The sequence below is a fragment of the Sander vitreus genome, chromosome 9 (assembly GCF_031162955.1).
Source record: "Sander vitreus isolate 19-12246 chromosome 9, sanVit1, whole genome shotgun sequence".
In the NCBI taxonomy this organism is placed as follows: domain Eukaryota; kingdom Metazoa; phylum Chordata; class Actinopteri; order Perciformes; family Percidae; genus Sander; species Sander vitreus.
In genome coordinates this window covers 16,477,551-16,621,729 of record NC_135863.1, presented here as the reverse complement: position 1 = coordinate 16,621,729, position 144,179 = coordinate 16,477,551, and the positions used below count along the sequence as shown (strand labels likewise).

Genomic DNA, 144,179 nt, shown 5'->3' with positions numbered 1-144,179 from the left:
TCATGGCAGGGCTGGTTTATCAGGACTGAGTGATCTAATGAGCTTAATAATGAAGCCCAGACCCAACAAGCTCTGGTAATGACTTTTTAATGCTCATGGGGTCTTTAGTTACCTACAGAGGTGTGATTGGTTGAGAAAGGGGCCTCATGTTTTATCTCTCTGATCAATTCTAACACTGTCCGATGTGGCAACTCAGTGTCTGACTGAACTCACCAGAAACTCCAGTTCACTGTTATTTCCCTCCGGTCTCTCACATTTTCCCTTAGCAGATTCATTAAGCCCTGGGATTAAATTTTTCGCTCAAGTTGAAACATTTTCAACCCTCCCCATTGCGCCCACTCGTCTTTTCATCAACTTTATATGCAATCGCGCCACCTCTAAAATTCACTTTGGTTCAGTCTAAACACATATAACAAAGAAGTTCAAATTCTCCTTGCTTTTTTTTCACCTCCACACCTAAACAATTAACCTACTGTATGAAATGGTATTGTTTGTTGGATTATCACTTTCAGAAAGTTACCTGGGAGTGTTCAGACAAGTACTTTGTTTAAGCAATACCAAGCCGTTTAAGGCGGGGGTATAGTTGAAAAGAACTACCGCGGAAAACATGTTTATAGCTGTTCTGAGCGGTCACATTCGAAGGCAGGGTGAAAACTGTCGTACGTGTGCGAAACCTTAAATATGGGGATAAGGGTGAACACTTTTTGTCATTTTTTGGAAGACAATTATAGTCTGCACTCATTTGTACACACAAAAGTGAAAATAGTTGTTTAACAATAACACACCTGCGTGAATGTTGGATTGTCCGTTTTGAAAAGTTACAGAAATGTTATGGGGTTTCAGGTGCTGTTCGATGATCCTACAAGCACTCTGTTTGAGGCATACTGACCCCTTTATGGTCAGCTTTGAATGGTTCAATGTATGAACCGGTCTCTCTCTGTCTCTCTTACAGCTTCACATTTCAGAAGAGCTTTGCACACTTTACGGTCAAGAACATCATGACAGAATGGCATCCATAAACCAAGGCTTTTCTAATGCAATTCGACTTGTACTTGTTGCGCACATTCTCACATACTTATATTTCTCTCTGTCTCTCGTTTCTCCTTCTCCCTCTCAACACTTTGCCTGTTGTTTTGTGAGAGCATGGCAACAAATCACAGTGGCACCGACGTGCGAGATGCAGGGTGACGTCAGCACTGAACGGCTGGGTTCAGATGTGAGTCTCACGCCTGCGGTCACCAGCACATTTATCACAACATCTCCTGTGTAAACACTGCCAACTGTCAAGTTCTAGAATACATGAGAAACAGCTTTTCAGCTAATGGTGTGGCTTTGTCACCTTTGAAAGAAAATATAGAGGCAACATAAAAGAAGTTTGATATTTGTGGATGCTTATGTGTACATAAATGTTCCGTGTTTTTAGGTTGTGAATGCCACTTGAGCTCAGCATTATTTCCTCTCTACTTCGGCCCTTAGCCCAATGAACAGCTTCTCCGGGCTGTGTGAATGAGGTCATTTTGTTCGGCTGAGTGTGCAAACATTGCACTTTCTAAATGTGGTGACTTGTTCACACTTTCAGCCTTGTGTAAAATAATAACTTCCATCAGGCTATAAATTATGTTCATTGGGACTCACATAAACTGGAGACATGACATAACAAAGTACTGCGTACTGCACAAACAAATGGCAACGATAGTCATGTTTAGGTGCTATGGACATATGGAAATCATGTCAAACTGAAAACTTACAGAGAATATTGTCTTGTCCTGATAGAATTGTTTTTACAATATTCTTCATTCTGCAGTGGCTTATTTATCTACCGTTGAGCTCAGACAATTAGTCGATTGACAAATTATGGTTCCAGATTCTCAAATGTGAGCATTTGCTGCTTTTATTTGTCATATTTGAGAATTAAATAAAAAATCTTTAGGTTTTGGACTGTCAGTAAAAATTACCCAATGATTAAAATCATTATTAGTTGCAGTTCTAAGATAATGTAATCATTACTACATTCAACCTCTGTATGCCACCCTGTAATTCACCCAGCTTGCCAAAAATATGTCACATCATCACACCATTCATTTAAACCTTGTCTCTCTCCCATATTAAACTTTCACACTCAGCAAACAAAAACTGACTCACTGACATGTTGGAGGGAATGACCTCTCCCTTTGATTCACTCACCATGTTCTTCTTTCTTTTCACACTCAACACACATCAACTCATGCATGCAAATAACCAACACATACACCAACATTGGCACACACACACACACACACACACACACACACACACACACACACACACACACACACACACACACACACACACACACACACACACAGGCAATCCCTCATTCCACTTTCATACAACTGTTCAGTGAAGCACAACTTAGACAACCTAGACAAACATATTTATTCATGATTCCTGTGCAGGGCGGGGTGCACTGTTAACGCTTGTTGACAGGGCAGACATATTTCTCTGTCTGGAAGGATTTTGCGTGCCTTTGTTAGGTTGTACAACATGTACTGTGGCTCTGCACATAAACACCAGGCTGTGGAGGACAGCCAGTTCCTGTATAAAATGATGTACACATGCCATTGAGATCTTGTCAGCAGACATCGTAATGTTTATTATGTACCTGCAAGTGTAGACAAGAGCAGAGCTTAGACTTCTAAAGAAGTCTCGTGAAATTTCTTTGTAATTATCAAGATTTCAAAATGCACTGATGATAGTGCTTTCAGGTGCGATGTGTTCTCGTGAAGTGTTGATTGTAGATGGAAGTCCTTCAGTCTCATTCATTAAATCCTCACAAGTTGTTACTGTTATCTGTAAGTTATTCATTGGCATGTACGCTACAATAAACACGGACAAAAAAAGAACAATTAAAGCACATCATTAACATATGTAATTGATAACTAAAGGAATGATTCATATTTTCAGGAAATACACTTATTCGTTTTGTGACAGAGAGAGGAGACGATCGATATCACTCTCATGTTGGTCTGTTAAATAAGGCTACATGTTACATGCTACAGGTTAGCTTACACAGGGAAAAAGCTAGCCTGGCTGTACAAAGAAAACAAATTCCGCCCACTAGCTATTTCTCGTTTTTTTTAAATGTATACAAAACCTAAAGCGTAAAAACAACACCACTTTAGGAAGTGTTACATGCCACACTATTTATTGGCTCTGAGCAGCTCCTAAGGAATGAAAAAATTTAAGAAAACAGTTACAGTACAAGTAGCATGAGAACAACTGATTGTAGTGTTTAAAAAATCTTCAAATGGAATGACAGATTTTAATATTTCCTAAGTTAAAAAAAACCCTGATCTGATATCCCTCTTGGGATAGAAGAAACTCCAGATGTGGTTCTCCAAAGTTTTCACTCTGAAATCAAGTGTGAGGAGACGTGGACAGTGTATGAAAAGCAATGAAGGAAAGACTGTAGAGACTCAGCCCTAACCTCCTCCTCCTCACTGCTCAACAATCCTGTCATTATTCCTTCCCCAGCAGGGTGGGCCTGGAATTTTCCCTGCAAAAACAACAACAACAAAAGATAATAATACACAGTGATGTTCCAGTTTTTAAAGAAGAAAGTAAAAAGTTTTCTCTAAGTCTCCCCTTGTGGACCCACCCAGCTACGTCAATCTACAAAACAGTAGAAGTGACGCACAAAACAAATCAAACAAACCTCTCTGACCTGAAACCCCCTTGTTTAATGGGAAACAGAGACAAAACAGAACCATGTCTATTTGTCATAGTTTGCTTATTATTTGCAAAAACAAGACATACTGTAGATCTCCTTGCGGTGTACGTTGTGATTGGCTGGCATTTTATAGTGAGAGTCTTGATATCCAGGAGCCTCACCAGACAGTTTGCATTGTCCTCAACATTTCAAACAAGCAATGTTTTAATTTTGTCCCTGAGTTGCTTTAAACAAACCAGGTACCTGGCTTTGCATGTTCCAACCAGCCTCAACATCTGCTGCATCCTGCTGATCTGTGCAGCAGAGAAGTCTGCAGAGTCATTCTTCACATCCCACAAATTTAATTTTTTTTAGATTGGTTGTATAATATTTCATCCCAGGGTTACACAAGTGGTGCAACAAGTGCATCATAGAATATCTTAGGATCAGTTCAATTTAAATTGAAAAGGTTTTGTTCAGACGAGTAATGTTCCCCACATTTCTCTTCTCCTCTTTCTTCCTGGTCACAGGTACTCCACAGCTGCTGTGGACGAAGGCATCTGGAGCCCAGGTGGAGGGTAGAGAAGATACAGAGGGCGGAGAGGTTCAGGGTGGATCCATTCCAGCCTCTGCCACGGCTGTGGTGGGGAGGGTTCCTGGCACCGTGATTTGATGCACAAAGAGAAACAAAAATCACATTGCCAGGGATTTCCACTCCTTCACAGCTCAGCAGGTGACCCGCCCGTGTTATATTTCCACAGTGGGATGCTTTTGTGTGGTCTTCTTGGTTCTGTAATTATCTGCACTGTTGCTATGGAGTCAAAGGAATAAATACTGGAGAGGTTAAGACAGATATTGTGATCAACTCTCTCAGTGCACCTCAAGAGAATTTCTTGTGGAATTAGTTTCTCACATGGAAAACTGCAAAATGCATTTAAAAGGCTGCAGTTAAATGTGCAGCTGTCTGAAATTGAAACTATTCTCCCCTTTCAAATCTGCCAACAAGTCGATGCATATGAGAGCCATACAGATTTACACGACAGAACACGTTTGAAGGCAGATCACATAACTTAAGATTTATAAACAAGGAGAAGATTTGGGATGTTTCAAATAAATGATAGGATCCTCCGTTGGCAGCGCACTCTGAAACACAATATGAATGAGCCCTGTCGAAGGCGAAGCAAACCCCAACATCTTGAACATTGCAGGTTTTGAAACCCACCAAACTTTACCACTGAGCAGTCACGTAAAGGTCTGCGTGAGTCTCTGTTCCCTCAAAGGCCAGCCACCCACTTGCTAAAGGCACAGAGCTTAGCTAATTGGTGAGCATTGATCCCTGCTATGTGTTGTTCACAGTGGCTAAGTTCAGTGCCTGAGGTGAAATAGTTGATTCGATGGAGGGGATTTGTTCCGCTGAATGGAAAGAACTTGATGATCTCGGATATGAAGAAAGGCGGAGGGAGGAGGAGAGGAGTGACGAGAGATTAGGTGAAGAGGGAGGGAGGGAGGGAGGTGAGAAGACAGAAAGACCAAAGATTGTATCCCCATGTAGGAGTTATGTAGGGTTAAATATGTTGCTGTGGTCCAAATGCAGGTCTTGATTGTGCAGTATGTGCAACAAGCTGTACAGTTTTTTTTATTGTGTTTGCCTGAGCAACAAATGTCTTATCTTACCTTATGCATTTGGCAAGAATCATCATGCATACCAAATATAGACAGTTTGACCTGGGTTTAATGTGAACTTAATGCCACAGGTTGTATTGTGATTTTAGGAATGTGGTGGTAAATGTCAAACCCGTCGGGGCAGGCCCAGTTCATGTACAACTGAGTTTGCTCACTGGTGCGCCAGTATTTTGGTGCCACACCTGGATGTGTGTGAAACCTACATGCACCTAGTTTGCCGGTTGATAACCCCCTCCCCAAGCAGCGATTGTCTAAGCTTAGCAACTGTAACTAGGCACGGCAGGCCTTTCAAGCTGTGTCTGGTGGGGTGTGCATGACACTGTAATAAGTTTAATAATAAGTTTATTTGATATAACACCTTTTACAAGTCACAAAGTGCTTCACATGATAAACATTTGTAAAAAAAACAGTAGGATCCAACAGAAAATAAGCAAGCAAAAACAATTGAAAGACCAATGAAAATCATTTAAAAGATTAAAACCTAAAACCCAAAGTTACAAACATGAGTCAAAAGCGAATTCAAACAAGTGCGTCTTTAGCTGCTTTTTAAAAGCATCAACAGACTGCAGAACGAATGCGTGGGACCACCAGTAATCCCTGGTTAGAAGGCCTGAGGAACCTGTTAGTAGTGTACGGATGGAGCAGGTCCAGTAAGAGAGATACTCACAGTTTAAAGAGTGTGATTTGTGTCTTTTTATAGCTTTTTCAAAACCAAAAACAAAGGAGCAGAAGTGCACAGAATGGATTAAACAGTGTGTTGGTCTGATCTAACGCAAGCTACAGTTGTTGATGTCTGGCTAACAATTAATAGTATGACTTCCAAGGCCAAGGATTACATCATTAACTAACATCATACATCAGTGGAGTTACAGGTTACGTTTAGGCTATACAAAAAAAGCCCTGCACAACTAGCTGTGTATTATTTCTCCATTGTGTGGATGCTATCAGAGTGTAGGCTAATGCTAGCAGCTCTCCTGCTCTAGATTTTGGTTTACACTCCAGCAACCCCAGTCAACTTTACTCAAAATAGCGAGTACACATTTGTTTCTCTTGGGAAGAAATGTGTAGAAATGTGTAAAAGTTACGCACTAAAGCTTTAAAAGTGAAAACATTATGGTTGAAACAACAAGTATGTAAGCCAAGCAGATTTACGTTAGAGCTGTCTGATTTGACATTTTTCCCTATCATAATACTAGGACTAACAAAGCTAGCTCCATGCAATACAAGGACCAATGCTGCTTCTTTAGGATGCTGACTTTCTGCCATGTTAGCCTCAGTGTTTTGACAATATACTGTATGTAAGATGGAAAAAGACTTTTGTTCATTTTTTTTTAGAAGCTAAATCGAGGACACATAAAACATTCCTAAACCTTTAAACTGATGTTAGCTTAATAAGCTAGGTAGATATAGCTGATGTTATTTCAGCCAGCAAAACCGACAGTCCTGGCTAGAAATGAGAAGCAGCATTTGTCTAGTATAATTAATAAAAAAATAATGTTTGAGTTGTAATGTTAACGTTGTACTGTAAGTGCCATGCGACAACGGAAAGCTTGACAGACGTAGAAGCTGCTGGGCTTAGTAAACGGTAAATTCACATTTAAGAAAAAAACGCCTTGCATGCAAACCACATGGGGCCAGCCCTATGTTCCCACAGCCCTATGTTCCCACATGTCTAAGATGTTTCTTAAAATTAGGCCCTATGTTAGGGTTAGGGTTAGGGTTACATTCCATCTGTAGTCCATTGTTACTGGATAATAGATTGGGTGTAATTGGCTACCAAATTGGGAGAAAGGGGGATAAAATCTGATACAATTTAATGAAAAAGAAAATGTGGGAACACAGTGCCTAATTTTGGAAAAACAATCTTAGAAATGTGGGAACTGTGGAAACATAGGGCCTAATTTTGAAAAACAATCTTAGAAATGTGGGAACTGTGGAAACATAGGGCCTAATTTTGAAAAACAATCTTATAAATGTGGGAACATAGGGCTGTGGGAACATAGGCACGCTCCCAACCGCACACTGCATTTTCAAATGGAGCGATGTTCGGGCTGTGCCCTCCCGTGCCTACTGAACTGGTATCAGTGTTTTACCTAAAAACTGGCTCAGTTCAGCAGGAACAGGAGTGAAGTCCACTGTCAGCGGGATCTCTGTCCTGTGTTACCTTACCATCTTCCACTGAACATGCAGCAAGACAGCCCAACCCAGATTCAACACTTCTTTTGCAATGCTCTCATGTTAAGTTGACCACACTCAGCACAGAGCGGTGTGGGGAATATGCCTCGCGTTATTGGCCCTGATGAAAATCAACCTCCAACCTGTCAGACGACGGCACTGAACCCTGAAGTGTATGCAAGGCGGTGCAGCTCAAGTTTTAGATGACTGTCCCCTTTCTTTGCTTAAACATGAATGTTTCATGAGCAGATTTACCATTTATGCTTGACAGGTAGGCCCTGGCGTCCAGAGCCGTTGCGTTAATACTGTTACATACTGATGCCGTTGATCTTGTTGTTTTGCTCAGCCTTCATGTTTATTTCCGCATTCTTCCCTTGAAAAAGCTGCAAACACGGCTCACTCTTTGCCAATGCCGCTCTCTTTTTTCTGTTCCTCTGTGCTGTCAAAGGCCACATTGACACTGGAGTTCATTGTCAGGTAATCCCAGTGAAATGTCTGCTATGTCTGTCTAATTAATGTCACCCAGCTGTCCCCATTATCAGTGACTATCAGGGAATGTGTGCAATGCTGCTTTCTCCCCACACTCCAGATAACTCGCAGCCACCAAAGGAAAAGTGCTTCATCTTGAAGATTTCATATCCACAGGAAAATGAATGTTCATTAGCAACCATGATGAATCTGCTCTTATCCAGCAACTCCATTGATCGTGGTTTTGGCACCATAAAATTTGAGAGATTACCCAAAGAAATGTTAGCAAGTTGTTTTTTCATTGTGTCAGTGGTGTGATATTGTCTTCAGGGCATTGTTCCAGCCAAGTCGTACCACTGAAAATTTTGCTATGATTTGTGTTTAATCATTTAATCTACCTAAATGTGGACGACAACGGTGCATGAAGTGCATTATTCTAAATGTCAGTAAGTTTCTAACTACTTTCATTGTGGAGCCTTATTTATTGTAATGTTACACGTGCAACCAAATGTTTAATTTCATTACTAATCCAGCCACAATGTTAATGTAATAAAGTTTAAATGAGCTGAAAAGGATTCTAGCATTTTTATTTTTTCAATATCACAAGATATCATTTATCCCCGGGAGTAAAACATGTTGCAGCAGGAAACAACAAAAGTTGAAGACAAAGAATAAAAAGGTCATCAAAAAGGCATGGTGTAATAAAACATTGCTGTGAAGATAAAAGTGAGATTATATCTGTGGTGCTGAGAAATGATGACAAAATGGGTTTAATTGCAGATGATTACCAAATTGTTACGTTTTTGGGGGTAGCCATGTTTTTACCAGTCAGGTTCAAAGCTACCACTTACGTCATGAGGTCAATTTGAAGGTTTTTAGGAACCTGTTTATATTTTTGGGGGGATATTTTTCAGGTACATTTTGACTCCTACTATAATATTTTCAGACAATCCTCTTTTTTATTCCACACATTCTTCTTCAATGCAACTTGACCGCTGATAGTTCGGTCAGAGATTGGGTGTGTTGTGCTAGTAGCGGCTAATGTAGCTTCAAGTCGCTAGCTTCAAGCAGAGATGAGAAGAGCATATTATTTTCCTTTATAAACTTGTAGTCTTCAGCTCCAACAGATGCTGAGTGCCATCACTTGAGGCATTTTATCAAATGTTTTTTCACATATGCAGAAGTACTCCCCCAGACATGTAAACAGACTTTGATGTGTACAATTGATGCAGTTCCAACTGAATGATGAATTTGTTTATGGGGTGAAAAAATTATTCCACTTCTTAGGCTAAATAAATCATTTAAAATTGTATTGTTTGAAAAATGCATCGTCAAAAAAGCTGAAGACAAGACTTTTTAGCTTTTAGCTTATGAAATGTTTAATTAGTGTTTCCCCCAGAAACGTTGTCAGACCCGGTGGCAAGTGTCTTCATTAATGTACAGCCAAATAGTTTCTGTGATAACAGAATCATGGATGGAATCGTGAAATGGAGAATTTAAAAAAGCTTTAAGAAAGATTTCATAGGGCTCTACATTAATTAAGTCAATGCTAAAAGCTAACTGGAGATTTGAAAATATGACTACGTCTAAGTTTCCAACCAAGCCGGCCCACTGTAACTAGTTTAAAAAACATCTTAAAAATACATTAAACATTTTTTTCCCCAGTGGTTTAGGCCGCGGTGGGGGGCAATTTAGGCCCAGTGGGCCACCAGGCTTGCAATACACTGGGGGAAACCCTAATATTAATTATAGCTTATATTATTTTATTTTTGGCGATTCATGGTTTCACAAGACAGAGACCTAGAAATAGTGTACAGACGATGCTTCTGAACAGTTAACAGTTAACTTGAAAAAAATATTTACAGACTATTTACAGTATGCTGTCTGGTCAAAATATTCTGGGACTTGGACTCATGATCTCAGTGTGACAAATCCTCACCAATGTTGATAGTGTGATTGCTTATTGTCAGTGCTGTTGCAAACGATTTCCAGCAAACAAAAGGTCAAAGGTTCAACTTTATGTTTGAGTAACGCTTATACACCCATTTGCAGGCTGCCTGTTTCATACATCGAAATCATAAACACAAAAATACACAATCTTGAGTTCTCATGAAAACACACGCATCCATACGGCTGTCTGGTGACGGGTACCCAGACCAAAGCCTCCAGCTCTCCTTTTAGTCTCCATAGTGATGTCAATATCGTTTTTATGTTACGGTCTCAAAGGCTGACCAGATTTGAGCCTGATCTACTTTTGTTGCACCCTTTGCCATTCAATCAGCATCTGTGCGGTTCTGGCCCATGGCTGTAAGCTTTACTGCGTAATTTGGTTTAGAGCTGAGCGGGAACATCTGTTCTACAAAGCTTCAGCTCCTTCCAATCCTCAGGCCTCATGGAAAAAAAACAAGGCTAGCGGCGGGACCGCTGCTGCAGCACAGGACCCCCAAATGTCACAACCTCAAGTCCAAACCCTAGAACAAGAATAATCTTAGCATTGAGAGAATAAGAGTGAAGGGGCTTTGAAATGCAAGGTTCAAATGTGTCAAGTTGTGTAGGATTTATAGTTGGACTGACAGTGATTAAGAGTATGCTTTATTGATTTCATATGTACAGTAGGAGGTTTTAAACTTTGAGACAAAGTGTTTCATTCAGTTGGATGACTCACATGGAATAGATTTATTATGTGATTACAGAGTATGTAGAGTTGTGACAATATTTTCAGTGTTATTAGTATTATTTAGTCAGACATCTGTGGCCACACTCAAGAAATGTGCACACATTTTGTCCCTGTGCCCAAACCCACATCAAGCTGGGATTTATGAAATACTGAAGCTGGTTTCCAGAAACAATGCATTGTATTTATTTTCGACAAATGGTGATATACTATATATGCACACCTTCAAACCCTGTCATTATTTAAAGGAATAGTTCAAGAGTTTGAGACACGTGCTAATTTGCGTTCTTGCCAAAGAAGGATGAGAAGAATTATACCACTCTCATATCTTTTCAGTCAAAACCAAGCTAGAGCTAGGAGACGGTTAGCTTAGCTTGGCACAAAGACTGCAAACCAAGGGAAACAGCTAGCCTGACTTTGTCCAATTATAAATAAATGTAAATCTGCTTTCCACCGAAACCGAAATGCCCAAAGAATAATTAGAAGAAAAATGAAACTACTAGATGTATTGCCATTTTGTACAGACATTCATGAGCTCCAGAGGATGAAGCCCACTGACTTTTTTTTGCAGAATTGTTCTCTATTGCACAATTTTTGTGGCTTTGAAATATCTTAGCAACCACTGGATGGATTGCCATTGCACTAATCGCACTTAGATGGTAAACAACTTTAGGGGTGGCAGTAGCTCAGTCCATAGGGAGCTGGGTTGGGAACCGGAGGGTCACTGGTCCAGCACTAGCCCACTCACTTGGACATTTCTCCATTTGTGCATATATAGGACCAGAGCATGTGTGTGTGTATTTCAGGCCTGTGTGTAGTGATTTCTAACAAACACAGTGTCATTGTGTGTATGTTAGCATTTAGCCCAGAACACTGCTGTGCCTAAGTACAATCTCACAGAGCACGACTGTAGAGTCTTAGTCTTGTTTCTAAACGAGTCCCCTGCAGTTTTCTAAGAAAACCTAGTGGAAACTGAAGCCGAATCATCACCCTTGGAACATCTTTCATAACACAATTAGTTAAGTGGTCACGGTGCTCAGCCAAAGCACAGCAAGAATGAGAGAGAGGATTAAGAAAAAGAGAAAAAAACTTGCTCACATACATTTCCATGGTTAAGAGCAAAGTCACTGCATATGGCTGACATCCAGCCCTTGTTGTCTATGGTAATTGTCTCCTACACTCACAATGAAAGAGGAATGGAAACACACTTTTGTGTGCATTTTTGCATTTTTCATCATGTTGGAACATGTTTTTTTTTTGGTTTTTTTAAACATGCTTAATAACAGAATTTGTGTTTACAGTTTGTTTGCCTCCATCATTTTAAAGCTCATAAAGTCTGGCCTTTGTTTCTGCTGTCCCACTATCTAGGATCTGATAAAGAGGAAACAGCTGGGTCCAAAGATGGTGAAGATTCCTCCTCCACATGCACATCTCTCCAGAACAGGCTCTTCTGTGTACTTCTGAGCTATTCTTCTGTTAGAATAGATACAAAAAAGATGACATGGCGGTGCATTCCCTTTTAACTAAGAAACAACTGAACAGAATTTGTGTGTGTATGGAAAAACAGAGATGTTTGGTATGTGTTTATGCTCAACTATAGAGACATGTATAACTGGACTGACTATGAACAAAAACTACATAAATCCTAAAGTAGATCCACTGGCACCAGAGAAGAAGAAAACGTTGTCGTTCCTCGGACCAGATTTCCCAGCCAGGTGCAGTCAACAGAAACAGACACAGAAGAAAAGGGTCTTGTATTCAAATGTTTGATTTGTTCGTTTTGACATGCAGCGAGTTAATGCCCTTCCTGGTCTTTTGTTCTCTTTGATGGCAGCTCACAAGAAAATGCATTGATTGATTGATTGGGTATAATTAACCACAACACTGGATATTTGCACAGCCATTATTGATGTCTGAAAGTGGAAAGGGACGCTGTAAGTTAGCCAAATAAACTGGATATTTTCTTGGGGAGTGTTTCACCGGGACCAAGTCCGCTGGGTTAAATAAAGAAAGAGTTTTCTGACGCTGCCAGTTTATGAAATCATCCTGTGTGTGTGTGTGTGTGTGTGTGTGTGTGTGTGTGTGTGTGTGTGTGTGTGTGTGTGTGTGTGTGTGTGTGTGTGTGTGTGTGTGTGTGTGTGTGTGAATGAGAAAGACCAGATAACGACTGCTGACCCAGCGGACACCTGGCTGTTAGTGTCTGCTTCATATCACTGTGGGAACACGTTTACAAGATGAGTACACAGGTGCACGAGCACATGCACACATGCATACATACGCTGACATATGGTTAGGTATACACATATTCACGTGAACATACTCAAACAAATCTCCATTGAGTTTTCTCTAAAATTATGACAAATGAATGACCATGACAAAGATAACATTTTCATTACAATAAATCCATTGCTGTGTAGTCATATAGTCTCTTTGGCTACTGTCTGCAGTGAGGAGTCAAAAAGTGTCATTACATTTCTGGCCTGTGGACACTTAAGTCACATTTTTGGAGCTGAAGGATAAATTTCTGCAGCTTCGCCTGTGCTGTTGCCATAAGCACAATGTTGGAAACTTTTGTGTCCAAAACAAAATACCTTACAGGTTTTTTTTCTGTAATCTGAGTATAGCTGATTTCACATTGAGTGACCTATACTTTGCCAATAGACTTGTCTTTAAGTAAAACTGTGCCTCATCCATATTTTAATGCATCCTTAGAACAGAGCTAGAGTGAGGTTAAAGACTGGGCCTGGTTGTCATGTGATCAGTTCTATCATTCTCTCTCAATGAATCATCATATTGTAAATCCAAAACAAACTCTTTCTAGAGCTGATGCAATGGCCTTTTATTACGAGAGTGTGGGAGATTTTTTTTGTCAAATGCCATGTTTAATTCAACCTCACCTTTGCCTTTGGGTGGTTTAATGTCCTGTGTTGGGATCCATCCTACTCAACCATGAACAGAGACAAAGTAGCTCACCTTTGTTGCAGCCTACAGTATGTTGCTTTTTCCAGGTTTAGACAAAACTAGTAGGACCACAGTTTAGGTGAAGGTGGCTTAAATTATTTTTTTGTGGCCCAGAGATGGACATTATAATATAATAATATAATGTAATATTCCACAAATGCACAATGTCAAAGCATATTGTACATTGTGTCACATTTTGCATCCACTCGAATGTGTGCAAACCAACCCACACGCTTGATTAAGAGGGTTGTGTATGAGTATTAAAACCAGAAGCTGTGCATTTAGCCATATTTGGGCATGTGATTGGATCACATAGAAGTAGATTATGCTGCAGGACAAGGTTTAAGAGATGTTTCTATAGACATCTTTATCTGTGTTTTTTCTACAAGTAACCGGGTCACTTTATACTGTAAATGCCGTAAAGACGTGTTGAACTCCGCTCTGAAAGAGCTACAAACCACCTCTTCAAGTCTACATGGGTTGTGTTTGATACTCATGAGAGGTTTTGGGTGGATTATCCCTTTAAATGGATTGCTGTGTCTTTCAGAGATGCCACGTGGAGTCTACTGTAAAGCTGTTAGTCCCATATCTCAGCAATTAAGCTAGTAAAATATTATTATAACTTATGAGAATGATGGCCAACATTACAAAAATTAGAATCAGGATATAAAAAGGTGGAATTTCCTTTTAACAATTGGATAATTACAGTTTTTAACAAACAGAGAACAAACACATTTCTTATCCATGATGGTGGACAAGAGATTTTAATATTTTTGAGTTTTTCTTTTGTCCAGGCTGTTACATTCATTTTGTGCCACTGAGTTGTCGCAGTGCTGATGGCAGCTTAGCACACTCTCTCCCCTCAGGTAGCTTCTCTGTGCCTCACCCGCTGCCTTCCCCTCTCCTCAGACAGTACATCATTAGCTGTCTGCTGAACACCTGGAGGCAGAGTCAGCGAGGTAATTGTTGAGGGCATAGCCACGTCTGCACGCAACCATCATTAACCCATCGTACCTCATTTAGAGCAGAGAGAAGGCCTTGTTGTTGTAGAGGGGAGGAGGAGGAGAGAGAGAGAGAGAGAGGGAGCAGCGTGGATTGCTGATCAGCCCCTGACATGTCAAATATGATACAACGAATGACTCTGAGGCTGAAGCTAATAAAGCCTGGAATTTGCTGTTGCTTTTTCATCAGGCACGGGACCTGGAGCTGTGCCAGGACCAAGGATGAGAGAGGCTTATTCCCTACTCTTACTGTAACCGTAAAGATGCAGGAATTCACGCACACACACACACACACACACACACACACACACACACACACACACACACACACACACACACACAACCAGCAATGACTTGTTTGCACCCACAGCCACTAAAAAAACAGGAAAGGTTTTTGAGGAGGATTTAGAGTGTGTGTGTGTGTGTGTGTGTGTGTGTGTGTGTGTGTGTGTGTGTGTGTGTGTGTGTGTGTGTGTGTGCGCGTGTGTGTGATTATGGGCATGAGTATTAGTGTGTGCACTTGCATCTACAGAATGTGTAATCCAGTTTGAATAACATGTGTATGTGTGTGTGTGTGTGTGTGTGTGTGTGTGTGTGTGTGTGTGTGTGTGTGTGTGTGTGCGTGTGCGTGTGCCTGTGCGTGTTTCTTTTTTAAACTGATAAACGGAGCCAGCCGTGTTGGCTTTTACTGTAGTGGCTCCAAACAATGCCCAATCCCCTCAGCCGCTTTGTGGGCGGGCGTTTCAGATAAAAAAATTCTTCCTTTCTCACCTCAACGCCTCATTTCCTTCCTCCAGTCATTGCTGACGAGTCCGTGCAGCTCACGTCACAAACAGGAATGCCTGCGTGACAGGCTGCCAGGATTGTGGAACATCGCAAACAATAACCTAGAGAATTGTTTTTTAGGGTTAGGATGACTTGCAGTTTTTTTGTTTATTATCTTAGTTTTTGATATGTTTGCATCAACAGGATCATGTTCCATATTTTTGTGACTGCTGAACAAATTGATTTTTATTGTTCTTGCTTGCATGAACATATAGTAGTATGTTATAGCTGAAGTCCCATTTATTTTCCAGATAAGTTTCTGTTCTGTTCTGTTCTGCACTTTTATTGCTCCAGTGTAATTTCTGGAAACGATATACCTGTAAAAACATATACCTGTAAAAACATAAACCCAGCGCGCTACAGCTTTAATGTTAGTACAGCCATGGAAGCAGAAAACAAATGGGATCAACGGAGATAGATTCTACGACCTAAAAAAAATAAAACGGCATGTTTCTAACAGTTGCGTGACCAGAGACGTTACAAACCCTGGGTAAATATTGGAGATGCATTGAAAAGATGGAGACAGCTTAGAGCCCAAAAGGACGCAGAGTTGGCTAATTTCCTCCTGAATAGGTAAGCATTAGCTTCAGGCTAATTTATCAGGGCTACAAGGGACGGGCATTTTATGTCATTTCAACATTTGTGTAAGTGCAAGTGTTACAAAAACAATTGAGACACAGCCAGTAAAGGGATCCCGACTGGTCCTGGCTAACACCGCCATGCTAACCCTGCTAACTGCTAACGTTACCGGAGGACCAGGCAAGCTGGCCATGGCTGTTTACAACGTGTAGCCTGTTCAGCGGCCATAGCCGACAACGGTGAGTTATTTTAAGCCAAGAGAGGGAGGCTGTAAACCTGAAGCGATTGTTGCCGTAATTCTAAGCCAATAATGTGTGTTCAGTCGGATGGAGAGGATGGCAAGGTAATGTTATTTTTAGCGGTTCCTACCGTAATTCTAAGCCAAAAAAGTGTGTCTGTCAGTTGGGTACAGAGCTCCGCATGAGCACGGGCTTTTATGACTGTCAATATAGCCAGTATCTAACGTTAGCTACTCCGCTGTGCTGTGAAGGTATGTCTGGCTATACAAGCATCTAGCAACATTGTTGTGGATGCTGCGGCCTCAGCCTGGCAACCTCCGTGAAATTCAAGTCTGGGAAGGAGGGGGCGGGGGAGACAACTCTCTCCAGTATTTTGAATTTGTACTGCAGTAACTATTTTAAACACTAGCTGTCAGTATTACATATTGCACCTTTAAGGTTGTTTTCACCATCTTGCCCTCTCTTTTATTGTCATCATGTCTTTGTGAACATGACTCACTCATACACACTGGCGACCTGTCTGCATGCTTCTCTCACCAAGTGCGTTCTGGGATCGCTTTCAGAACCCTGCAACTCTGAAATGGATAAAAAAGAAAATATAAAAGATAGTGATGGGAGTAGTTTGGTGTATACCATTTGACAAACAATAAAATTCCTGGACTGACTTGAGGGCACAAGCACAATATTGTTTGGAGCAACTACAGTAAAAGTCAACACGGCTGGCTCCGTTTATCAGTTTAAAAAAGAAACACGCACACGCACACGCACACACACACAGTGGTTAGACAAAGTTGATGTCACGTACTCCTGAGTCCCAATCAGAATTCAGCAACATATGAAACTGATGACAGTTGGTGGGTTGTTTGCAGATGTTAATCAAATCTGATCAAACAACACCACCCTGCAACAAATTAAGTGAGATTTTGAGTAAAAGCTTAATAAATAATAACTTGTTGCTTACTGTAATTAGTCATGGGTATTTACAGTAATGTTAGAGTAGAGAAATAGGGCTATAGGATGTAAATGGTCATTCCTTTACAGTAAGATATGATGTGAGAACTGGGCTCAAGTGTAAAAATAGATACTTTAGAAAAAGTACTGAAAATGGGAACAATACAGTATTGACTTCTTACAGACTGCACCTTGTGGCTATGATCTATTGTAGTTTCATGAAATGAAATAGTGGAACTGCCAGAGAGCACACTTTGCATATTCTGCCTTTGCAGACCGTTGGTTTTGTTTTGTGAAATACTTTTACATACAAAACCAGTTGTTCCAGTATATAGTACAGAACAGGACAGTGCAGTACAGTAGCCTGTAAAATATACGGGTGAATACTATCTGCTAAACCTTATCTATCTACCCAGCCAGGCAGTCATAATGCATTTATCAATTAGCCCTGGCCGTGTGTGCCCATGGTGCTGCATTCACAGCCCTCACCTTCTCTGCACTGAACTTCAATCAGTCATCCTGTCAGAAAAGCAGGGAGGGGAAAGTAGCCTGCAAAAAGGCCTTTTAAAGAGTTTGTCAGGTCTAACAAAGAAGAGGAACCTTAAAGCGGAATTACAAAATATTTTCTCTCATGTACAGTCACGTGAGAGTTTTGCAAAGCATGCCAAAACTGATGTGTGAACAAAGATTTTCTTTTTGGCAGAGATAAAATTATGCCATTTTAATGTGGTGGGATGTACAAAATGTAGATGTGGTGAATTTAGAAAACCATAAAGAATTTGTGTTGAGGTTACTATAATGAAATGAAAATAGGAAGCATTTTGTATCATCTGATCCATCTGCAGGAGCCAGTAAATGCTTCGATGATGTGTCTCCCTCCAGAGGAAAGCAGAGAGAGTATACTGAAAACAGCATGCACTCATGTATAATGCAAAATAAACTTTATTTATATTTTTATCATACAGTAAAACATCCGGCTTACACAAAATGTTACAAAACAATGCAATACACGTATATACACATTTTTCTATTCTGCACATTATATCTATTCATGTTAACTTTTATGTAGATAATATTTGTGGTACATAATCTGACTTCATATCTATAAAAAATATACTTTTTTTTCCTGGCAACAGGTACAGTGCAACAACATATCAATAAAGTGTGTCAAATGCATTGCAAAAAGGAATGTCTGGTAATGTAAAAAACTTTATTATTATTATTTAACAGGTTTTCTGACAGTGTGTAATCATCAGTGCAAGTACCTGGGGGCAAAGCACATTCAAACCAAAACTCAGAGGAAACGGTTAGATGTGTATCAGTGCACACAGGTCTTGTTTGTTTGGGAGGGGACCACGTTGTGGTTTAACCACTTGAAACTGACAGGCAGCTGGTGGTGGAGCTCAGCCTATATTTTCGGGGTGCCCTGCGAGGCTTGTTAGGAGTTGATGGTGGGGAGGCCACGCTCAGGTTCCTGACCTTGTTAAAACTGTTCCTCAGACTGTCCCTCCTGCTCTCTGAGGTGCTGCTGGTCTCCTTGGATGTGAATTTGTCTGGGTGACAGAGGCCGGCCTTCAGGCAACAGCAGCACAGCAGCTCAGCAATAGCCTTTCTCAATTCACTGCTGCCCAGGGCGTAGATGATGGGGTTCAGGCCGGAGTTGAGGACAGCCAGGGAGATGCAAAAGTCAGCGCTGAACAGCAGTGCACACTGACGGGAGGCACAGAAGAAATCCACTAGTAACAGCAGGAACAGTGGTCCCCAGCAGAGCAAAAAGACCCCAACAATGGTGATCACAGTTTTAAGCAGATCCAAAGAGCGTTTGCGACTGCGCTTTGGGCCCAGCTGTGCACTCTTGTGCACGTGACAGTAGATGGCACCATAGAGCACGCCAATAGCCAGGAGGATGAGAAAGAAGATGACGAGAGAGAAAAAGATGTAGGTCTTGGAGTAGAGAGGAAGGAGGGTGGAACATCCGTCCAGGCTGCACACACAGTTCCAGCCCAGCAAGGGGAGAAAGCCAATCACCAGCGCCAAAACCCAGCAGAGTGCTACCAAGCCGTAGATCCTATAGTAGGTCTTCCTGGCTGACTTCTGGGGCAGTGGCTTCATCATGGTGGTGTAACGCTCCACAGCAATCAGCAACAAACTGAATATGGATGCTGCCAGGGCCACAAACAGCATCCCTTCCCTGAAGAGCCACAGAGCAGGGGTGAGGCGAAACGTCTGGCTGCCAGACATACAGATGTTTACCAGGTAGGCAGTGCCGGTGAGGAGGTCACTGAGTGTGATGTTGGCAATGCAGACGTAAACCCAGCGCTGACTGTGGCGGATGCGGGAGATGACAGCCACCAGCACCAGGAGATTCTCCAGAATGATGAAAATACTGAAGAAGAGGAAGACGGCCATGGGGGCACTGATGTGGTTCTGGGTGTTTGAGATGGTCCTGTTCTGGAGGCGGCCGGTGTGGTTGTAATGCCGCAGGATCACATGGTTGATCTCGTTGGCTCCAGTGGTACCGTTTGATATGGTGATGTTGCTGGGGTAACTGGGTATGTGGTATAAGTGTGGGCAGGATGAGGAGGAGGTGAGGGATGAAAAGACATTCATAGCAACAGCTGGGCTGGTCAAGATCAAGGCTGTGGGTGGGAACAGGCGGAACCGAGCTGGTACGAGCTGCACGGGAATTAGTGTGGAACTCCTGTGATCAAACAGGCTATCATCACACTCTAACCACTGGAGCTCTGCTTCTACCCAACACACAACTGAGAAGACATAAGAAGAAGAAATTTCAATACGGCATCTGTGTGAAAATAAAATACAATTCCCCTCGCTCTAATGACTGTATCCTCATTGTGTGTTTCCTCATTAAAGTGCTTCAATCAATTTAAAAGGCATCATCTAAATGCCTCTCTCATGTGCCATGACACTCCACCTAGCTGTGGTTAACACAGGATGAGTGAGCAGCTGCAGAGGGCATTTAAATCTCCACATGAAGGAAATACACACATTATTTTCATATAAGAATGCTGGAAAATGCTTACTTAACATTTCCATGCAACAATGCTGACTGAATTACTGCACTACTAACTAATAATGAATTAATAATTGCAAAATAGCAAAAACATCAGTTTTTCTTTTTCTTTTTTCTCCTAAAACTCTCTTCAGTGACATCAATCAAAATAAATGAATCAAAAACGACTAAAGAAACATGAAGCTTTATTTCAAGGTTTATATTGTTTTATCTAAAATAAAATAAAAACATTTTTTTTTAAACATTCGACAACTTCATGCTGTTTCCCAATAGTTAGGTAGGAATTATGAAATCTGTTCGAAAACTTACTCATTTGAAATTGCATTTCAATTGTATTCTATTATATGTGGATAAAATCCATCACATGTAATTATTATAGCTGTAGAGTGATGTGAATGCTGTGCAGTGGAGAATACTTACTCTGGCTGCTGGTGGTGATGCTGAGTGAGTGAGAAGGTGTCACTGACTACAGAATCTTTAAGGGGAAGTATGCCAAAGTCACCCACCACACCCAAAACACCACACACACACACACACACACACACACACACACACACACACACACACACACACACACACACACACACACAGAAATATGCAACAGAGAGATTGTCGTCATTTCTGTTCCATCACCTTGAAAAGAGACAAACAGTGAGAATTGCACACTCACCTACAATTATACAATTTCACAGTCTCAGAAGAAGTCATAATTGCTCTACAAATATCTTCTATCTATTTGACAAAATCTAATTGACTCTGATATTTAACAATTCTCCACCACTTTTCTGGTGCATCAAGATCATCATGTTTTCCCAGGACATCACACAGATTTTACAACATCACACTGAATCATATTTCTCAAGTTTCCCTACGAAAACTTATACGGGAAAGGCTCTTTCAACACTCGTGCCACAATGAGAAAGTTGTAAATATTTTGCAATATGATATGTGGCAAGAATTTCACTTGCACTTACAAGAGCAAAACTCGAGACTACATTTTTACAAAAGCCTCCAATTAGATTTTTTCTTCTCAATATTTCAAGAAAACAAGAGAAAAACAGGAAACCCTCCCTGCAGTGCCCCTCCCTGCAGATAGAAGGTTTCATACGTATCACACAGCTGTGGTTGTTGGTTTGGATTGACAGACTACAGTCACTCCATGTATTTATTATCACCATGCATGGCACACTAGACTTTAGCAAACCTCCAACCATGCACCATCAGACCATAACCACATGCAATAAGACAGGCAGTGGCACTGAGACCATGACCACCCACTTTCAAGCCAACCATTAACACATAATATACTGAGAACTAACATTTGAGGCATCTTGCAAGCACTAAAGTGATGCCAGACACTAAAATCAAGAAACCACTTTTCAAATATCAGCAAAACCAAAACTCGTGGCTGAACCCATTTGTCCTTCAGAGTGGAGTTTTCAAAGACTTATAATTATATATTTCAATCTTTCAGCAAAGTAGGCTCTAATTGTATTGCTGCACTATAATTTTCATTAATCAAATGCTTCAAAAGCATGCTAGTGGGGTCTGAAAAAAGGACAAAATAATCCTTTGAGAAAATAGAACTATAACCATGCCAATCCCCCCAAATGTTTTTCTAAGAAAAAAATATAGTTTTTTTCATGCCCATACAAAAAATTGCAAGTGGGTTCTACCTGTCATCTTCCATTTACAGTATATCCATCACAAACAGTTCTCCAGTTTGCATGGTTTCTCTGTTCAAGAGCAAGAAAGGAGCCCACACATAAATACAGAAACAATACAGAGGTAATATAACTGACCTACATTGTGTAACAGTAAGAAACACTCATGGGCCTTCCCCTTAAAACCAAAGTATCTAATTTCTAACACAACTTCTCCTTTTTAGTCCTGAGATGTGAAAAACATGCATCAATAAACAAAGTTGTACGATTTTTTGATATAGGATAGATGTTCCTTTATCCAAATTAAATGATACTGTGGCGAGCCTGTTATTGTAAATAAATGACGAAAAGAAAAAACTATTCAATTCACAACAGGCTACTGCAACCTGAGGTGTTAACAACACCCATGACTGTTGAAAACGCCTTTACTCTGAAAATACGACTTCAAACTGCACTGTATACACAAGGTGTGTATTCCCAACCACAAGTTTGTGTGTATGTATGTGTGTGTGTGTGTGTGTGTGTGTGTGTGTGTGTGTGTGTGTGTGTGTGTGTGTGTGCATGTGTGCGTGTGTGTTTGTGTGTTTCTTTTTTAAACTGATAAGCGGAGCCAGCCCTGTTGGCTTTTACTTATTTTTTTTAAACTTTTAAATACTATGAAGTGTGGGTATAGTAATAACTCAAAGTCTATAGCGTTCTAAAACCTGTGGAAAAATGTGCATAAAGCAATCAAAAAAATGTGTGAGAAAAGCCCTCAAGGCCTTGCTAATTTCACAGTGAGCCCTCATGTACCAGTCATGAACACATTTAGAAATCTTAGTCTGTAAGAGTGGACAGTGAGGATTACAGAGACTTCATCTTTAGACACTTCTATATTTGCCTTTGTGCTCATGAATATACTGCTGTACTGCCGTTCGTGGGTTTAAACTTTGAATTATTTTGTGCTTTTTGCCACACCTCCAACCAATAATATCACATTAGCTCAGCCTTTGATGAGAAACACCTGCTCTTACGTCACTGATTATGGTGTGATCAGACTTCAACTCCACTGACTTAGGTATGCACTTCTTTAAAGGTGCAATTCTTTGGCTAAGTCCTGGCTCTTCGCAGTCCTACCTACAGCACCTTTAAATCATGTGGCAATGTTGTCTATAGTGCTCCTCAGGAGATGATAAGTCTTTAAAGCTTTTTTGTTTTTTAATACTTTACATACAGAGTCAAAGAATGTCTGAAGTTCACCATAAAACAAGTATGTGCTGGGAAGCCTAATCGAATAACGTTACACAATCATTGGCACCACATGATGTCAGAATTCAACACTTCTGCTTTACTCTTCACAATAAAAAATATTTCACTGAGAGGTTACACAATAAAATACATTACAAACACACGTGGCATATCAATACATTACTGTCATTTAAAAAACTAACCAAGTCTTGCCTTAATGTAGCAATATGCGCAGCTTCTTTTTGACATCGTAAGCATCAATTATTTCTTCTGCTTTGACTTTTTCTGAGGTCACTCTCCACGTGTAGCAGGCTCAGTGTTGACAAATATAATTTACGACATTGTCATCAATATATTTTATGTAGCCTGATTAGTTTTTTAGTCCACTCCCAAAGCACCTATTCCCCTTTCCCGATACTGCCTTTGATTACCATGACAACCAAACCAAACAGAAGAACACAGAGAGCGGCCACAGAAGGTGGTCATAGCTACAAAAGCAGTAGGGTAATACAGAGAATACACGTGGGTTTGTATGCTTTAACTTTAGCGTAGTTGTGTGTACAATACTGTAACGACCGTTGTGCTGTGCGCTGAAGCACTGCAAAGGCACATGGGACTTTGTTTTGAACGGTTCCTGTCTTGGTCGAAGTATGTTTTAATGATGTTCTGTTATTGTTTTGGGTGTGCATTTATGTTACCTGGGTTTTAGTGTTGTGGGTTTGATTTAGTGTTCAGATTTATCTACATGTATTTGTGTAACCATGACCTAGACTTGGGTGGGGATTGCTTCTGGGCAGTGAGGGTACATTCAATCTCTCTAGGTAATATGGGAATTAACCTGCAAATTGACACGATACAGTGCCGAGGATAACTGCCGGTACATATTTGCAGGATGGAGTAGGCTATTTGGGAGCCTAAATTACCCGCTGCCCCTGTCTGGTAACCTGATTTCTGTCTAATGCCACACCTCCAGATTGTTTACATTTTTTTCTAGTCTTCAGCTCCAAATGATGCTGACTCAGGTGACATCACTAACGGTACTTTATTAGATTTTGTGCAGCTCCCTCTGGAGCCACAAAAGGCTTTTGCAACTTTTTTCACATGAAGTAATACTCCCCAAGACCTGTAAACAGACTTTGATGTGTAAAATGGCTTACATACAAGGAAACAATTGCCTACTTACACATCATCTGCATCACCAGCCCTTTTACATTACACAGAGCCACTTTATTCATTGAAGAAAATAATGATTAGTGAAGCTTTAAACATTTAGGGAAACCACTTCCCTTCCTGTCATGGGTCTTTGATGTCAACCTTCATTGTGTGTTATGGTCAAACAACAACAAATACTGGTCTGGACCCATCTTTAAGATCTAGATACTGACTTGCATGGTGTTGAGCAGTCAACATCTGGTGGCCACAAAGCAATATTACAGTTGTTTTTTTGTCAAGAGTAAATGCAGCATCACTGTTAGGCCACAGGAAGATGCTAAAAAGCTCACTGAAATCATGAAATGTCACAAAATCATTTTCACCTTTTGAAAATTGTAATTACAATACATGTGAATGGCAGACACAATTTAATTTAACATATATTGGAATACATTTAATTTAATTCACTGTAAACTGAATTGTAAATCCCAATTTCACCTCTATAGTTTGAACTGTTGGTTTTGCATTCAACATACCAGGCTTGAGAAATCTTAATTTCATAATATAAAATACATTCATTCCATTACAAAAATTCACTCCTTGTTTGAATATTGAGGAAGACCTGAAAGGTCTGCTACACTTTAAAAAAAAACACACATTAATGCAATGAGCTAAACATTTCCAGTGAAGGTTGAAGACTAGGCGTAAAAACTTCAAAGATCATCATGTGTGTTTTGAAGAAAAATTAGTACAGTAAATTAGTTGCATTGAGCCATATGCTAGGAAAAAACTAAATACCACTGGTGAAAAGTCAACATTAAAGCTGTAATCTCGAAGATATTATTTAAATAAATGTCTGTTATCACCAAAAGGAGGAAACACAATGGTAATTGAGCCTATGGTCTATATGTAGGCCTATATGTTTGCAGTATTACGAACTGGGTGCCCGATGTGACATCTCTCTGAAAAAAATACTGTATTACAGTTTTTCCCCATTGTATACACACACAAAATTAAACTATGCACACTCCACGAATATAGATCAATAAGATTGATGGTCTTTACCGAAACTTGGCTCAACAGAAATCACACTGATGAACTAGTAGCGGTGGATGGATTTAAAACTTTTTGAGGGGATAGAACAGCGGATTCGGGGAAGAAAGGAGGCGGCTGACTTATGGTGTATGTGAATGAGGAATAGGCTATTGTCACCCAAATAATATGTCCATTAAGATATGGGGTGCCGAATGTAAAAGTTCGGTTACAATTTTTTTAGCTGATACATTTTCAACATTTAGCTCACTTTCCTCACATTTAGCGCATTATCCTCACATTTGAGACAGAAATTATATATATATATATATATATATATATATATATATATATATATATATATATAAATCTAAATGTTAAATGTTAAATCTAAATGTTATATCTAAATCTAAATGTTAAGTTTATATCTAAATGTTAAATGTTAAATCTAAATGTTATATCTAAATCTAAATCTTAAATATATATCTAAATATTATATCTAAATCTAAATCTTAAATATATATCTAAATGTTAAATGTTAAATGTAAATGTTATATCTAAATCTAAATGTATAATGTATATCTAAATGTTATATCTAAATCTAAATGTTAAGTTTATATCTAAATGTTAAATGTTAAATCTAAATCTAAATGTTAAGTTTATATCTAAATGTTAAATGTTAAATCTAAATGTTATATCTAAATCTAAATCTTAAATATATATCTAAATATTATATCTAAATCTAAATCTTAAATATATATCTAAATGTTAAATGTTAAATCTAAATGTTATATCTAAATTTGTCGCCAAGTGTAAAGCTAAATATTTAGAAAATATTCAAATCCCCAGGGAAACCACGCCCACTGCAGTGGCTTCAAATCGCGCTGCACCGCAATTTTCAGTCAACACCTGTTGGTACAGTAAATACTGACTACAGTGGAGCTGTTCGACTGTTACTGGATTAAAACACATTTCGGTCAGTATTTTGTATTATTGACTTATATCACAGAAATGTCTTAATATTTGTGTGTACTATAATGCCGTTGTTTTGTTTGACTCATATCTCCTTGTGTGTTTAACGTTAGTTTGACTCATCCTTCACAAGCAATCTAGCTCACACACTGCAGCCGACATGTCATCTGAACAGGCCTCGCAGCACTGTAACTAGCTAAGTTAGCTAGGTCTCGCAGTGCGAGACTGAACAGCAGTAGGCCTGTCACACTATAGCCACATGTAAGTAGTTTTCAATACGTCGGTTACATTACCGTATTTTATTAACCTAGTTATGTTGCTATATTAGCTTGCGAAGGAGCTATCCGTTGCTAACGCTAATTTATCTCAAAAAGCAGAAACGTTAGCTAACTACTGCCAAGATATGATTTCACTAGAGACCAGAGAGGTGTTGTAAGACTCGTCAAGTGTTGTCATGTGTTTACACTGTCTTACAATGAAACCATATCTTGGCAGTAACATTAGTTAGCTACTGCTTTTTGACATAAATTAGCTAGCTAACGTTAGCGTTAGCAACGGATAGCTACTTTGCAAGCCAATAAAATATAGCCTTGGCAAACAGAATTAAGGTTAATAAAACACGATAACTAGCTATGTAACCAGTATTACAAACTTCTTACAAGTGGCTGGATTGTGACATTTTAGTTGTGTTCGGATGAATATGTTGGATGCATAGCTGGACTTTATCCATGCTGGGCTAATGTTAGATTGCTTGGGAAGGATGACGTTAGTCACACACGGAGATATGTAATTCAAACAACGGTATTGTGATTAACACAACTATTAAGGCATGTCAATAATATAAAATACTGTAGATCAGTGCTTTCCAACCCTTCTAGTCTGAGGTTCCCGCACAGCCCTGTCATATAAACTCACATACCCCGCCCTATCAATTCCCAATGTGTTCACACTATTTATATCATATTAAAGTGAATATTCTGACATTTTCATGCAATTGAACTGTTAACATTTAGGTTGGTTTGGTCAGAAATTCTACTAACTAGACCTTTTACTTGAAGTGTGGTTAATGTTTCAAAAGTCATCCATTACTTTTAGCTAATCATTTCAACTGTTAGCTAAGTCAGTAGGCCACTTTCAGCTATTTTTTTCTACCATTGATTACTTCGCTATATGTTTTAACATATGTGTTGAGCTGTTTTAGCTGATAAATTGTTTTAAATCAATCATAATTCAATTATTATTTTGATTAGTTAAGCTGCTCCACAATCTTTCCAAGGACCCACTGGCTACAGCAGAGATACCCCTTGCTGGGGCATCACTGGGTGCAGCGCGATTTGAAGCCACCGCAGTGGGCGTGGTTTCCTTGGGGATTTGAATATTTTCTAAATATTTAGCTTTACACTTGGCGACACATTTAGATATAAGATTTAGATTTAAGATTTAGATATATATTTAAGATTTAGATATATATTTAAGATTTAGATATAACATTTAGATATATATATCATTTCTGTCTCAAATGTGAGGAAAGTGAGCTAAATGTTGAAAATGTATCAGCTAAAACATTGTAACCGAACTTTTACATTCAGCACCCCATATTAAGACGCATAGGCTACTTGTACCCCAAGCTCTGAGATAGCCTACTGACTGTCAGTGTTCGCCCATATCATATCCCTCGTGAATTTTCACATGTAGTTGTGATGGCAGTTTGTGCCACATAAAAATGTGTCTAAGGAGGCGGCCGAGGAGATACAAGCGACCGTGCACAGGATTGAGTCTGCGTCGCCTGACGCGTTTGTTGTGATATCTGGGGATTTTAACCGTTGCATCGTAAAGTCAAGTGGGTCATACTACTACCAACATGTCAAGTGCAACACAAGGGGGGAAACGGTCCTCGACCACTGTTACACTAAGGTCAAGGATGCGTATATGTCCAGAAGTCTACCAAGTTTGGGCAAGGCGGACCATAATCTGATCCTGCTCTGTTCCAAATATATCCCACTTGTAAAGAGGCACGAAAAGGAAACGATAACGGTGAAAAATATGACAAAAGACGCGACTGAAAGACTCGTTCGAAAATACGGACTGGGCGGTTTTTGAAAATAGTGCCAAGGACATAAATGAACTTACGCAACATTGACCTTGCTGTCGCCAGAGCAAGGGCGTAAATCCCAGGGGGAGGCCTACTTAAAATATCTGTGTAAGTAGTAAAACAATACAAACCCCAAAAAATGCTTTTTAAGTTTAGAAACATTTTGAGTCCCCCCTCCCTTGCTTCACAGTGGTTTGGTCCACTGCCTGCTGTACGTCAGGAGCCGCACTAGACTCACAGTCACATCGGGTAGTGATAGGAATGTAGTAAGTAGGCGGTTCAAGGCAGTTTTATTCACATTAAACATCGGATGAAGTTGTTTTTTTCTCAAATAGAAATAATGCTGAGTAATTAATGAATTAGTCATGACAAAAAAGTTCGCTATGTTAGTGTAATATAATGTAGCGTTACCTAGCTTATTAATAGCTTGTTGGATAGAAATGCACCCACTACAACTAACGTTACCACGGCGATAAGCCTAACGTTATGTGTGTGAACTGATATTAGGGTTAATATTGAAGATTGTGTTTTGCTGAATATGAAGTTAAGTGGCTGATCAGTTAAATATATATCCTCTGTCCCAGACGAAACCTAATATTTATGTGGAGGACGCAAGATAATTTTATAATTATAATATGACCGTGTGGTGAACCTATGAACCTAACTCATATTTAGACATCTGACGTTAAAGATTTGTGTTGATGTTGCCCAGATAAAATGATAGAGAAAAGAAAAACAGATATAAGAGCCTTTTTCAGTACACCAAAATGCCAAGTAAGTACAATAAGTCCTCATATCAGGACAATTTGGTAACATCTTTATAAGAATGGGTGCTTATGGAAACACTAAGGTCACTATGTCACAGGCAAAGGAGAAAGAAAGAACTGAGGAACAGGGAGACCAGGGACAGTCAGCTGGAGAGTCTCAGGGAGACCAGGGACAGCCAGATGTAGAGTCTCAGGGAGACCAGGGACAGCCAGCTGGAGAGTCTCAGGGAGACCAGGGACAGCCAGATGTAGAGTCTCAGGGAGACCAGGGACAGCCAGGTGTAGAGTCTCAGGTAAGGAACAGGGACAGTCAGGTGGAGAGTCTCAGGGAGACCAGGGACAGTCAGGTGGAGAGTCTCAGGGAGACCAGGGACAGTCAAGTGTAGAGTCTCAGGGAGACCAGGGACAGTCAGCTGGAGAGTCTCAGGGAGACCAGGGACAGCCAGGTGGAGAGTCTCAGGGAGACCAGGGACAGTCAATTGTAGAGTCTCAGGGAGACCAGGGCCAGTCAGGTGTAGAGTCTCAGGTAAGGAACAGGGACAGTCAATTGTAGAGTCTCAGGGAGACCAGGGCCAGTCAGGTGTAGAGTCTCAGGTGAGTGGGTTGAGCTCAGTTCATATTTTTGGAGGTGTGTGGCTGTCAGGGTTAGCAGATGAGTTTTACTAGTGGCTCACTAATTTACATTATGATCAGCTAATTTAACAAGTGTACAAAAGCATTGTATTTCTTTTATATGGGGACATTTTTTCAAAATAAGTCATTACGTTTTAAGGTATTTTTGTGGCTTGATTGTAAACAACTTAAAAATAAATACATGGTTTTAAAGAAGAATATTTTGGTCAATTTAGTCACTTTTTCATTGAATTGAGAGAAACACTGAAAAGAAGGATAATGGTACAGTCTCCATGCTACACTAATGATAGTATTAAGGCTTTCATCTGTGTACACATGTCCTCTACGAGTATAATTGTGGCTGTATTATTTGTGTCCCCTTTTTTTATTGTCCCCCTACTGTTAGATCAGATTTACGCCCATGCGCCAGAGCATAATCTACGTTAGACATACCAGAAGTTTGACTTGGCAGACATGATTCCCCATGTTACTGTAATTAAATATTCAGAACTGCCATGTTTCTCTTATTATTATTTGGTATTAAAAAATACTTGTTTAAGAGTATGCCAATGTATTTCAGAGGCTGTGTAGAACATCATTACACATTTTTTTCAACAACTTATATTCTTGGTGCTGCATCTTTATGGTTACACCATTTACACAATTTTGCCCTTATTCTCTCAATATTATCTCAAAACTTAATAAAATCAGGCATTTCAAGACAGGGGCCCAAATAAAAAGATATTTTAAAGTAAACTATAACTTTATTATGACATTTTCACATTTTTAAAGTTATTCAAACCTCAGGGACAGAAAAAAATGAGCGGCACGTCTTTCACCCCTGTATATTAATATACCATATTGAGCCTGTGCGCCACCATGTAGCTAGTACCACCGCCGTAATCCTGCAGAGGGCGATGTTCTTTAGTAAATGTCCCGGAGCAACAGGATGCCTTCATTGTATAGAATCTGGCTGGTGCCTTTTTCCTCAACTTTTTTTTCCACCGCCCATACTGCTTCTGTTATTTAGCTAGGCAGAGAGAAAGGAAGTACTAGCGACAGGCTAGCTAGTTAGCCGGTCTGAAACCACAGTCTGTCAGGTCTTCTGAGTCTATTTTACCTCAGACACTGCTTTTCTTTGTGTAATATAGCTAAGCGTATAAGACGTTTTTTGTCGGTTCATGTTGTTTCCACCCCTGTTTCAAAACTGCAAGCTCAACTCTCAACCGTAGTCTGTCGGGGACTCCACCGTTGTTAGCCTGGTTTATACAAGTCAGTATTGGTTTATTCAAAGGAGAAAGAAAACCACAAACTGAAAAGCAGAGACTTGGTTATCAATATTTTTTCACCAGTTGGTTGAATCGCGGGGAATGCAATCAAGGATTACACCAAGACAATGAGAAATACAATCGCTAAAGGTAACGTTACGTTAAACACTGTTTGCCCGTGCACTTGGCTTTGTACGTGCTTGTTCTGTAAAGCAAGCGTTTAGCTAGCTATATGGCAAAAAAGTATGCACTTGTCGAAATATTTTGGGTTTATTGTTGTCGAAGGTGTTACGTTTTTATGGCTTACGTTGTCAGGCACTGCATTGACAGATCGGTAAGTTATTGTGAAGCAGCTCAGTTAACATCTGCGACTCGTAAAGTTAACCCTTCTCTATTGAATGTAGCTAGCTAGCTAGCTAGCTAATTTTTAACGTCCCATTTTAAGACAAAATGGAGGTTACCAGCTAACTTTCACAGCCGTCCTGGCTGACTGTAATGATAATTGTTGGTAACAACATGCCGCCTGTCTGGTCAGTGCTCCAGAAGCATAGCTGCATCTAGTTTTGTGTGAATGAGCTGAGAATGTAGGCTGACTTGTTACAGTGCAATGTGCCCAGGCCTGGTTGATATGTGACTAACCTACTTGTCAGTTGCTTGTTGCTTTGCTGGGATCAACAAGGCTCACTTGGATTTCAGAAAAAAGCTCCACATTGTTGAGTTTTTTTTTTTGCAGACTCTTGAGTCCTTGACATAAATCCAAACCGGAATTGTCTAGAAGGGGGCAACAACTACAGTTTATCCAAATTACCAGTGTATCATAACTGTTATTATGTGCCCTCCATGGTAGTGCACAATTTATACCCAGTACAGTACAGCCACGGTTGCCAGTTATAGATGAAGTAGTATAATAACAGCAACAGATGTATTTTGAGAGATGGATATTGATACAGTATTGTTATTGAGATATGGGATAGGTATTGTCAGGGCATTTAAAAAAAAAAAAAACTAATATAAAGGTCAAATTCTGTTAAATGTATTTTTTTCCCCAGACTTAACAACTGCATTGCAACTAACCAACAACCTTTTGAACTTTATTTGACTGTCTAGCTGAGTAATATCAGCAGTGACTGCCTCTACTTACTTTTCCCGTCATTGCACACTAATATTAATACTGCTCACCCTTGGTTTATGTCTATAATCATGTGTAACTACTGTCACCATATCAATTTAGAGTCCAACAATTAGGACTGGGAGATGTGTGTATTTTCCAAAGTTGGTTAATCTAGCTGTTATATTATTTGCCTGTACCCATTTAGTTATTATATCCACATTACTGGTAATTATTTATCAAAAATCTAATTGTGTAAATATTTTGTGAAAGCCCCTATAGTCAACCCTACAATATCGCTGCAATATTGATTTTGATGTATCTGGTCAAACATATTGTGATATTTGATTTTCGCCCAGATGAAGTGACAATTTTGGAGCCGTTATAACATACAGTACAGTAGCACATTGGCCAAACCTTAACAGAATCTTCCACACAAAGCTACAGGACCAAGCTCTTGCTACATGACAAACGTCTAGCTAGGTGGTGGAAAAAAGTCATCATACATAGGCACTTTACTTGGAAGTTCCTCTCCCTCCTGTTTCCCTTTTTCCATTTATCTGATTTACTTTGTGAACAAACACTGTTGTGCTCTTCCAATGGCCTAACTAGCAAGTAATTTCCACATTGTAAAATAATGTATATATGCATCCTTCTGTGCTTAATAAGCCACATGTGACCCAGGCCTTCAGGAATGGCTTGAAATAATCTATCAGACTAGAGTGTAAAGTTACAAATATTCCCCTGCCGGAAGGTAATGGGATGTACAGCAAATGTACTCTGTGACCCTGCAAAACAAGTAGGTGGGGCATCAACCTAAAGTGGATGGAATGAACCTTTCCTATTTCATTTTTTAATTTAGTTTAAGTAGTTTGAGAGCAAGTGACTGTTGTAAAGTCTATTTTATTTATAATTTAAGTTTAATTTCTCTGCTGATGACACTCAATAAGAACATTGAAACTAAGTCATTTCTATACCACAAATGGATAAATAATTATAGAAATCACCATAACAAAACAGTTTGGGACCAGTTTTCTTCCGATTTTTTTTTTTTGCAAACCACAGTTCATCATTGAACTACAAACTGCGTGGAATATAAATGAAAGTGACATCTCATTAAGAAGATGAGCTAAACCAGCCAGCCTGTTAAATTAGGTCTTCAAGACCAAACTCTGGAAGTGACGTTAAACAAAATGTAGAACATGTGTACAAAATATTTGACCTTGCATGTTTATTACTCATTTTTTAAATGTCATAGTCCAGAATGGAGCTATTAAATATTACCGTTACGAGCATAATAGAATAATTCCGTATGTAACAATATCAGCTGTAATGGGTAGAGTGACACAGGAGGCATGTGGAGGTGTGGTGGGTGTGTGTGGACTGTGCAGCATTTGTAAGCCCACTGGTGGTGTAGGATCTGCCAACTACTATGCTGTGGATCAAGCATCAGCATATTCAATACAGTCACACACGATCCCCATCTGTCATATTCAAAATCTAATTAACATCCCAATCCCTCAGAGAAAGCTTAAGAGTCAATTCTCCATTTATTAAAAATGCTTCATGTCTCACAATTTAAATAATAGTAACTATTTAGAAATGTAAAAGGGAAGAGATGTAACTGAATATCGATATTAGTCAGATATGAACACACAGTACTGTCTAAACATGTATGAATGACATCTGAACTGAAAGCTGTAATATTAATTTTCACTTAATTATTCACTCAAAAGACCTGTCCCAATATCTTCGAATGATTGTAAACAGAAACGCCCACAAATGATGTTGCAATACAGCCAATTTTATCCCATACCTCCTTAAAGTGCTTCTAAGCACTGAGGCAGTCCACAGAACGTCTCTCTGCCATCTTTGAAAGAAAAGGGCCATATGGCCCCCTGCTAATGGTTGGTACTCTGCAAGCACCACTGCAGAGCTGACAGTGGAAGCAAGTGGGGGAAGGAAGACCAATTACATCTCCAGCTCAGCCTTGAGTTGTAATTGGTCTACACATCCTGGCGGATGCAATTGTGTAAAACAGCAGATGAAAAGATAATTGCCTCAATCATAGCTGTGCCAAAATATTTCTCAGAGGAGACTCGAGAAGAGATTCAAGGGTTTTCTCAGACTCGGCTTTCATATTCATCTTTATTACATTTATTTTCAACTGCTAAATCTTACCTTGTGATAATAAATAATCATTTCCTCACAGATAACACTATAAATCGGTTCTATCTCAGCTAAGCGTTGTGTGTTTTAACAGTCCACATGGTGCTCTGCTTGTTATAGGCTAGGTCCATTAGAGGTGTGAATCTTCAATGATCTTTCGATTACGATTATCATGTCTTCGATTCGCTATCACGATGCGTTAAATACATTTTTCTGTTAAAGCCATATAGGATATTTAATTCATAGCTTTTCAAGCTTCAAAAACAAAACATTCTGCAGTGCTGATACTAAATAAATTGGATACATAAAACTACAGCACTGAGCACATGGCACTTCCTGAATGTGCAAAACATAACAGAATATGTAAACAGAAAGGTTGTTAAGCCTACATTAAATTGTAAACCGAAATAATCGATTATGGCCTGGCCAATTATCGATGCAGCTTCGTCCATGTCCACGATTCGATGCATCAATTATTTGATTCATTTCAACACCTCTAATGTCCATGTCTTTAGAAGTTTAGGTGTGTAGCTGTTTTCAACCTAAGCCACATTAGAGGAACTGTTGTTGTTGTTTCCTAATACGCTTATCAAGCTGCTCTGCTCTGCTCTGCTGTGACACCACAACCTCAGCCAGCAAGATAAGTTTATAAAAATGTTTTTTAAAGGCAACAATAATCAAGTGTTGGGCGAAGGATAGTAATGAAATTGCAATGGCTTAATTTTGACATTGATGTCTTAGATGCCTTATGGTTAGCTACACATGAGCATTTTGTTTTTTGCTGATGACTTCAGAGGGTGTGTGGGCTGTTTGTGCATTGTAGACACTAAAAGCAACTTTGGGGAGGTTGCAATTGATCTGTCTAGTGTCTATCTTGTGGGTTTTCAGGGTGAAATGTGTTTCATGAATTACTTGGAAAGTGTGTTTTGTTTCTCACAACTGTTTGATGAATCATGATTAGTGTGGGAAATTAGACCCACATTGGGTGCTGTAGAATATGCTACATGTCATCAATACCAACCACTCGGGCATTTTATTCTGGTTTTAGCCTACTGTTTGATGTTTTGAATTCATTTATAAATTACATTTAAATACAAGAACAGTTGGCCGAAGTGCTGTAAAATCAGAAAAAAACATAGAACACAATGAACACAAAAACAACAAAAGATAACCGTTTAACAGCAAAATGACAATGATATATCCTGTGTTAAAAGCCTGGGCATAAAAATATGTTTTAAGATGGGATTTGAAAACCGGCAGTGTAGGGGCCAGCCTAATATGTAGAGGCAACTTATTCCAAAGTTTGGGGGCTACTACTGCAAAGGCGTAGACTAGGTAAACCCAGCCAAATCTGCCGGTGATTTGCCCTGCAGCTCAGGCTGGAAACCTGTACATTTATCTATCCTGCTTCCATTACAATTTTGTGGGGACCAATCACAAACTGGCTTATCCACCTGGCGTGCTATTGGCGGGTTTAACACGTTGACGATAGAGAAGCGACCAAGCAGCTTTTTGTTTACATTCAACATAGTGGCCACCGAAGCGCAGCATCCCGTTGATGCCTCTGTCGCTGCTACGTCACCCGGATCGTTGGTCTGATTGGTTGAAGGACTATCCAGTTGCGTACAGCCCCGAGCCCGGGTAGTCCAGTAACCCAGAAACGGTGACTTTGCCCTAGGTATGGAGCGCAGCAGGCTGCTGCTTTCTCGTCAGACTGTGTGGAGCTCCTGAAGTCTGACATGTCTTACCATATTTGCAATTAGCCATCAATTTTCGTAAAACGACCCCATATTTAAGCTTTATATAGTTGATTTCTCGCATAAAATGTCTCAGAAGTGAATTTAATAACGAAATAGCAGACAAACAATGTATAACATTGCAGTGTCTGAAATATGAGCCCTGCTGTCTCGTCTCCAATGTATGTGTATGTGGTTCGCTCAACCAATCAGCGCGCAGCTCATCCAAATATTCATGAGCATACCATATTTGGAAGAAAAGCTCTTGTTCCAAATAGGGCCATATTCACAGGGTGTTTAAGGGCCCATAGAATAGCACTCGGGCCATTTTCAGCCCAACCAATGTTACATACCCTATTAGGACTTGGATATATATGTATATACAATTTGATTATTTTCGAATTCATCTATCGTTATTCGTTGTCACGCAGTGAGACCCTTTTTTCTCCACACAGAAACAGCAGCGGGGGCAGCATGAAATCACTTTGTTGCAGAGACGCTATTAGTCAAATGTGGGCACACTAGAAAACGGAAGCAAGATAAACAACGACATGGCCACAGCACACGGTGAGATAAGTAACAGAAGTCCTCTGTTTGTTAACCGTTGTTGAATGTTACAATATGGTGAATCATTTAATGAATAAGGTTCGTTGTGTGTCTGTGTTTTCGCTCTTGTGTGTTCTTTTTTTATATATTATACAAGTATCGGCTCGGGATTCGGTATCGGCCGAGCAGCCAATTCATCTGACTCTGACTTGAAAACGAGGGAAAAATAACCTGAGAGGCACATCCTTCATTTTACATCTCATTGACAGTCCGGTTAGCCATTTCCCGGTGTCCGCTGTCTTCCTGGCGGGGACCGGACACTCAGTTCTTGCCTGGATTTTTTGTTCTGTAATATTAGCTCCTGAAGTCTGACATGTCTTACCATATTTGCAATTAGCCATCAATTTTCGTAAAACGACCCCATATTTAAGCTTTATATAGTTGATTTCTCGCATAAAATGTCTCAGAAGTGAATTTAATAACGAAATAGCAGACAAACAATGTATAACATTGCAGTGTCTGAAATATGAGCCCTGCTGTCTCGTCTCCAATGTATGTGTATGTGGTTCGCTCAACCAATCAGCGCGCAGCTCATCCAAATATTCATGAGCATACCATATTTGGAAGAAAAGCTCTTGTTCCAAATAGGGCCATATTCACAGGGTGTTTAAGGGCCCATAGAATAGCACTCGGGCCATTTTCAGCCCAACCAATGTTACATACCCTATTAGGAGACCTTAAGGAACAGTGTGAAATATAGGGCTGCAACAACGAATCGATAAAATCGATACAATTTGATTATTAAAAAAGTTGGCAACGAATTTCATTATCGATTCGTTGTCACGCAGTCGCGGAGATAAAAGCAATTGAGTTGAGTGCCGTGCCGAGCGGCGCGGAGTGAAAGAAAAGAAAAAAGAGCAGAGCGGGGGTAGAGGAAATACGGAGAGAGACCGGAGAGACCCGTAACTTTTTTCTGAAACACATGGCGGGGGCAGAGAAATCAGTTCGACCTAAGTCATCCAAGGTGTGGGAGCATTTCACACTACATAAATCGAAAACGTGTTAATTGCAAGATAAACAAAAGCGACATGGCATGGCACGGCACAGGCGCACCACGGTGATGATTCAGCAACTCCTAAAAGGTAAACATGTTGGAGTCCTTGATGCGGAGGAAGGGAGTTCAACAGCAGGGTAAAGTCACTACAGAATCCTACTTTTGTTCCGTTTTGAAGTGAGGAACCTAACGTCCCTCTTCTGGTGCTGGTGTGGTATTTACTCGTTATCCAGCTTGACAAGCATGACAAGCTAGCGTTAGCTCGTTAATAACAGTAGTAAAGCAGGGGTGTTTTAATTTAATTAAAGACACGTTTTTATTCACTCGCTTTTTTTTGGCCCATTCATTTTTCAATCTATTGTCATGCATATATTCTGTGCTTTGTCCCATATCAGTTATTGTTGACAAATATATTTGTGTGTGTTGTACTTTTTAATTTCATTTTAAAGTTCTTTTATAGCACTTGGTCATCTTAAGCTGTGTTTAAATGTGGTGTACAAATGAACTTAACTTGCACTTACTACAATGATGGTAATCATTTAATGAATAAGGTTCGTGTGTGTGTGTCTGTGTTTTGTCTGTGTGTGTTCTTTGGGTTACTTACCTTTACACAACTATTAACTAAAACAAGTATGTATGTAATTATGTATTGAGTTGATGTAAATTAATTCTTTTTTGTTTTTTTTATCCAATTCATCGATTAATCGAAAAAATAATCAACAGATTGATCGATTATTAAAATAATCGTTAGTTGCAGCCCTAGTGAAATACCCTATATAATCATTCTATCACCCCTTTTAAGGCCCTGACACTTCAAGCCGTTGGCCTAGTTTGTTCGCCAAGCGTTGGTCTTCGTCTGCCTTTTTTCGGCTGATTCGGTCATCGGCCGAGCAGCCAATTCATCTGATCTGATTGGCTGTTCAGCTTGAAAACGAGAGTGAGGAAAACATAACGACTGTAAGAGGCACACACAAGGCTCCTTTCATTTTACATCTCATCTGTCCAATCCAATACATATAAGAGCTGTCAAAACTGGTCAAAAATGACATTTGAATGTTTCTTCTAAAAAAACACAGGTTTGAACGATTGGAATAACTATTTTTGCACATTATGTCCATAAGATGGCAAATGTACAACGTGATATACATAACTAACGTTACTTGGGTAGGCATATTTATTCTAACAACATGTCTTTTAAAAGATCTCTACATACCTACACATTACAAAATAAACCTATACTGTGATATTTAATATAGAGACCGTTATAGACTTCTCTCTCTCTCTCTCTCTCTGCACCCTCTGCACCGCTAAACAATTAGCCCCCTAGCAAGCAAGCTAGCTTACCAGCCAGCCGGCCAGCCTTTAAATTAGTACAATGTAAGAATGTCATTTTTAGTTCACACGCTCTTGTCAAATCGAAGGAAAGCACATTGCTATCGCCAGATGAGGAATGTTAGGTGGGTGAAATTAGCAAGCTAACGTTAGCTAACGAGCCAGCAGCCGGCTGTTCGGTCGCTCCCCTCCCACCGTTGTGAGACTTCTTTGCAGAGAGAACGGATGACACACCGGGAGAGCCACAGTCCGGTTAGCCATTTCCCGGTGTCCGCTGTCTTCCTGGCGGGGAGTGAAGTAGAGGGACCGTAGGCTCTGTTTTCGGTTCTGCCGCTGATCGAGCAAACACTGTTTGTTGTGGTATCGTAGCAACGTTATCCGGTTTCCCTTTTGAATGACGAATAGATTACCGTCGCCTGCTGGTATGGTGAGTTATTTCCTCTTACGCAGGCGCTGAATGTATGTGGTACTTGGCCGTCGGCTTTAGTCTCTGCGGTGTGTTCCACTGCTAATTTTTGGCCAAGACAAAAGGCGACGAGGGCCGACGCCACACACACTAGTCCCCCGGCCGTCGGCTTGATGTGTCAGGGCCTTTAGTGTGAGTGCAGTATTAGGTTACTGTGTTCCTCTTTTATTTTTTGCTTCAGAATCGGACTAATTTAGGTCACTGATAGAACAAGGACGGAGGAACAGGTCGAGCTATAGTGTGCTGTGGCAGCAGAGTGATTTCTAATGAGTCCCTTAGCAGTATGCGCTGCCTCTATGTGCAGCTGGTTGTGCTGGGGCAACATGATGTAGGCTACCTGTGGAATGACGCAGACACCTGCAGTCCCATGGTCCTGTAAAACAGCCTCGGGCTACATTCACACTACTACGTTTCTGTTTAAAAAACGAATGTCTTTTGCTACGTTTGTCTCGCGTCCACACTACCCGCTTCCTGTTTACACCGGCAAGAACCGTGTGTGAATGGTCATGTGTTAATATGGATGGAGATTAGTTGTGCTACTGAGCTAAAATGCTTGTGTGGACATTATTATTATTATTATTTTTTAAAACGCCGTTAAAAAATGAAAGCGTAGTATTGTGGATGTCGCCTCAGTAAGTAGAATATGAATGTTGACATTGACAAGTGTCATTCTGATTGCTATTATATGAGGTATAGTGAAGGGCTCATTGCCAATGGCTTGGCAGGAAAGTCAAGACATGTAGAGACAGTATTACATGAAGAACACTAAGAAGGGTTAGGTGTCATTCTGCCCTTTTTGTAAACCTGAGGGCTCGTTCAGGAGAGCACAATCTAAAACCCTTTTATCACTAAGCCGTTGAAAGAGCTCTATACCTTACCTTCTCATCGCAGATGTTGACAGCTGATTTGAATAGGCTGCAATGTGTAAACATTGAATGATTCCCATCAGTGTATACCTACTAAAGCAAGCTGGGTAGGTGTATGAAAAAAAAAAAAAAGGAAGAGAGGAATGGAAAGGAGGTCAGAAAAGAGCTATGGGACACTGGCATTTGTGAATATGTGTGTACAGTATGTCAGCGCTTAGTCCAATAATGTGACAGCAATGCTCCAGGGTCCGCCTTTCTGTGGCAAAAGATGGGGAGAAAAAATAGCCTTGCGTTCTTTAGAAAGCTGCTAACCGAGCTTTGCAGCGTGGATTTGCAGTGACCTGTATTTTGTAGAGACTGGACCAGATGGAGAGTGCAAGCAAAAGAAAGTTAGTGAGTGAGCAAGGCAGTCTGTGTGAGTAGACAAGGAGAGGTAAAGAGAGGGAGAGTGGTGAGGTTTTAAAGTCATCAATTCCACAAACTCCTTGGTAACTTGGCTCTTTCAATGTGGCAAGCTGAATTAATGGGCTTTATAAATAGACCCAGCTGTAATGATAGGGTATAAGTGAGGAAAAGGCCGACCAACTGTTTAGGAATGGCCTTCTTTTACAATGCATTTGTTTGTTATGATTTAGTCTTCGCTCAGCCATCATTGCGAGGCCCAAACACATCAATCCAAGATGATTGGAATCAAAGCTTGATTGTGATGTGATTTTGATTATACCAAATATGCCTGTTTAGATTCTGATTAAAGGCACAGTTATAAGCCAAGCAAAAGTTTTAACCAAAATATACAACTCAAAAATGTTCCACAGTGAACTGAAAAGTCGTCTGTCAATGTCATGGAAGACATATTTTAACCAATTTCAGGCAGCTTGAGCACAATGACTTCATATTGCATTTAGGTTAAAAGCTACATGTGACATCTTTTTTGTTACTCTCTTTTGGGAAGCGACCCTCCAGTGTTTACATTACCTGCTTTCATCACATTCAAATGTATGGATATTAAAGAGAGAATTAACCAACATTAACCCAGTTTTACCAGCTGTACTACATGCAGCTCAACAGCCCTGATTTTTAAGATTTCAGCATTTTCCCTGTTGAAGGGATAGTTAAACTTTTTTGACATGAGTTACTACTCTCTGTTAGTGATTTTGATACTTGGGCTTTAGCTCCGGCAGAGACTCCTGTGGTTGGAGATCTCCCAGTGAGAGCTTTTAACTTGTCAGCCAAAAATGAGCAGCAGCCACACAGGGTCACTAAACAAAAACATTTCCACTACAAAAACATACAAAAAATAATTGTCCACAATAGATTATGATATTTTGCATGATTCTACTGTTTTATTCTCTTCTTAGACCCATGGATCCCATGCATCACTATCATTACTGGTAACAGCACATGCAACCTCTTGCATAGAAAAATAAAATTGAATCTGTGCTTATATCTCACAAGTCTCTCATAATGAGAAGCCTTCTGTCATTTGCTCCCTTCCCCCTCAGCTGCAGGGGTCACCCTCAGGAAGGTGTGTGTGTGTGTGTGTGTGTGTGTCTTGACTGACTAGTTGATGGCTGTGGTGAGTGCTATAACCTCCCCCTCCATCCTCTCTGCGGTCACTGATCCTGTCCCTTGGCTCTGGATTATGGGCAGAGAGAAGGCACACCCTGAGGCTCTATTTCTTACTCTGCACCATGGTCTAGCTCTGAGGGTGACTGTCAAAATTGGATCATTAGGCATAGCTAACAAGGGCCAGGCAGATACAGCCTTGAGTGCATCTATCATTATAATTTACCTAAATGTATATCAAAAAGACACCTCTCAGTTATTCCTACAGTTAGAAGAAACAAACAGAAACTAGCTGTAAGAGCATTTAGCAGACCATTGTTTAGGCTAAATTGGACTTAATTGTAATATTTTGTTGTCTAAAACACTGCCTCCAACAAGCATATTCGCCATGTGTAACTAGTAGTTTGGGTTGTTTTAGTGCACATAAAGCATAATAGTAGTTATGTACATTCTAAAAAAACATGAACTCCTGCCTGTATGATGGCGATAAATATGCACATTGCATGATAACTATGTAATGACCAGGGTATTTGAAGTTCAAGCTGTGGTCTCTTTTTGTGTTGTGGAGATGCAAATACAGAGGAGGAAAGAGATTTAAGAATGAACCTGAAGTCCTAAGTCTTTATAAAGGGAATAATACAGCCCCTAATCTAATACTTAGTTCACCGAAATCCTCTTTTTAAAGGTGGAAGTATATTGGCACAAATTGGGTTGGATTTGTTTACATCTTGGTTTAAGAGTTATGGGCAAGTCTAATGAAGTAGACTTCCAATGTCAATCCTTTTGAAATGATGTGAGGAAAAAAATTAATAATCTCAGCCAGGCAAGGTGGTAGAGTTGACGGAACATTCCTATTCTATGTGCCAGGGCACAAGCAAAGAGGACAATGGTGAAGGCGGCACAGTGTTGGATTAGTGCATACAAGCTCCACAAAGCGCTACTTAGAAGCGCATGACGTTTGTTGTTGTAATTAGTTCTAAGTGTGTATTTCAGTTTATGGTGTTTATTGGCTAAAATGCCCTTTAAACTAGAGAGGCAATTTGGAGTGCATTGCATAATGTTCCTGTGATAGTGAGTAAAGTTGCATTCACAAAACCGAGCATGGTGATTACTCCACTTTACTCGCATATTGCATTGATTACAGTTTGATCAGATTATTTGTGTTCATGTAAACAAACATGGCCATTACATTACCTGGAAATGATTAGTTTTGGATCACTATGTAACAAGGCTTGATCTTTTGAAAAAAAAATTAAACTTTTTTTAGGTACGCAATAATTGCGATGTACCGTATGTTAGCCTTTGACTTACATTTCCTGTGCAAATATATTAATACAACGCACGTATTTTGGTCATTATTAGCACTTTGTGTTCAGCAGTAGGATTGGACTCTGTGCCACAGCCTGCTGACTGCAGCCCAGTCTTACCACTAGATGCCTGGAGGGCTGCAGAGAGTGACAAGGGAAGTAAAAGAGAAAAAGCCAAGCACCGAAGAGTACGGACAAGGGAGGCACAGATGGGGGGGACGAGATGGAAAGAAAGAAGACAAGCTGAGGATAGAAAGAGAGGGAGATGGAGCGGGAACAGTAGACCATGGCTATGGTCTCTATATTGGCTGGGCTGTGCTCTGTTCTGTTTGTTTTTGCTCTATTTTTACTGTGCAGTCTGACTGTGGTCACTGATGAATGCCTCCATATGTAAGTTACATTTAATCTGACAGAATCGTTCAGGAAGTCTGGCCCCGGCGAGAGTGTTAAAAGACATGATGGGATCTGTACAGAAGAAAAGAAAGGGACAGTAAGAGAATGTTTTAGAAAATGGCTTTATATGGTATGACGTTGAACAGCATCCGTTTTGCTCTTTCCTACCGTTACTGTCCAGTTCACTACTCTAAAAACAATATAGATGGGTAGATTAAGAAAAAGGCCGCCCTAGGCCTAGATGTTAGAACGACATTATCCTTTTTAAGATGCTTATCATCCACACATTGGTGTGTGAATCTGCCAGGCCACCCAAACATCAACAGGACAAACCACAGGGAAGATTGTTTCAGTAGATTATACTAGCTGCACCACATAATCTATTGTATGTCATAATGTCTAAGTTTCTTTTTCTCCCTTTTGTTACTCCTCTTTATTACACATCCTTCATTACACGCTCTTTTTGCTAGCCCCCCTACTGCTTTTTGTACCAATTCAAGTTCAAACTGAGGTTAAGGCATGTATATAATGTGGGATGAGTAATATTGTTGAGGTGTTTCTCAGTTGGTAGAGCGGGATTTCGACACTGCTTTTAGTAACCCCCACTAAAACATGGTGCCATAGCAGAGAGAGCAGAGGCTTTAGTTTGTGTTAGGTTAAATCTCAGTTTCTGCCTGCTACCTGAGATGTATGCTTACAGGCAGAAGCAGTTTGGCATTGTACCCTGTTGTCTGAACTTTTTTTTTCTGAGAAATAAAGAAAAGTGTGTGTGGCATACCAGTGGCATGGCTAAGGGATTTTAAATAAGTATTAACTTGGTGCAGTGACTATGCTGGTGCTACAATGGAGTCATGTGTTTGGGAAATGTTTTTTAGAGCTGGGTAGCCCACATGAGTGACTGTGTACAATAATCCCCTCTGTCTGTCTGCCTCCTTTCCTTTGCTTCCTTTTCTCCTCTTCCTGATTTCTGCCTGCAGCTGCCCCCATCTCCAGACGACATACTGTATGCTGGTGTGTTTGTGCATGTGGTTTGTCGCACTGAACGGGAAGGAAGTGTTTCCGTAACTGGAGACCATCCTGAGCAGCCTCAGATCAAATGCACCTGAATCCAGTAAACACATTATGCAAATATTAGCATTTATTTAACAGGCTTATTTATTTAGGCAGGGCTGCAAATAATCATTTTTATTAACAATCTGTTGATTAAAGATATTTAGTTTACTATCACAGAACACTAAGGATACCAGCAAATATTCCCATTTCAGAACGTTGAACCAATAAAATTTGAGCTTTAACATTTTTTTTATTTAAGGATTAATAGATTATCAAAATTGCGGAGGGTTAATTGATGATTAACTAATCTATTAATTGACTAATCGTTTTAGCTCTTCAGGAAGGAAATAATTTAGCTTCCTGACTTGCTATCTGCATACTGCACAGACTACTTTTTGCTGGCTATTACAGAAATACCACCAATATTAAGATTTTTTTAAACCAACAGCTCTACAAACCTTGACGAGTTTTTTCTTTTCTTTGAAGTATAGAATTTATTGGCCGAATACATTATATCGTACTTGGCTGTTGTTTATGTTGTCCACCCCCTGAATGCCTGTAATAAGAACATACTAGTGTCCTACATGTCATCATTTAGCTGTATTTGTCCACCGCTGGTCTAAAGTAGTCCATTATTAGTCCAACATGGCTGAGATGACTGCTCCGGAAAACTCTGGAATCCCCTGACACCACCAACCAGCGTGGAATCCCAAAACAGCCAATCAGACTCAGCAGAGACCTTCTGGGTTGCATTAAGTCAGACATGCTATGCCCTCACTGGCCTGGTGTATTTCATGTGGATGCTGCTGCTTTGAATCTAGAGTTTCAGCTCATCACACTGATTGAAAATGTATATTTCTCTGCACCATCTCATCCCAATTGACCTCTGGATGAAAGAACCTGGACGCTTATGTCAGTGCAAGGCATACGTTCAAGGCTGGGATATTATTTGGGGAGTGTTTGAATGTGTATATTTGCATGTGAGCTTCACTGTGCTCTGTTGCAGCCCTCTGCCTCATGTTTTGAGTGGTTTGATTCAAATCCATTTTGTTGGCCTTTTTACTTTGCCCACTGGGGCTTGCCCTCGGGTCTGATTGAGTGGATGATAAAGGGGAATTAATTGTAAACCAAAAACACCAGGGCATGGGTTTTTATAGGAGGCAGAGTTCTCTCAACACTGAGCTTCTCCTGTACTCAGTGTAGTTTGGCATCTGGACTGAGTTAAAGCAGCAGTGCTAAATGTTAGGCAGTGGGGAGCAGAGGGGGGTGATCAGTGGGGGGCCGAAGGGGAGGCATTGGGAGAGATTTTGTTAAAGACAGCGGTATGACAGGAGAGATGTAGGGAAGGGGGCAGAGTTAAAGAGGCAGTTGAAAACACAGCAGTCCAGATGGGTGGCGAGACACGGGGGAGTAGTGTAAGGCTGTACCCTGGCCTCTTGGATTACTGACCTGCTGTGAAATGTACATAAAGTAGGAGTTCATAAAGCTGTGGCTAAAACTAATGTTGGGTTGCCTCAAGCAACAGCAGAACGGGCTGATAAGCCTTGGATGAGTAACACAGCCATTATTACAAGTTGTCTTGAAGTAGGTTGTCCAGTGTGTTCACAGCCAGCCTCAGCTGAATGACCTGTGTGTGATATGGGGTTATACCTACCTCCGAGCGATGTCAAATGAACAGCAGCCTGCTTCAGTTTGTCAATACGTGGCTCAGACACATGATATTGGGATTGGCAGATCAATGGAGTGCACTCAGATCACCATGTTATAATTGATTAGTGTAGTCCATGGCAGTTATGGTGATTTATTATGATAGACAGCTGGCTAACTTGAGTTTAGTTATGGCTTGGAAAACCAAGCTGTCGAATGGTGTGTTGTTTATCTCTCTCAAAGACTGCCACTGTGCAATTTGGCTGTAAGACCAAACGGCATCTGTGATTTCTTTCTCTGCACTTTATACTCCTTTTCTAGCAGCTTACTTGTGGCAGAGAAGAGGATTTTGACCATGAGCTTGGGCTCCTTATTGAATGAATAGGTTAATATCAAAGACTGGATCCCTGCGGCTCCTCTCTCCTTTATCCTCTTCTTTAGACGGCAGCAGATGCTCCTCAGCTCTGGTTTTATTGTTCATGGCTGGCCAGCCTGGGAGCTGACTTAAAAACAAGGGGGAGGAGATGAGGTTTTAGTGCCCTTTTTCTTCCTTCTCCTTCACTCTCTCCTCATAGTTCCCTCTCTATCTGTGTTAGTCTTATTGAGCCCAGTTGGTGTCTGCTGGATGATTTAATTCCTTGATTGAGGTTTTGGTCCCTTTTAAACAAAAGGCTCCATCTTTGAATAGGCTACATGGCTCCAGAGGGAGGGCTCTCAGCCATTCATAGCCATTTTGGGTGCATCTGCACTTCCTATAGAGCCTCAACTGTGAGGCTGATTTAACACCAGTCAGCAGCAACAGGAGCGATCTTTCTCTCTCTATCACACAAGTCCCGAGTGCATTTATGAATCCCTAAGACAACACACACACACACACACACACACACACACACACACACACACACACACACACACAGAGGCTGAAACCTGTAGGAAGCACACACAAATACAGGCACACACACTGAATCTGTACTTCCCTTGCTTCTGCTTCTCATTATGCCCGGAGGACAATACAGCCTGCGTTGGCAAAGAGCCAGCCCCTCTCATCCCCATTAGGTCATGCAGAGAGAGTTGTAGTGGTGATGGATACCTCAGTGACCCTCAGCGGCACTGTCCCTTGGGAGAGGAAAGGAGCTTATGTCTACAGCATTGCAGCCAGGCACACAGATATACCCTGGAAAGGGTGTAGGTGGACCTGGGGATTTTGATAGGTTTGAAATTATGTGTAAAACAAAATGATTACATTTAACTTGAGCACAGATGTTCAAATGGTTAACCTCCTAAACCCCAAAAAGCCTTCGGCGGGTCCATCATTACAAGCACATGTTGTCAGAAAAAGCACAGTTTAAACCCACAGATCTTAATTTAAATTCTAGTCAAGCTCTCAAGATTTCCAAAGATATCAGAATTATAAAAGCGTTGGTGGATGGATATGAACAATTCATTCAAGAAATAGTTTCAACAAAGCCTTGGAACAAGCTATATAGGACCTTTACTGCCAGTCCAACATCTTCATGCTTCACGAAGCAGTCAGACATGTATTTTTTTTGTGTGATTTACCTGACGCATTCCTTACTACATAGTCACAACCAATCGTCTCTACAATTACGCCTAACTTGCTTATTGTTTCTGAGTCAGATCCAGAAAAGTGTGCTTTACAACACTCATGTTGGGAAATGTAGCCTTGCATTTACTCATTAGGGCTGGGACCTCCAAAACTGAAGGGATTCCTGTTGCTTTTTTTTCTTCTTTTGGGAATGGTACCTCTGATAGGAGCTGCTTGTAGCCCTAACTCGTGAGATTTATCTGGCGTCCTGAAATGGAATTCTGGGAGTCACCATATCTTTAGTCCACACTCACTGCTGACATAGCTTGCTTACTTTTGGATCACCTCTTTGTGTTCATGTGCTCATTAGAGTGTGAGGCATACAGTGACGGAAAGAGACTGGAGGAGTGAGAAAAAGAGTTAACATGGAGAAATGCATATTATTCCAGCTGAAGCTCATTGACCCTCGATGTGTCACTGGGTCATTAACTTCCTGCCAGATTAGAGAGTCAGCTGGTGGTGTCTCAGCACTGACTGGCTTCTCTGTTTATACAGTCAGTGTATGTATATATATGAGTGTGATTGTCTTGGGAGGTCCATTTGGAAGAAAATGTTGCACAGACTAAGAGCATGACACTTAAGGGCGTTTTCACACTTGCCTCATTTGGTCCGGACTTTCGGAAACCTCCCCCGGACCACGGTTCAGATCAAAAGGCCAAATTTTGGTCCGATAAAAAGAGGTGGTCTCGGTCCGGACCAAACTGAACTATGGTCCGGTTCGTTTATACTGTGAAAGCATTTTTGGGATGGTTCGGACTTTCGGACCAAATACAAGAAGTTCCTTTTAAGGAATAGCTCGGTGCTTAGTGTGTAGGCTACATGAGAAAGTGACGGTGAATGTGCTCAGAGCAGACAGCTGTCGGCTATCAGAACAGAGAATACATCAGCCGTTTATTTGTTAAGTGGTAGTAAATGTACAGTGTAGGTTTCCATTTGTCTCTGAATAAATTCTCCAGAAAGAAAGTTCCCATGTCTTGCTCCTCATCACAACAAAACAGAAAGTTGTAGGCAGTAGGGGAGAGCAGCAGTCAGCTGAGGATACGAGAGGACGAGGAAGCCCGTCTACAAACCAATCAATTATAAGTATCTGGAGACGCAGCTCACATATGTGATGACGGCAGGACGTAGTTTTGTCACGTATAGATCTTTAGTGCGCTTGCATAACTGCAGTGTGAAACCAAAACTTACCGGATCAAATGTATACAATGTAACAAAAACATGAACCTTGGTTCGGACTTTCATGTGTGAAAACGCCCTAAGGCTTCTAAGAGAGATCATAGACACTAAAACAACTGGCCTTATAAAGGCAAAATATTTCTTTTCTCTCTGCACTAATTGGCACTCTAGACTTACTATCGCTCCTCCTCTTCTCTGGGTGGAGCTTTTTCTTCTTTTTTTTTTTTTTTTTTAAAGTTGGGTAAGGAAGACAGAGGAGGAGTTGGGAGAAAGTGAGTAAGACCTGCTTGGCTTATTTCACTCCTGCCAGTGTCTGTCAAAACCTCTTCCTGCCAACTCCACCTTCAGTTATGGCATTAAATTAGTGCTTGTTTTATGCTATATATATTTTTTCTCTTTCCAGTTTGGCAGAGGGGTATTTACTGTTCTTAATTGTTCCTGTGCGCATGCATGCAACACACTTTTATTCACTGATTGTGTACACTAGTGCTGGTCAGAATAATAGCACATAAAATGCGCCCTAACTTTGAGTACAGCTCAGTGACATATTGACCCACACAGTTCCCCTGGGACTGAGGATGCAGTAGTCCAGACATGAAAGAAAATTAAATCTAAAAGAAAAATGTAACTATAATCCCTCAGTTAGTAGTTTTATTAGCTGTTGAATTTGTTTTTTTTCCTGATTGATTGTTGATTTTCTGTTGTTTTAATTAATCAACTGAGTAACATTTCTGTGTGTAGGCCAGTCTTTATTTATCTTGATTATTTATCCAATTGAATGCACAGTGGAAGTAATTTACTCCAAGCCTATTCTCCTTGACTGGATAATAAGGGGTTAGGTGGGCTGAGGTTGGTGAGTTCAGTGGGGATGAGTAGTACTGCCTTTTATAAAAATGTCTGGTTTAAGAAGCTTGTTAGTTGTTAATGCCCCCTCATGCCCACAGTAAGCAGCTGAAGAGCCTCTGTCTCCCCTCAGTTGTAGCCCTGTGCTCTAGTGTCTTCCCATCAGCCCTCAGTAAGCAGCTAAAGTGCCAGGCTAAGCCTACGCAAAGCAGACAACCCAGAGTCTTATCTGAGGAATGCTGGGCATCCTTGCAGAGGATCTCCTCCGCAGGGAGGAAGCTGCATTATCACAAAGCCTTTTTTCTCCTTTGATTGTCCCCTGGGACTTCTCTATTTTCTATCTAATTTTAGGTGTTTACTTTTCTCTCTGTCTGTCCTTCTGCCCTTCCCCTCTTTTTCTTTGTTCAGTTTTCTCTCTGTCACTTCCCTTCTTTTTTTTTCTCCACACGAACTGAGATGAAATGCTTTTCGTCCTACACACATATACTGTACTATATATTTGCTCTTTGGAAACTAGCAGCTCAGGAGTTAAAGTAACAGATTTAAACCAGACAGGGCCCATGATCGAGGATAATAATGATGCTGTCTTTTGTGGTTTCTGCAGTTTTGCATGCCTTGGCATTTTACAGGCTTGCAAGTTTTTGGGACTGTGGTCAGCTATTTTGGCAAAGGCACAAGCTCATGACTCTCAAGCTGCTTTATTTTTCCTCTAATTCTCTACTGTGACCTAAATGATACCAGAGTTGGCTCTGTTAAGATATATTTGTTGTTGCAGTTTTGTATTTGGTCCATTATGGTATGTACAGTGGTGTGAAAAAGTGTTTGCCCCCTTCCTCATTTCCTGTTCCTTTGCATGTTTGTCACACTTAAGTGTTTCGGAACATCAAACCAATTTAAACAATAGTCAAGGACAACACAAGTAAACACAAAATGCAATTTGTAAATGAAGGTGTTAATTATTAAAGGTGAAAAAAAATCCAAACCATCATGGCCCTGTGTGAAAAAGTGATTGCCCCCTAAACCTAATAACTGGTTGGGCCACCCTTAGCAGCAACAACTGCAACCAAGCGTTTGCGATAACGTGCAATGAGGCTTTTACAGCGTCCTGGAGGAATTTTGGCCCACTCATCTTTGCAGAATTGTCCTAATTCAGTTACATTAGAGGGTTTTCGAGCATGAACAGCCTTTTTAAGGTCATACCACAACATCTCAATAGGATTCAGGTCAGGACTTTGGCTAGGCCACTCCAAAGTCTTCATTTAGTTTTTTCTTCAGCCATTCGGTGGTGGACTTGCTGGTGTGTTTAGGATCATTGTCCTGCTGCAGAACCCAAGTTCGTTTCAGCTTGAGTACACGAACAGATGGTCGGACATTCTCCTTCAGGATCTCTTGGTAGACAGCAGAATTCATAGTTCCTTTTATCACGGCAAGTCTTCCAGGTCCTGAAGCAGCAAAATAGCCCCAGACCATCACACTACCACCACCATATTTTACAGTTGGTATAATGTTCTTTTTATGAAATGCAGTGTTCCTTCTACGCCAGATATACTTGGACACACACCTTCCAAAGAGTTCCACTTTTTGTCTCATCGGTCCACAGAATGTTGTCCCAAAAGTCTTGGGGATCATCAAGATGTGTTCTGGAGAAATTGAGACAAGCTTTGATGTTCTTTTTTGCTCAGCAGTGGTTTTCTCCTTGGAACTCTGCCATGCAGGCCATTTTTTGCCCAGTCTTTTCCTGATGGTGGAGGCATGAACGCTGACCTTAACTGAGGCAAGTGAGGCCTGCAGTTCTTGGACGTTGTTGTGGGGTCTTTTGTGACCTCTTGGATGAGTCGTCGCTGCGCTCTTGGGGTAATTTTTGGGCGGCCGGCCACTCCTGGGAAGGTTCACCACTGTTCCATGTCTTCGCCATTTGTGGATAATGGCTCTCACTGTGGTTCGCTGGATTCCCAAAGCTTTGGAAATGGCTTTATAACCCTTTCCAGACTGATAGATCTCAATTACTTTCTTTCTCAATTGTTCCTGAATTTCTTTGGGTCTCGGCATGATGTGTAGCTTTTAAGGATCTTCTGGTGGACCTTACTGTGTCAAGCAGCTCCTATTTAAGTGATGCCTTGATTGTGAACAGGTGTGGCAATAATCAGGCCTGGGTGTGGCTAGAGAAATTGAACTCAGGTGTGGACAACCACAGTTATAGTATGTTTTAATAAGGGGGGCAATCACTTTTTCACACAGGGCCATGATGGTTTGGATTTTTTTTCTCCTTTAATAATAAACACCTTCATTTACAAATTGCATTTTGTGTTTACTTGTGTTGTCCTTGACTTTTGTTTAAATTGGTTTGATGTTCCGAAACACTTAAGTGTGACAAACATGCAAAGGAACAGGAAATGAGGAAGGGGGCAAACACTTTTTCACACCACTGTAGTGATCTTTGTCCTTTAGTATGTCTTAACCAACAAATTCGGCAAAAAGAAAACAGTACCTGAAAACAGGCTTGAACAATGCAAAATGATCAATTAAGGCAACCCCAGAAACATTGGGTGCATACACCCAACCAGTTACTAGCAGCACCATGTGGTTTGGTAGCTTCCTATCTTGTTTTTAGTTTGAGATGTTAATTCTTCTAAAGATAGCACTGTTGTGTTTTCTGATTATTCCTTTGGTTAAACAGTACAGGAAGAGACAAAACATTATCTTGATATTTTTGCAGATGATTGAAATGAGCTATCCTGTTATTTGAGCTAATTCACATGTGTGTATCATTTATGATAACTCCACAGAACACATTGGTTATGTCAGTTATTGTAAAGTTTCAGTGAAAACAAACCTCATGAAGGAATGGATTTGTGAGAGTGGCCTCTTTTCCCTCAGCATGCTTTTTTGGGCATATCTCAGACAATAACATTTCTTATTTTTCAGGTTGATAAAATAAACTGTCTTTGCTCAAATGATGAAAATGATAAACTGTAGGCCTTGGTACTTTCAGGACTGGACCCGGGGATCAGGTTACTAAGGCAGGCCAGTCTGCATGCCATATAGTGATTTAAACCAGGTTCCTTTCTCCCAAAGGGGGACTTATAGTGTACGCAGAATACATTACTGATGCAAAGCCACACTACATGATCCATCATTAGACCAAACCTTACCTAGCTGCTGTCTCTGTGATTCACACTCAACTATAATTGACTATTCTGCATTCATTTTTGTTACAGACGGCCTTAACCTGGATCATATTCCTTTGGCTGTGGACCAGCTAGATGTTACAGTGACTGAGAGTGTGTCCTTAAATAGTATGACTCAGTATGACTTTAAAGAGTTTCCTTTTAAATGAATCAGTAATGTCAGCCAAGCTTTCTGTTTATCAACTACAATGTAAAGCTGTCATGTCAGTCCACTAAAGTAACCACAGCAACACACTGTCAGTAATTTTGGTGTGGAGTGAAGTTAACTCGCAGTTGTACTAAGAAGTATGATTGTATAAGGATTTGAGTGCTAATTACAGAGTAGTGTTAGCCCTACGCGGTTTTGTACTGACGCTAACTACTGTAAACTAAGATTGTGGTGCGAAAAGCTGCTACTAGTTGTACATGGATGAACCCAACTGTTCTCTTTTCTCTATGTGCAGGTTGCAGATAGCCATGTGTTCATTGAAGAGTTAAAGATTGTTATTTAAAGTTTAGTTTTCTTTGAAACAAGAACATGAGGCCATTTAGGACAAATGTGTGACGTCAGTAGAAGTTCAGCATGCTGTGAACTCTTGCTCAACTTTTACAGAACAGCACGTAAACGCTGTGGTTACATTTATTATTTAGCATTAATGCTTGTGTAATAAAACCTTGTAATGCCTGCTCATACCTGACAGTAGAACTAGTCGCATGTTGAGGAGGACTGAAAGTATGCATGTTTTCATTACAACTATAAACCACATCATCTAATTTTACTTGATTACTTATTGATTAGTACGCCGTCAACCAGAAGTCTATTATGGCCCTCTGTTGCCAAACTCTTATTTAAAACAGTGCTGCAGTTACACGAAAGGGTTTTCAAAGAATTGGTGTCCGACCTCGTTGACTCCAGAGTCTAATGGCATGGGACCCGGTCATGTGATTCATCAGTAATACGTTTGTCCTGCCCCCTTAGCTTTTTTTTGTGGTTTAGTTCATAAAAGAGCCTGGTAAATCTTCAAGGCAGGAAATCAGTGATAACAGTAGAAAGGTCTAAACAAACCTCTACTTTGTTCTCAGTTAATGGTCTGCCCAGCGCTCTGTGATGTTGGAAGTGCTTTAGTGTTGGAACCTTGCCAGGCAGAGTTGAGTTATCCATGGATTGAGAGAAGTTATTGTGGTGAAAAGTTACAACACTATCATGTCGGTTCTTCATCATACATCACTGTAGGTGTCTTGTCTGTGAGAACGAATAACTATAATAACAACTAGTTATTACATCATTTGTGGTTTCGGTGTTCTCTGTTTTTGTGTCTTGGTTGCTGTCGTCAAGCGGAAGGGTTCACTTTCTGTGCAGCATCTGTAGCTGCAACTTACAGTAAAGTTTCAGTGGCAAAGCTATTTACATTTGATGTGACAACAATGCACGGCAGTGTTTTTAAATTCGAGTCACCACTGATGCACTTGTCTGAACCCTGTGCCTATGCTTATGTGCTTTCTAGAGCAATATTCTTCTCTTTATTTTGTTGAAATGGAAATACAGTTTAATCTTTGTTTAACCTACTCTGAAGACTGTTTTTAGATGTGAGGACAACCACACACTGGAAACTATCTACATTTACTCAATTTAACCATTAGCTTTCTCTGTCAGATATCGTACAATCAAAATGTTTTGAAGTTTGCCTTAAAGTTTGTTTTGTTGTTTCAAGTTAACATTTTAAGTGTAGCAGTTATCACTTCACACTTATGTTAGCTTTTTCACAACATGAGGATAGGATCAGCAATTTACATTTTGTGTTTTCCCACTTAATTTCTCTTCTAATATTTCTGAAACATTTCAGTGGATTGGTAAACATTTGGTAAGTGGGATTACTATTTAGCCTCTGCTCACTGTAGTGTAAAGGGTTTTAATATGTTTATGATAAACCACTGATTACAGAAAAAAAGGTTTAGGAAAGTAAATAACTTTATGGGACACAGGCCTCACGAATTATCTTTTGCTAATTTATAAAGCCTGTATCCTATCAAACTGTTATATTTCTTCTATGGGCCTCTCATCTAGGCTAATCTAAGACACATCTCTGTAGCGGAGTTACGTTATGTTCAGAACATAAAATTCAGAGAGTAAAATATCAAGGATTAGCTTCCCATGTTGTTTAAGACTATTTGTAAATGAACTATTTTGTTTGCATTTTAAAATGCTTGCTCAGAGCTGCAATGACGCACTGTTTAGGCTTTTAGAAAGCTGCAATGGTTTATATTGAAAACCATTCACTGTCTTGCAGTGTTTCTACAGGCATTACACAAGTGCTAAATGTTTATTGGAATAGAATAGCTAATTGTTGGAAAAAAAAAAGTCTGTCCTCCCTAATGTAACTGCAGAGGTTTCTGCTGTGGCCTCAAAGCCTCATTTTATCATGGTCCATTGTCAGTATGTGAAATTATCAGGCACCATTGTCATTGTGGATGTATACAAGTGACACCAATTGTCACTGATCATTTACAGGTGCTGCGTGGTGAGAGGGAAGCAGTGGGTGCGGCATGCTGAGGCCACTCCCCCTGGCCCAGGATGAGTGTCAGAGATGGCGCTGCCACCATGGCAACGAACGCTGGTGGAGGAGGGGGGGGAGGCGGGCCAGCTTGCCCCAACGATCATGATGGCCGCTCATACCTGCTCCAGATCTACCCACGGTTGGCTGCCCAGTCCACCACCTGCTGCAACCTTAGGTGAGCGTGCCACAGCATTACAGTTAGAAAATGTAGCAATAACAATAAATGTTTAGCTATGATGTTGTTAAAGTAGAGGAACTACTGTAACGCAGCATTGATCAAGCTTAGCAATTACTTTTTTTCTACTCTTCAGAGTGCAGAAAGATGCGACAGCAGCCTCCGTGATCTCGGATGCTGCCACGGCACTCGGGCTGGACCCTGGTCGAATGTATGTGCTGGCAGAGGTGAAGGAATGTGGCGGAGAGGAGTGGGTGCTTGAGGCTGGAGACCTGCCAGCACAGAGGTTTCTGCTGTGGCCTCGGAAAGCCCAAGAGAAACACCCTCAGAGCCTTGGCTTTTACTTCTTACTGCAGGTAGAGTTGACGGCACACAGTTCACTTTGCAGTCAGACTCGGTGTATTTAGACCGCTGAGAAGTGTCCTTCCACTGTCTGACTATTACATTCTGCTTCGTTCTGCTCTCACTTCCTCTTCGTTGCCATTTTCAGTGAAAAACAAAACAAGTAGTCAACCTAAATAACAAATTACACTCTAATGATGGAAAATATAACAAAAAAGGCAGTTGATAAGCTACATGCAAAATGTTTCCCAATATAATTTCATCCCTGTGAGTTCTATACCATTTGGGACTGCCCTTTACCATTTACCACTTGTTTTAAGAAATTCAAACAACCCAGAATAATTTTAACAGCATCGGACAGATGCAAGTGCATCAGTTTCATCAGTATATGGTTAAGCTACGTTTTTTTCTTTTCCTTCCCCTGATCCAGGAGAGGAACCATGATGGCACTATCCATTATGTCCACCTTCCACCTGTGACTAAGGAGCAGGAAGCACAGCTAGCCGCCAGGGGCTTCCTTCCTCCTCCACAGGACGACTTTGCAGACCTCTGCAACCTCCCCGTCCTCAATGAGGACAGCATATTAAACAACCTGCGCAAGCGCTTTTACAAGAAAAAAATCTACACCTATGCAGGCAGCATCCTCATCGCCATCAACCCTTTCAAGTTCCTGCCCATCTACAACCCTAAGTATGTCAAGATGTACGAGAACCACCAGCTGGGCAAACTGGAGCCTCATATTTTTGCTATCGCAGATGTGGCCTACTACGCTATGCTCAGGAAGAGGGTCAACCAGTGCATCGTCATCTCTGGGGAAAGTGGCTCAGGCAAGACCCAGAGTACCAACTTCTTGATCCACTGTCTGACTGCGCTCAGCCAGAAGGGCTATGCCAGTGGGGTGGAGAGGACCATACTGGGAGCTGGACCGGTCCTGGAGGTGAGATGTTACCATGTGTGACAAAAGCATTTGCATACATAGACTAAGGATGCAAAATACATTGAGTTATATTTGGACATTATTATTTGGGACAATAATTATCTCCAGTGGTTATGAATAATAAAACATCCCATGAAAGTATCAGATCCTATGCAGTGCAGAGCAAATGGGTTTTCAGGCTGTGACTCCATTGCACTTCTGTGCGTGGGCTGAGCTAATGGGGCAGTGTAAAAGACTTTAACATAAAGACTATGGTCTACCCAGAAAGAAGAAATGAAAAAGAGGATGGGAAGTTGCTTTATCAACCCGTCACGTGGCCCCTTGCCTTTAAAAATACTGTGGGAATTTATACAAGACAGGCTGTTTGTTCGTTTCCTATCTCTACCTACTTTTGATTTGGTATTTCTTTGGGTAACATTATGGGTTCTGTTTTCGATCATTAGAATATGAACAACATGAATTTCGTTAAGAGCTGTTGCTGACCAGACGCTGGTCTTTCTTTGTTGCTGTTTCAGTCAGGTGACTGCTCCTCTTCCTGCTTTCTTAAAAGATGAAATGCTTGTAGTGACTTGCTCTCTGCAATAGCTGACAGGACAGAATGAACCAAAACTATAGCCAAACTGATACAGAAAGCTATATGTAAGTTACTGATTTGATAGTTGGTAGGAGAATATCTATCAATAAATCATGCAAACTCAATAAATGAGTTTTTCTTGCTACTATGTAAAACTGCCGTGTTGAATATTTGTGTAAGGCCAACTGGTTGATAATAATGGTGCCCCGCGTTTAAGCCTGACTCTAGACAGACACAGACTGACCAACCGTCTCTTTAACAGTCATATGGACTCTGAACAAACAAGAGTGTCCCATGGTTAGTTGTCTGATTAACTCAAGTAAGCAACTGCCTCACTGATACACAGGAAAAGGCGGTGCTAATCAGATGAAACACACCATCAGAATACACATATCTTATACATTTGCATTCAGAATGCATATTTTAATATTCATTTGTTAGTGAACCAAATCAAAACCATTTTTATTTGCACTGTCCTGTCAGCAGTTTAGACTTGAGTGTGTGTGTGTGTGTGTGTGTTTTTTCAGGCAACTTTTGAAGTGAATAATTTGAATAACTACGCATTTAGAACAGATACTGTATGGGGAGCTACCAGTGACTGAAGGCTTCTGTCTTTAACGCTGAGGGTATCTTTATGCTGCAGACAGCTGAATATCCAGAGCTCATTGCAAACTACAGCTCTCTGTGTGTGGTGACAAAAGAGGCACAAACAAATACATGCAGACAAGTAGACATCTGTTAGCTTTTTTATTGTTTAACAAAAAAATGGTTGCATCATGAAAGGTAAGTTATTATTTTAATCTCTGAGCTACGTTGCAAAGAACAGAGTTGACTTGATTTTGTTTATTTTTCATCCCTGTAATGAGAAACGGGGTCTCCTCCACTTATGGAAAAATTTACCCCTGGGCAGACCTCAAGCAGGGTTATTATTGTGAAGTCATTTTCAGCATCCACATCATGGACGTGGAGGCATACAGTCAAGGGAGAAGCCCATAGTGAGTCCATGAAAGCATCGGAACAAAATATTTCAGCAACGTTTTGCTCCTGTTCCTACGCTCATGGACAGCTCCTACTCACGCTCTCCGTCTCTGCAAGATTTGGAATGATTCAGATTTCTCTTGGCACAGCTACCAGAAGACTTACAACTTTCAGACAGGTTGCTCACGTCACATCTACGTTGTCAAGCTCAGTTTGAGGCTGCGTAGCAGCTGCGCAGTATGCTCAGCCATCACCGGAAAAGTGCTTCTAATTGACTTCACCGGTCTCCGTCGAAGTCTATGGTGTCGCTGTGTCCATTTATTTCACTGTCTATGGAATTGCTGCCTATCGCTGTGTTAAAGCTCATATTATTTCAACTCTGACCCAGTCATAGCCGCTGATTTTTCAAGCTGCAACTAAAACCTAGCCTAGAAGTCTAGACGCACCCTAGCGGCAGCAAATGTAATTTGCAGCCACGGTCAGTCTAGCAACTCTTCGTTGGCTTGTGAGCTGGAAAAAACTAATTCTCGTCAGGCCAATCACGTCGTGTATAGAGTCGGTTGGCGGGCTTAACATAAGGACGGCAGAGTTGCGATGGTTCCGCGTGAATTCCCTGCTACTTGAAAACAAAGAAGATGGCTGCTGCTGCTGACGAACAGCGGTCTTTCGAATCGCACTGACATCATTCTTAAAAAAGGAAGATGTGTTCGGAGTTTTGCCAACCGGATACGGCCAAAGTTTAATCTATGAGCTAGCGTTGCTCTGGTTGGCTATGAGTGCAGAGGGAATTTGAAAGACAACCGTTTATCCCGGCCCTCGGATTGAGCCCTGCCAATGGTGAGTTCCCAGACCCAACATCTTGATGTGGGTCTGGCTTGTCAGGCTAACTAAAATCAGAAGCAACGACGATTACCTGCGCCACAGTTTGTCTCTGTGCTCTGCGTCCTACTTCGCAGTTTTTACTCTGATCATCACAGCGACAGTAAAACTGTATTTGTATGTATTTTACATTTCACATGCATGCCGAACCGTGGGAGTGGTCTGTTACACCACTACTGTATATTTAGTGTACTGATCAGTAGAAAATGTATTTTAAAATAGAAAACATCACTTAATAACGTTTTGTATTTATAACCCGTGTTGTAAAAATGTATCAACGGTAATAGCAGTTACCTTGTGTAAGTCACTCTATTAGCTGACTGGAGTGAATTCTCCAAAGGTCTGTCTGGATTTAGTGGGACATTTGTTGTACAATGACAATAAATGAACCTTGAACCATGTGCAGTTGAAAGTATAAATTATTACATAAATATTAAATAAATACAGTTTGAAGCAGAAATAATCAAAAACCTAGTTTAGGCTACTTGTTCTATTCAAATAAATGAAATCCCTTTGCTTGTAAATGTCTCTTCGTATTCCTTTTTATGAAAGAAAAACAATTTTTGATACATTTTCATTGCGCCCCTAAAATTCTTTATGCGCTCCTAAATTTGTCTACATAGGAGCATATGTGCCCCTTGGGGGAAAAACTTTTTGAGCCCTGACCCTAGGTCATATTATGTTTGAGTGCTTCCTGTCAGTGATGTAATCTGGATGTATGTTTAGTGATTTGAGATATATGACAGGACTAGAGATCAAATGAAGTTCTGCCTGAGGCTGCAGAGTAAATATCAGCTGCACATGTCTGCACAATCACCTGACAACCATGTAGTAAGGTAGAAATCCCAGCACTAAGTATCACTTTAATAGTCCTCCTTGGTGTGGGGAACTAATTACTTGCAGTCCTGAGCTGCAAGTAAATCTCCTACAGATTTTTTTTTTTTTTCAAAGTAATGTGGAATGTGGTTTATTCACAGTACAAAACTGGGAAAAGTGAAAACCCCTAATCTCTGAAAGTAAGTTTATTGGATACACAATACTATGGAGCAGAACAAAATTAAACAGAACTGGCCACAAACTATTATCTATGATATTAAACTACTGCCATCCATCATCTGTCACTGTCGTCTCCAGACCCTCTGACTCAGTACTGGAGCCTTCACTCATAGAACTGCTGCTGCTGCTGTCAGACGCATTTGAATAAGCAGCGTTGGTCCCTTGATGTGTGTCAGTCTGTCAGAGTCTTTGGTTCCGGCCGGCTGATTGAGAAAGGGGGAGGGGTTGGAGAGATTTTCCCCTCCATCAGCAGAGTTCTGGTCCCTTTGGCAAACACACTTCCATTTTGCAGTTTACTCCCAGAATGCAGTGCGTGTGAGCCTGGTCCAGAGCTGTGGTTCCAGGGGCAGACAGGGAGACGGGTTCGGTCCTTGCTGGCCTGGTCTGTGGAGTAAGTGGAGGTTGGATTCCATCTGCGAGCAGTCAATCATTTTGGCTGTTGAACAGCTGTACATTGCCCCTGGCAGTGTTTTTGCATTGAAATTTGTATTTCGCACAAAATAGTTAAGCTTAAGTGGAGGCAGTTGCAATAAACGCCTTTGCCACACTATTATGTGCTAAGGTACCCTTAGTTTATGTGAAAAGATACTGTTTTGACAACACCTGTCAGCTTTAGCAACATGCTCATAAGATGGCTGACATGAAACAAAAGTCACTTTACAGAGGAAGCGCCTCTAAAATGATGTTCCCTGCAGTTTCTCTCCACACAAATAGTATACCTCTTGAGGTTCCTTCCTAACAAGTTCCAGCCAAGGCCTTATATTTGGAGTGTAGAATGCTATTTATAGATACGTATACCAAAATGGAGGCATTTTACTTGGGTTTTATTTGTTTAGTTTTCTTTGTCCTGGGCGCTGATCAGGTTACAGTGGTGGAAAGTGTGTGTGTGGGTGCGTGTGCGCTATAGGGGTGGTCTTATGGCCTGGTTCACAACATTTTGAGGAGATGAGATCATCATTTATCGTGCTGGACTGGCTGTGTGCTGTGTTGCTGGCAAATTAAATGGCCGCAACCTGAAACCATGTAGGAAAGCTGCTGTCCTACTTTTGTTCACTGTGCCATTTCTTTCTATTCTATAAATGCCCCTTCTTTCGCTTGAAAATAATGCAGGTAAAGGAGAGATTGTCCTTAATACTTTCTGCAGTTTGAACAAATAAGGGTTCTGCCTGTAGAACAGCTCGCCAGCTCTGAATAAGTATGTTACTTGTGAACTGGTCCAACTGGTTTGTCTTCTGTTACGTGGTTCTTTTCGTGTCCCTTTTTTTCTTTTACCAGGCTTTGAAGACTATTTACTCTAAATGTCAACAGGGCCTTCCTTTGTTGCAGAGAGTTGGCTGACACATTTCAGGCAATATATTGAAGTTACAGTATGTGTTAATTATAAGGAAGTATAAATTTTTTTTCTTGTCCCAGTGTATTTATCAGGACACTGTTAACAGAGACAAATATTTTCATGATATGTAGGTAAAAAATATTTTTGAAAAATAATAAAACACGTGGCTCAATCCATATTCTTAAAAATAAACTCAGCAATTGCCTAAGTTATGAGGCACTTAATGGGGTTACAGGCCTGAAAAGGTTGAGCAATGCAACTAAGTACTGCAGCATTTTGAATAAAATGATTTCATCATTAGAAAGCAGCATATTACCAGTCAAATAGTAAAAGCTTGACTCAAACTTTCAAGGTTCTCCAAAGATAGAAAATGGACAAAAAAGCTGTTGATCAGAAGTCTTTTGACAACACCTGGGTTTCTTGCTCATACGTTAACATTTGTCTTTTAACATCAACTCTTTTGATGTAATGTATGATGAAGATCAGCCCTTTTTAGTTAGTGAGGAGAAAATCATCTCCACATCAGCTATATAACCTTGAACTGAAGTCTAACCTCCTAGTTGTTAGAGATTCCTCTAAGTCCCCAGCCTCCTCCATGCCACTCCTTGTCTCACAACTTTAGACAGGAAGTTCCTATCATCCAGAACCCTTTTTAACAGGAAGCAGCTACGACACGGGAAGTAACGGCAGTAGTTGCTGTTAGCTTAGGGCCTTGAGGGGTGTGGCTATACCAAAGTATTGTATTGTTGTTCAGGAAGTACAGAGGAGTAGCTGGCCATTCTGTCTGCTGAGCCATTGTTTATCTCTTAGTTATGGGTTGCACCCCTTTATTCCTCAGCTATATTTGGTCAGGCTGGGTGGCATTGTGTATGAGTCTGGGAAAAGCTGGCATTACAGAGTTTAAGTCACTGCGTCATGCACACGTGTCATTCATTTCACATACACACATATAGTACACATAGTGTACACACACACACACACACACACAGAGTATACAAAGGCATTACTGTAATCATACCATTCAGAATCATATTGAAGAGTAGAATATGCTGTTCCTAAAAGGCAAATACAGCTTACATGTAGCAGCATGCTGCAGGCCACTTCAAGCTCTATTCATGGTACTCTGACCACACCACAAGCTAAGGTTTGATGTGGTACCCATCTAGACATGGGTGGAGCTGCTTGAAATGGCTCCAATTTGGTAAAACACCAGACCACAATAGGAGCAAAACTTGTGTTCGAAAACTTGTTCTTTCTATTCCAACCTCTTACCTCTTGACATCTTCATTACTTGACCCTGTGTTATGTATGCATACAGGGGGTTGACCAAATCATTTAGACTGATGAAACTGGATTTAAATATTGGTTTTGTCTGAGGAAAAATGCTCTCATCCCAGACTGACTTGAATGAACAATGTTGAGATCACGAGAATACCTTTAAAGAGGCAAACTGCTACCTAACATAACGAAATAGCGAAATAATTCTGTTTGTCATTTGGTTTGCCCTTAGATTTCTATGTGACCGAGTCGCAGAGTAACATAAAGAGTACCAAGATCCTAAATGGGGCTTAATGTACTGTAACAATGCAATACAAATATGGGCCAACAAGTAAGAGAATTGGGTAAATAGTATGGGATACAGAAAACGAGAGGTTAAGTTTCTCATTTGGTTGAAAAGGCTTAACAGAGATATGGGTAAAAGTTTAATGCTGCAGTGAAGTTATAATTTGACTGACTAGTTTACAGTTGCATAAGTCATGATGTTGAAATGACTTTGTGGTCTGTGATCAAACTAAATATGCCTTAAATATGAGGATTGCTGAAATTCTTGCACTAGGTTAATACATAAAGTATGCTGTATTCTCCAGCTGCTCCATGTGGTTTGTTAAATGTATTGTGCAGAATGACTCCCTCATAACTATCTGCGTTTGTTCTGTTTGCGTCAACTGGATTGTTTGTTAGACTTAAAATCCCCCTTTAGTCCCTAAAATATAAACATTTACGGTTAAAATAAAACAGAAATTTAGGCACATGATTTTTCTCTTTGGAGATTTGTTATTTGTCTCATGTTGCTTGCTTAATATACTTCAGAGTTAGTCTTTCTCCATCAGGCATTTATATTATTCTACTGATCCCAGTTATGCGAAGCATAGCTTTTATCTTAAAGCTATCGCATGAAAGTGCCTGATCTGTTTTCCAACCTCTGCTAATATTAACAATCATCTATTGCTGTACAATCAACCAACCACTGAAGCTATTAGTTTTTTTTTCTTCTCCCAAACACCACTACCACCACTTTATTTCCACTATGCTGGCAACAACACAAGTTATTTTCTTTTCCACTATAGTTGATTTACTGCTGTGTAGCTATCATGTGATAACTTGTCATCTGATATTTTTTATACAAGCTTTATGGTGTCTGAATTCTTGTCTTTGTCATCGTTTAGTGTCTTCTATATCTAAATCTGTAATTCATTTAGGACTGCAGCTAAACATAGTCCAAGTACTGTTCCATAACACAAAAATGTTCAATACTAATTAGCCTATATATATATATATAACAGAGAGAAGCAGCATAGCCCACATGTGATGCTAGGTGAAGCAAATTTGGCATTTTGCTTGATATATTGCTTTGGTTTTATTTTGATCAACTTATTGATTATTTTCTGAATCCTTTTAAGCGCTAAAATCCTTATATGTAAATCCTTTGCAGTGGGAAAGTGTCATCCAGCACATCTACACAATTGTAGTGTACTGCAAGTCATTTTTCCTAAAACAGAGTACTGCCATGTCATTCTGTTCAAGACAAGAAACAATATCACCATTAGCCATTAGTAAACAGTCACCATTAGTAAATCTAAGCACCAGCCCCTCTTAAGGGCTATTGACGCCATTATTGTACGTCAAAGTACACATTCTTTGTTAACAATTCAGTTGAGTTAAGCTTGAGGGCATTTAAGTGTAGTTAGTTGGTGGGATATACTGTAGTGGTGGCTTCAAGCATAGAGGAGGAACTGTGTAGAGACATTGTTGCATTCAATCACTGCCAACATCATGTGATTTTTACCAAAACATTTTTCACATTCAGGACAACAACAAACTATTATTTTGTCACAAAGTACCATTGGTGTTTTATCTCAATATTCCGGGTACCAGTAACTACATAGTTCATTACCTTGCTGCTTGCTTCTCTGGCTTAACCTGTAATTGAAGAATATATAAACTTGAGTTGGGCTTAAAGAACGTGATTGATATAGCTGTGGGTCTAAAGTGTCTGAGGCTAAATGAGTGAGTGAGGGAGCATGTCCACCTAGGGGCATGATGAATGTTTGCATGAGGGCCTGCCGTTGCCCTCTGTGAATGTGGGAACTCTCTTTGTGACGGTTGGACTATTTAGACTCCCTTTTGTGAGTGTATCCATGCTGTAGTGAGGTGTCAGTGTCAGGGCCTTGGCAGCGCCCGTGGAAACGTTAAACTGAAGCTCTTTCGAGCAGCTAAACTTTAAAGGATGCAGCAGTGCCTCAGTGTCATAGCAATAATGTCTAGTACCCAAGTGCCAGCTGTAGGTTTTTACTGATTACAAAAACATTTTGTAGGCATATTAAAATGATGTAAAAAATGCTCAAACCTTTAATGCTCTAAGATCAACATAGAAAAGACTCATAGGAGTGACTACAAACAGCTTGGGTGGGGGGAGTACGGCAACTTTGAGCATAGAAAGTTGTTTCAGAGGAGTCAACAGCAGATCTAATTTGTTGTTTCCGTGAACATCCAATCTTATACACAACATCAGATTGTTTTCTTACAGTTTTCTTTATTTGCAAGTTTATAAGTATAATTTGCCTTACTCGCTTGTTGAGACAAACAACTCATAAACTGCACAGTTTTAGAGACACTACCCTAGTTTGGTTTGTGTGTCTGTCTGTTGAATCAGGATGTGAGACTTCATTTGGATAGGTCTGGCTCTGTTAAAGTGGAAATGTACAAGGGAACAGGCTGCCATTGAAGCCAACTCACCACAGAGAAGAATCAGTAAAGCCAGCATTGTACGAAACTATCACTGGATATGCATACCCAAAATATGTACGCACTGCAGATTGCTGAGCTCTTCTGCTTTCTGTCTCTCTCTCTCTTTCTATACTTCTCACTCTCCCTTTCCTCTTTTTTTTTTCTTCCATTAGCTCCTTGAGAGCAACTCCTATTTCGTAAGAATACAGATTAGACCTTTTCATGGACACGTTTTGGAAAGCCGTCAGTCCGCTTTCCCATACCTGCAAGCCTTCCAGCCAATCACATCAGCTGCTCACGGGCAGGTTCAAATACGAATGATGCTGTAACATGTTTTGCATTCCCTCCGTGGTGCAGCAGCCTGGGCTTTGCAGAGATTTCCCAGGGATTTGTGCTCTTGGCTGCAAGGTTTGTGGAGTGGGGGTGATCAGAACAGTACTGTGGACAGTGGGCAGCATTGAGCAGTGAGACACTCTGGAGTATCAGTGCCAAAACACACTTACTGACCCTCAACCCTGGAACAGAAGTGATGGCATTGTACTTTGTAAAAACAGGCAACACCAAAATAAATAATTATACACACTTTTTTTGGCATCAGAACACAACCACAAACGCATAAAGACAAAAAGAAAGGGAGAGTGTGGGTGGGTGAGCCCAGTGAGTGGGTGGATAGGAGTCTTGTCTGAGCAAGTCCATGTTAAACTGAAGGTTAATAATTCTGGTCACGGACAAGAGACAACGGAGTATCTCTTTCAACATCCATGAACAAGCAACAACTCTTGCCTCATACTTCCCTCAGGTTTTAAAACTAATTCAAATTCACGTTTTAGTGCACTGAAAAAATGAAAGTTGGTGCAAAATTATACTGCTGTAAAAGGGTAGGAAAAGTTTTAGTAAAGAGCTAATGCAAAACTTGCAGGTCTACTTAAGCAGCAGAAATGAAATAGGTCATCCTAAGGGGTGTGTGTGTGTGTGTGTGTGTGTGTGTGTGTGTGTGTGTGTGTGTGTGTGTGTCCAATCAGCTTCAACACCACTGTATCAAATTCACCCTGCAACTGCTTTGGAAGAAACAATGTGGCTCCTATTTAACATGCAATGAGTTAACTTCCCCTGCGGTGGCCTTTTGGTGTGTGTGTGTTCGTGTGTGAGCATGTGTATCATGAAGAGAAAAGAGTACTTTTACCTTTACCGTATCAATGCAGTTAACAGGGCCCCTCAGTGAGGCCTGGTAGCTGGGCTCTGTGTACCCCCGGCTGGCTTAGCATTAGTTTGAAGCCTTGAGAGAAACCTTGGTCCTCTCTGTTTCTGTCACTGACACTGCTACTAACGGCTGTCCCAACCTCATTTATCATCACTGACCCATGCTCTCTCTCTTTTACACTTACACACACACACACACACACACACACACACACAGTTCCACCCCCTTCTGCCATCTCAGCTGCTGTTTAAAAACAAGAATAAACCCCTTGACTCTTATCTAGTTTCTTTGTTGTCATAGTGATTTGTTATAATTGTTGTTGGTGACAGAGTGCTGATACATGTGCTAGATTGTGTTGCACCCAATAGCACCTCCATATAAGGTTCGAAACTCAACAGAGGTCACAGTTGAGTTTCAAAACATCAACATCAATGTGCAGGAAGATATTGTAAAATTTTGGCGGGGAAACTAGTGGGTGCTACTACAAAAAATCTTAAAATCAAGCTTAACATGGTCTCCAGGACACAACTATCTGGTCCAAAATTACATGCTGCCATCCTGTCTCCGTCTGTGTTGAAATGTTGTCGCCTTTCAGATAATAAACCAGTTATGTCTTCGGCTCATTTGATGAAAAGGCAAATATAGAAGAAACACAATCACATGGATGTTGCATTAATCTTCAGAAGTTGTTGGGCGATTTGGTAATGCACTGCATGTTTTTGACTTCATACCCTGAAATTTACCCTGCATTTTTGTCTCCTCCTGTTGTCTCTGCCAGGCCTTTGGAAATGCCAAAACCGCCCACAACAACAACTCCAGCCGCTTTGGTAAATTCATTCAGGTGAATTACCTGGAGAGTGGAGTCGTCAGAGGGTGAGTAATTAACTGTGTGTGTGTGTGTGTGTGTGTGTGTGTGTGTGCGCACACGTGCTGTGACCAACCACTCTCAAAAAGGCCACACACAAAGCCACGCTGCCTTAATCTGCAGTGCAACACCATACAGGGACATGTAAAGGATTGTTTCTGTGTTCTGTATCCTCTTCCTGTAGCTCATCTGGGGTCTTCCACCTCTCCTTAGCCTTATATCTTCCCCTTTGCTCTTTTTATGACTGGTCATGTGAATCCCCCTCTGTGCAATGTGTGTGTAGACTGAAACTTTTAACCACCAGCATGTTCTTCCTTTTTCTCAGCAGTCAGTCTCTGGTTAGGAGATTTATCAAAGTCTGGTCAACTGTCACTCACTTCCTCATTTCCTCATCAGGAGAGGGGAACAGCTGCTCAATACAGTGTCTTAAAAAAGACAACATGTTATGCTATAGTTGTGGAAGAGTCAAAAGCTGAAAGGCTGCAGAGAATATTTGGTATACCACTCAGACTAAGGGCTGACATGATGAGATTTCTAACAGTGGTGTGTATGCAAATGTTTCGTACTAGAAATAGAATTTTATTTGAACTGTGTAAATGCCTGTGGTGACAGCTGCTCAGCTCCATAGTAAGTGGGTATCCCCAACCTGATAATCCCCTTATGGCACCAGGTCTCATAATGCTTTATTGAATTGCTCACCCTGAGAAGGGTCTGTAATCCAATCAGTAGAGTTGATTTTAGCTGGCTGGTGCTTTTCTGTGCTACAAAGTGAACCCACTTAGACACGGACATGCTGAAAACTATGAATATAGTCAACCTAAAACACCTTCCAGAGTTTACCATCACTGTACATGCTGGTGTAGCCTTCTGCTTCACATCAGTAAAGTATTGGACTCAGAGGACCATCACAGCTCTGCAGTCCTAACAAAGGCTGCCTGTCTATCTCTCCATCTCCAGTGGCAGCCATTCAGACAGTCAATAGAGGAGATTAACAAAGGGAAGGCTGCTGTTCTGTTCTGCTTTCTGAGCAGACTGACTAACTGACAGACGGGATGGTTTTGCTCTCTCTCTCTCTCTCTGGGTTTCTGTCCAGCTAATCCTTCCTCACTGGGATCTGACAGAGAGCATAACAATGAAAATAAACACACTTTAGCAGAGGTGTAAAATAGGGGTGGTGTGTCAGTGAAATATGTCAGAGCATGAACATGTACTGTATGTATGTTTTTGTATGTATGTGTGAAACTTCTCTTACTCTTCGGTATATGCTGACTGTATGTTCTACTGTATAGCCATTATGTCTGTCGGTTCCGTTGTACTTTGCTGCAAAGAGGCTTCTGTCAACATTCCTGCACACACAGTGTTCTCCATTAGATCAGCTCATATGAACAGACAGGAGCTGATTCTAACTTTAAGGAAGCTATCACATTCACATATCGTCTTCTGTGGTGGCCCTTAATGCTCAGGACCCCCTGAGAAATACTTTTACAAATGTACTGTAACATGTATATGGCATTAAGTGCAAATATGAGAGCCACTGAGACGCATTACCTCATTTACTGGAACGTAACCTAGAATGGGTTCAGGTGTGAAACGGGTTCACTGAAACAAATTATCTCCACTTGTACAAAAACATTTGAAATACTGGACACATTTACCACAAGTTCAGATGCCTAGTTTGGGGGACTTCTGCTTAGGTTTTTCAAGAAGCAGCATCAAACAGTAAAATCTTACATGGCCTGAATTTCTGTATGTGTTCATGTTTCAAAAGCCTTTGTCACTGTTGATGCCTGTACGTGACACCTACAACTAGTTCAAGGGGTATTTATCAGACTGGCATCAGTGTGTCAGGGTAGGGACAGCCTAATGTGAATTCCTGTCAGTTACTCGGTGTGCGCCACAAGGCTCTGTGTTGTCAGAAACATCTGATACATCTTTATACATATACATCTTGAACTTGCGTGGTAAAAATGTACCCGTTGTAAATTAGTTAGATAGTATTTGTGACCATGATACCTATAACAAATCACACCCTAACATTTGTTATAAATATAAAAGTACATTGCAGTACTGCAGTGCACACTATTCTGAGAAATATACAACGCAAACTAGTGGATCTATGTAGTAGATGTATGTACTTGTCTGGTCTAAGTTAATGAGTCTATAGTTGTGGCTGCAGTTTTAGCAGATTGACACAACTATGTTTCTCACAGAACAGCTCTATTCTTAGTGAGCATTAGGAATGGCAGTATTGTTTTTGCCTGGCTATAGAAAAAACAACCCTTACTTATAAAACTTGATTTAGACAACTTTATGGCCTTGGCCTGGTGGAGTGGGTAAATACCACTGCTTTTAGTGCATATTTCATGACTGGAGTGGTCTGAAAGCATACCTCTACCCCCGCAGTAGCCTTCCAGTCTCCTCTTTCAATCTATGGTATACAAAATTAAATTAAAATAGAATGAATTAATGCCAGAGCTGTCTGTCTGTGGTCGTGTGTGTGTGTGTGTTGCTATGTGATGTGCTACAATCCATCTGATTGTATCTGAAGGCTTTGTTCACTCTTTGAATGTTCTGACCATCTGTCTTTCCCGTTCTGCTCCTCCCCTCATTTTTTATTGCCAGCCCACTTTCACATATGACCTGAAAACAAACAAACACACACACACACACACACACACACGGACAGAGCTGACTGACCTTTAGTGTTAAGTTATTCATCTTCATTGTTTTTCTTCTTACCCTTTTTTCTTGTCCTCTTCCACTCCCCCTCCCTCTCCTCTCTGTCTTACAGGGCTGTGGTAGAGAAGTATCTCCTGGAGAAGTCTCGTCTGGTTTCCAGAGAGAAGAACGAGAGGTGAGGAGGGACAGAGTCTTAACCCTTAACCCCCACTGACCCTCATGGGGTCCTTTGTACAAACATGGGAAGCCTCTGATGGTTGGATATGAAGTTCAGCTTCAGTCTTTGACTTTAGTGGTTTATCTGCCTAAACACTTACACATACATGTACTCACATATGCAGATACTCTAGAGTCTAGATTGGGGTATTAGCCACCTAAATGCTTTATTATGAACATGTTAATACTAGCATTAGCTGTGTGTCCATAGTGAACTGAATAACGTTACCCACTGATGTCAAAGTGCACAGTGTGGACACTTTGTAGGACTTTGAATGTAGCGGTGATAGATCATGTTCATATTAATATAGTTTGGTGTTGTGACCTTCAGTGATTTCGGTTTGTGTCAGTTGAGAATGAACAGTTGCTGTACAAGATAAGCATAAGGGAACAAATATCACATTGCTGTCCTCACTCACCATGCTCACTTTTCAAGTCATACAAGCCATTGTTACTCACTGGGACATTCACTACCGACTAGACCACAGGTCTGTTGCTACTTGTGTGACTAATAGCCAAATAAATATTTGGGCATTTGTAAGTGAGAAATACAGTCAGTGTTGGGGGAGTGAGCAAATCCTCCACTGTCATTTCATTTGCAGCAATATATATTACTGATGAATGAGTCCAACAAAGAGACATATGTCTGACTGTCCAGATTTTCCCAGCTAGTTTTGGAAAACGTAGTCACCTATTGACAAGCCCACCTCATAACCTTCAGGCTGCTAACCGCCTGGACGTTGTACTGTTAATCACCTAGTCTACAGTTGCTGTCCACAGTGCATCTTGCCTGTCTAGTCAGGGAGTGACTCCACTGTATGATGTAATTATTTCTTTGTGATAAGTGTGGAAACTCATTACTCCTGTGTGCTTTTACAACAAAGCTTTGTAGACTATCTACCTACCTGCCCACTGATAGCATGCGTGGAAAACTGATATCATTGAGCTCCAGACATTGTCTTTTTTCAGTTAGCTTTTTACAATGTGTTGACTCTTGGTTTATCACCAGAACTTTATCACCCCCTTATTTGTGCCTGTAAACATCGAGCTCATATCCATCGATAACTGTTCACCACATAATACAACAAAATGCATCTATAAATAATTGCATCCTTTTTGAATAGCAGTTTAAAGATCATTTTCTTGTAGTAATAACTTGGTGTGAGTGCAGTTTGTGTGTAGTACAGACTTCAGGAATGATGTGTGTTGTTTCTCAAGGAACTACCACGTGTTTTACTACCTGTTGTTGGGAGCTTCAGAGGAGGAGAGGAAGGAGTTCAAGCTGCTGCCGCCTGAAGACTACTTCTACCTCAAGCAGGTACAGTACTGCTCCCCTTTGCCATCACATCCAGCAGTTTGTCTATCCAATTGATATAAACGGCAAACATATTGATTTGTCACTTCTTTCACTGCCATTCTACCCTTTTCAGTCTACTCAACCCCAGTGAATAACCCTCCAATTGTGTTAATGAACTATAACCCGTTGTAGGGTGGGCAATATATCGAAGTTATATCGATATTGCGATATGAGACTTGATAACGTCTTAGATTTTGGATATTGTAATATGTTTTTTACAGGCTGCATTACAGTAAAGTGATGTAATTTTCTGAACTTACCAGACTGTTCTATTATTTACCTTTACCCACTAAGTCATGAAGTCATTTCTGGTGATTATTTATCAAAAATCTCATTGTGTAAATAACATTTTGTTAAAGCACCAATAGTCAACCCTACAATATCGTCGCAATATCGACATCGAGGTATTTGGTCAAAAATATCATGATACTTGATTTTCTCTATATCGCCCAGCCCTAACCCGTTTTTTTGACATTTGAAAGTGCAGTAGGTAAGACTTATAAAACTAACTTTCATATTTGCTGAAACTGACCCTATGTTCGAGTAGAACTAGCTGGCTCCTCTGGCAACACCTACAGCCTGTAGTGCGATTTGCAAAAATCCACAGCTCCCTGTTCAGATGCACCAATCAGGGCTGGGGGGGGGGTTGTTCATTCTCCCTTGTGGGGGGAGGGGCTTAGGAGACAGTTTTGGGCTTTAGCGGAAAGAGGGGAGGGACTGAGAAGTTGTCGATGTTCAAATATTTTGGCTAAGTCCTGGATCTTCGCAGTCCTACCTACAGCACCTTTAAGATAACACTGTAATTCACTGTGAGTGGACCCTGTATTAATGAATGACTTTCAAGCTTTTAAATAAGCCGCTGTATACACTCCCAGCTCACTTCATACATGTGCACTGCATGTTAATGACGCAGTCTTTGTTCTCTTGCGCCTTTTCATTGACCTCTTTGTTTCACCTTTTTGTTTGTACATTTTGTGTTTTTGCTTTCTTCTTCTCATCTTTATACACCCCTACTAACTGTATGTCTTTTCTTTGTAGCAAAACTTTAAGATAGAAGATGAGGAAGACCTGCGTCATGATTTTGAAAGGCTGCAGCAGGCAATGGAGATGGTTGGCTTCCTTCCCGCCACCAAGAAGCAGTAAGTGGATCATGAATATATCAACAAGTTTGATATATTGAGTGTAATGCAGGAAAGAAACATAACGTTCTTCCAGACATTTGAAGGGATACTGTTGAAAATCCATCCTGAAGCATTTTTCCACTCAGTCCTGGACAACAGAGATTATTTTGGTCTGAGCATTGAGTCACATTACCAAAAATATGAATTACAGCAATGAGACTGTTTAGAGCACCAACAGCACAACAATAGCTGCATCTCATTAGCTAATGTAGCAGTTTATTAGAAACAGTGTATAGCCCCATACAGAGCTTCTATTCAACAGATGATAAGAACAGCATGTGTAGCATTGTTCCTGCATTTGTCATATATCTGCATTGTCACTGTTGCTTCCATCTGACGTAATTTTTGTGACTGTGTTGCAGGATCTTTTCTGTGCTTTCGGCCATCTTGTATCTGGGAAACGTGACCTACATGAGGAAGTCGACAGGCCGAGACGAGGGGTTGGACGTGGGACCACCAGAGGTCCTGGCTACGCTCTCTGACCTGCTAAAGGTAACGTGTTTGTTTCTGTACTTCACTGTGTCTGGCCAGTTGTCTGTGACTGTCAGCAGCATTAACCTGTGTGGATTCCCTCTCAGGTTAAAGAGGAACTGCTGGTTGAGGCGCTGACGAAGAGGAAAACGGTGACCGTCAACGACAAGCTGATCCTCCCTTACAGCCACTCTGAGGTAGGCACCACCCACAAAGACATCTCTGCAACCTGTCATTACTATAATAGTGTCCAACTGCACACTAATTGGTGGCCTTGTGTGTCTGCTTCTTCCTTATGCCTTTCTGCTTGTTTATTGATACCACACCTACAGTAGATCTCTTCTTCCTGTCGATGTATAATGTTCAACTTTTCATGTTCTCCTTTTCTCTGTTTGTCCTCTGTCAGACTTTTGTTGTAATATTATAGTATGATTCCAAAGCACATTATGAAACAACACTTTTGCTTCTGTTCTGTTAAGCTTATTGAAGTTTGCCTCACAATATGCGTCATCCCCTCTTGCTCTCATCAGGCGATCACAGCCAGAGACTCCATGGCCAAATCTCTGTACAGCGCCTTGTTTGACTGGATCGTCCTGCGCATCAATCACGCACTGCTTAACAAGAAAGATATGGAGGAATCTGTCCCAGTAAGACACAAACACACACACACACACACACACACACACACACACACACACACACACACACACACACACACACAATAGTGAAAATTAGAGTTTTCCTCTGCTGAAGGAACTTCATTTTGATGAAAACACTGACTGAAAAACACTCTACATCATTAAATGCTATAATTTCAATTTTATTTATAGTGTCAAATCATAACAGGAATTATCTCAGGACACTTTACAGATAGAGTAGGTCTAGACCACACTCTATAATTATTGTTATTTTTGAGATGATGGTTGGTATGCATTCCCCTTCCTGCTCCTCACTAGTGTTTGGTTCGTCCTATTTTCCAGTGTTTGTCCATCGGTGTCCTGGACATTTTTGGCTTTGAGGACTTTGAGACCAACAGCTTTGAGCAGTTCTGCATCAACTATGCAAACGAGCAGCTGCAGTATTATTTCAACCATCACATCTTCAATCTGGAGCAGGTGAGTGGTCTCGTTTTGTTATGCCTCCCTCCAAATCCTTTTACATGACGCACCAAACAACGCACCATCAGTGGATTTGTTCCCCTGTGATTCAAACTTAGGACTCTCTTCTTCTGCTCTGTGTTTATAATAATGACTACTTAAAATGTGACTCATCCAAACATTTGCTCTTTGACGGGAGAAAAAGTTACATGCCGTTCACGCTAGTTTATGTTATGTCATAAACTAGCGTCCTGCAACCCAAGTCCTGCAGCGGCGCGGGTTCGAATCCTACCTGCTGCCCTTTGCTGCGTGTCATCCCCCATCTCTCTCCCCCTTTCATGTCTGTCCACTGTGACAGTATAAATAAAGGGAAAAGCCCCCAAAAAATAATCTTAAAAAAAAAAAAAAAATGTAGTTATTTAGTCAAACTTGACTGGGAAAACAGTAACTGCTGCATATTTTAGCATACACACTATAATAATTACATCTGTTATTAGTATTTGTAATTTTTGTTTTTTACATTTGGGACCAAAAGGTTAAATATTTCAGGTAAGAAACTCAACAGTAAAATTTAAAACTTCCTAACGTGACTTGATTTCACCAATGAGTTTGTTCATCAAAATGTTCTGTCCTGACTCAACCAGGAGGAGTACCAAGCAGAGGGAATCACCTGGCACAACATCGACTACACAGACAATGTGGGCTGTATCCATCTCATCAGCAAGAAGCCCACTGGCCTGCTCTACCTGCTGGATGAGGAGAGCAAGTAAGAACAGCTACATATGATTCACACTGTTTCATTCATGTCTCATGGCTGTGATTAGGAATGAGGTATGTTTTGATTCAGTTGAAGCTGTCTATTAATCTGTCACTGTTTCTTTTCATCCTTCGTGCCCCTCTCCTTCTCTCAGCTTTCCCCGTGCCACAGATGAGACATTACTAGCCAAATTCAAGCAGCAGCACCAGGGGAACAAATACTTTGTCCCCACACCAGTCATGGAGCCTGCATTCGTCATTCAACACTTTGCTGGGAAAGTCAAATATCAAATCACGGTAAGGAGGACAGACAGAGAGGATTTCAGGTAACAAAAGCAAAAAGGTTTAAATAATACTTAGTTACACTTGAATATGACTGAGACCATTTGTCTGTGTGTTGATGGTGCAGTTTTTAATCTTCTTGGTATATTTGACCTCACCAGGATTTCCGGGAGAAGAACACAGACCACATGCGTCCAGACATTGTGGCGTTGTTGCGGAGTAGCGACCGTGCATATGTGCGGCAGCTCATCGGCATGGACCCGGTGGCCATGTTTCGATGGGGCATCCTGCGCGCCACCATCAGAGGCATTGCTGCTTTTAACGAAGCGGGCCGCTCCTGGGCCACCAAAACCTCAGGTACATTATTGGTGTAACAGGGCCAGCACATCCGGGTGAAATAATTCTTTCTCAGCATGCTTTTTTTGTAGTTGATAGCTTGCATCGGAATTATGCTAATGCTAAACAAAGACTAATATTCTTTAGCAGTCAGTATTAAAGGTAGTATTGATGGAACACAAAAGTACAGTTGTTTCATTATAGGTAGATAGATTACACTACATTTACAAAAGTGTCACACACTAGTTGCCTTCACTTCACTTGTGCAGCTTATACCACAACTTCAGAGTGCTGCAGTTTCTCTGCTCTGTAATTAGCCTCTCAGGTCAACACATAGAGGAATATGGAGAAATGTGAGACTTCTGGAGATTTTGATATTTTCAAAATTATTTTTACTATTTTGGTGCCATCAGGCGTAGCCCATTGACATAGGAGCCTTTATATGTGAATTAACAAGAATAAATAAGGTTTAAAAATCTACTACTAATTACTAATCTACTTGAAAGACTATTAATGATAATTACATTGTTTTACTCATTAATAATACGTATTAATTGTGTTTTTTGTTTTAGGTGTTGTCCGTCCAATCTCCGGAACTCCTTTAGGAGAGCTTCAGCGATCCAATGCCCCAATAGACCGAATGTACAAGTAAGTAATGAACATGATTGAATATAAAACCAAGAATTTTTGTTGGGTTTGGACAGGTGTTCTAACAGTCAGGTATGTTTCCTCTGGAGGAATCTGTCTGCTATAGTACCTCTGGTTTACTTTGTGATTAATAACTCTGTTACTTTGCTTTCAATACTCACACAGACTGGTTATTTTAAATAGGATCAATATAACATACAGCCTTCATGAAGCTGCATCCTCTCCTCCACTTAAAAACTGCAAAGCAACACTATTTCCTGTTTGATGCTCCTTGTTGAAGGTGAAGGGAATGTTTCTAATGGTTGGTGAACTGTGGACTTCCACATTTATCCTGTGGTACTGGATGAGATGAGGAAGGACAATGTCTGTAACTTACTGTACCGACAAAATCACAGCTTTTGACGTCACCCTGACAGATGAATCCTCCTTCAGTCACCCATATCCTCTCCACCTCTTGGTGATGTCACTGTGTGCGGTTCTCTCCTTTCCCCTCCACAGACGAGCTTCTATGCTCGATTTCTACTTTGATCACTCAGAGGAGCACCCTCTAGAGGCCTTTGAAGACATCTTTGCTAGCTATGAGAGTAAGAAGTAAGTGAATTTGGTGGACAGAAGAAAGGAATGAAGAAATGAGGCCAAGCAGGAAGGAAATGTGTTTGGTTTGGGGTAATATATACCAGTTTGCTCCATTTTCTGAGTTTGCGCCCATCTAAAAATAAAACATCAGAATTTCTTTTTAAGCTATTTAATATAATTGAATCCAAACTAAATTATCAAATTGGTTTTATCACAGAAGGTCCATCTTGTTAAATGTTTCAAATGCCTGTTTCTTTAAATATGAAAGCAGAGAAGGAAGTTCAGTAGGCCAATATAAGACTGTTAAGTTGCCCTTTACCTTGCATTCCCTCTCTTCCCTTACTGTACTCCCCATCTTTTACTGTAGCTGCGATAATCTCCCTCCTTCCTCACGTTTATTATTTTTGCTATAGAGCACAGGAAGGTGTTTGTACTGGCCTACTCTGATTAGCCATCCGGATTACGTACATCAACTGTGGCGCTTTTGGAAGCACACAAGTATTCATACTAGTACACAGGTCCTGAGTCAAATAGACACCAATAATTGGGGGGAGCTTTCTCAGAATGGAACAAAACCATGAAGAGTATTTTTTTAATTTATTATTGGGCCCTCTGAATCTTGACCTTGTACCTCCCTGCTTTCAGATCTAAAATTACTGGGTATATGGGGTTTTGTTGTTACAGAGCAGTACCTGAACCTCCCAGCACATTGTTGCCATTATTAAGTCATCCGGCCCCTTCCAGATCTGCAAACACTGAGGTGTAGAGGTCAGAGTCACTGTGACTCATTTGCTATATATGTTGCCCATTCCTTCACTGCCTGTCCTCTGTTTTCATGGTCAGTCCTGGTAAGTATAGAAAAGTATTGCATGGACTAGCTCTGGGACACAGAAAAGATTCCATATTAACCTCACCAGGCCCAGTGTTCACTGTAACACCAGCCCCAACTAAAGGACCACAAATCCAAAAGCCTCACCAGTAACAACTTACAGTCACACAGCCAGTAACAACCCCAGCATGGAAACAGACGGCCAAGCACACTGAACGTCAGCTCAGCTCTGCATGTTAACTACCACAGTGGCTGGGATATGGGTGTAAATACAACCCATACGTGCTCCATCGGGGGGGAGGTGTGTGTGTGTGTGTGTGTGTGTGTGTGTGTGTGTGTGTGTGTGTGTTCTAAAAAGGGATATGGCAGCATGGTTGGGTGGTCTAGCGTGTCTTGTGGTTTTCATGTACATGAATAGTGGGAAAATACATTTTGTAGGTTATTCTTCATGGATGAGCAGAGCATGAAGTTTCTCTTGAGATCATACCCCCAGCTATTCTGCGGTGTGTGTTCTTGTCTTTACTAACTGCGGTGGTGTGTTTTCTTCTAAGGTGTCCTTACAGTGGTGTTCAATCACGCCCCACATTACGTTTTTTCTTCTTCTCTTTTTTTCTCCTTTCCTTCCTCCTTTTATTGTCCCCCCCCATTTACCCTCCCTTCTCCTGCGCCCATTACTCCCCCTCCCTTTCCCTCTCCACACTGGATGTGTGCGTGATGTAATGTGATCAGAGACATGCATGCAGAGATCATCAGCTCCATTAAGAACTTGCCGTTGGACGGTGAGGACCCTCGCAAGCTGCTGCAGTCCTGGGGTCGCCTCCGCTTCCCTCGACACGTCCTCCAGTGAGTCTGCAGACAGACCTGGTGTCAGCTCTTCTCCAGAGCAGTCCAGTCTAGTTGGCTCCTATTAAAGCTTTTTTTCACCCCCCCCCCCCCCGAGAACAATGTACATTTTTCTTAACTCATCTTGACCAGCCATGTTCAGCTTAATTGACCAGTTTAGCACAACCAGCGATACATAGTTATATCTGTCACATGTATAACCTTTTCTTATTGGATCATTAATGTGATCTAATGTAATAAAATCATCAAACACACTCCTGCTTCATCAGCAGACATTACATTATTAGCTCTGTTTGTAGACACTAGTTTTCTTGAAGGCTAAAGCTGAAATGGCTTTAATACCTTTCGTTAACTGCTGCATGAGCATCATCAGAAGGCTGTGCTGGCATGTGAGGTTTTTTGGAGCATCTTGTGATAGTATGTCCGAGCGGCCTCGAAGCATGTTAGAGTTTAAAGTTCTGCAGTCTGACACATGAAGAGAGAGAACCTGAACATTAATTTAGGGCCCTTTTTATGTAGCGTTGATAGCATGTCTATCTGTGTGCGGTGTGTCTCTGCTGAGCTGATTCTTTAGCGTTACATCCCATCTCTCGCAGTAAACTCCCTCTTCCTCTTTGTCATCCTCACCCTCTCACTCATTCATTCCTTGTTTCTGCCCGTCATTCATTCCGTCTATCAGGTGCCACCCTGGATTTCATCACTGACTGACAGCGCATGAAGAAGTCAGCCGTCCGTACTAACCCGGCTTCACACACTCCATCTACTACTTGTCCCATCCTTAAACGCTTCAGTCCGTCTGACTCACCCTGCATCTTCTTTCTCCCTTTTTTACAGGAAAAACAAGCACACCAAACATCGGCAGGTCATTCCCAAGGTAAATTGAGTAGAGACCCCAATTTTAGGGATGGATAAGGAGAATATGCTGTTTAAGTCGAGTTGATGTGATTTTGTTAGTTTGCCATTATTTTATTAGAATTTTAATAATTAAGTTTAAGAAGGAAATTAAACTAGTGTATTACTGCTGTGCAGAGATTGCTGGATTCTCGGTCTCTGAAGTTCATTGTGAGCCTGACACTGCATGATCGCACCACCAAGTCCCTGCTCCACCTGCACAAGAAGAAGAAGCCCCCCAGCATCAGTGCCCAGTTCCAGGTAACATCACCGACAACAATATGCATGTTACACACAGAAACAAGCCAAACACCCCTCCAGCAACAGTCCTGAACTTTCAACAAACCCCTTTCCTTGTTTTCCTTAGACCTCTCTGACCAAACTCTTGGAGACTCTGAACAGAGCAGAGCCTTTCTTCATTCGTTGTATCCGCTCCAATGCTGAGAAGGTAAGACTCTGTTATTGTTAGCAATTTGTAATTTGTTCTTTAATATCTTCTGTTCAATTCCTTGGTCTCCTTAATGAATACTTTTCTTCTAGTGTAAAGACATAAGAGTGTAAACTGCTGCAGTGTAATCACATTCCACATCCTCGTTGCGTACTGACATTTGTTTTTTATTAAAACAGGAATAAAAAAGATATGATTTTAAAATCATTAAAAATCTTAATCAAATGTTGCAGCCCCTATCAGATTGAACACAATCTTCAATTTTGCTGATACTGACAATAGTTTAATTTAATCTAAATAGTAAGGGTATAACAAAGTGCTTTTTGTGTCCTTGCACATGAGCAGAAGGAGATGTATCTGGATGAGGCCTTGGTGGTTCAGCAGCTGCGATACACAGGAATGCTGGAAACTGTTCGCATCAGGAGATCAGGCTACGGAGCCAAGTACACATTCCAGGTACTGTAAAGGTACTCCTCTTTTAGGAAAAGCCATGTGATAATCACACACCAATAAAGGCACTGAAACTAAAAAGTGTTGATGTTGAATAGAAGCTGATGCAATGGCCTGCAACGATACTATAAACACACATGAAGACGGTGTCAATTATAAATCAAGGTGTTGTCCTTAGTGACTTGTAGCTGCTGCCTGCCTGGACATAAATATCTTTCATAAATATCTAAACATTCTTTTTAATAATGGGCATTGGTTTTGACCATTTGTCTTATGTGGTTGACCATCTCATCCACATTAGTCCTCTCTTGAACAGTCCATTCATTTTCTTATTTGTTATTGTGTCCCTACAGGAGTTCATAGAGCAGTTCAGGGTTTTGCTGCCAAAGAACGCTGCTGCCTCTAAAGTGGACATCTCAGCGCTGCTTGAGAAGAAGATGGGCCTGGATCCCACCACGTACCAGATAGGCAAAACTAAGGTACACCACTAAACTCTCATCATTGCTCCTGAGTTTTGTTTTGTCTACACCTTATGAACCCCCTTGTCTGCGTTTGCTCCTGTTCCCTTCTGTGCATGTAAATGCTGGCGTTTTCACTCTGTTCAGGTGTTCTTAAAGGAGCTGGAGCGACAGCAGCTGCTGGACACGCTGCACAAGGATGTAATGCGAAAGATCATCTTCCTTCAGCGCTGGTGCAGAGGTCGCCTGCAGAGAAAAGAGTTTCTGGACATGAGACAGGCAGCCATCTTGATACAGGTAAACACATATGCAACATTTATTTTTTGGACTGTCATGTTGGTGTATTTTTCCATTTCAATAGTAAGGAGAGAATTAAAGTATAATACTGATCCTGTCCTGTTCCCTGTCCTTCTGCTTAGCGTTCATGGCGCAGGTACTGCAAAGAGGAGCAAAGGCAGCGGGCAGCTGCTTTGATCCAGGCTGCGTGGAGAGGGCACAGACAGAGATCAGCGTACCACCGCCAAAGACAGGGCGCTACCAAAATACAAGCCCTGGTCAGAGGACACTCAGCACGCAGAAGGTAACAACATAGAGATACTCCGAGAGTTGTCACTGTAGACAGCATCTTATTAACAGTCCAGTTCACAACAAGTCAGCTGGACCACAGATGGACTTCAAATGCTCTAAAAAAAAAATATTTTTTAAATGTATCCGGGCTGTCATATTTCTGTTTTGTGTAATACAGGTGCCACTCTATGCGTGAGGAGAAACAGAGAAAGGAGGAGGAAAAAGAAGCTCTGAAAAGGGCAGAAGAAGAGGAAAGGAGGAGGAGGGAAGAAGAGGAGGAGGCAAGGAGAAGAGCAGAGGAGGAGGAAGAAAGGAGGAAGATGGAAGAAGAGGCAGCAAGGAGAAAGGCAGAAGAGGAGGAAGCAATGAGGAGAGCAGAGGAAGCTGCCAGGAAAGCGCAGGAAGCACAGAAAAAGAGAGAGGAAGCTGAGAAAAGACTGGCAAGCGAGCCCCAAACAAGAGAGTATCCGGATATAGAGCTGGTCACAGAGGAGATGCTGGCTGACCTCCTCCCTGTCCAGGAAACTGAGGAGGAGAGAGGAGAGGTTAACACAAGCTCACACACAGAGGAGGAACAGGGCAAGGATGAAGAGCTGGAGGATGAGGATGAAGAATTGGAGACCAACGGTACTATGGCTGAGGCTGGACCCCAGCTGGATGAGAAAGAAGATGATGACGATTTAAGACTGCCCTCTGATGGGGTTACCTCCAATGCACTTACACCCACATGTCCAGCTGAGGGGTTGGATAAACAGGCTCCGGGCAATACCTCCTCACCTTCCAATGCTGAACTAAAGAGAGCACATGCTCCAGCTATTAGCAGGGGCCTGTCATCCAGGAGCCAGGAGAAGAGAGAGCAGAGGAGACGAAGAGGACTGGAGCACAACCAGAGAGAGACTGAACGAGCTGCCTCCACTTCCTCCAGCTCAGACAGCAGCAAGGATCAAACATCCCCGCCGAAGAGCAAAAGCCAGGAGCCCTCTAAGCTAAAAGAGTGGGCAGACAGCAAAGAGCTGGACCAGTACACCTTTGTGGCCTGGAAAATGAAGGAAGACAAAGGAGGGAAGAAGGAGGCAAAAACGTCTCCTCCTACTGCCGGTCCTGTTCGTCCGTCTTCGTTAACCCTGCACACTGCTGACCCTGGGCCTGACAGAAACGGTTTAGGCGATGTTGTCGGAGCAACAAACCTGCAACGCCGTCCTGTGGTGATTAAGGATAAGTGGAGGGGGAGGAGGAGCGATGGAGATCCTGAGAACACCAGCCCTCCGCCACCTCACAACAGAGGGGAAAAGGGGAAAAAACAAACACTGTACGTCTTCTGTTCTGGTCATATCCTCTAACCTCATGTTTTGTCTCCAACATAATCTTTATATGGTTAGGAAACCCCTAAGTTGTCAGTGCCAGAAATTTAAATTTTTCTCTCTGTTCTTCCGCAGGAGCGAAACAGCCACCTCGTCAATTGACAGTTTGTCTCCAGGCTCTGAAGGGGCTGGGGCTTTTTCAACCAGAGAGGTTTTTTTTTTTTTTTTTTTGCTCATCTGTTATAATGGAAAAATTCAAACATAATCTTTTGACATTTTACATTGTAAAAATCTGTCCCAACTGGCAAACAGTTTGTGGTCCAGTTACTCTGCACATACTTTATCACGTTTTAATTGTTTTTGTGTTCTCCAGATGATTTCCCCCTCAGAAAGCCATACCGATGGCTCAAAGGGAAGCTCCATCAGAAGGAAACACCAAGGTGGTTCTGGTCACCAAGACTCAGCACATTCCATCCCATCCACACCAGACAGGTACTGAACTGCACCGGACTGGCCTATAGACGAGTGGACGGATGATGGGATGCAGCAGGGTTTCCATTAAATGCGCAACAAAATCAAAAAATCAAAAACTTTTTGACTTGTGTAATCAAACCATCCTCAGCTCCTTGTGTGGTGTTGCAAGTACACAGTCGGAAATTCCTGAGAAGTGAATTTACTCTGAATGGATTCATATGTCAGAAATGAACGCTTGAGGCTCAGACATGGTGCCAGAGGTTTATCAGACAGAGACATCGGGTGGACTGCTTTGTTTTTAATTTGTATTGTTGCTATGGTGACACAGCTGGAGCAGAGCTTGAATACGTGGCACTTAAACAACAGACTTTTTCAGTTTTGATGGTATTTTTAAAAACTGGACATCTTTGTTACTTACTTAAATGATCTGTTTTCCCTGTTGCCAATAAACAATCCAGGGAGTTACAATGGGCATATAATTAATAACACAAAACATTTCAGAAACACTGAACAAATTTAACTATGGTGAAATGAACGAGTTGTGAGATATGACATTGTGAATTCACACTGAAAAATCTCTTCCCAGTATGCAGCACATCAGAAAATATCAGTCCACCGCTATCGAGTCATTAGCGAGTTATGCAACAGTTTTGCTCAACAAGGTTTGTGAATATCCTTTAGAGCTTCCTGTGTTTCTGTGTCCTTCAGGTCAGGTGGTTTCTTAAGCAAGATTTTGAAAAAACGACCGCACAAGGAGGCCCAGACACCAGACAACGGAGAGATGACACTTGCTCAGATTCTCAATGAGAGGCCGACGGGAGGGGAAGGTAAATACAAAACGGTTCCGTTTGAATTATAGGATTTACTGGAGCAGGGAGATTCATTTTATTTAAGTTGATTGGGTTTTTGGGTGCCACTTTCCCAAAGCTGGTAGAAAGGAGTATATATTTCATCATCAATAAAAAAATTATTTTGAGATCAAATATTGACATTTTATCACCCAAAATAAACTGCTGGACTGCTCAGTCCACTTTCATCACACCCTATGTAGCGAGAAATGGAAAGAAAACACAGGTGTATTATCACTAATATTCTCAGGCTTTAACTAATCCTGCTGTGTGCTTTCTGAGAAAATACTGACCCGTGCAGGATAATGCTCAGCACAAACAGTTACTCTTGGTTTTGTTTCCTCCATGGTACTTATGCATACTTTACATTCTGCGTTAGAGTTCAGTTTGAGAAAAGAGTAGAAGTAGTCTAAGTAGGATTTATTCACCTTTTCCTGCCTGCAATAGATATTACTTTGTGATAATAAGTACGAAAACATTCTCCCTCCCTTTCAGCCCTGACGTCCGGACATCCATCTCGTCCTCTGCCCCAGCCCCCTGTGGACCGTTCTGGTAAAGGTTTAAGCCGCAACCCAACCATAAAGATCAGTCGCGCCACACGGGTCTCTGAGCAGTGGAACGCCTCGCTGGATCGGGAAATCACCAACGCCAACGAGCTGCGGCACCTCGATGAGTTTCTGGGCAACCAGGTGAGTGAAAAATGACAGGATTTTTTACTTAGTGTAGGAACAAATTTTATCGTATTCATCCAGAAAACTATTGTTTTGTTTGTATTCCCTTTATAGGTCAATGATTTCCGCTCCAGGGGGAAGTCGCTGTCAGCCACAGAGGCCATCTTTGTTACAGCCACCATGCAGTTCAGAGAGACGATCAAAGCCATGTATTCTCTCCCAGTGAGTTTGTTTACAGGCACACAACAAACACACGTAACACCTGCTGATCAGAGTTCCTAACACACCAACCCGATGGCTGACCGTCGGCAGAAAAGGCAGTTGGACTGATCAGTCAGCTCCCAGAGGTCCAAAAAGTGCCTTGGAACACACCAAAGCGACGCCGACTTGAGCGTATGTTCTGCGCGTGCGCAAGACGTAATACAAAAAATTAAAAACGCTTCACGTGGGTCTGGCTTCTCCAGCTGACCGATAATGGCAGCTTGTTCGAAATACGATCTCGTATTTTACGAAAATAGTTCACTGAAACTTCTTTCTAAAAACATTTTAAGCGAGCAATAGGCCATGCAGTTGCTGAATCTGTCTTCATTTCAGATTAACAAAGGTCAGTTTAAAAGATTTTTGTCAGATTTTGAGAGGCATTCGTCACTCATCCCGCTCACCATTTCCGGGTTAGCACTCCACCAATCAGATTGGTGATTGAGTCCGACTGCCCGCCCTCCGACTCAGCAAGTCAAGTCGGCCAAAATGAAGGCTGGCGGCCCCTCCGACGGACGACGGCACCGAACAGACTCGAGTCACCGACCTCGCCAGACTGTCTGGCGGCCGATTATCAGGTTGGTGTGTCAGGGCCTTTACCATCCTCTCCTCTTCCTCATTTTCACTCCTGTCCCCTGAAATTTGCCAGAGACCCACCATTGGCTACAAAGGTCTGATGACGGGCTACCAGAACAAAGTCCTCCACCTGGCAGGCGACAAGCAGAAAGGAGAAGTCCAACTTGTGGTCAACCTCTTCCAGTCGGTGCTGGATGGCTTCATCAGAGGAGAGATGAAGAAGGAGGAGGCTGAGCCTGCAAAGGTGAATACACTGACATTCAGTCTTATTACTCCAACTATGAAAAAATAATGTATTCATGCTTATTCTATGTGTTTTCCAGCCTGCTAAAGCTAGGAAGAAGAGGAGGAAAAAAGATAAAAGTGTAAGTATGCAGTTAAAATTCACCTCTGTTTTCATTTAATTCAATAATGATTCAGAATTGAATATAGATTATGATTTGTAATTGAGTGACTGTCTGTCTTGTTAGATGGAGAGCCCGCTGGATCATGTTTTCGTCAACTATCAGGTCAACATTATGCAATCGTGTGACCAGTGTAGTTCTTACATCTGGGGCATGGAGAAGGCCTACATGTGCAGCTGTGAGTCAATGCCCCAACAAAACTCCTTTTCTTCTTTTATGTTTGTGTGTTCAGATATTAACAATAAATATTTCAGTATAACATACTGCAAGATTTATATACTTTGTCCTGCACTAATTCAAAATGTATATTTTGTATCTTGTCTTACAGATTGTAAAATGGTGTGCCACAAGAAGTGCCTCTGCAAAATAGTTACTGACTGCTCCACCTTCTGCACCAAAAAGGTAGGCTTTTATTTTTTAGAAAGCACAGGCCTGGATTAATGATGTGCTTATGATATATACGGTTTTGAAGTGAGGCTGGGATTTATACAGCATAGACAGTTGATGCCCTAATTTAAGACTAGATCACTAGACTCTGCCATATTTTCTTATAAAGTGTGAAACATGGCAGACTTTATGGCTGTTTGTATTCTAAGATAAATGACTGACTATTACAGTACAGGCTAGTGAAATTTAAGCACCTCATTTTAATAATCAGTTATCTTTGTTAAAATGACAAGGAGGTTTAATCTTGACTAGCCTGACTGGCTAGTAGTCCTTACCTAGGTACTGCGCATGTGCGACTCCCAACAAAGATGGTACAGAAGTGAGATGCCTCACAGCTAAAACAGAGAGCTCAACACACAGGGTGAAAAGAGGAGCTGCAGCAATGTGCAGTACAACAAAAATATGGTGTTTTTGGAAAATTAAACCATGTAAAGCTATTCTGATATAACCTCTAAATGCAATTATGAACCTGAAAATGGGCATAAAATGAGCACTTTAATACCTTAGTGGAAACTTCTTAATATTGATCTTAATCATATTTCAACATTAGATGGTAAACGTTATTGTAGTGAATGTGTGATTTCCATGGATGTTGTAGATAGATTGTGGTGAGTGGACTGGATAAGTAGATGTCTTACCAACAACTGCTGCTGTCTGAATCCATAGAGTGACGAGGAATTTGCCGGTCTGCACTTTGGAGTGCGTGTGTATCACCTGGTCAGCGATAAGAACCCAGTGCCCATGGTGCTGGAGATGATGTTGGAGCACGTGGAGATGCACGGCCTCTACACCGAGGGAATCTACCGCAAGTCTGGCTCTGCCAACCGCATGAAAGAGCTGCACCAGCGTCTAGAGACCGGTCAGAGTCCTTCTATTTCACATTTAAAGCTAACTGATAAACAACTTTGTTATGGCTCCTTTATTGATTTTTCTATTGATGTTATATTGTTGATGTGTTTAGACCCCCACCTGGTCTGCCTCGAAGACTACCCCATCCACACAGTGACGGGCCTGGTGAAACAGTGGTTGAGGGAGCTACCAGATCCACTATTGACCTTCACACATTACAGTGACTTCCTGCATACTGTGGGTGAGGAGGACGTTCCCCACCTGAGGGGGGCAGCATTTTACAATAGACCTGATCAGATCTGTGTGCTGGGCTTTTCGTTTCAGCCTTTTCTTCATCTGCTGCTGGGTTTTAGACTGTTGATGATGTTTATGGCAGTGTCTTTGTAAGTGGCTGGTAGTTAAGGTGAAAAACAAATGTATCCGTCGTAATTAAAACTGAAATATGGTGTTTTCAAAAAGATAATGAGCTATTAGTGTTCATGGTTAATTTTGGGGTTGGATTTCTGATGTGTTCTCCTTTTAGAACTGCCAGAAAAGCAGGAGCAGCTTCAAGCTATATACAAAGTGCTGGAAGAGCTTCCTCCAGCAAACTTCAACACATTGGAGAGACTCGTCTTTCACCTCGTCAGGTAGGGATTCTCCCATTGTGGTCTTGCTTATAGCTATACTGCGCAACTATTTTATATTAATGGACATCCGTAACATTCAAGCCATTGCCAAATGAGTTGATAAAAAGCTAATCTGAATAATAAGACGTTCAGCTCCAAAAAAAACTCTCTGTATTTCTCAGTATGGCTTAGTTATGTTTAGAAAATGGTGTCGTCTGGCAACGTTCGCGTGCTGAAGCTCGACTGAAGATAATTACCTCTTCTGAAGAGTCCATCATGTTTTTTTAATCCTCGGTGTCCTTCTTGGCTACCAGCAACTGCGTGGAGGAGGGGTGGGGGTGGTGCACGATCACCGAAGACCTGCGTCATATGAATGCAACTAGTGTTGTTGTCATTACTTAGAATTCCTCATGGAGGAACTACGCAGTATAGCTTTAAATGTGGTCATGCCATAAACTTATTAAGGCCACTCAAAATGTATTTACTCTCTGTATTGGCTCTTTTGTCACTTGACTTATTACAAACATGTTCAATTTACCACAGTTAAGTTACAACTTGAATTATATGTATGTGCAACTGTGCTAATAATATCTGATGAATTCTCTTGCAGGGTGTGTAAAGAGGAGGCTTCCAACCGTATGTCCCCTAACTCGTTGGCCATAGTTTTTGCCCCGTGTATCTTGCGCTGCCCAGACAGCGCTGACCCGCTGCTCAGCATGAAGGATGTTGCCAAGACCACAACGTAAGACTGTCATGGAAGCCAGAACAACAAAATCAGCTTTTTCCTTCTCCACAATATGAATTAATCTTTCATTCTGTAGTGCATTGTTAACTAGTAAACCGCTGTAAATCTGTGCACATACTCGTACTGTCTGACGTCTGGTTTCCTCCTCCCCCTGTAGCTGTGTAGAGATGATCATCAACGAGCAGATCAGACGCTACAATGAGAAGATGGAGGAGATCGAGCAGCTGGAGTACGCGGAGGCTCTGGCTGTTAACCAGCTCAAACTCAAGAGACAGAACACGGTGAGAAACAAACCCTGCCTCCTTCTGGATTACTTTTTGTTTGATTGAGTGTGGTCTCAATACCATGGCAACAACATAACGTTTTAGATTGTTGCTCAGCCTCGTGCCTGGATGTAAAGGAATTACATGGGTAACATGGCCAATGTTCCTTGTCTCTCTTTAGCACTCCTGGCATTTACCTCTCAGGTTCTCAGCTCCTTACAAGGGAGTGGTGGTATGTATCATCGAGTTCTCCTAGTGCAGTTGATCTAGTAGTTGTAGTGTGTAGTAGTGTGCCATGTAGAAGCGCCTGTGCATGGCATGTTAGATGTGGGTGATGCTCTGGCTGTTTTAATTTTATTTTTTTGTTATCCTCCTTCCCGTAGTCCTTTTACTCTTCCTTACTAACTGGTAACAGTTTGCATGTTGTTGTTTGTTATTCTTGTTCTCTTTATGAGAGGACAAGATGGTTCTGGGTTGGTGTCATGATAATACTTTTGCCTTTTTTTTGTTCGTGCTATTCCAGTATCTTCCTATCTTATTCCATTTTGTATTGAAAGAAGACCACAAAGCTCTGAAAGTCATGTTATATTTGTTAAGTGGTTGGACGTTTCTGGATTGCGGTGTCTTTTAACTTTCATCATAGCGCAAATGAACTGTTTGCATACTGTATGTAAACACCCTACACCAGTACTGTTTTGAAAGGGTGTTAATGTGTTTAAATAGCTTCTTTTGTATCACAGAATTTTTAGTTATTGTTTCACAGAAGTGCTGCAGGAATGATGTGCAGATGCATGAACGCCACATGCACCATCCAGCCTCTTCTCTTTTCCTCACTAACAAAACGTTTCAGATTTGGGCCAAAGCCATGTGTATTTTGTTGCCATTTATGTTTATTGTGTAATTATCATAAGAGCAAAATATAATAATTACATAATGGACATTGTTAAGTTGAGTTGGTTGAGGTATCAGCGTGTGATGTTCTGTGTTCTGCAGGTGCATGAGAAGGTCAGTTGTGATCTCAGCGTGGTCCCTGAGAACGAGCCTCTGGACTCAGACACAGAGGCTGAGAAGAACCTGGTGGAACGCATCAAGTCCATCAAACAGGAAAAGTAAGGAGGCTTTCTCTGGTCACCGTGATGTAGCGTCCTCCTGTCTCCCATTTCTCTGATGTCCAATGTCTGATCTGTTTCTCTGCAGAGATGATCTGGCCTGCCGACTGCCAGAGATGGAGCAGCCTGGTTCAGACCAGGAGAACTTTGACTCTGAAGCCTCGCTGAGCTCCGAGAGTCTGTTGGATGAGCATCAGCGCTTTTCTGTTCACGGTTCAGAGCCTGAAGGTCAGTATTAAGGTACAGCCTGGTCTTTCCTTCCTTCTACCTGTTTCTCTCACTCACATGTGGGTTTCTGACCAGACCAGACCTGTTTTTTGTGGTGTAGGTCTGGACCAGTGATGGTGATGGGAGCGGTGACGTCTGCTCTATAACCAAGCAGGTTGGAGGAACAGCAACCGTGTTTGTGTGTTTGTGTGTGTGTGTGTGTGTTTGTGTGCATATGTCTGCACACCCATGTATGCATGTAAATGCATGTGTGGCACAGAAGCATGCTCAAACTTTATCCAAATGAATTAATTGAACTTTCGGCACAACATATCCAATCAGGATCTAATTTTCTATTTGTGCCTCACTGAACATCATTTTTGGTAGATAACATGGTTGCATGCTCTTCCATTGGTCTTCACCCTCTCAGGATTGGTGTGTGCATTTACAAGTAGCTTTAAGGGAAACATGTTTATCTTCCTCAACTCTTCCTCTTTCCTTTCTCTCTTCCAGGACGAGGTGGCTCCCTGCTGAGGAGATACAGGCCAGTTTGTCCGCCCAAACCATCAGACCTGGCCCAGCGACCTCAAGTCCCTGGTGGACGTGTCTCTCTGCTAAACCTCACTCCTTCTAGCTCCACCTCCTCTTTGTCCAGCTGCGTTTCTTCAGCCTCTGAATTCTCCACCGCCTCCTCCAGGCATCCGCTGCACCGCCGCAACCCCATCATCCCAGGCACAGTTAAACTTCCGCCTGGCGTCCTCTCCCACCCTGCAGTCTCAAGTCCAGCTCAGGCTTGTACCGCTCCTAGAAATGGAGCATTAAAGTACTTGTTCAGGAGAAGGGAGCACCTAGGCCGCCGCAAAGACAGCACCCAGTCCCTGTACATCGACAGTCCCGAGTGTGACCTGTTGTTGCATTTTTCCTCCTGCCCTCCCTCCACTTCCTCCTCCTCCATTTCCATGGTAACACCCTCTCCTCAGCACCAGCACCTCGATACTCAAGCCACGAAGGGCCAGAGACGTTTTTCTGACCCAGACATACCTTATATGGACGATGATGTCTGACCAGGGCAGAACAGGAAAGATAGAGAAGTGAAGAGGATTACGGGCAACAACCTCCGAGTGGACAAAAGGAAATGACTTGCCACGTATGACAATGATTGTAGAGAGCCAGGAGAGGATAAGAATCAAGAATCACAGTAGAGGAACATAACCTGTACATGTGAATGTGATGAGATGTGCAGTATCCACAGTGGATCTACAAAGTTTACCAGGCATGACACAAAATGGAGGCCATTCAGTTGGTGGTGTGATTGGGAACGAATCTAGGAACTGCAATGTGTCTGAAGTCTTGTTGTCCTCTATGACAGTAAAAATAACTGGACAAGATGTTGCCAAGCACCTTTTCTACCATTTTAATATATTGTGGTGATTGACTGATGAGTTGGGACAGAGGCTGTTTTTTTTGTCACCTCATAATGATGGAGCAGCAATTTTGTTTTCTTTCTCCTGTTTTTTTAAAATCACATTTGTGCTAATTCAAGGAGATATTGCAGGTTCCAGCCACACTTTTTCATTTCTAAGTTCTCCTAATGAGCAAAACATGCTGAAACGTTAGCTAGTGCCTTGGTGATGAAACTCAATTCCCATGTCATGTTACAGAATGTGCTCGCAGAGGGTGGGAGGGTTATTTGGGATTAAGAGAGGGAACCTTTGTCTTTTGTGACTTTTGTGTTTATTGAACTGAACCGACACAAGACATGTTTGAAACAAGGACCTAAACATGCACATTGTGACTCTTGTGTAGGTGCTTCGTTACAATAGCTGCAATGGACAACATTGTCTTTCCACCTACTGCACAACAAACCCCAGAAAGAAAGTCGTTGCCTCACATAGCAAAGGGAAATGGAAGCAGCACACGGCACTTTTTTCCTTTTGAAACAACAACAACACAAACTCAGCCATGATGCAACAAGCCGTGCCACGATGTCTTTAAAGCTCCCAGTGCTTGGACTCACCTTACCCCTTTTCTTGGCTCCACTCAGCTGTACCGTACCTGCCGTTCAACGTAAACAGTCCCATAATGAGCAGGTTCTGCTGGAGCACAGCTTTGGCCAACTTTGTAATACTAATCTTCATCTCTGACTGCTGTTGAATGATGCCTGTTTAGTTTGTCTGGATTATGAGGAAGATGTTCTGATGTGTAATGTGTAACAGAGAGTGTGTGGTTGGGACTGAATGATGTGAACTGTAATGGTTATTAGTATTAACATGACAATACAGAACGTGATGCTTGTAACATCTGCTGCTGTGTGTGTGTGTGTGTGTGTGTGTGTGTTATGATCTCTTCCAACAAGGGTTAACAGACGCACTGACCCCATTAACACCAATATTTTGAAAAGAATATATGAATGTAGTCAGTAACACATTCACTACTTCTTCCACAGCGCTGCGGCGAAGGGTCTGGCTAGTCCACACAGCATTCCAGGATGGGAGAAAAACGTGCTCTGGTTTATTGGCAATTCTTTCAACCAATCACAATCGTTTTGGGCAGCGCTAAGCACCGGACAGAGCAACAATGCCTCTGCAAAATAGCCTCGGGAAAGAACTTGTTTTTCGTGGAATGTGTACGTTCAAAAGTTGTTTTAGTCGTGCAACAGAAAACTCAGATCTGGATTTACCCTGCACAGATCTGAGGAGCAGTCAACCACAGTCATCATAAATCGACCGGAGTTTAGAATGCCAACACAAAGAGGCGGAAAGTGATGGACAATTTCTGGCGGCACCTGAACAATCCCAGAAAGGAAACGTTGACATAGACTACACATACACAAATGAATTAATTTGCTTTAATTTGTATTAGACAGAAGAGCAGTGTTAAATCTTGCAAATTAGGTTTGGATACTTTGCTCTGTCACACAGGAAAAACTTTAGGTCTAGATTGTAGTGGAACAAAGCAGCGCTTTCTACCGTCAAAAATCGCAGATAAAGGCTTCTGAACCAAACACTACCCAATCGGACATGGTTCAGCAGTAATGCGACCCGGAATTGGGGAGAATTTAACAACACTGGCAGCCAAGATGACAGTAGCATGTAGTTACATGCAACAGTGTTAACACCGCAGTGTCTTAGAGTTGCGTAAGACTTAACCGAGAGTAGAAAAAATTGCTGAAACCGGAGCGTTCAGAACAGCTGGAAATCTGAACGTTTTAGCTCACTGGGATTTCTCTAAAATACGTTTACCTCATTATTGGAAGTTTTGGACACGTTCAACATGAAAATCCAGCATTCTAACATTGTAGATATGACAGAAAATACGGAAAGCATAATATGTCACCTTTTAAAGGTGCACTATGCGTTCCTGCATGACGTTACTTCTGTTGACGTTCCAAGTAAATTCAAAACAAAACAGAGCAAGCTCGCCTCTCCCCCCATGTTTCCGTAACTGTCATGACTAACTGTCACTAACCCCCAGCCCCTCCCCCAACCATCTTGTCGGTGATTGACTGGCACGTGGTTGTTGTATTTTGGTGCACAGCCTGTGCCTCTAGTGTTTGTTTAACGTTTACGACCCCTGTGTTGTCTCCCGAGACCGGGCTTTTTCACAGTGTATTCAGCGGGCAGGCAGCTAGCGGACCAAGGAGAGATGCCTACGATTTGAGACAAAAATTAAATCGCGCTGAAACCATGCAGGAACGCATAGTGCACCTTTTAATATAAGAATCATTACTTGAGCGATGTTTCCTTTCCAGAGCCACAAAAGATATACAACTCCCCATCACTTGTGAAGTAGCACTGATATGCAAAGCTTTGGTTACATTTTGGTTGTATTTTTTTACAGACCATAATCCATTTCCTGTAGACTTATGCTATGCTAGGGGTGTTTTATTTTCATATTCATAATCATATTCTTATTTACCAGCTACTCTTATCCAAGTTAAAGTTTATATTATTTCAATTCCTACCTCCTTAGCAAGTGACATACTGAAATACCATCTATCTCACATTTTGTGTAATTGAGATAAAACCAAATGAGGTAATAAACAGCAGGACATGGCTTCATAATCTAAAACTGTGCTAACTGTGTCAGGTATGTATATTCTTTGTTTTAATTGTTGACATGTCTGACATCTGCACACCCACACAGATGTTTTCAAATAGTCAGACTGTTAAGAGCTCAACTCAGATTTAAAGTGGTGCAGCTATGTTGGGAGTAATGTGAGGTAATTTTTCCCGACCTAACGGGTGAGACAAATCTCATATAAGATTTAGAGAGCTGTCAATCAAAAACATGGCTATTATAACTATTACAGTGCTGCTAGAAAGTCTGTATGCCTAAACCCTTTAGAATTCTCTGCATAAATGTGATCAGATCCTAAAACTAGATAAAGAGGACGCAGCTAAACAAATAATACAGATAATATATACTTCATTATTTATTTATTTATTAACTTAGCAGAGTTATCCAAGGTTAATAAATGAGTTTGTTGGATAAGTATGTGAAGCTCTGGGATTCCCAGTTCAAGGAGGTCACAAAGACCACCAGTGTAACATCTGGCTCTACAGGCCTCTCTTCTCTCTTGCATGGGCGAATGTCAATGTTCATGAGTCCGCCATCAGACCATTACAGTAGGACAAGACTAATGAAGGTAAATATGGTGCAGAATGCAGAGCTTGTAGAATTGATGTGAGCACGAATATAATGTAAGAGCTCTAAACCAGACGAACGACACAAGCAACAGGAGCAAAAATAAAATGCATTAGTCGTTTAAAAAATGCGTTTGGCTTCTGCAGATACGAGACTGAGTTAAGTGTTGGAGGGGAAAACAAGATTGTGAATCGTATTAAAGGTTAAAACCATTTACTGTAAATATTAACAGTCTATGGTTAAATCACGGGCTAAAACATTTGGATTAAATATAAATTCACTGTTCATTGTTGCTGGTTGGACAATTTTACCGTGACGCTCCGCCCCACGTCTTCTATGTCCTGTCTGGCGTCATATTGTTGCGACGGTGTGTCAGTTTCAAACATGGCTTCTAGATTAGAAATCAATTTTATCCGGTTATTGTCCCGCTGTGAATCTATAGCGTCGGAGAAACGAGGAGAAACGGAATGGAGGTTAGAAAAGGTAAGACGGTGCAAACACGGACTGAATAGGATTGTTCAGTGTTGTTTTTCTCTGACCTTCGTCAGCTAAAGTTAGCATGACAGTTGTTATTGTGAACGTTAACGTTAGCTGCTGCAGCTGCGAGCCGCTCGGTCTGTCAGCCACGTCGTCACTGAAGCCACCGACAGGATTTTCTTCTAGATGTTACCTTTCAGGAGTGTTTACCTCTCCGACACACGTTGCACATTAACACACATTTAACCAGTGTTACAGTTGACTTGTAGAATGTTTGGAACTTCAGTTTCCAGTTTATTAGATACATCTAGCTAACACTAATGCAGTGATATACAACAGGCCTGCAATAAATCCTACCTTAATGAAGGTTATAATATATGTTGATTAAACTTTATGCAAAAGACAGAGGCACGGCAGTGTGTGCACAGCTTGGCATCTCTGAAGTTCACGTCTGTTTAAAACTATCTAAACAAATGTTAGCTGACGTATACAACCACTGTTTTTGTGTTTTCTCTCCACTAGTATGTTGGTGCCCTGGAGGAGATGCTGGTGGCTCTGAGGAAAAGCCTGAGGTAACATCTCTCATTACGGTCGTGCATCTTAATGTTTTATTATTGCTCATATGTAAAACCCAAGTCAATAACAACCTGTGCTGTTTGCAGCAAACCCACAGCGGAAATGCTGACTGAATACACAAGAAAAGTAGATTTTCTGAAAGGACTTCTTGAGGCAGAGAAACTGGTCAGTGGCAATGTTTTACAAGTTCATCATTTTCAAGATTACTGGCATTTTCCACATTATTGTCACTTTAATATTCATGGCAGTACTTTCTCCTGTTCAGACAGTTTTTTTGATCTCGTGTCGTTGCTATCCTCGTTCACAGTCTTCACCAACAGAAAAAGCTTTAGCTAATCAGTTCCTCGCCCCCGGACGAACGCCCACAATAGCCAATGAGAGGATGCCTGTCTCTAAAACTGTCCACATGCAGACGAAGGCCCGGTGTACAGGGGAGATGAGGGACGAGCTGCTCGGCACGGTAGGATGAGATGTACACGGCTGAGCTAAAATGCAGAGTGCACTGTATTTTAGAGTTTGGCTTTCCAAACGAAATACTTATAATGTTTGGTAGAAAAACTAGATTTAAAGAATAAATAATTAAGGTCCCTTCGGGATGTCCTTCTTTTGTGTCCTTACAGGGGGTATCAGGCAAAGGTAAGAAATAGTTTTAATTCAAAGGCATCTTAAATTCAGTATCTTGACTGAAAAATGATACTTAATATTTAAACAGGCTAATCTTCTGATTGAGAGTGATATGATGAAGTTCTCCTTTCCTCTCTATAGGCATGTCAGAAACCGACTTGCGAAACAGAAGGTAAAGCTGCACATGTTATTTCTCGTCTCAAAGAATTAATGTATACTGTATTTATTTATCTACATATAGGGCTGTAACAAACCGTGATTGCTGCTGTAAAGTTGAGGCTCGTTCCAAGCTCTGTTAAATCATAAATCCCTCCTCACTGCCAACTGCTTTTCAAACGATGGCAAACTAGGAACTTGTATCACTTTTTGTTGTCACTGTGCCCAAAATCAAAATGTTAACCAGGCTGTCCCGCCTTGTGCAGAGGTCTTCCTCTGGATGAGCGTCAGTCTGCTGCAGAGCTGGAGGCCGTCCTGCAGCACCACCACAACCTGCAGGAGAAACTCGCTGAGGACATGCTTCACCTGGCCCGCAACTTGAAGAACAACACTCTGGCAGCACAGAACATCATCAAACAGGACAACCAGGTAACTGCACAGACACTATCACTGTATTCATCACACTGTATTGACAACATTAGGGTTACTAAAATAACTTGACGGTGGAAAAAAGAATCACTTATATGAAGATGATTTAAAGCTTGATTCAAATAGTTTGTCATTAAAGGTGGAGTAGGTAAGACTTATAAAACTAACGTTCTGTCATATTTGCTGAAACTGACCTTATATTCGAGTAGTACTACATGAAGCAGGTAATAAAAATAAAACAATCTCCTCTGGCACCACCTACAGCCTGTAGTGCGATTTGCAAAAATCCACAGCTCCCTGTTCAGATGCTCCAATCATCTTACTGCGTGTCAGTCACTGCTCATGCACACGCATTCATTCTCCCTTGTGGGGGGAGGGGCTTAGGAGTACGTTTTGGGCTTTAGCGGAAAGGGGGGAGGGACTGAGAAGTTGTCGATGTTCAAATTCTTTGGCTACGTCCTGGATCTTCGCAATCCTACCTACAGCACCTTTTTAAAACTTGGACAAAACTTAATTCATGTTATTTGGAAATCGCACAATAAATACAGATGTTAAAATAGTAATTGATAACGAAATAATTGAGAGAGTCTATGAAAATAAGTTTGTCTATAAGTCTGGGTGGTGTACCTGAATACAAGCTGTGCTGGAGGCGCCACATCAAATATCTGTGCATGACGATGGCCAAGAGTATCGGTATATTGAGCAAAACCAGATGCACCTAGAACCAGAAAACACTACATGCTTTGTACTGCACGCTCATTTGACCATATCTGTTATATTGTGTGGAAGTTTGGGGAAACCCCTACAAGAGCACCTTACAAAATATTTGCACATTGCAAAAAAGAGCAATCGGGATAATAAATCACACGGCGTATCACAAGCACACTGATCATCTGTTTTTGAATTCGCTATTTTTTTAATTTATGGACATTGTTAACTTTAAAACTGCACAATTTATGTTTAGAGTTAAACAAAATGATTTACCATATAACATACAAACAGTGTTTAACGATAGAGACGGGGGATATCTTCTAAGGGGTACATTCATGTTCAAACAATCTCTTGTTTGAACTAGTCTTAAAAGCATGTGTATTTCAGTTTAGTGGGGTCCTTGACCTTGTAGAATGGTCTAAACAATGAGCTCAAACAGAACCATACTATTTTTATATATATATATATATATATACACACACACACACAGTTCAAAAATAGATTCAGAAAAACAAAACTTGACCAACACATAAAGGTGACCTGAATATATACGTGGGAATTCTGTACACAGTGTATAGTTGTATGTTGTTTGTTATTGGATTATTGTATGATTTTAAAATTGTGTATGTGCATATCTATTTGTTTTTTATGTAATAATATGATATTGTAAAGTAGGGGCAGGACTTTATAAGCACTATGCTTCGAGGCTTGTGGATGGGTGTTGTATGTAGTTTTTATTAAAAAAATGTTTACCTAACATGTCAAAAAGAGCGAAATTAGTGTCTGTCGATTACTCGTTAACAGTGTATTGTATTTCTGGTTTATTGCCCAGCTCTATGTCAGACTTCAACATTAACCAAGCAATGTTGAATTTTTGCCAATATGTTTTCATATGTCAGATATTTGCATTTTCTGTGAGAAATGGTTTTTGACATACAATAGATGCATTTTTGAAAGTTTATTAGGTTTAAGTTGATGTTTCTGTTCCTCAGACGTTTACGTCTGCCGATGCCATGCGTCTCACCTGATTCTGTCCACAAGTGGGCGATATAAGACAAATTACATTCCCAACCAACCTATGAACCCTCTACATGAAAACCAGCTCAGCAGTCTCTGAATAAGAAAGCAGAGTTGTATGTTTGTGTGTTTAATATTTATCACTGTTTGCATAATTAGGTGTGTGTGTGTGTGTGTGTGTGTGTGTGTGTTCTCTCCCTCCCAGACTCTGAGCCAGTCTATGCGTCAGGCAGACATGAACTTTGAGAAGCTGAAGACGGAGTCGGAGCGACTGGAGCAGCACACCAAGAAGTCCGTTAACTGGCTGCTGTGGCTGATGCTGATCCTGGTCTCCTTCACCTTCATCAGCATGATCCTCTTCATCAGAATCTTCCCCCGTCTCCGATGATGACTGCCTACAAACCCAAACTCTTTAGTCCTACGTCTTCCTGTTTTTACAGAGCAGTAACTACATAGGCCTCATTGATTCACGCAGCTCGTCTGTATGTGTGATACAGATCAGTAGTGGTCAGAACCAAAACAACCCAGTTTGATGAACTGAAACATTTGCACTTTTGAAACACACATTCTTCCTCTAAACGGGCTGATGGAAGTTAAAAACGTGGCGTCATTATTCCATTTTTCTTTTTTAAATTGGATAGAACGTCAATGGAGGTCAAGAGCTTGTTGTTGGAGGGTTTATAGAATATAGTCTTAATACCCAGACAGCAGGGACTGAGCCTTAATTATTTGAATCCCTCCTCAGGTAGGCTGTTGCCATTTAATACATCTATGTAATTTCTCACCTAGTGCGACTAAATCATCTTTTGTAGAACAATTTTTTTTTTCGCCAAGCATACATCTTCAAGAGGTCACGAACCATCCACCATCTACTGCACACAGTTTCAACACTATATAGAATGAATTGAATATCTAAAAATGCAGAATTATAAATTGCTGTAAAAGTGCTAAAACTCAGAACAGTTTTGCTACACTTTAACTGCCCCTACTTAGCATTTGAAAGCTCAACAAATGTTTAATACATGGTTTAGAACACAATACTGTTCTAAGCAGGACATTTTAAAGTGGTTGTCAACTATTCTAACTTCTCCTATGAAGACATGTTATATTATTAAATTATATTTACGGAACTATCCTCCATTAGAGCAGCCTCCAATTATTGTTGGCCACAGGTTTTATAGTTGTTGACAAATTAACACACATTTAAATCCGTCAATGACTACATTATAGTGTGTTATGAACCATTTATTAAATGTTTATACAGTGCTTATGAATGCTAAATAAGGGGGTTAAAATAAAACTGTTCACTGAAATGAAATATTACAAATTACGAAACATATTCCAAGCATTTAAATTTTTGTTATTAGTTCACCTTTCCATATATGTCCAATATCCTCATGTTTATTGTTTTTAAGTCTGTATGTGTTTGTGGTTGATTCCATAAATGTCCGTCAGGTGGGGATATCCGTTATGTTGGTGATGACTGCGGTGGCTGCTGACGTTGAAGGAAGATTTTTCTTCTCATTAAAATGACTAACCCCGTGCATCACATTATTCAGAGCAGCTGTTTGTTCATGAGTGTAAGATCACAAGCAATTAGTTATTATTCCAAGAAAGTATGAAGATGCTAAATTACAACAATTTCCTTTATTTAATTGTTTAGGCATAATGTGTTGTGGGAGCTTTGTATGACTTTTCCCTCATAAACTAAAATAGGAAACTGCGCCCTCTGATGTTGAAAATGTCTGATGCAGTGACTTCATGTGACCAGAGTGTGTCAGTCACATCCTGAACATGTCAACAGATAATGGCCTCAATGACCCCGATGGCCCGATCAAGCCATGAATCCTAAATTAACCCCTACTCATTTAGAAGTGGTCTGAGGACTGAAGTATGGCTAAATAAAGGCAGTCGGCCACAGAAAAAGCACACAGCGACCATATGTGACTTCTGGGTGATCTGTGCAATCTCTGTCAGCTTTTGTTCCTACGTCATTTAGCCTGATAACATTTTTAACACTGTTTTTAATGCAAGCAGACACACTTAAAAAAAGCTTCTAGGAGGTTAACATTCCTGCTCTGTTGTCAGTCTGGCTGTCATCTAGAGGACTAGGGAGCTGACTAGCTTGTCCAGGCTTGCTTCCTGCCCCTGGCCCTTCCTCTCTCCTCTCTCCTCTCTCCTCTCTCCCCTCTCCCTGGCTGCTGCTCCTCCTCACGGCTTGCTGGTGGGTTGGGCCGAGGCCTGGCCTGCCCTGCCCTGCCCGTGTATTTTAGGATCCCTGGGGGGTATATTGCCTGCTGGAAGCCGAGGTATGCAGGCCACCAGGAGACCAAATGAGGTTCTGTCACTGCTGAGGATCATCATCCCTCAGTTAAATCACAGCTGTTGGCGCCTCCATTCTCAGGCCTTTGCTAATGCTCTTCTGGCTGTGTGATCCGCTCTCTGAGGCTGCAGCTACAGTACATGACTTCATCAGTGGTGTGGTTTCTCGTGTTCATTATGGTGGTATTATCCCGTTAGTTTAATTTTAGTTTCTTACACAGACTCCAAAGTCTGGTAAGTGTTAAGTATATTAAGCGAGTGCCTCGAGAATTCATGAATGGCTCGTTTAACCCCTGACCCCGAAACCTGAATTGGTTCCTTCCTGTACTCTTCTCCCACAGGCACACTCTGAAAATAGTGTTTGACGCTATGTGCTTGTAAATTGAGCTGGATCAATTCAGTATCAATTATGTTAATATATTGTATAATAAGACCCTTTATGAAGGGGTACGTTTTTGCATTAAAATATATGATCATCTTATAAAATTTAATGTATTGTTGTAGATTTAAAACTATCCAACATAGTTCAAACAAGTTACACAGTAATCATCAATAATAATGATTCCACCCTGACAGGAACAATTCTGCCGTAAGTATGTTTTGCTGCGAATACTTTTGTACTTGAGTAACGTTATGAATGCAGGGCTTTTACTTGTAATGGAGTATATCGTGGGATTGCTGCGTTTAATCAAATAAAAGATCTAAAATAGCTACCAACACTGGTTATTAATGGCTAATAAATAATTTTCCAATGCTTAATAACTCAGTTATAAGTAGTAACAAGAAAAACTTTTTGTTTGGTTGTTAAAAATCCTATTGAATGGTTGCATCAGTTTTAGCACTTCGCCTCTATAAATAGTCTGCAGACGATCAGGACCGAAATCCATTTATCAACAATTTGTAACAACTTTCAATTTTGATGATTAAAACCCTTTTTCAATGACTTATTAACATTTATAACTGCAGACTTGATGTGTGAAAGGAAAATGGAAATGATAAATAGCAGCCCAAAGATTTTCACAACCTGGGATCCCCAAACAATGTTCTTATTAATGGCACGTTTAATTTGCACATTTTGATAAACTGTGTGTGTGTGTGTGTGTGTGTGTGTGTGTGTGTGTGTGTGTGTGTGTGTGTGTGTGTGTGAGAGAGAGAGAGTGTGAGAGACAGAGAGAGAGAATGAGTATGTTTTTAATTGGTTTGATCCTTCCAAACAGCACAGAGCAGAGGAACAAATTGTTAAGCATGAGAGAACTTCCATCCCCTCTCAGGGCCTGTTAAACACTAACACTCCAGTCTTTTTAATTTAGTTTTTGGCTGCAGCTACAGTGAGGATTTAGGTTGCCTACAGAGATGAAGGAGATTTTCCTTTCATTCTCTTTTTTCCATGTGCTTCCTTCATGGAGCAAAAGGTTAAAGAGGGTCTTTCTTTTTTTTTTTGCCAACGTTTTAAATGTTCTGTAATGTTAATGACCTAATGGGAGCGTAAAAGGCTGCACTTATGATGTGAGTGACTATCTCACACACATACTCCGATTCATGGAAAACAGACCTGATATGCTTCTGTCTTCACTGAGGCATGGTTTGGAATTGCTCAGAATTTATACAATTTACAGTTAATTCCCCATGTGTCAATAAATGCCTTGATTTTCTTCTATTGACTGGCTGCTTTTATGGTTTAATTTTCCAGTTTTTAGTTCTTAGTTTCCACTTTTTCTTAGGTTAGACATGGAAATCCTGTCTACATTTAGATAAAGGTTAATGGACGGTTAAAAGGATAGAAATAAGTCCAATTTTATCGTTATCGTAAAAATGTTGTCAATAAACCAAAACCAACTTTGGCGGTGCAATTAACGAGTAGACTAAGAGTAGTAGACTAAAAACTAAGAGTAGTTTTTAAGTTTACAAGGCACTACTGCATTGGTAGGCTTCAGCGATGATTTCAGTGGAGTCTGTCTTCTGATCAGAGTTGCACCACTGTTGATCTCAATCTCTTCTCTTGTCTACACAGGTGCTGTGGAAGATTCTCTGTTTTCATTTTGCCGTTACTGTTTCCCTCAACAGGACCCGCCCCCCTGTGTGTGTGTGTGTGTGTGTGTGTGTGTGTGAGACTGTTTCTGTATCTCTGTCTGTCTTTGTGGTTGTGTTGTGTCTGTGGCTCTTCCTCAGTTTAATGAGGGCTCATGTCAAAGCTCTCACACACACATATGTACAGCTGTGTTGTGGCAGCTCTCTGACTGGAGCGTTGAAGTATAGCTAAAGCACCTAGAAGGACCACTTTCACCTACTATATCTGTGACAGCTGAGGATCCAGGTTGATTTCAGAGAAAATCCACCGAGAAGTAGAGATAAACCAAGCAGCCATAACAGCACTTCCTTCGCTGTGTGATTGCGTCTGTACATGCCTGTGTGTTTTCGCCTGTGCATGCATGTATGTTTATTGCGCCCCAAAGACCCGAGCCATATGTCATTCTCTGCAGCCCCCTGTTGCCCCCCTATGACTCGCAGCCTAGGGTCAACATGTGGGTTAATGCACTGAACCTTTCAGCCTATTTGTCTCAAAGAGTCCCCAGTGAAAGAAAAAAAACCTTCCTGCTGGTTTCTGCTCAGCTCTTTGATGTATTGAACCTAGGTACTGCTGCTGCTGAGAGGCTTAATTTATTGGTTCTTTGCTCCTTCACCTTTTAGTGATTCAGGATCTCCCAGCGGGCAGGAATGAAGACCGAGACTGTTGCTGGTACTACAGGAGGCTTTGTGGCTTGATACTGAGAAGCAAAGCGTGTCTGCCTCTAACTTGACCAAAGGACAGCAGACTTAAAGGAATAGTGTTCAACATTTGGGGGAAATATAACATATGAAATATTATATAACATATAATAATATCTGCTTTATTGCCAAGAATTTGATACCTGTGCAGTAAATATTTAGCTGGAGCCAGATAGCTTAGCTTAGTTTAAAGACTGTAAACAAGGGGAAACAGCTAGCCTGGCTCTGTCCAGCATCTCTAAAGCTCACTAATTAACATGTTTTGTCTCATTTGTGTAAAAGTGACAATTTTGCGGTTTAGGGTTTTTGCAAGGCAGCAGAGACTCCAGGTAGTTAATTCTCTTAAACCAAGAAATAGTCTGCCACATAATCCTAATTTTACACTTTAGAGCTGCAATGACCAGAAAAAGAACTGGTAAAAAAAATTCTGATAATTGATTGACACGTTATTTCAAGCAATAATTCCACACACACATTCCCGGGCTCCAGCTTCTCACATGTCAGGATTTGCTGCTTTTGTCTACTTTATATTATACAAAACGAAATAGTTGTGGGTTTTGAACGTCACCTGTGTCTTGTGTTTCGTGTGAAACGTATTTCCTAAGATGTTCAACTATTCCTGGTGTTTAAAACTAGAATTGTGACTGAGATAAGAAGGTGCAGGTGTCTTGGATGCAGCACTTGTTTTTCTCTATAGACTGAAGCCTTGGGCTGGGAATCGCTGCTCAGACAAGGACAAGGCCTTGAGGTAATAACTGTCAACGATGTACTGTAAAGGTGCTGTGGACAGTATGAAGCGGGAGCAGTTGGGGCTTTGGGCTCCGCCTGAGGCTGGAGCCAAGACTAGGATGTGTCCTGGAGGATGAGGGGTGAAGGGTGTGGGGTAATGTGTTGTTTAATAAAAGTGATAAGTTGGAACCAGGCACACCTCTCCTGGGCCTCCTCAATGTTCTCCCCCAGGAGGCCCCAAGCTGCCACAGCAGGTGCAAGGCCCCTCCTGAAACAAGGGAGGCTCCTCAGGGTAGCAGATTAGGGGTGTGTGTGTGTGTGTGTGTGTGTGTGTGTGTGTGTGTGTGTGTGTGTGTGTGTGTGTGTGTGTGAGCGCCTGCATGCGTGCCTACGTGCGTGGGTGGGTGCGTGCGTGCGTATGTGTAAAATACTGTGTTGATAAAAGGACTGGACCCTTGGCTAAGTTGTTATTTGTGTGGATGTTTGAGACCAAGGTTTTTTTCAAGGGTAGTTTCAACATCATTCATCACACGTTTTGTCCAGTAAGTTGGTATGTCAAGGCCAACCAAATGGACCTTGATTCATTACAAATACAACAGTGCTACATTTTGGCAAAAGAAAATCTTCTCCAAGGTTTCCAGCAACATGTTGTCTTCTCAGTGTAGCCTCTGAGAAAATGCAGCCCAAATAGAGAATGTTAGTATTTCAATATCTTGAGATTCTTACTCTGTTACAAAGACTATTGACTATACTTTGTAAATGTAACATATTGTGTTCGGTCATATTTTATATCCATTTTGTGTGTGCAATAATCCTTCCCCAACAATGGTAAAAGTGGAGTAGACAATGCGTTCCTCTCAAATCCATCATATACCAACCAATCCAGATCAATAGTGATGCTGCTTGTTCGGTTGTCAGACTCCAGCTCTTTGCACTTAACTATTGATTCTTTTCTTTTCTTCGGCCTTGTTAGGGGAAGATGGGGTAAGAGGATGCTTACAATAGTGAGCATTTTCAGCAATAGAAAAGGTCTTCTGTAGGCGCTCGTGGGCTACTGAAAACCAGTGAGACAAAATCGGATAAGTAGGAATATGGAATGGATGTTTTTTTTGTTACAGGCTCAACCCTGTGCTCACGGCAGTGTGCTTTATAGTGCAATATAAAACCATTCATATATGAATGAACGGCCTTACTTATCCTGCAGGGTGAGGATGTTTGACTTGCAGGATAGATATAGCTGCAAAAGGCTGTTGTATTATTGGAAACCCCTGAACAGGGGCGGATCTAGAAAAATATTTATGGGGTGGCGAGAGGGGGGCAGGAATTTTTAAGGGGTGGCAACATATGGCAGACGTATATATACACTGAATTTTATCACAGTTTGATGAGAAATAGTATGTACACACTACAAAAGGGCACAGGCTGCCATTTACAAACTCATACTGACAAACTTAATCTCATGCAATCAATGTCTTGCATTTGAGGTTTCATTTGAAACAGTTTTATATATTTTATAACATATTAGGAATAAGTGACCATACAATGTGATCTCACTTAATAGGAGATAGAAGTATGATAGAAGTAAGGGGCATTATCACAGGAAAGGCATTAAGGTAAGACACAGGTGATGAGTGGCAGATGTGTGAGAGGGGAAGCAAACAGTTTTTGACTGTGTCAGAGAGGCAGCGTTGCAGGTAGCATTTGTACAAGATTAGGAACTGTCATTGATTAGTTACCTAGTAGTAACCTACCTATTAGTTACCATCAGACTGTGTTAACACACACTAACATTTTAGCCTGGGAGAGTATTTTTAGGTTAATTTGTTTAATTTTTTAATTTAATCTGAGCAATATATCTAAAATACATTCTACACAAAATATACAGTGGGTACGGAAAGTATTCAGACACCTTTACATTTTTCACTCTTTGTTTCATTGCAGCCATTTGCTAAAATCAAAAAAGTTCATTTTATTTCTCATGAATGTACACTCAGCACCCCATCTTGACAGAAAAAAACAGAAATGTAGAAATTTTTGCAAATCTATTAAAAAAGAAAAACTGAAATATCACATGGTCATAAGTATTCAGACCCTTTGCTGTGACACTCATATTTAACTCACATGCTGTCCATTTCTTCTGATCCTCCTTGAGATGGTTCTACTCCTTCATTGGAGTCCTGCTGTGTTTAATTAAACTGATTGGACTTGATTAGGAAAGGCACACATCTGTCTATATAAGACCTTACAGCTCACAGTGCATGTCAGAGCAAATGAGAATCATGAGGTCAAAGGAACTGCCCAAGGAGCTCAGAGACAGAATTGTGGCAAGGCACAGATCTGGCCAAGGTTACAAAAGAATTTCTGCAGCACTCAAGGTTCCTAAGAGCACAGTGGCCTCCATAATCCTTAAATGGAAGAAGTTTGGGACGACCAGAACTCTTCCTAGACCTGGCCGTCCAGCCAAACTGAGCAATTGTGGGAGAAGAGCCTTGGTGAGAGAGGTAAAGAAGAACCCAAAGATCACTGTGGCTGAGCTCCAGAGATGCAGTAGGGAGATGGGAGAAAGTTCCACAAAGTCAACTATCACTGCAGCCCTCCACCAGTCGGGGCTTTATGGCAGAGTGGCCCGACGGAAGCCTCTCCTCAGTGCAAGACATATGAAAGCTTGCATAGAGTTTGCCAAAAAACACATGAAGGACTCCCAGACTATGAGAAATAAGATTCTCTGGTCTGATGAGACCAAGATTGAACTTTTTGGCGTTAATTCTAAGCGGAATGTGTGGAGAAAACCAGGCACTGCTCATCACCTGCCCAATACAATCCCAACAGTGAAACTGAAAATGGTGGTGGCAGCATCATGCTATGGGGGTGTTTTTCAGCTGCAGGGACAGGACGACTGGTTGCAATTGAAGGAAAGATGAATGCGGCCAAGTATACAAATATCCTGGAAGAAAACCTCATCCAGAGTGCTCAGGACCTCAGACTGGGCCGAAGGTTCACCTTCCAACAAGACAATGACCCTAAGCACACAGCTAAAATAAAGGAGTGGCTTCGGAACAACTCTGTGACCATTCTTGACTGGCCCAGCCAGAGCCCTGACCTAAACCCAATTGAGCATCTCTGGAGAGACCTGAAAATGGCTGTCCACCAACGTTCACCATCCAACCTGACGGAACTGGAGAGGATCTGCAAGGAAGAATAGCAGAGGATCCCCAAATCCAGGTGTGAAAAACTTGTTGCTTCATTCCCAAGAAGACTCATGGCTGTACTAGCTCAAAATGGTGCTTCTACTCAATACTGAGCAAAGGGTCTGAATACTTATGACCATGTGACATTTCAGTTTTTCTTTTTTAATAAATTTGCAAAATTTCTACATTTCTGTTTTTTTCTGTCAAGATAGGGTGCTGAGTGTACATTAATGAGAAATAAAATGAACTTTTTTGATTTTAGCAAATGGCTGCAATGAAACAGAGTGAACAATTTAAAGGGGTCTGAATACTTTCCGTACCCACTGTAAAAACTCATCTGCCCATCTCATCACACTTTCACACTGACAACTTTCCCTAATTATTCATATTTAAGCAAACATGAATTTTTATATTTATTTGATGTCTAAGCAATGTCTCTTAAATTTTATAAAAATGTCCATCTTTGTCATTTGTTGTTCTTATTCATATGTAACTTAGTATATATGCAGCAACAATTTCCATACCATGTGGACCAGCTCGACTGGAGATCATTGGTGATGGCCCAGGCACTCTGCTTTCCCTTTCACTGTCTGAGCCCTGCACGTTATCTTGTCTCTCACTTTCTCCCTCCTCATCTTGGTGATGCTCTCCCTCCATATCTTCACCACTGTGGTGTTCTCCCACCTCCTCCTGTCCCTGGTCACCTTGGCCTTGTATTCTATCTCTGTCACGTTTCTGTTGCCCTTTTCTCTCCACCTCGTCTTCGTCTTCTCTCTCTCCTACCACCTCTTTTCTGTCTCCTTCCACCTCATCTTCTCTGTCTACCTTGCTGAGTTGTTCATTTTAAATTTCTCTCGCCTTTCTCTTTGGTGTGGAAAAAACTACATATGCTACCTTTCCTCTTCATTTCTGTAAGATTAAAAGTAATTTTACAATGTTTTCCTTGACAGACGTTGACTCAATATTAGCTTTTGTAGCCTACTTTACACAGAACAAACGTCAGACCTAAGTAACATTATATGTATAGTTAGCAAAATAACGTTCTTCAACCTGATTTTTATCATCTCAAAATCAGCATCGCAACTATGCTAGCACTGTGCTTTCGTTATAATTACAAATACTGTTTTGATACCTTAGGTACATTTTGCTGATAATACTGTATCAAGTAGGATATGACTGCAGTATTTTTTAAACTGTTGCATAAGAAAAATATCGGAATACTTCTTCCACCGCTGCTGATGGATAACACACTTCTAGGACAAACTCTTTACACTGAGCTCCTCAGCTGGTCAGGTGTCATTAGCAGGTTTGGATGCTTTGCAGAGTCTTTAGTTGGGTTTTTTTGCACTGGCTGGTGTAAAAATTGCACTTTTTAGTAAATGTCACGCTGGCCTCGACAACTGCTGCTGTAACAGATACTGATATAGTATTCTTTCTCATTTGTTATTTATCTGTATCGACAACTTCTTTCCCAATTTCACCTCTCCCTATCCTTCTTCACCCTCTCCTCTCCCCCTCTGCCTCGATCCATCTCACACTGCAGCATGATGAAAAGAGAAACGTGTAGCTGAATAAAACATCACAGCACCAGGGAGAAAGGTTGTGAGAAACATTGACCTGCAGTTGTAATGCTTAAGATCAGCGTTGGAGTTATTATTATTAATATTAATATTAATATTATTTATTTATTTATTTATTTATTTTACAACTTAGTAGCTCAGACATCTTTTGACTAATCCCTCTCCATAGCTGCTGCAAGTCAGTGGAATAATTTAGGCACAAACTGTGCTGTTGCTAAAGGACACTAAGAAATTGATTTTGTATTGAGCGTCTTCTAGATTTTCCTTTGTTATGCTGCAAATAAAAAGATAAAATCTGCTCCGATAACTTTTGAATCTTGAATCTTTTCATTCTGTGACTTGTGATGTTTAACATCACTTCACTTATCTGTGATTGACGCTGACGAGTTAAAGCCCTGATCTCCCTGTTGTCTGAGCGGCAGGCAGGTGATAGGGCATTGAAAAAGACTGTCTGGCAGAGCTATTGATCAGAGTTCAGGATACAACAACAATCAGCAAAACAACTCCAAACACACAGGACATCCAATATGGCTGAATATGACAGAAGACACAAGACTAAAGAGAGTTGAAGAGCACAGTCAAAAGTTTACATATACTTGTAAGGGGCATGTGTGTTATGACAGTATTGGGATTATTATTATTTTTTATAATAATTTCTTCTGAAAATATAAAAAAATCACATAATATTTGGTTGCATGCCTCTTAGCACTTTTCACCATCAACAATCTTCTGGCACAATTCTGCTCCTGTTGGCAGAATTGGTGCAGTTCAGCCAAATGTATTGGTTTTCTTGTATGGACTCGTCTTTGTTAGGGCAGTCCACATATTTTCAGTGGGGTTGAGTTCAGGACATTTATGACTACGACTCCAAAAGCATAATGTTAGCTTGATTTAGCAATCCTAAAACCACCCAACTGCGTCCAAGATTTAACTTTCTAGCTAAATGTTTGATTTTGCCTTTTTTTAAGATACTTTTTTTATTGTTTTTTTATCATTAGACATACAGAACAGAGGAACACAAATTGAACAAGAACAAAAACCCTCTCCCACCCCCCACCCTCTGTGGTCTCGAGGAAAACAGAACAAATAAACAAACAGAAATCACACCTTGCCTAGTCACTCTCCTCTATTTCTTGTGGCGCTGAGGTCATTAGGTCTGATATTTGTGCTGCTGTGCTTTTCCATAGGTTGATAGTTGATGATTTGGCTTTGTTAATCCTTGCTGTAGAGAACTCAAGCATAACTATGTCTAGAAAATACGCCAACCACTGTTTTATACAAAGCGAGTGAGGGGGGAGCCAGCGTTGAGCTATCATTTTCTTGGTTGTAGTTGAGCCAGCTAGCCAGATTATCTTCTGTCTCCCAAGCAGGTATAATTTAGAGTCGTCATTAAGTAACAAAACAATCGGGTCAGTAGGAATTCGACATCCTATCACATCAGATATTATTGATGTTGTTTTATTCCAGAACTCATGCACCTATTCACACTCCCAGACCATATGCAGGAAAGTTCCAGTTTGTTCAGGTTGACAGAACGTGCAATAGGGAGTGGGAATTACTTTAGAGACGTATCTCTTCTGGGGAGTCCAATATGTCCTATGACATATGTTGAAGTGGATAGACTGGTGGTTTGGATTCTTGGAACAGTGGAAAATGTTGTCCCAAACTGTCTCCCAATTAGGGCTCAGCTCTCGCTCCCATTTCTTTACTATTGGGAGTTCTCCTATGGATACTTGCATCAGTTTAGCATACATCTTGGACACTAATCCTCTCACAGGAAAATCAACAAACTATTTAATGACTGGGTGCACCTCAAGACTGTTTCCCCATGGCACTCTGTAACATTTTAGGGCTGATCGTAAGCGAAGATAGAAGAAGAAGGATGTCCTGGGTACCACAAAACTAGCTGCCCTGAAGAATTCTGAGGTAATCTTGCTACTCCGCGGGCAGCAACCCAGCCACAGAGCGTTATACTACCACCAACAACATGCTTGACAGAAGCTACAGTGTCCTCAGGGTTGAATGCTTCACCCTTCCTCCTCCAAACATACCTCCTGTCACTGTGGCCAAATAACTCCATCTTTGATACATCTGACAAACAAAACTCTCTTCCAGAAGGTTTTTAGCCATGAGACCAAATAAGATGTTGGACGGTCGGTCGGTCCACCCCCATTACAAGACAGATAAGGAATAAATCTGAAACAGCATAGATGCAACAAATAAAACTGGTGTAGTCCTTAACTTTCAAGAGTCAGCTGACATGTTTTAGCCACACTAGCAGCCTGGCTTTAGGGATGGAAATGTTGGTCGGTCAGTTGGCCCACCACTTTGGTCCAGACTGAAATATCTAACTATTACTATTGGATGGATTGCCATGACATTTTGTACAGACATTCATGATCCCCAGATATGACTTTGGTGATCCCCTGCCTTTTCTTATATCACCATCATCAGGTCAAAATTATAATTTGTCCAATACCTGGTTTAACACCAAATACCTGCTAAACTAATGACCTTCCAATCAGTCTGTGTTTAGTGCTAAATGCTAAAAGTGTGAATGCTAACATACTAAACAAAGGTAGTGAACATGGTAAACATTATTCCTGCTAAACGCTACTGTTAGCATTTAGGTCATTACTAGTCTCGCATTGCCAGACCTTCCTTTACAGCACTGCGGAGGAGGGTCTGGCTAGTCCACACAGCATTCCGGGATGGGAGAAAAACGTGCTCTAGTTAGATTGGACAGATAGTCTAGCTAGCTGTCTGGATTTACCCTGCAGAGATCTGAAGAGCAGTCAACCATAGTCCTCATAAATCGACCGGTGTTTAAAATTACAACACAAAGAAAGCAGAAGTTAACGGACATCCGGCCGAAAAGAGTGACATCTGGCCGAATTTCCGGCGGCACAGCAACAATCCCCATAGTGGAACGTCGTGAATATAGACTAGCTAAGTACAGCCTCACAGAGCCGTTAGCATGGCTGTAGACTCGTAATCTTGTTTGTTTGTCGTAGAACTCACTTGACTGGGTGTGTGTACTTGTGTTCCAGCAGCTTCTACATCATTGCAGACTTGTTTTTATGATGAGACTTGGAATACATCTGACCATCAACTGTCCCTCAGCAAAGTGTGACTGTTTGGGTTTTCTTCCAGACCTTAGCATAGAAACCACTGTTCCCAGTACTCAGTTATTTGTCCTGATGATCTTGGGATCAACCTGAAGCTGCTTTGACATGGCCACACATGTCAATCCTAAATTGTCCTGATTATGCACTTTCTCAGATCTGCACTGAGCTCTTTGGACTTTCATTGTGATGATTGTGGCTCAATTATAATGCATGCAGTCAGACAAGCCCTATTTATACAGGCACAGAAAAGTTACCAACTAGTAAATCATAACCACTGACAGGAAGTTAAGAGGCATACAATTAATGACATTTTAGAACTATGCCCCCAGTATTTACAATACACAGTAGTGTAAGTAGTTTTATGTATATTTTTGACCATAAAAAATGTATAAAAGAAGCCATATTTGTTTTGTTTTGTAACAATCATTCTGTCACAGAAAAAGTACTGTTGCAGAAATAATTTGAAAGCCCAAACTACCATGACGTAAGTTTCCCCTGTGTGTAAACCTTTGACCACCACCTACAAAACAAATTAAGTACACAACATTTAATTAATCCAGGGACATGTCCCGCTGATATAGTTACTTACTGTTATATCTTAGCTTGCATGCTTGATGGGACTGCTTATTTTTGCACACACTCTGAATATTTATGTCCTAATTTGGGCTATTTTTCTGTCATGTTTTCAAACTGGTGTTTATTTATAGTGACTAGACACACTGTACTCTCACACAGCCGGCCTCCTTCAGGCATGCAATCTCATCACACACACACACACACACACACACACACACACACACACACACACACACACACACACACACACACACACACACACACACGGCTTGCACTCTGTCAAGTAAATGTCATTACATTACAATAATTCCAGCTTGCGTAAGTCTAAGCAACAGTTTGTTTGTTGACTCCCAGACCCCTCGCTGAACTTTTACACTCATCCTGCTTCCCTGATCGCGCCAACTTCCCCATCCCTCTCCTTGTGAGAACCTAAACAAACACTGTTTTTATTGTCCCCCCCGCCCCCCCCCCCCCCCCCCAAACACACACACACACACACACACACACACAGTTTCTCCCATTATCAGCGTGCAGAGCTCGGCCCCCAGGGGTCACAGAGCAGTGCTGTGGTCAGTCAGGCCTAGGTCGCCGGATGTTGAAGTAGCTTGCCTCAGGGCTGGGGCTGGAAATAGTACTCGGGAAGATCGAATAGTTAAAAGCCTGGCTTCCCCGCTTCTGCTCCTCCGGGACGGAAAAGAACAGACCACACACAAACACACACACACACACTCAAACCTCTCTGTCAAACAACTGACAGGTGCTCGGGGGACAGTACTTAGGCATCATTCCACAGGGTCAATAACAATAGTAAAAAGCAGACCGAAGAGGAAACTAATGAATGATTTTGTTTGGCAGCCATGTTGCTACTAATTTTGTCTGGGGAAGAGACGGTTAGGAATAGCTTTGCAGACGTTGGGCCGGGTTACTTTCTAAAGAATAGCAGATAGTAACTGATGGTGTCAGGAGCGCTGCAGTCTGTCTTTGATCCTCTCAGAAGAAGTAGTTCTCACCTTGGATGTGGTGTTTGCAACGTCCAGGATGGATGGTGTATGGCTGGGAGTGTTTCCTCTGTAAACACAAATACAATGCTGCTGCATCTATCCCACAGCCATGCCTTGCTCTCAGGAAGCAATTAAGTGTTTCCTCTTTCTCTTATTTAGTCTTAGTCGATCTGTGTGCCAGTGAGAAAATTAGTTCTGCACTCTGACCTGCATCTCAGGTTTATTTTTGTAAGGCAAACATATTTTTGTATTTACTTTTTCCCCCTTTATGACACATCTCTGTTATACACTATGTATAGGTTGTTGTTACAGTAAGAGGAAATACATTTCAATTGCATGTTTGTAGTTTGGTCAGATACAAGGTTGAATCCATATATTTTCAGACAATTTCCTGGGCTTTTCTTATCACTCATTAAAACATTTGGATACGGGGTGCTTTGATGGATATTTAAACCTTAGAGGGTTGGATATATCCATTCAGGGAGGACACAGAGGGTCATTGTCAGGTCCCCGTGTCACTGGAATCTTTGGAATTTTTATCCCCGCTCTGCTCTGCACTCACAAGTCACCTTGTGGATGATTTCACATTCAGAAATAGGCTGACAATCAAAACAGATACATGACACATTTTACAGAATGACACGAATGCATCTACAGCAAATGGCATCCATCTCTAATGAATAATCTACTTGTTATACATGATCATAAACACAGATGGATGAATTCATGAAAGAATAGTAGCCACCAAGATAAAAGTACCACACTGCAAAAAAATCTTCAAATGAGTTGGTCAATTAATAGAATCCTAAAATGAGATTTTATTAAAACAATTGAAAAAATATAATCAGAATCAGCTTTAGTAAGTGTGAACACATATTGGGAATTTGATTCTGGCATTTTGTTCCTCACAGAAACACAGAAACACAGTACATACACAGAAATAGACATTCCCCTAAAAACAACAAACATAGCAGAACAACAATAAACAAAACAGAACAGGGTAAATATTTGACTACTATGTACAGATATTACTTTATATATATATATATATATATATATATATATATATATATATATATATATATATATATATAAAAAGTGTATAAATACATATACATGCATACACAATGTGATTTAGAATCAGGTTTTCTTACTTCTGGAACAGAACCCAGTTCTAAGAACTGAGCTGTTTGCACATATGCATACTGTACAACTGGACGCATTTACGTGTACAAGGAAGCAACAAAACAACAGAGTGTCCCCCACATCTTCCTCTTCCCGGTGTGAGGGGAAGTGTGAGAGCCATACTTTGATGTTGTGCAGCACACGCTATCTTCCTGAAGCCAACACACCTTTTCCCCCTGATCCCTCGCTGCTCTGGGAGCTGTGACACTGACCTGACCTTTACTGTCCTGTATTTACTGTGCCTCTCTCTCTGGACATGTTGCTCTCGCTGTCACTCTTACAATATGTGGATAAAGCTGTCACTGACACATCCTCTCAGGAAGGGCATTCAGGTTCAAGCTTGCCATGTAACGCTTCTCCCTGGTTCCTTATCAATGATAAAGCTAATCCTTTGGCCCTGCACACGGGCCCCTGAATCGTCCATCAGTGTGAGAAAAAAAAGTGAGGGGAGGGTATAGGAGCAAAGGAGGAGAAAAAATAGGAAAGAGGAGGGAGAGAAAATGAGGAGAAGACACAGAGGTCAGGAAAGAGAAAAAAGGGGGTGGAAAAAAAGGGGAAAAAGAAGAATGTCAAAAATGGAGAAGGTGGATTCATGTTTGAGAGTGTGAAGAAAAAGAGCAGGTGATGAGAGTTTGTGCACGGAAAGAGAGGAGAGGGCAGCAGAGGTGAGCTTGACAGCCTAATCTGTTTATAGATAAGTGTGTTGTGTTCCATGTGTGGGAAAAACAAGGCTCTCTGGGATGTGTGTGTGTGTGTGTGTGTGTGTGTGTGTGTGTGTGTGTGTGTGTGTGTGTGTGTGTGTGTGTGTGTGTGTGACCCAAGGTTAAGTGTCTTCATAAAGATCACGGGTGAACTCACAGGGACACACAGCACACATGATGAAGCGGAGTGTAACAGGGCGGAGGTCCAGGTTTACTGAAGGGTCCTATAGTTCAGGACATTGTCACAGAGATAGAGCTGTCTGAAAGAGGAAGTCAAAACCTTTCTGTTAGAAAATAAACTGCTATATGTCTCACTTTATCTTCAAAGTGGTTGGGGAAATCACTTGGTCAGCGTGACATATAGAACCAAAGGAAGTTAGATGTCAGGAACAAGGCTATGTGTTCAAATAGTGGCTTTTGTCACGTTTGCTTTATTGACTTCACTTCAAAATATAGACAGTTATGTAACAGCCTCTTACCATTAGCAGCAGCTTCCTGTTTGATACAGATGTGCAAATAATGTTAAATAAAGCTGCAACAAAGCTTATTATTTTTTTTATCATTGATGATCTGGTCATACTAACAGTCCAAAACCCCAACCCATTTAATTTACCAGCAAATATTCACATGTAAAAAGAGGGAACCAGAGAAATTACCTAAACAATGAATTGATTATAAAATTGTTGCAGATGATTATTTTTTTTGTTAATCGACTAATCAAAAAAGCTCCAGTACTTTAAAATGTTTTTGCATTGGACTGGAACTTACTACGGACACTAGCTGGCCACTGACCCATATCAAAGTGAGTAAAAAGTGAATTTCTATCGATTGTTTTTACAGCATCTCATCTTATTATGTGAGAAGCTTTCCAAGTGCTTGGTCCAGGAGAAGGGATATAATAATATCAATATAACTCCTGGATTACATGTATCTATGCAAGTTTTACAGTGTGTTTTTCATCAGCTAATAAATCAATGAATGTTAAGCCTAGAGGAGCATGAATGTGGAAGGAGAAAAGCAGATAGAGTGTGCTTTAAATATCTTGTGCATGCATGACTTGGGTGTGAATCTGCCGTTGAGACTCAGGCAGCAGTAAGCTGTGTACAGTAAGAGACTCTCAGAGTCTGGAAGGCTGACTGACATACAGTATGTACTCTGTGATTCAAAAATCCCCAGCAATGCATAACAAGCTACTTTTTAGATGATACTGTGTGTACCCTTGGTTACAATTTCATTAGTGGCAGAGGTGATTGATCAAACAGAGACAGACAGACAAACTGAAGCTCCACGGATCAATGCGATGACCTGAAAGGCAGCTGTTTTCAACATGGATTATCAACTTGAGTTGTGTCGTCTGTGTGTGAGATTTATCGGATCACTGAACGCATCATAGGGCACATAATCGCGGTGTTGAGCTGACCACGGTGTTCTTTCTAAAAGCTTCCTCATCAATGGCTTATTCTGACATCTACTGTAATAGTCAGCAGGTCCCTCATCTTCCATGCTCACAAGACAGTGATGTTTAGCAGATATAGCATTGATCACAGCTTAGTTTAGCATTTAGCATGCTAACATGTTAGCATTTAGCAAGAGGTTGAGGAAAGCGCCAGGTTCCGGTTATATTATGATGTCAAAAAAACCCTTTACAATAAAAACACAATGAAAACATCTACATTTAGATATCAATGGACTTTTTTTTAGCTTATACAATTTTAATGTAATATTGGCTATTATTGGTCAATTGGCTATTTATTCAATCATGATGATGATGAAGTCTGAATACATTTTGAAAAAGAGCCACAAATACCAACGCCTGTCATAGGCCCCCACACCCACTGCACCTGTACACGAAGAATATACTAATTTACTTATTTACTAAGTAATGAATGAAAGTTACAGAAGGAATGCATTGATTCTATATGCAAATATTTTCTGCAGATGTACCAAAATACACAACTTCCTTCTGCCACAGTTAATGTGTATGCAGTGTTTCACCCATGAATCCTGTTGTGTATGCTTCTGTAAACTCCTTTTTCCGATGTCACGTGTGCAGAGGCTGCAGAGAAGTGATGTGCAGTTCCTCCACATGAGAGGAATAGGTGTGGACCCTCTTGCTTAAATGATGACATACAGTATATGTGACTGCATTGTGTGATTGAGAGACAATAAGGGAATCAGACAGGGAGAGATATGCAGTTGTTCATCCCAGCTGCAGGCTACACAGACTCAAGTGAAGAAACAGCAAGTGCTAAAAGTGTAAATCACGAACACAGGGAGCCGTTTGAAGAGGATAATCCAGGATTGCTTGGTCTGTTTAAACTCATGACCCTCTCCTTGGTTGACATTTCACACACATAAACACACACAGATGCCCTCATGCATACACAGAGGCAGAATGGAGGCTCCTGCTTCCTGGCTCCCCAGGCAGCTAATTACTGAGCCTTCCATACCAACAAAGGAAAGAGACTCTCTCCATTCAAACATATTAATCCCTCCATTTATAGGCTGCAGCAGAGGCGACTGCAGAGAGAATGAGCAGGGGTTGGTTTTGCCTTCTGCATCTGTGTCTGAGTGTGAGAAAAACAGACAGAATATGTAGAAGTTAATGTTGCAGAAGTTTATGTTGTGACAGCTGAGACAGGAGGGGGGAATGCAAATGTATGCATTTGTAATGCATTAACTTGTATGTGTGAATCCCAGTTTTGCTAATAAATGCTGCTTCTCTCCAAGGATGATGAGGCAGATGCCAAATCAAGATATCTTTTGGACCTTAGTGGAGGTAATGGAAACGGAAACAGGGGAGAAAAGACAGATCATTGCATCCCTAATCATGTCATTCAATGACCCCTTGTTCCCTGTATAGAAGCATCTGCATTCATTATGTTTTTATGTCCACTTATTCACTTGATACTTGTTTATAAGTTCAATACCTTGGTGGACCTTAAAGGAACAGAAGAGACCTTGGTGAACAGACAGGCGCATATTTTGTCGTGTTATGGCTGACAATTTGATACGTGGATATATGCTGTTTTGCCAGAAACCAGAAAGATATACACTGGGACATTGAGGGCTTGAGGAACAGCTCGTACTGATGTGATGAGTGCTGACCCTGCAGCTTTTCTTCAACTGCCAACCATCTTTGTGTCATTCAAATTCTCTGCATATCCTCCAGTCTGAATAAACTACCAGATACCAGGTGGAAATGTCCCAATTCTGCCCCAGAGCTTGTGATAAAAAAGAAGTGTCAACATGTTCATGACAGGCACTATGACTTTGTGATATCCATGTTCCCAGTGAGGAATACTGACTTTGTGAGTGACAGAACAATCGAAAATAACATATTTAGATCTTCTTCTTTAAATAAATAAAAAAAATGATATATTTTCATTTGCAGTCATAATTTAAAGCAACCTTTCCCAGTGAATCCCTACAAACTCACAGCACTGTATGTATGCTGAGAGTATTACATTATTTTTATTTGACGTAGCCCAAAGCTCCTTACGCTTTCCTCTCTGATCAGATTTAATCCTATTTATTCATAACGTTGTATCCCTTTGTCCTGGTTTGACATTTGGAGTAAGTGAATTCACTGGAGTTATTTTTAGTGCCACCTACTGAAATTAAGTCGTAGTACAACAGCTGTAGTGCTGCACAAGTGCTGCATGTGTAGACTCATAACAGCACTCTAGGTGGGTTAGTGGGATAAAAATCCAATCACTTGACTTCCTCTACTCCCACTGAAAAATTAAAGAAATTTGTGTTATGCACAGCAGGGGAAGTGGGACAAGTGTGTGAAGAGAAGAAGAGAGACTGCATGTGTGTGCCTCCAGTTGGCGTCAGACAGTGTCACTACCACGAAGAGATCTGTTTTGACTAGATTCCACAGCCCTTAGTCCTTCAGACCTGTGACATTTAATCTCACTAAGACCTCATTTACTCTGTTCACTGGGTAACAACATTCCTCAGATTAACAAGCTTGCTCCACAAGCTCTTAGGAGAGTAGACCTGCATATAGCCATCTAAGCACACAAACTGCACCCCCATGTGATAAACAAGAAGCCAATCTTCTACTTTATTCTCTATTCTCTTAAGGTGAGAACTGTGGCCAGATTCACCCATCCTGTAAGTGCTGGAAAAACTTCCAGGTAGTGTGTGCAGTTAGGTTCCATCCAACAGGTTTCATTACAAGAGTATTTGCTATGCACATTTGATTGTGTACTTTCCCTACTGCAGGCAGATATTTTACTACCTGGCTGCAAGGCCAAGGCAGTGTGTAATGTTTACACTGCTCTATGGTACAGAGCAAATTTGTTTTGCCAACAAATCTTAGTGCTCTATGACAATGTGAAAAAGAAAATCTGGTGAAAATGTAAAAATCATTATATAATAGTTGCATGTTATCCTGTTACACAATATCGTATATGTGTTAATCAACTGTTGTATGCTGCTTGGTTCAGCAAGTTGGGACATTGTTAGTTAAAAAAAGGATTGTGTCATCTTTGCTTCATCTGTGGCTTTTCACATTGTTGGGGTTTGATTCCAAAATGCTCTGTATCTTTTTCAAAGTAATGTTCCTACTTGATAATTATATGGAAATATTTGAAAACAACAAAAAGAAGGTCTAAGCTAAAATCTCACGATAAGTCTGATAAATCACCTGGCCAATATTAGCTTACCATATATATATATATATATACTGACATGGGCTGTAAGTAAACACCTAAATCAAGGCTAGTCTTCGATGATAAGAAATATAAGTTGATTTTGTATTTATTTGAGAAATAACAGTGTAAAAGACCACATATGCCAAACAGCAAAACAAATATTTTCCAAACTGGTTAGAACTGAGAAGATTTAGTCGATTCATCAAGGAAATTAATTGATTAATAGTTTCAGTCATTATTCAAGCAAAAATAGCAATCAAATTCCAGTTGTTATTTGCTTTTCAATGTCATACTATATGATAGTAATATGAGTATCTTTGAGTTGTGGACTGTTGGTCTTTTGGAAAATCATAATTATTTATTTATACATTTTAATATTTTCTGATATTTTGTAAGCAAAGTGATCAATCGATATATTTATCAGCAGATTAATCATAATAAAAAGATTTGTCAGCGGACACCTTAAAACTAATTAATTAACTAAAACTAATTATTGCAGGGCTACTACTACTCATTTATCCTCCACAATCTGTATTAAAGAATGCAAACTGAAAAAGTTGAAATTGCCCTTTATCATGATTCCGATAGGAACATTTTATAAGATTTCTGTAGTGGTAATCATATATATAAATCCTATATGATAGAGTCCAATATGAGTTCAATAGAACTTTATCCAAAATATTAAATATAAATAGTTACTTGATAATTTAACAGGTGATTTTCCATTTGAACAGACATACATGATATCAGAAAGGGGATCTTCTGTTTGACCTATTTCTATTTACACATTATCCAATCCTATTTTACTCTAAATTCGTTTTTAAAAGGTGTTGATTTGTATTCACCTTCCCATTCCCCCCGACAAAGAGCACCGATGTTTTGACACCAACAGACAGTCCAGATCCGGACTCTGTGGTTGGGTAACCGATTATCTGCTCCGTGTTTTCCTGCAGACCATGTGTGGCCCAGCTGAGGTGACTGGCAGGACTTGTTTACTGGTGGAGAGCTTTGCAGAAAGAGAGACGGAAAGAGGGGGAACCTGAGGGAGAGCAACCGCTAAACGGAACGGGGATCCAAGTTTTTACACTTGACCCGTCTTTTTAAGTCTTTTTATGTTTGTTTACCTCATTGTTTTTTGACTATCGCAGACGGGATACTGACTTTGTTTGTGTGTGTGTTCTTTTTTTTTTAATGTTTAACCCCATCGCCGACACTGAAACCTCGTTTGTTTTGGATTAGCTAGCTAACGTTAGCTGTTTTTCCCTATCAGCTAACGTTAGTCTGAGAGAAAGAAACGGGCGGCGTGGTGGAGTTTTCTCACTTCATAGCAACGTGCAGGTTAAACGGAGATGTTATTTTTGTCATTTTTTCCTCCACAGTGGATGGGAAAGAAGTAACGTTTACCTCCCAAGTTTCCCTTTTTTGTTTTCTTTCTCCCGTTTTGTCGTTTTATGGGTGCTCATTCGTTTGCGGCGTGGTGGTCAACGGGGATGAAGGAGTTCAGAGGAAGGTCGTAGTAGGGAAAGCTGTATCGCTGCACGTTTTTCCTGCACGTAGCTAGCTGCTTGGAGGAGTTTCCTGGGATGTGCTGCCATCTGTTTTTAAAGGACGAGCTTCTGAGAAGATACTAGCAAACAGGGGTACTATAAAGACTTGTGGACTTCAAAGGAGATAACGCAAACCCTGCCATCTCCCGTTCTTGGCTCTGCATTTGGCGATATCCACAACTTCAGCTCATGTGTGCTGGAGGAACAGAAGAGGAGGCAGTTTTTTTTTTTTTTAACGCTGTGCATAGGGAAAATACTTCTTACCAGTTGTTTTTGAAGTGTGTCGTCCCTCATTGGAGCAGTGCATTACAGAGAAATGAGCCCGGGGCCAGTGGACTTCCTTTGGGGACCTCCAAACTAGCCCTCTTGCGTGTGGGATATTAATAAAAATACTGTTATTTCTCTATTGATTCAGTGGAGCACCACAATCAAACAGATGAACGCGGACTGTCGCCTTCACTTATGGAAAATGAAGCTCTTTACTCGCACATGTGTTGCCAGAACCCAAGATCACGTTATTTAATGGTCTGTATTTTTTTCCAGGGCTCACATACATCACAAACTTGGCTGGGAAGATACTCATAAATGTATTACTCCCCCCGGCTTACGGGGGGCAACGTTGAATCAGTTGGCTATATTGGACCTTAATTTTTTAAAGAATTTGTTCAATACTTTTGATATTCCAACGCATTTTGAAATAAACATTTCTCCCTCAAGATTTTTTGAGACGCTTCAAGAAGAGAGCAGAGCTTATCTTCAAGTCAAAATGAGACGGTGGACGCTAAAGCTGCGAGCACAAATTGTGTTTTTTATCATCGGCACCTGCATTATATGCCAGTGTGGACTAATACACGGAGAAAGTAAGTATTACTTTTTAAAATGTTCCTAGCCATGTTGCTGTATGTTTGACACATATGTTTACTCCCTTTTTATATTTAATGTAAATAAATGTGTTAGTTTGCACACGTATGCAGAAGTAAAACCAATTTGAGTTTACAAATTTGTTTAAGTAAATACCACAATGCAGTAGACATTAGGCTACACGTGTACATACATTTGTGTAAGATTATTGTATCATAGGGGGATAAACTACCATAAAGTATAATAAAGACACCATAAACATACCAAAGAGCTCTATATAGATAACGGTAATTACAATAGGAATATTACTGTTTAAATATTAACACATTTAAGAAAGTTTGTCTCATCACTGACACGGTTTCTTAATTCTTTTTATTATTATCTTTATTTGATCAATTAAGATTGTAGTCACGAGACTCGCCTTCATTCTGACGCATGCGTAAAGTTTCATACAGAGTCTAATTAAGGGGGCTAGTAATTTAAGGTGTTGCGTATGCGTAGCTGCGCGCTAATAATTGACATTCCTGGGTAAATTGAGTAATATCCCCGCCCCCCTCGCTCCGTCTCTTAAAGGTACATATTTTAGCGGCCTGTGTTGAATGTGCCAGCCCCAGGGCCAGATTAGTCGCTGTAACTGGACGAGTGTGGTCTACTGCAGCGAGTCTAAACTGGGAGTAGCAGGATTGGCCCTGTGAGCGCAGCTAGGCCTCTCATGGCGACACACACACACACACACACACACACACACACACACACACACAAACACACAACACACACACACACACACACACACACACACCCTGAACGTAAACAAATTAGCCGCCGACGCTAAGAAGTCTCTTTATAGGTGGTGGATTAGCCTACATTTCTCTTTAGCAGGTCGCACCAAAGTACGGAGCATGTTTATTCTGTGTGGTGTATTTCATCAATGAATTGGGGTTTTGAATGTAATAATATAACTGCGAGTAATATAAACAGTGCCGCGATGCTTTAGAGGGAGTGCTGGAGATAGCGATCCAGCTTTAAACTGCTTAATGACCTCGCCTTAATAATAATATCAGTGGAATGACAATTTGCATTATTTTGTTTTAAATTGATGCGATTATTGTTGGCTACTGTTGCATTAAAGCAGTCCTATAATGGAGGAAAATCGCCTTAAAATCAGCAGTATCTTTTTATTGGCATAAAAGTTCATCTAATCTATCCTGAAAAATTATAGAAATACACTGACTTGACTCATAACTAATTTTCCAGCAAATTGACTGCATTGTATATTCATGGTTAAGCTTGTAATATGTTTAAAAGGTCAAGTTGACAGTGGGAGAGAATTAAATGAGAAAAACAGATCTTGTTACTTAAAGTAGATAATACATTTGACCATGTGTTAACTTACTATAATTATCTCAGTTTGAATGAATGGATGTCTCAATGGAAACCTCATTGTAGATAAAGAATAGCTGGATTACAAGTAGGGCTGGGTGATATGGAGAAAATCAAATATCACTGTTTTTGACCAAGTATCTCGATATTGATACCGCAACGACATTGTAGTGTTGACTATTGGTGCTTTCAAGAAATAATTACACAATGACAATTTTGATAAACAATCATCAGTAATGTGGATATAATGACTAAGTGGGTAAAGGCAAATAATAGAACAGTTACAACAGTCTGGTAAGTAAATCTAAGGCGATATCTAGTCTCATATCACGATATATCAACACAATATCGATATATTGCCCAGCTCTAATTACAAGTGCACTGAAATTAATGAAAGCACATTTTACTTGTTTATCAGCGGTTTAACCTATGGCCTACATTTGTACTTTTGAGGTTTGTGTTCAGTGTTTCAGTACTAGAACCCAGTGCATGTGAATAGAGTTTAAAATTAGGGAACTAATCAGTTTAATGAAACCGTTAATAAAATAGTATTTCTTTTATTTTATTTCGTCACGTTGTGACTTTTTTCAAACTTTGAGTTATTAATAATGTCTCCCAGTGGCCAGGTTCAAAGGAAATGTTCTGGCTACTTTACACAGGTCATGTATGCAGACAGAACAGAGGCCCCTGAAAGGGGTCTTATGAGACATGGCTGCTGGTATTCTCTCTCTCTCTCTCTCTCTCTCTCTCTCTCTCTCTCTCTCTCTCTCTCTCAGAGTGGGGTCTATGTCATTGGATGTTTGTGGTTCCTGATTTACTTAATTCTCTGGGAAGTGACCATATTTGGCACTCTTGAGATGTTTACGCCTGGGGGGGGGGGACAACCAAAATACTTAGAATACTTTATTCTAAATCCACACGCTGCCGGACATCTCCACCTCATTCATGGGAAAGAGAAAGTAGTATGGGTATATAAACCACGCTGCGGCTGTGATCTGCTGAATGCTCTCTAGAGAATATAACAAAGTGTTTTTTTTACAGACTGTTGTTGATTTTGATTGGGCTCCTTGTCATAGTTAGCGGTTTTTTAAAGTAAGGAGCTGTCTCCTGGTCTAAATTGTGAAAAACAAGTTGTGCAACTGGGAGCCTTGCCCCCTTCTTGTTCCTCTCAGGCTTGTAAGCACAGCTCTGTTGGAAAAGGGCAGTGTGTATGCATGTGTTGTTATGTATACTTTCCACAGTCTGTATGCTTCTTAGCCAAGTCTGTCACACTGACTGTAAAGCCTAAAGCAGGGGTCTTCAACGTTTTTTAAGCCAAGGACCCCTTAACTGAAAGAGAGACGGATCAGGGACCCCCTACCACATATATTGTATAAAATGGAGTTTCATATTAATCTGGTCCTACAATAACTTTTAGGGCAACCTAAAGCATTTTTAGATACCTTTTTTTTGCATAGAAAAGCTATTCAAACAGCCTAATAATTATTGGCATGATTTTATAAATCATGTTTTAATGTTAAACACATGTGGAACAGTCAATCCTTTGGGATGAACTGTATCTGTGGATGGCTACCATCAGTGGGGATTTATATTTGCTAATATGTTGGAATCATGTTAAGACTTTTTTTTTTTTTCAAATGAACAATTATTTGGAGGCCCCCCTGGAGTGACTCTGAGGACCACCTAGGGGTCCCGGACCCCCTGTTGAAGATCCCTGACCTAAAGAATCCACCACCCTGACGATCTGAATTAAATGTTCAGTCACATTTATTCAGGAACTACAGCTGAATAGTACCAACTCTGCTGGTGGAGTAACATGTTGATTTGTAAAATTAGGACGAGAGATGCTGTGTGTGTGTGTGTGTGTGTGTGTGTGTGTGTGTGTGTGTGTGTGTGTGTGTGTGTTTATCAGTATACACCCCAGCCACCCTGTGCTGTCTGCAGGATCTCATCTCTCAGCTCCTGACCTGCCCACTTCCGGGCAATGTATGTTTTCTCTGTGTGTGTGTGTCAGGAGATGGTGGTCATGCATGAGAACAGTGTGTACCAGAGCGTCAGGCTCAAGAGTGGGCTGCCTGTTAGCACTAGCCCGTGTGCCCTGAGTGGCCCCCTTGACCCACCACACATCCAATTCATCAAATGGACAAATTGCATGATACGTGTTAGGAAATTAGTAAAGCGTTAATATATGACAAGGTGTCTGATACATAAACACAATGAATCGGGCAGAGGCAAGGAATGTCGCAATGTAAAGCAGAGTGACCATTCCTCTATTGAACCCATTATACTTTATTCCAGGATACCTCAAAGGACTTTATTGTGCTTATACCATGGCCAGTAAACAGAGAAACAAGAATCTGTATTTAAATAGTTATTCATTTTCTACCCTATACTGTATGTTTAATGGGCTACATGCAGAAACCTGGCTTTCACAATGCAGCCGTAGCGCTGATCGCAGATTGCCATTGTAAGTTTGGGTAGTCCATGTTCAAAGAGCCTGCAGACAATGGTAGTTATGAACTGAGGACTCTACCAGCTGTGTTTTGAGTGTTGGCCAGGAAGGCAATATGTACTGCTAAAGAAAATTAACTGTTGGGGTGCCTTTCCTAAGTGCTTCCTCCTCTGCTCTTATCTTTCCAAGTATCCCTTACAACTTCTCCTAACTTGCCAATAGATTTTTTTTGTCGTTTAGTTGTCACTTTGTGTGTGTGTGTGTTTTTTTTTTTCTGGCAGTCTTTTCCAACAGCAACACAAGCGGAGGATGACAAACACAACCTGACCTTTTGACTCCACAATTTTATCGGCTGACAAGCAAGCATAGTTTGCTGTGTGTGTGCTTTTGACAGATGCTTCAGTACAACGTTAACATTGTTTTTATTTTATAATCGATTGCAAAAGCTGAAAGAATTATTTAAATTCAGTAGAGACAATAATTATTAATGTACAGTGTTCTCAAGTTTTTGAATAGCCAGTGGATGAAGAAATATACCCAGCCAGGGGTTACAAAAGCATGGTCAAGATGTCAAGTGTAGCTGTAAGGCATAATGTGTAGGCATAGGTATGTTGAAGGCTGGACAATTATGCCTGGATTTGATAACTTTTAACCAGTTATTTTAGCCACATTTTAGCTCTTATTTGATTTTTAGCCTACAAACAAGTTTATAAGACTATTGGAAGTAAAACGAAGAGAATAGCCTAATTGATACTGAACAGAAATGAAATTGGCATCTATGGCTATCAGTTTCAATGTAGATTTTATAAGAAAAATATATATATTTTTTTACTTTAGTTTTGTGTATTGAATATCTCTATAAAGACTACACAACCCATTAGCCTCAATGTCCATTGCTATGGAGAACTCCTGCCAGTGACTTGTAGTGTATTCATTCATATTCTAAAAACTTTGTCATTGCCAAATTAACCAAATTAAATTGACTCGACAATGAATTGATTCAAGCTACTCAGTTTATTTGAGAACACAATGATCAAATTAGTTCTTCATATGCAACACTGGATCATGTGAGGCTGAAATATGTGCATTAGTCTAGGGCTGCTTTTTTTGTTTGTTTTTGTTTTCAAAATGGAGCTTAGCTGATGCCCTCTCCTCTGAGTCCCATTCCTAGATGGAGAACTGTGACTGTTTATGTAAACATCTGCTCACTGCACAGAAATGTGGTCGAGTCGGGAGGGGATGGATGGTGTGCGGGGAACACAGACACACACACGCCGTTACGCCATGCTGCAACTATCTGATTTGATAGTCCTTGTTGCTGTTGGGATCTGCCCTATTTTAACTGTTGGTGACTTCACACAGTAAAATCCAAGTTGAGCTGGCCCTGTAATACGGGGATCAGCAATGGGATCTTTTAGGGGCCTTTTGCAGGCAGGACCAGACACTGGCTGAGGTCATGTCCGTGTCCTAATGTGAGTGAATTTGAATGTCCATCTTTAATGATCATATTGGCTTTCAATCCACAGTGGTCTGGGGTTTTTGACCATGTTTTTCAGGCGAAGATGCTGTCCAAAGCTGATGAGGCTGAACGTGGCTTGATTTTAATGGAAGAAAAATTCCAGTTTTTGAAAATGTTGATCCAGGCTTTAGCTACACATCCAAAATGACACATTCTTGCACAGTTCATTGTCCACCCTTGCTTAGTGAAGCAGTTCAGTGGACAGCAGACTGTAAGCCATTGTGTAGAAATTGACATTTTAAACAGTGTTTCCAGATGAGTGAGAGAGGAATGCTGAATTGTTTGTGTCACATGGTAATCTGTATATGGGCTCTGGTGGTTACAGTTAAGAAAACCATTCTGTAATTTGAGGGTCAAACTCACACCAGATAACGTGTCCATCTCTGTCGGATACTGATCTTGTAGCCGTTTCTAAGTCTGACCTCACTGACAATAGCTTATGTATGTAAGTTTGTGTCTGGAAATGTGAAGAAACAACTTCCTGTTTACAGTGTAACAGGGCTGTGGAAAAGATGTAACACAGTTGAACAACTCTACAGTGGGTGGGTTTAAAGAGTCTTGAATCTTTGTTAGTCTTTTTTCTAAACACCCCCAATTTGTTGAGCTACAACTCTTGTCTGAGATCTTTACAATACTTAACTCTGAAGTAATACAAGGTACATTCATGGATATAATAAAGTTCAAATTAGAAGAGCTAATGCATATCAACTGCACCAGGCTTAGTTCTGTCATTTTATTTGATACTTTCTAATAATAAACATTTAAAATTGTGTTTATTCTGCCTTTTGAACAATATGTGCTAGTAATGAACTTCATAACAATTAGTTGTTTGCATCTCAGACAAAAAAAATGAAATTGAATTTTTGCAATTGTTTGCATAGCACTGTATGTGGATAACTTTGTGCTAACGCCACACTCTTTGTATCGTGTGTGTGTGTCTGTCTGTGTCTCTCTCTGTCTGTCTGAACCTGATGGGTTAAATTTATTTTGAGGACCGTCATATGACTAAGAAGTGGTCGTTTGTCACACAGCCCAGTGAGTCTCTTAGCAGTTAATTACACACACACACACACACCGACTTAAGCATTAGGCATATGCATTTTGCCTTTTTGTTTTTCTTTTCTTCTTACACTTTAATTCATCAGTCCTTCATCAACTGCTGTATATGATCTGTATATGATTTGTGCATGTCAAAAATGCAACAATTTTGATCAGTGAAATCTAAATCAGTAGAAGTTGTTTGCATCACAACAACTTCTACTCCCTCTTTTCCTTCCAACTGTGTATCTCTCCACTCTTTATGCTGGAGCTCCCTTTCCTCCCATATTCCCTCCCTCAATCCCTCGCTCCCTCCCATATCCATCTCTCATTCTCGCTCCCTCACTCCCTCCCTCCCTCCCTCCCTCCCTCCTATATCCGTCCCTCATTCTCCCTCCCTACCTCCGTTTGCGTTTATGTTCAGGGGTTAGAGGGTTCACTCTCATCCACTGATTTGTTGTTCTTTCACACTGCAGATGCGCAAAGCCTGCGGACCTGTCTCACGCTCACGCACGCACACACACACACCTGCTAATCCTGCTCTGAATGGGGTGGGAAAGCCTCCTCTTTCAAACCTCTTAAATGTGTGAACACCATCCATTTGACACACCCCCCCCCTTTGGTTTTTGCTTTCTCCTCTCTTATTAGGCCTGCTTGCTCCTAAGTGATGCTTAACATGTACACCTGCACACTGTGAAAACCCAGTCACATGGACCTTTCTGATTAGGCTGTGTTTGCTGCGTCTGTGTGTCCTTTTATGAGCACTCATGCTTGTATGTGTAATGTGTTCAGGAGGTGTGTGTTGGGGGTGGGGTGGGGGGGTTCTGTTTTTGTCCTGATGAACTAGCCTGAGATGGGTTACTATGGTGACGGCACTAGCTGTTCTGGCAGTACTGTACTCGCCCCTCCTCCCTGTAAATACACTTCTAGCCTTGCTGCATTTAACACACATTTAACTGTGCGTGTGATCACAGAAAATTGGATAATCATTTTGTTATAGATGTCTTAATATAGTCTATAGTGGCAGATTATTGAGGTGCTGCTGTGTGATTTTGAATGTTGCCAGTGGCGATACAATCATGGCTGATTTTGCCTCTCTCGACCCCCTTAGTGCTGTACCCTTATTGTTTCAACAATTCACTCCCAACACCTGTAATCAAATCAGGGCATCTCGTCAATCAGTATGTATCCTGTGCTATGTGGGAGTAACTCACTGAATCTCAGTCTGTCAATAACCAATGAGAGTTAGTCCTGCTTGGGTCCCACACTCGCTACAATAACAGTTATAAAAGTGTTGAAATTGATCCATAATATTACTTGTGATTCACTTGTCAATTTTGCATGGCCAGTGCTTACTGATCACAGCCTTCTGCAGAAGTCCTGCACAAGACTGGCAAACTGCAGTGTTGATCACCTCCAGCAACACTGTACTCCTGGAGGGGGTGGGGGGGAATAGAAACCACCACAGAAAGAGGGTATACAATGCACCTTCCTTCTCGATTCATTTCCGTGCCCACTGTATGGCTCCTTCCACCTCTGCACCATTTCACCCACTAGTCATGAAACCAGATGGGTAAGAATCTGGCCGTGCCTCACAAAACCACTGGCCAAGGAATACATACGATCTTTTAATTACAGAATATATGCTTGTATGATTTTTTTTTTTTTTTTATTTTGACTGTTAACTGATTTTTATTAACTGGTTTGTTTCTGCGTTTTGGGAGATGTATCTATTGTCAGTGGCTTTTGTTTGATCCTTGGCAGTGATACATGTAATAACGAACCCACTAATAGCCTGGCACACGCCAGAATACATCTCTCAGGCTCAGTTTTTGTTAAAACTGGGAAACATTTTGTGCGAATCAATTGAGTTCAGCTCACTCAGATTTGTGCTTGACCAATTAACCATTTCACAAATGACAAACTGATTTTGATAGGTTAACAGAAATTGACAGTGTTTTTCTGAAACTGCTGCAATGCAATTTACAGTTTTGGAAATCATTAGCAAAGATCAAAGTCTACAGCGGATCGACAAATATTCTCAGTCAAGCAAATTAGAAAGTGTGTGTGTGTGTGTGTGTTCTGGGCAAGAAATCAACAAAGCATTTGAGTAGACACGTAAGCATCAGTTATGGCAAAACATTAGGCTTTGAAGCATTCAGGTCAGACCTATTTTTCTTTTTAATGTCATTGTATAGTTGTTGACACATGCTTTGGTGTGCGTGTGTGTGTGTGTGCGCATCACGTGCCTTTTGTTGCTGTAACAATGTTTAACTGGCCATTAGGCGTCTTGCTCTTGAAGAAAGTGAGGAAAGCAGACACTTAAGACAGACTGGAGTGAAAGGAGTGTCCCATTGTGGCAACGCTGATACTCTAGCCTCCATCTGGGAGAAAACACTGGACGGACTCATGCCAAGACGGAGTGAAAAGGAACGGAGAGATATAGAGCTTGCGCCTAGTTTACGAGTCTGCATTAAGCATTCCTAATTCACTTACAGTTAAAGGGGGCCCATATTGAATCATGCCTTGCTGTTAAATGACAGCGTAATGAATGGAAGTCATTTTACAATACCGCTGTGGCCACAGGCCCTCCCCTCCAGGGACTTGTCTGTCAGAGACTAGGAACAGCAGATGATTTGTTGGCTAGGGGGCCTTTTGAATGTTAACATGACGTCAGTATTCCGTCCATGCCTAGCATGCCCGTGGATGTCCTGTACAGGAAAACCAAAAGAGGAGGGCAATGATTGAAAGTCTTTGGAAATCTGCAAAGGGGTTTTGTGGAAAAACAAACAGCAGGCGGAGGAGATATTTCCCCACAATCAAAAACCTACGACTAAATGTTTATAGATAATGTGAACAGTGCTTTGCCGCTTCATGTGTAATGATATCAAGTCAGTAAGAAAGTGGTGTTACAAGGCAGAGAGTAACAAAAACGGATTAGATTGGCTTTATTGGAGCAAGATATCTGTCTATGTAGACAAATAATTCACATTATTCTGTCGAATGCAAAACTAGGGAGAACCAAAAAATATAAAAAATAGTTTTCTTTCTCCCATTAAATATCAGATTTCTTTTTCGAAAAGAACAACACAGGACCAGTGATTTACAGAGCAGATATCTATGCTGTAACAGACAAAAACACAATTTAATTTCAGTTGGACTTTAGATGGAAGGAGGCACTGAAGCTGTAGGCACAGACCTGAGCAATGGAAAGTGTAAGTGTGTGTGTGTGTGTGTGTGTGTGTGTGTGTGTGTGTGTGTGTGTGTTTCCTGCAGCAGCCAGTGAGAGCTGGTGGTCTAACAGTGCAGACAAACGGGCCATTAAATTGACCTGGCCTCTCCATCCCGCCAGCCTCCCCTCTGATCTCCCACTTTTCTGTCTTGGTCAACTCTTTCCCCGTCTCTCTGTTTGCTCCTGTACCACTTTGCTTTCTACAACACTCATGTTCCGTCTTGTTTTTTTCTTGTTCATCTCTTTTATGCTTTCCCGTCTCCTGTGCTTGTTGTTGTGTCTCCTCACTTCTCTTTATAGTCCTTACACACACACACACACACACACATTCATATATACACAAACAATCAGAGTCTCATTTCAAGGCAGTTAGAATCAAATTATTTCCTCCTCTGGGTGTTTTTCTTCATTTACATCAAATTTTGGATTCTGCTCTGGTTCGGGGTTGGCAGCCTTGCAGCATTTCAGTCAAATCAATAGGATTTGCCATGCTCGGGATGAGCTCACTCGTCCATTCACCACACAGGGAATACCTCCACTAAACCCCTAAACTGTTTTAGCTGGAGGTAAAAACTACGGTGTCAAAAAAAGAGTTAGCATGTTGAGCTACAGCCTGGGCAGCTGTCCCATCAAAGCTCTCGTACTCTCCCTTTCTTCTTTTTCCGTTTCAGTCTGAATGCTGAGTGGCACAAACTGCAGCACTACAGGAAGCAGGTTAGGATTGAAAATGTAGCTTCACAGCCATTGTTCAACCATAGAGGTCTCAAGCAGGCAGACAGGCTGATTTGGAAGAAGAAAGAAAGCCATACAGAGTTTGAAGAAGCCTATTTGGCAGATCCATCAGGCAGGCGTAGCTCGTCCAGGCTCATGTGTAGATCTGGTTTGTGGGTTAGAGCGTTGGTGGGGCCGGGCCCTGCAGCTGCTGCCGTGTGGCTGCAAGTCAAGCAGGGGAACCGAGCCCTGGCTGCCTCCCTCTCAGGCCGAAGCTCACCACACCAAGACACTGCTCTGCGCTTAACTCACTAACGTGGGACAATAAAAAGGAACATCAGATGTTTTTTGTATTATTCACTCGTGTGTGTGTGTGTGTGTGTGTGTGTGTGTTTTGTCTGTCTTGCACTTCAGTATATCTTCAGCACAGTCCAGCCTGCAGTTGATTACCTGCTCTTGTTTCCTCCTCTGTCTGTTCCCAAATGCTTTGACTATGTCAGGAATGCTGCTCCCCCCAACATGCTTTTATTTGTTTGGAGCACCACCTGGTTTAGCTGTTTTGTAAGGCGTGGTCAGAATTTCTCAGATTTTTTCTTTCCTTGGTTTGTGTATTACCAGCTGTCCAATAATTTTTTAGACGGGGAACATGTTGGTTACTATCAGTCATGGAATTAAGTGGAAAGATCTGTGTTATTGTGTGTATATCTGTTGGGTTCCATGTAGTTGCAGATGCAGTTTGCATCAGCGGTCTGCATTTTAAATCCTTTCATGTGACTTTCCTTTCAAAAGGTTACATTTCACTATGCTGTGCTGCAGAAGCATATGAGGCAGAGGGAAGGAGAAAAGGCTGGAAATGGAATGAGGAACTGGGCAATAAGGAAAAACATCCCATACAAAGACAATAAACATCTTATCTGCTTAACATGGATTGATGATTTTAAATTCTTGGCCTTTGTTTGCTGGGTATTTTTGAGTTTTGAGTATGGAGTCAGAGCAGGGCTGTAACAGTACGCTGGAGATCTAGAGACAGGCTAGCAATCTGCAAGGTTGCCAGATAAAATGTATTGGTATTTTCTTGTAAAATATGGGCACATTTTTTGTTAGTTGTTTTTGATTGTGAAAGTGGCGGCTGAAAAATACCTTTAGAGTCTCTAAGAGTCATCTTATCTCAATCATATCTCATATCAATCTTACATACGGTATAAGATGGAAATGAGACCTTTTTCACTGTCAGACTACGCATGTCCAAGCAGTGGATATTTGGTGTTTAGGTTGGTGGACATTGGCTACAGGGATCAGTTCCTATCAGGTACTCTGTCACTCTAAAGGCAGCTACACACCGGGCAGATAATCAGCCGTTGGACAGTCTGGCGAGGTCTTTGGTGTTTTTTGCCCCCAACGTCTCCTCCGAGGCAGCACGGCAATGGTTATGTTTAAGGTTAAGGTTAGGGTTAGCTGCCTGGAAGGCGCCGTTGGAGGCAAAAAACACCATTGAGCTGTCAGTGACTCGAGTCTCTTCGGTGTGTTCCGTGCCGTCGTCCATTGGAGGAGCTGTCGGCCTTTATTTTAGCCGACCTGACATGCTCAGTCGGAGACGGGGCAGTCGGGACTCACCCGGAAATGGCAAGCGGGATGAGCATGACTAGCCTCTCAAAATCTGACGAAAATCTTTTAAACTGACCTTTGTCGATCTGAAATGAAGACAGATTCAGCAACTGCATGGCCTATTTCTCGCTTAAAATATGAACAATAATGAACTACTTTAGTACAATATGAGATCGTAATCTGAATGAGTCGTCATTAATGGCCGGTTGAAAAATCCAAAATCCGGAAGCAGCAGCCAGACCCACGTGACGCGTTCGTCCAATCAGCTGTCGGTTTTCACAGTACAGTACCTTTCCTCTCCTCTCTCTTAGCAGCCTTGGTCAAACCAAGCTCGGTGGAAGTAGAAAATAGTGAGTCATTGTTTTTAAAGACAAGTGACAGTGACCCAGCACCGCAGCACACCCCCCCACACACACACACACACACACACACACACACACACACTTCTTTTTCTCTTCCTCATTCTTTCTCTCTGTCTAAGCCATCATTGCCTTTCTCCCTCCATCCCTCCCTTCCTCTCTCCTTTGCCAGTTCCGGAAGGTAGATAGAAGGAGGCGAGCCAAAGTCACCAGTGTGATCTGATTTAGGCTTCCCTTTTCTTGGCCAGCCATCTGACAGCGCAGGGCCTGCATGTTGCTCTTTTCTACCCGCTTCAATATGGCACAGCCTGGCCTTGTGCCACAGCTGTAACAGGACCCAGCGTTGTATATAAATAGGCTAGGCCAGCTCCCCTTGCCATGCTCCTCAATAGGAAACTGAGGCAATGGAGGAACAGGTGCTCCGACCCACACACTCCCTCTCTCTCCGCTCCGTCTCCCTTACCAAGCACCCCCACCTTTATGTGATGCCCTCAAATGTGGAAGTACAGGTCAGTCACGATTGTTTGCTACCCTCGCTTGTCGTATCACTTGGTCATTGTCCCCTCTTATTGTTAACTGAAGATTTCTTCTTAAACATATTTTTTTGATTTAATGGCACGCTGAGATTATTATCACTCTTCAAACTGCCCCCCTCTCTGTCTTTCCCTGGCTCACGTACTGCTATTTTGGTCCTCAACTCTCTTTGTTTTGGAGGTACAAGTTGGTACATGTTAATCAAAATGCCTTTCATGCAATTTCTCAGGATCATTTTTCCCTGTAGAAGCCACAGCTTGGCAGTGGGCACACAGGGAGCTGGCTTTACCTCTCAGGACTTTCCACAGCTATATTAACAAACAAATGCATTTTTCCACTTGCAATCCACTTGGCACTGTGGCCGCATATTCTCACTCCTGGGGTTTGTTCAGCAACTGAGCTGTTGACAAATCTATAATCAGCAGATCACCTCATCAACGGGGCAACATGCGTCTAAGCTGACAGAGAGGGGAAACTTCTCACAGTCCAGAGTTAGCTGCCACCTGGTTTAATGCTAGACAGGTCCGGTTTCACGCTAAGCTAACATGCGGCTGCCCATTGCTACAGTCAAAGGCAGAGGCAGGCTGGTCCCCGTGCCACAGGGGGCTTCACTCTCACCTTCTAAAACTGCCAGTGTGATCCACTTTCTCGCTGCCAGCCAGCACTGGGCTAACCAACCAGCTACTGTTAGTTAATGCATATTAAATTCTCTGCAGGGAGCACAACTCTAAAAATAAAAGAAGAATCTGTCTGAAATTGTAGCTACACTATAACTGAGGCTGCTGCTGTGGTTGCTCACTGAATACTGGAGATGGCAGTTTCTGTCAGAGATAGCCACTAACATCGGTATGACCTCAGTTGCACCGGTCATGCTCAAGTAATTCTTGAGCGGCACTAATGGCAATCTTATTCTGTGAGCTAATTCTACTTCATTTTTGACAAGGAGAGGGAGTAAAGATGTGAAAAGAGACATATGATGACGTGCTAAAATGGCAGGGAGTTGGAGTTAAATTTGCCAATATTTCTGCTGTCTTTACAGTAACATAGAATTAGTGCTAATTGGAAAAATGTTAGCTTTTTTTGATCACATTCATTACACACAATACTTATGATTTAGAACCGTCCTGGCCAATATTCCTATGATCTAAGCAATATCTGCAAGGAAAGTAAAAGGAGGGAGGTTACACGGATGATCACACTGTTGCAAGCAAACTGCATAAACCACAGTCTTCCATTCTGCAGAGCTGTGATTTGCTGTGTAGTAAAGTCTAAATCATCATCAATATATTTTTCTCTGTTGTCACCATGTAGCTTCTTCACACTGTAGCTGAATTGTGTCCACAGTCCACAGCGTTTAGGTTTTCTGTGGGAACGTGGGCCTGGACACGTCTAAACCAGGGTTGAAAAAACAGTATCCAGTCTACCTGTTTTTCAGAACGGCACCTTACACACCTTATCAAAATCTGTTCTGTTGCCAAGTAGATTAAAAGTACTCAAATGCCTTGAGACCTTGAGTAATTTTGACATCATACATATACTGTGTCACTATATAGTACTCGCACTGTATATGCTCAGGGTGTTTTTACATATGCAGTCTATACTATTACTATTTACATCCATTTTGCTCCTAAAGGGTTGTGTGAACAAGGAGCTTATGCCACAATATCATAGTCAATGTCAGTTACAGCAACTGGACTCCATAAGATGTGGTAACATTAATGCTGCTTCAATTTAGAGCTGAACAATATATCGTTTCGGCATCAACCTGGCAATGTACACGTGCTGTAGTCACATGCGTACATTGCAATGTAATAAGGCAAGTTAGGCGCACCATCGTAAACTAAGGAACCATTTTACTGCTTGATGGAAAATTAAAACATCAATCAACATCATCAATGAAAATCAAAATTCACTTTTCTTGACCAATTCTAAAAGTCAGTTCCTTTAATAAATAACATAATCTGGCCTTATTTAATTACAATTGCGTAAATGATTTCACATGCATTCATCCAGCACAACAAAAGAGCAATCTTAGAGCAGACTGAAGGTCTTATGTAGAGTTTGGTGTCTAACTTTTAATGCGTTTACAAAAATAAAAAATACTCGAAAGAAGAATTGTTTTTACTACTCTCAAGAAGAATTTTTTTTTATTTTTTTTACTGCAGACTAATATAAATATCAGTATTGTCATTAAGCGCTATCTTGTTCTGGCATATTGCGTTATGCTCTATTGTCTGTGTATGGAGGATGGACCAGTATTGATGGTGGTGTTTGAATGGTCATCATAATAAAATAACATTCAAGCATGCCAAGTGTAAAATAACATGCAGGCATTGCTTGTGTGAACAACAGAAGCGCTGGCCTTCGCTGGAACAGTTTGGGCAATTTATTCAGTTACTGTTACAGCACGAATGTGTGAAAAGAAGACCTCATAACTATTCAAGCAGCACACACAAAGACAAATGTCTAGATGGTATCTTTTTAGACGTGTTATTAAGAGAAGGGACATTTCTGAGGATGCATTTCCTCAAAATTGTTAATCTCCTATCGAGGACTTAAACTCATTCACCTCGCTCCATCTCCAAGCTTTTTCCTCTGCTGTTTCTGTTTGTCTGACACCCCTATATACCTACCTCCCTCCTCTTCTCATTCCTGCTGCCAAATTAAGTGTCAAACAGACAGGGAAGGCGGGTGGATGGCCCACATTTCTCCTATAGAGATCCACAATGGTGGGAAGTATGCCATTTTGCATAGACTTATTAAACATGTTAAGTAAAATTGGAGCTAATTGATCTGATATAAAATTCAGCCGGGAGACCGTCAGGGCCTGGGCATTTACCACTCTGCATCAGCATTAAAGCACTTCTAAGTTCACCAATCATAAAGGGTTCATCAAGTCTAGATGACGCTGCACTGTGAATAGAGGGAATCTCTAAGGAGTTGAAAAATTGTTCATATTGTGTCTCATCAGCTACACATTCAGGGGTGTATAACATGGCATAGAAGTCTCTGAAAAGATTGTCGATTACCTGTGGATTAATAGTTGTCCCATTAGTAGTACTAATCAGAGTAATATGTTGTGATGAGGATGCTTGTCGGATTTGGTGTGCAAGCAGTTTACTCGGTTTATCTCCAAACTCGTAATAGTTATGACGTGATTTCAACAGTGATTCTGACGTTGAATTCAGCCTTTTTCACGAGTATTTCTTTTGAAACCACACGTTTTGACTGACGTTCTGATATATCTCTAGCGAGGCTAGTACTTTTCTCAGAGGTGATCTTTTTCTGATAAGCAGAGTAAGATATTACCTCTCCTCGCAAGTAGGCTTTGCATGCCTCCCAGATGGCCGCTGCTGATGTATCTGGGTTTAAATTTATAGAAATGAAAAGAATCAATGCGATCACTAAGAGTCATAACAAAGTTTGGGTCAGAAAGCAATAAAGAACTGAAGCGCCAGAGGGAATGTGACACAGATCTACCAGGAAGAGAGATGTCAACAACCACTGTTGCATGGTCTGATATCACAATGGGGTTGTAGGAGCATGAACTGACAGATGGGAGGAGTTTGCGATCAATGAGAAAGTAATCAATGCGGTAGATTAAAATAGATGCGCTAGGCATCTGTGACTGCATATTACTCCATAAACAATTGAATTATTTTTGATGATTTGGATAGAACAGAAGGCTTATTGGATGATCGATCAAGCGAAGGGTCAAGACAGCAATTGAAATCACCACCAAGGATGAGTTGGTGAGAGTTCAAGTCAGAGAGAGAGAAAAAAAAAAAGTTCTTGAAAAACTTATCGTTGTCCCAGTTTGGGCCATAAACGTTTGCCAAAGTCAGGCTATTTCCTCGTATTTTGCCTGTGACTGATGACTATGCCCGTTCGTGTCAGACGCCACTTTGGTCACGGAGAACGGCACTGATTTGTGAATAAGAATTGCAACCCCCCGGGCCTTACTTGAAAATGAGGAGTGGTAGAGTTGGCCCACCCACCCCCTCCGGAGCTTAAGGTGATCTGATGGCATAAGGTGAGTCTCTTGTAAAAAGGCTATTTTAGTGTTTAAATGTATAAGATGGTTAAACACTTGTGTTTGACAGGAGAGTTCATACCCTTAGCCAAGAGCAGACTGGCCATCTGGCATACCGGGCACTCTCCCGGTGGGCCGACGTGCTTTTTGGGTTGACCGCCGACGCTGTTTCAACAGGTCCGGGCTGTAGTCATCATAGAGGCGGATCTTGTGGCCATTATAGAGCAGCTCACCTCGTTTGCGAGCCTTGGGTATAACCAGGTCCTTGATTTGAAAACGGTGGAACAGTATGATGACAGGTCGTGGTCGCCCATCTGGAGCAGGTTTGGGTGCAAGGCTTCTATGAGCTTAGTCTTGCTCAGGGAGAGAGCCAAGCACCTCCATGCCAAAGACGTCCACAAGTAGTTGGGAGAAGAAAGCAGACGGATGAGTGCTTTCAGTGCCCTCAGGTAGGCCGATTAGTCTTATGTTTTGCTGTCTGCTGCGACCCTCCAGGTCAGCCACCTTGGTCCTAAGAGACGCGTTCTCACGTTGCATGGCAGAGCACACTTTCTCCACTTGTTAGAGGCGGTGATCAGTGTCTGTGGCATTTTCTTCCAATAAAGAAATTCGTTGCCCATGGTCTGCGGCCTTGGTGTGTAGTGTCCAGTGTGGAAGTCAGTGAATCAAACGATGATTTGAAGTCAGCAGAAAGCGCCATTCTATGTTCTCCAGTAGTGAGCTAATCTCTGCCATGCTAATGCTAGCCGACGACGACGCAGGATTGCTCTTGTCTGGTTTGCTCTTAAGTTTGGACATTGCGAAGTTGCCAGTATGGTCAACACTTGTTTTAAAACCTGATGCAAAAGAGTAGACTGACAAAGGGCTAGCATAAAAAGGTAAATGAAAAGCTTGGTTGTCTACTCCGCACGCTGCATTCCCTTCCTGGCTCATTAGTGGCTGATTGGCCAGTGAGAGCACCAAGCTGTCTGCTTATGGGTGGTCCTCAGTGGGAGGGTGGGCTTTAGGGGGGTCACAGTCATTGTCCACCATAACCCCCACCCACACAAGATCTGCCATGTTTTTTGTTTTTTTATATGACACTCTGTTTAGTGACAAAGTAAATTAAAACAGCAGTTCACAGTATAGTCTTTGTGTCTTTTTTCTTTCTTTAGATGACAAAAAAATGAAAAAATTGTGCAGCAGGTGTCTTCCTCTTTCATGCCGTTTCTCTCTCCCTGTTTTTGTTTTTTGTTCTCCTTTCACACATCCAGTCATAAGCTCAGTTTGTTGAGTGTTTTATGTTGTAGTTGAACATTGTTGTTTGTGGCCAGTAGATAGCAAACTCTCCCCCCCCTCTCTCGTGTGTGTGTCTTGTAACAGTGGTCCATAGCAGCCCTCCATTCATGCATGTGATCACCAACCGTCCTCTAAGTCCCTTACGTCACCCTGCGTTCCTGCCTGGGCTCAGGTTACACTTTCACCCCTCTCACTCCCCTCCCATCATTTCCCTGCCCCCCTTCACCCCTTCATCTTCTTCCCCTTCTTTTGCCTGCTACCCGTCCCCCTCTGACTCAATCTCCCTATTCGCGCTCTTTGCCTCTCCTGTGTCCCCATGCTTCTAAACCTGGGAGGAGAGAGGGAGGAGATAGCTCATTATTTTAAAGACACAGTGGCTCTCGCAGCCAACCCCCGACTACATAACAACCCTTCCTCCACTCCTTTACTCTCCTTCCTTCTCCTCCCCTCTTCCCCATATGCCCCCGATGACCCACGCCCGCGCCCCCAACCCTCCCCTCACTCCTTCCCCTTTTCTCTCTCGTTCCTGTCAGTCGAAAACAAGACTCCATTTTGCAGAGGGAGCTCCCAGCAGCACTGTATACTGCTTCCCCTCACGTCCTACTAACATTTCTTTGTGTCAAAGCTTCTCCAGCAGGAGACGTGACATATGTGCTAGCCTGTTAGCATGCTGTGTGAAGAGAAAGACCCCATAACATATTTATTACCTGCAGTTAGAAAAATACATCTATGTGAAAAGGTCATGTGTGTGTCCTCTTGGTGTTTTCTTGAAGATCATTATGGGCAGAGGTTAGTTGCACCCTGGCCCTGTTGGTGTTGCATAACGTAGTTTGTTATGTTGTCGTGTTGCACAATAGGTATCCGGTTAGTGCTGGAGACTGACAGCGAGTGGGTGGCTTGTAGGCCTGTGTGATGTGTCCAGGAGATAAGGCAGGAGGGCAGAGAGGTGTAAGGTTGCTGTTATCACTGGTAATAACACCAACTGCCACATAGTGGAGGAAGAAGTGTTTTGGTTTCTGATAGTATGTGTCTAATAAAGAGGGTGTGGCCAGGACAAAGTGGCTAGCTTGTGTGAATGAGTAGCTGCTGTTGTTTCAAACTCTGCCTTATCTGATGAGATGCTCAACAGCTGAAATTGATTTATCATTTTCTGAGTTGCTTTTGGCTGCTGGCAAATCTGGCTGCAGGTGTGTGTGAAGTTGAGCTGGCTTTGGCCATGTTCACACTAATGTGGATACATTTAAATACTCCCATTTAAATGTTTTTGATTGATGGAAGTAATTTCATTACACGGTGAACGACGGACAATACTGATGCTGTCTGACCTAGTTGTCAATTAATGGATGAATATGTTAACTTTTCATGTTTGTGTCAAAAATAGACTGTCAGAGTAACTAGAAGTGAGAAGGGCTTCATCTGATATTAAACTGTAATTTATTTATAATTTATTGTATCACTTTATAACAGAACTGCTGTTTTTGAAAGATATTGACAGATTACCCTTGCTCAGTCAAAACTTTGCTGCATTGTTTTGGAATAGGGCAGTTCTGTCACTTAAAAAAAATCAAGAACTAATTTACACATACTCATGATTAAAATAACATGAACCACTGATGCCTTGCATGGATATTTAAATTTGACTCTTTTTTTTTTTTTCTTTTTTTTTCTTTAATCTGATCCAGATATTTTCTCTAAGGTAATAACAAAAGGTCACCAGTTGGTACTTACAAAATACATTCTGACTGCCGTGAATAACTCACCCCTATATGCTAACATGCTGTTGTAGTAAACAGCATGGTTTTATTTGGCAGTGTAGTGATAACAGACTTTATTGGCTCCTTTCCATTATAAGACATTGATGTGCTGCCGGTCAGAGTTTGTACCTTGACTGTTGACATGTTTGTCTCACTAACCATTAACAGAATGGGAAGTTAATAGGTAGCTTACACCTGGGAAATGATGACGGTCAATAACAACTCAATAGAACCAAGTAGTCCACTGCAATGAATTTAGATTTTTGCTTCTATTTTAAGATGCATGTTGTAGTGTGATTCTGTGTGTGTGTGTGTGCAAAGTGGTAGAGGGGGATTGAGCGTAAAAATGGGGAAAATAGCGAAAGGTGGTGAGCAGATGGGGTTCACACCATTTAGATGCATGGAAGACACAGACAGAGTGTGATTAGCAGGTGTGTGTCTGTACCATCAATATGAAAGCAGCAGACTAGATGGAGACCATTGGATCACTTCTGTGATAATAAGCTAATTCTACCCTACATGCACAATCACCAGGCCCCTTTTCGGCCTTGA

At 41.1% G+C, this 144,179-nt stretch overlaps 4 protein-coding genes across 12 annotated transcripts in view; 3 read left to right on the top strand and 1 right to left on the bottom strand.

The window, feature by feature from the left end:
- Window positions 1-18,168: 18,168 nt before the first annotated feature.
- s1pr4 (sphingosine-1-phosphate receptor 4) lies at window positions 18,169-20,796 on the bottom strand. The gene is made up of 2 exons (XM_078258948.1): window positions 20,699-20,796; window positions 18,169-20,009 (listed from the first exon to the last, which is right to left on the bottom strand). Exon 2 carries the CDS (start codon window positions 19,852-19,854, stop codon window positions 18,610-18,612), a length of 1,245 nt encoding a protein of 414 aa, XP_078115074.1. The 5' UTR covers window positions 19,855-20,009; window positions 20,699-20,796; the 3' UTR covers window positions 18,169-18,609.
- A 10,010-nt stretch (window positions 20,797-30,806) lies between these two features.
- LOC144523410 (myosin IXB) lies at window positions 30,807-92,359 on the top strand. Of its 8 annotated transcripts, none has more exons than XR_013502502.1 (45): window positions 30,807-31,214; window positions 55,609-55,829; window positions 55,966-56,185; window positions 56,602-57,108; window positions 67,916-68,010; window positions 70,794-70,856; window positions 72,116-72,215; window positions 73,293-73,393; window positions 73,798-73,927; window positions 74,014-74,103; window positions 74,437-74,553; window positions 74,887-75,021; window positions 75,648-75,769; window positions 75,915-76,056; window positions 76,203-76,398; window positions 76,950-77,025; window positions 77,524-77,616; window positions 79,160-79,273; window positions 80,108-80,147; window positions 80,303-80,425; window positions 80,532-80,612; window positions 80,958-81,068; window positions 81,416-81,541; window positions 81,668-81,817; window positions 81,940-82,100; window positions 82,266-83,396; window positions 83,524-83,599; window positions 83,762-83,880; window positions 84,571-84,689; window positions 85,206-85,399; window positions 85,496-85,603; window positions 86,289-86,459; window positions 86,539-86,580; window positions 86,686-86,797; window positions 86,948-87,021; window positions 87,733-87,925; window positions 88,028-88,156; window positions 88,439-88,544; window positions 89,134-89,265; window positions 89,426-89,549; window positions 89,713-89,763; window positions 90,525-90,640; window positions 90,729-90,880; window positions 90,969-91,022; window positions 91,361-91,396. XR_013502502.1 is itself a non-coding variant. In XM_078258945.1 (45 exons), the coding sequence occupies exons 2-44, from the start codon at window positions 55,672-55,674 to the stop codon at window positions 90,980-90,982; spliced, it is 6,402 nt and encodes a 2,133-aa protein (XP_078115071.1). In that variant the 5' UTR covers window positions 30,807-31,214; window positions 55,609-55,671; the 3' UTR covers window positions 90,983-91,022; window positions 91,361-91,449. The 8 variants fall into 8 exon arrangements, 7 of the variants coding, with proteins under 7 accessions (XP_078115071.1, XP_078115066.1, XP_078115068.1 ...); XM_078258945.1 differs by having other exon boundaries at window positions 90,729-90,868; window positions 91,361-91,449; XM_078258940.1 differs by lacking the exon at window positions 90,969-91,022 and having other exon boundaries at window positions 90,729-90,868; window positions 91,361-92,359.
- A 3,291-nt stretch (window positions 92,360-95,650) lies between these two features.
- Window positions 95,651-101,035, top strand: use1 (unconventional SNARE in the ER 1 homolog (S. cerevisiae)). Its single transcript, XM_078258947.1, has 8 exons — window positions 95,651-95,977; window positions 96,494-96,543; window positions 96,634-96,712; window positions 96,855-97,007; window positions 97,168-97,183; window positions 97,313-97,343; window positions 97,594-97,756; window positions 99,690-101,035. The coding sequence occupies exons 1-8, from the start codon at window positions 95,831-95,833 to the stop codon at window positions 99,870-99,872; spliced, it is 822 nt and encodes a 273-aa protein (XP_078115073.1). The 5' UTR covers window positions 95,651-95,830; the 3' UTR covers window positions 99,873-101,035.
- A 21,294-nt stretch (window positions 101,036-122,329) lies between these two features.
- The window catches only part of insrb (insulin receptor b), a 91,897-nt gene continuing 70,047 nt past the window's right edge, over window positions 122,330-144,179 (top strand). For both annotated transcript variants that reach the window (XR_013502500.1, XM_078258939.1), the window contains exon 1: window positions 122,330-123,731. Coding sequence is in view for 1 of the 2 variants with exons in the window: in XM_078258939.1 (XP_078115065.1) it covers window positions 123,638-123,731 (94 nt within the window). In the remaining variant the exon portion in view is untranslated. The remainder of the gene's footprint in view (window positions 123,732-144,179) is intronic.

Bases quoted from the DNA above. Each gene is read 5' to 3' on its own strand.
- LOC144523410 (XM_078258940.1), top strand. From the start codon at position 55,672: ATGAGTGTCAGAGATGGCGCTGCCACCATGGCAACGAACGCTGGTGGA. The intron at 68,011-70,793 runs GTGAGTAATTAA...TCTGTCTTACAG, and splicing joins GAGAGTGGAGTCGTCAGAGG to GGCTGTGGTAGAGAAGTATC. The intron at 89,266-89,425 runs GTAAGACTGTCA...CTCCCCCTGTAG, and splicing joins GATGTTGCCAAGACCACAAC to CTGTGTAGAGATGATCATCA.
- s1pr4 (XM_078258948.1), bottom strand. From the start codon at position 19,854: ATGAATGTCTTTTCATCCCTCACCTCCTCCTCATCCTGCCCACACTTA.
- use1 (XM_078258947.1), top strand. From the start codon at position 95,831: ATGTCCTGTCTGGCGTCATATTGTTGCGACGGTGTGTCAGTTTCAAAC. The intron at 95,978-96,493 runs GTAAGACGGTGC...TCTCTCCACTAG, and splicing joins CGGAATGGAGGTTAGAAAAG to TATGTTGGTGCCCTGGAGGA. The intron at 97,757-99,689 runs GTAACTGCACAG...TCTCCCTCCCAG, and splicing joins TCATCAAACAGGACAACCAG to ACTCTGAGCCAGTCTATGCG.